The sequence below is a fragment of the Martes martes genome, assembly GCF_963455335.1.
Source record: "Martes martes genome assembly, chromosome: 15".
Lineage (NCBI taxonomy): Eukaryota > Metazoa > Chordata > Mammalia > Carnivora > Mustelidae > Martes > Martes martes.
The window spans coordinates 5,287,841-5,429,711 of record NC_137903.1 but is presented as its reverse complement, the minus strand read 5'-3'; the positions used below and the strand labels follow the sequence as shown (position 1 = coordinate 5,429,711).

The 141,871-nt window shown below is 45.9% G+C and overlaps 5 protein-coding genes across 7 annotated transcripts; 3 read left to right on the top strand and 2 right to left on the bottom strand.

Annotated features, from left to right (window-relative positions):
• Nucleotides 1–10,755: 10,755 nt before the first annotated feature.
• CD244 (CD244 molecule) lies at nt 10,756–40,021 on the top strand. The gene is made up of 9 exons (XM_080825151.1): nt 10,756–10,957; nt 28,905–29,219; nt 29,310–29,573; nt 30,959–31,066; nt 31,500–31,567; nt 33,762–33,821; nt 35,843–35,905; nt 37,452–37,508; nt 38,718–40,021. Exons 1-9 carry the CDS (start codon nt 10,897–10,899, stop codon nt 38,796–38,798), a joined length of 1,077 nt encoding a protein of 358 aa, XP_080681277.1. The 5' UTR covers nt 10,756–10,896; the 3' UTR covers nt 38,799–40,021.
• Nucleotides 40,022–41,546: 1,525 nt separating this feature from the next.
• On the bottom strand, nt 41,547–63,612 carry LOC308356233 (T-lymphocyte surface antigen Ly-9-like). 2 transcript variants are annotated; one of them, XM_080825064.1, is made up of 10 exons: nt 63,473–63,612; nt 59,237–59,566; nt 53,801–54,076; nt 52,972–53,301; nt 51,471–51,740; nt 49,938–50,036; nt 48,953–49,006; nt 45,363–45,643; nt 44,920–44,991; nt 41,547–42,064 (listed from the first exon to the last, which is right to left on the bottom strand). In XM_080825064.1, the coding sequence occupies exons 1-10, from the start codon at nt 63,594–63,596 to the stop codon at nt 41,996–41,998; spliced, it is 1,905 nt and encodes a 634-aa protein (XP_080681190.1). In that variant the 5' UTR covers nt 63,597–63,612; the 3' UTR covers nt 41,547–41,995. The 2 variants fall into 2 exon arrangements, with proteins under 2 accessions (XP_080681190.1, XP_080681191.1); XM_080825065.1 differs by having other exon boundaries at nt 59,237–59,633; nt 63,473–63,610.
• A 5,495-nt stretch (nt 63,613–69,107) lies between these two features.
• Nucleotides 69,108–79,999, top strand: LOC308356075 (T-lymphocyte surface antigen Ly-9-like). The gene is made up of 6 exons (XM_080824751.1): nt 69,108–69,183; nt 72,932–73,282; nt 75,611–75,883; nt 76,156–76,497; nt 76,602–76,868; nt 79,072–79,999. The coding sequence occupies exons 1-6, from the start codon at nt 69,135–69,137 to the stop codon at nt 79,143–79,145; spliced, it is 1,356 nt and encodes a 451-aa protein (XP_080680877.1). The 5' UTR covers nt 69,108–69,134; the 3' UTR covers nt 79,146–79,999.
• A 5,892-nt stretch (nt 80,000–85,891) lies between these two features.
• SLAMF7 (SLAM family member 7) lies at nt 85,892–102,166 on the bottom strand. The gene is made up of 7 exons (XM_080824602.1): nt 102,093–102,166; nt 92,203–92,535; nt 90,656–90,928; nt 90,327–90,443; nt 89,306–89,409; nt 87,845–87,907; nt 85,892–86,865 (listed from the first exon to the last, which is right to left on the bottom strand). The coding sequence occupies exons 1-7, from the start codon at nt 102,145–102,147 to the stop codon at nt 86,794–86,796; spliced, it is 1,017 nt and encodes a 338-aa protein (XP_080680728.1). The 5' UTR covers nt 102,148–102,166; the 3' UTR covers nt 85,892–86,793.
• Nucleotides 102,167–112,245: 10,079 nt separating this feature from the next.
• CD48 (CD48 molecule) lies at nt 112,246–130,443 on the top strand. Of its 2 annotated transcripts, XR_013967980.1 has the most exons (5): nt 112,246–112,461; nt 124,457–124,756; nt 128,009–128,275; nt 129,444–129,633; nt 129,981–130,354. XR_013967980.1 is itself a non-coding variant. In XM_080823977.1 (4 exons), the coding sequence occupies exons 1-4, from the start codon at nt 112,380–112,382 to the stop codon at nt 130,058–130,060; spliced, it is 729 nt and encodes a 242-aa protein (XP_080680103.1). In that variant the 5' UTR covers nt 112,246–112,379; the 3' UTR covers nt 130,061–130,443. The 2 variants fall into 2 exon arrangements, 1 of the variants encoding a protein (XP_080680103.1); XM_080823977.1 differs by lacking the exon at nt 129,444–129,633 and having other exon boundaries at nt 129,981–130,443.
• Nucleotides 130,444–141,871: the final 11,428 nt, after the last annotated feature.

Here is a 141,871-nt window from a genome sequence, read left to right as displayed (position 1 = left end):
TGCACTAATCCTTTGTTAGTTATATGTGTTGCAAATATATTCTCTCAATGTATTATCTTTTACTTTTACTTATTTAAAAAAAAATTTTAAAAAAGATTTTATTTATTTATTTGTCAGAGAGAGAGAGAGAGCACGCACAAGCAGGTAGAGTGGCAGGCAGAGGCAGAGAGAGAAGCAGGCTTCCCGCCAAGCAAGGAGCCTGATGCGGGACTCGATCCCAGGACCTAGGATCATGACCTGAGCCGAAGGCAGCGGCTTAACCCACTGAGCCACTCAGGTGTCCCTACTTCTACTTATTGATGGTATTTGTTGAGGAACAAGAATTCTCAATGGTAAAGATTTTTCTGGTCTTTTCTTTTCTGAGTAGCATAGGATTAGGAAATAAGAAAAGTATGTGGTCCATATTAGTTGTGGGTGTTTCCTATATTCAGGCCCTTTTGCTGAAAATAGCTGAGCTTTACCTTGAAAAATTGTTATTGTCAGAGCACTTCAGTCGGGATTTTGATTATTCGAAGAAATGAGGTTGGGTAAAACTGTTGTAATGGCTGTCAAATACATTTATTTATTTATTTATTCATTATTGTTACTATTACTATTATTATTATTCTTTTTGGATATGCCAAAGATTTTTTTTTTAGAAAGATCTGTGTTTATTTGACAGAAAGAGACACAGCGAGAGAGGGAATACAAGCAGGGGGAGTGGGAGAAGGGGAAGCAGGCTTCCCGCTAAGCAGGGAGCCCGATGCAGGGCTCGATCCCAGGACCCTGGGATCATGACCTGAGCCAAAGGCAGACGCTTAACGACGGAGCCACCCAGGTGTCCCGCCAAACACATTTTAAAGGAAGTTCGAAATCTTGGGAACATAGAGAAGTGGAGAAGGAGAGTGAAAGGTTTACTATTTCTCTTGTTCCATCATCTTGAAATTTCAAAGAAGTGAAGAACTGTAGATCCCACAGCAAATTCCCTAAAGGATGGGAAGCACAACTCCGCTGTGCAGACTACGCTTCCGTCTGTTGCACGGTTTCTCTGCACGATCACTTCTGAGGAGAACTCAGTGGCTTTCACTGTAGATACAACTAAGACCTGGGAAGTCAGGGATTGGCTGAAATGGTAAAAAAACAAGAATTCCATCGGTCCTTCATGAAGCACTGCGTATTGATCCTGATATTTCATCAGTAGTATCTAGAAGTTTAGGCTGGTGGGATTCCAAGTGGGGTGGATACGGTTTAAGTAGTTACTGTTATTTTTAAAGATTGTATTTATTTATTTGAGGGAGAGAGAGCAGGAGGGGGAACAGAGGGAGAGGGACAAGCAGTGTGGGGGTCAATCCCGCGACCTGAGCCGCCAGAATCCAGTGTCAGCCCCTTAACCGACTGAGCCTCCCAGGTGCCCCAGTTTTAAGTAATTAAGGTAAAAGTAAGTAACTAAAACAAGCGTTACTGTTGTGTATGCAGATACACACACACACACACACACACACACACACACGCACACTATATATGTACAAAAAGTACCTAAGATACACGAGAAGCATGACTGTGCTAAAAAATGTGCATGCAGAATTGGCAGCTGAGCTGCAGCCAGGAGAACAAGCAAAACTTTAAAGATTCAACAAATCAAGAGCAAAAAGAACAGGGCAGGAGGAACCTCAGCACTTAGAAAAGAAAAGGATCTAGAAGTCAGAGATAAACTGTTATTTTTACGACTTGAAAAAAGGATTAGGAGTCACATTTCTAGGGTCCAAGACCCAAAAGTTGGCCTTTGATGTCATTTGAAAAGAATTACTAAGTGCAAAACACAAGGCAACAAAAGTGTCTGCTAGGGACTTATAAACCTGAAATGATGCTTTAAAAGCCTCCACTGGAAGGAAGTTAATCTATTTTCAACAACTAGTGGTGTTTCTAACTGCCTGGGCTCGCGCTGGGTTGTACAGCTGGGAGGGAAGACAGGAGAGAATCATCAGGGGAGAGAGTGCGGTGAGGGCGGGTCAAAGCGTGCGATTCCCAAGGCTCCGTCCTAGCGAGAAGAAAGCACACAGGTGCACTAAGGAGCAGCATCAGAGACACCTAGAAGGGCAGGTCTACCAGAAAGACTCAGAACTTTGTGAGAATAGTTGTGTAGGGAAGTGGGAGAGGCTCGGGGTTGGGGAAGGAAAAGGGAAACTCTGAGGCGAGCAGGAAGTCCAGTCTAGGCTCTTTGTCCCCCGTGGTGTATTGCGTGGGTCTGTGGGCATGTGCAGCCCGCATGGGAGGAGTAACTGCACAGAAGCAGGGACATTGCCGACACTGGTGCGGATTATACAAGACAGACGACGCCGTGAAACAGAATACAATGCCCCAGGATGAAGGTTTGCCACGTTGTCAGTTGTAAGTTTCAGGTTAGGATACTGACCTGTGATCACCTGCACTTGTTTTTGAGGCACCAATGTGACACGACTTAAAGAGTTAGAGGGAACATGGGCTTGAATAAACTACCTTATTGTTAAAGCCTTGATTTTGGGGGCGCATGGGTGGCTCAGTTGTTGGGCGTCTGCTTTTAGCTCAGGTCATGATCCCGGGGTCCTGGGATCGAGCCCCGCATCGGGCTCCCTGCTCGGCAGGAAGCCTGCTTCCCCCTCTCCCATTCCCCCTGCTTGTGTTCCCTCTCTCGCTGTGTCTCTCTCTGTCAAATAAATAAAATCTTTAAAAAAAGGCTTGATTTTGATCTTCTGTATTATAATTCACAAAATCGGTATAGTTCGCAAACCAGGTGGCAGGGCACCTTGGAGTCATTCTGTTTTCGTTTTCTTTTTTGTAAAGCACTCTGATATAGTAATGCATCAAAAATATCTCAGCATATAATTTGGTATAATCTGATTCTGATTTACACTACATATGAAAAGATACTAGCGAATAAGACAAGTTTATGTTTAATTATCTTTCCATCGTATAAAGCAACTCAGTGATACATTTCTCCTGCGATTTGTGAAAACTTCATTCATTTTTTACGTAGAAACACCTTTTTGAAATTAAAAAAAAATTTTAAAAGATATTATTTATTCATTGGACAGACAGAGATCACAAGTAGGCAGAGAGGCAGGCAGAGAGAGAGGGGGAAGCAGGCTCCCCGCTGAGCAGAGAGCCTGATGTGGGGCTCGATCCCAGGACCCTGAGACCAGGACCTGAGCTGAAGGCAGCGGCTTAGCCCTCCGAGCCACCCAGGTGCCCCTCCAATTTTAAAATTTTTTTAAAAAATTTTTATTTATTTGAGAGAGAGCACAAGTGGGATGAGGGGCAGAGGAGGAAGCAGACTTCCCGACGAGCAGGGAGCCTGACGCGAGGCATGATCCTGGGGCCTCCAGGATTGTGACCTGAGCTGAGGGCAGACACTTAAGGGACTGAGCCATCCAGGTGTCCCAGAAACACCTTAAAAAAAAAAAGATTTTATTTTTAAGTGATCTCCATACCCAGTGCAGGACACGAAATCACGACCCCAAGGTCAACAGTCACGTGCTCCCTGGACTGAGACAGCCAGGTGCCCTTGTAGAAACACCTTGTTCTAGCGCAGAGTGGCAGAGACAGAGCCCCGTTTCCTACACCACATCGCAGTGTCAGGGAGCCGGCCTCCAGTTCTCTGACGGAGCTATTTCTCCACGCTGAAGCCAGAGCAGCAGGTCCCTTGTTCCCGAGATGAGCCCTGATATGGATTGTTCTCTTTGGCTCCTGGGTCCTTGACTCAGATGGGGCTCCAGTAGGTCATTTGCTGTCCTGTGTATTGCTTTTAAAAGGCTTGATCTTCTCAGTGGGAATATCGCCTTCCTCCAATTTAGCCTGAACCTGAACATCATCACACCCAACAAATAAACATTAACTGGCTGGTTTTCTTCTGGCAAAGTGGAGACCCAAAGAAAGTAAACGTACATAGAAGGAGAAGCAGTGCTCTAGCCTTTGTGAGAAAGACGGAGAGAGAAAGGCCCAGAATAACGGCTGTACTTGTTCAAAACTCAGCCATGGCTTCAGAAGCACAGACAGTGCTCAGGTGGTTGGGAAATAAAGATCATGAGTTCTCATGTAGTGACTACTGCTTGCTTTCTTCTTCTGCGGTTTCAGATAAGAATGTTTCCTGTTTTCCTGGGTCCTAGAATAGAACTTCCCCTTTCACTAGCTGCTCACTGGTGGTCTTTGAACACCCTTTCCAATCCCTCCTTTATAGCCAGTCTCCCCGACACGCTCCTGATGGCTGTGTAGCCTGGAAAGGAAGTCCCCAGATGGCCCAGACATCTGCTGATCAAAGATAAAGGAGTTTCTTCATTAGTCATAGGTTAGGGAGCCTGAGGCGTTGATTCGTGGTCTGTTGGTCACACCCTAGACCTGGAGCACCCAAGTGTCGACTGGGAGTGTTTACTGCTCTGTCTCCCCTCCCCCCTTTTTTTAAGAGGGTGGTGGGGGCAGCAGGAGGGGGAGAGAGAGAATTTCAAGCAGACTCCACACCCAACATGGGCTTGATTTCACAACCATGAGCCAAAACCAAGAGTCAACTGAGCCACCCAGGTGCCCACCTGCTGTCTCCTTGTTGTCCCTAGGACAGTTTCGTTTTGTATCTCAGCTTGGCATCCCTTCTAATTCATGGATCTGGGTCCTCACAAAGCAAGCCTAGAGTCCATCCAGCTCAGCTGCCATCACTGGCTCTGGGACTCACTCTTACGTTTCCCCAACAGGTTCCAAAGAGTTTTCTCTAGTTCTGGTGGAGAATCTCGGCAAGCCTGGAAGACGTGACTTCTAGCAGGGGGAGTCATTACTCCTGATCTTGAAGACCACAGGCCCATTGCATTTAGGAAGACTTGCCAGAAACCTGCAAGATAACGACTGACTCGCTTCAGGCCTCCTGCTCCCATTGTCTCCTTCCTTTCCCCTGCTTCTCCCGTCAAAAGTATATAAAAGTTGCTCTTATTTTCAAGCACTTCCTTTGATGTGGTCAGTTGTGCTCAGGCTTTCAGTTCCGTCTGGGGCTCAAATCCCAGTTCTACCTGTGACTTGGTTTTCTTTTTCCTTTTTTTTTTTTTTTAAATAAAGATTTTATTTATTTATTTGACAGATAGAGAGCACAGGAGAGCACAGGCAGGCAGAGGGGCAGAGGAAGAGGGAGAAGCTGACTCCTTGCTCATCAGGGATCCTGATGCAGGGCTCAATCCCCGGACCCCAAGATCATGACCTGAGCCGAAGGGAGATGCTTAACTGACTGAGCCACCCAGGTGCCCTTATCTAATTATTTTTTAAAGTAGACTCCATGCCCAAGGTGGGGCTTGAACTCATTACACTGAGACCAAGAGTCGCATGGTCTACTGACTGAACCAGCCAGGTGCCCCAGGCTCAAATTTTTTTCTCTTACACTGCAGCCCTTAAGCTTTTATACTCTTCCTTGGCCTCATCATCACCTACCACTGCACCCCACAAGTAGTGACTGTAATACTTTTTGTGACTGAGGCCATACCATTACGTACATCCTTCAGACTTCTAAGGATAATAGCTGTGAGGACAACCTTCTCAGGAGTAAGGGAAATGTGGGACTCCAAAACTCTGACAGTTGAAAGCAAAGATCAATGTCCAGAGCTGGATTAGCATATTTTAGTTTTTCTAAAGAATAAGAAAAAGCAGACTGTGTAGTGAGATGAGCCCTGGACTAGGAACACTGGTTAATACTGTGTCAATGGGTAGGGATATTTTAAAATTTAATGGAATTCTAAAATGAAAAATTATTATTAAAAAATAAAAATGGATTATTATTTCTAAAAATGGTTACAGTAATTCATTTGGATAATATATTTAGATCATAAAGTTTTGCTTTCTTAAAACCAGCCAATAGACAGATTAATCACAATGAATGTTTGGTCATTGATTGTGATGGTTAATTTTTTATGTCCGTCTGATTGGACCACAGATATTTAATTAAATACACAGATATTTAAACATTATTCTGGATGTTTCTAGGAAAGAATTTTAGATGAGATTAACATTTAAAGATTTATTTATTTATTTTAGAGAGGGGAGGGGCATAGGGAGAGGGAGAGAAGCAGATTCCTCACTGAGCATGGAGCCTGATGAAGGGCTTGATTCCATATCCTTGATATCATGACCTAAGCTGAAATCAAGAATCAGATGCTTGGGGTCCCTGGGTGGTCTGCTTTTGGCTCAGGCCATGATCCCGGAGTCCTGGGATTAAGCCCTGCATCGGGCTTTCTGCTCAGCAGCCCTCTCCCTCTGCCTGCCACTTCACCGGCTTGTGCTCTCATTCTCTCTCTGTCAAGTAAATAAATAAAATCTTTAAAAAAAGTCAGATGCTTAACCAACTGAGCTACCTGGACATCGCAAGAATTTAACATTTAAATTGGTCGGCTGAGTAAAGCAGATTGCCCTCCCCAATGTAGGTGGGCCCTATCTGATCGGTTGAAGGCCTGAATAGAACAAGTCTTCCCCTCCTACAAGAAAGAGAGAATTCTCCTGCTTGATGGCCTTTGAACTGGGACATTGGCTCTGCAGATTTCGGACGTGCCAGCCTCCATAATTGTATGAACCAGTTCTTTATAATAAATCTCTACCTCCATCTTTATCTCTATCTCTGCATTTGTGTCTACATGTCTCCTAGTTAATCTGTGTCTCTGGAAAACTCTAAAGCACTGGTCTTATGTTGTGTAGTTGAAAATCTGGAAACTTGGAGAACTGATATTTTCAGTCATCATACACATAATATAGCCATTGTAAAATATATAAGAATAAAAAGTCAGTCACACTCTCACTCAACACTCCTTAAAATTCTGTTTCTTTATTGAAAGGTTACTGTCATGATTGTTTTCCCTTGGGCATGTTTCTTTGCATTTACAACCATTTAGAGAACATAAATTCACACACCTAGTTCTGTCCACTTAAACAGAATTATATTATGCACATTGCTTTGTGAATGTCTTAGAGTTTTTTTTTTAAGATTTAATTTATTTATTTGACAGAGAGAGACACAGGGAGAGAGGGAACACAAGCAGGGGCAGAGAGAAAGGGAGAAGCAGGCTTCCCGCTGAGCAGAGAGCCCGATGTGGGGCTTGATCCCAGGACCCTGGGATCATGACCTGGGCCGAAGGCAGCAGCTTAACCGACAGCCACCCAGGTGCTCTTGTCTTAGAGCTTAATGGGTATATGTATACATTTGTCTTATTCTTTTTATTTTATTTTTAAAAAGAGAAATCTTTATTTATTTGAGAGAGAGCGGGCACAAATAGGGTGGGGGTGAGGGAGAGAATCTCTAGCAGACTCCCTGCTGAACATGGAGGCCGATGTGGGACTGGATCTCATGACCCTGAGGTCATGACTTGAGCCAAAATGAAGAGTTGGATGCTTAACTGACTGAGCCACCCAGGCACTCCACCTTACTCTTTTTAAAGGTTTCTCAAGATACTGTAGTATAGAATCAATACACCATTTTCCCCCAACTCTTTGCTACTAATCAACATTTTGGCTATTTCTAGTTTTTTACTGAACATTGCTGTAAGGAAGAATCTTACCTATCTTTGGGCATTTGTGAAAGTGTTTTTGGTGCATTAGAGTATTTCTGTTGGATGAATTCAAAGAGGGGGACTTGCTAGGTCAAAGGACATGAGTACTTCATGTGTTAATGGTGGCTGGGTGGCTCAGTTGGTTAAGCGTCTGCCTTCAGCTTGGGTCATGATCCCAGGGTCCTAGGATTGAGTTCCGCGGGAGCCTGCTTCTCCCTCTGCCTATCCCATTCCCCTCCTCATGCTCTCTCCCTCCCTCTCTCTCTCTTTCTCAAACAACTAAATTAAATAATAATAAAAAAAGAATCATTTAAAAAATTGTTGTTTAAGTGCCTTCTAATGAATTATCAGAACTAAAGGTGGTCCTAGGGACTCCAAACTTATAACTGGTCGACAAGTGGGTGGTCTGGGGGACTCATGAACTTTGCAGTTGGGCTATACTAGAATAACTTTGACTCAGTGAAAGATGATGGAAGTATGATTCGAGAAAAGGAAGGATGAGAGGGGGTTGGTGAACATTTAATTCCTGGATGGCCACTGACTTTTCAATGTCCCCGACTTACAGAGACCTGGAGAATATGCATGGAATGTGGAGCTATGGGAGTCTCTGAATTTATGTGGCCTTTGTAGGGTCTTGGGTGTTCATGCTAAAGTGGCTGAATTGCCCAGAAGGACCCTCTGTACAAGGACCCTGCAGGGCAGGATATAAATCCCACGAAGGCAGGATCATCACGCCTTAGCTCACCAGAGTATCTCATGATATGCTTTCTTTAGGGAAGTCATTCATTCTTTCAGCACTCAACACTCTGTAACCAACTACTAAGCACCAAGACACCAGGCCAGGTTCTGGAAACCCTAATGAGAGCACAGACTCCAGGATAAAGCGGTCAGGGGCGGGCAGGGCAATGTGTAGAGTATAGCTGAGCTCAAGAGGTTCACTGCTGGGGGTGCATGAAATGGAATACAACCCAAGGAAATGTTGAAAGCAAAGAACTTTTCATTACTTATTGTAAGTAAGGAGACAGGGAAATAGCTCTCAACGTGCTGTCTCCCATGGGGTTCGTACAGGAAGCTTTCATTCAGTGCATTAGGAGACAGGAGCTCATTCAATGTGTTAGGAGACAGGAATGGGGAGCTTACAAAAGCAGTCTGTTCCACTGTACAAGCCTAGCATGTCAGCATTCTGGTGCATACATCATATGTTCAAAAAGTGGCAGAAAACCGCCTGTAGGAGGAGATGTTAGTATTCCAATGAGCTACAGTTAACTTCAGGACAACTCAGGGGGGCTTCTGCAAAGGTCCTCAGCTCCAATCCAAGTCAATGACTCACATAAGGGGCTATCAGGGGAGACACATCTAGCAAGGGGCTACCAGATGAAACATCTAGTTGGGCATCTCTTTGGCTAGAACTGTTGGTTCTGCAAAACAAAACACATTCCTTCCTTACTTTTGTCCCTTCCCCTCCTCCCTTTTGCTGATAGCTTTCAGCTCTCTTATTTGAGTAACTTCCCGTTGCATTCTAGCTAACAAGACCACAAGACGTAATGATATGTCCGCTCCCAGTTCAGTGTCCAGGGGATGGTAGGTATCCATGCGACGTGTGGAGAAAGGACAGAGCCGGTGTCGGGGTCGGGATCCGTGAAGCAGATTAACAAATGTTTATTAGTTGCTTTGAGCTGTTGGAGTTCGTCCTCTATCTTTCGTAGCAGGATATGTACCCTTACATGGTGCATTATGTCATGACCAGTACTTCTCAAAGTCAAGGGCATGGCCAGAGAGGCTCTGAGGATGCTCCGCAGGGGTGAGGGACTGCCCCTTGGCAGAGCGGATAACCATTGAACCAGTGGGAATAAGTTACACAGGACTAAGTTAAGAAAAATAAAACGAAAAGAAGGAAAAGAGGGGCGCCTGGGTTGCTCCGTTGGTCAAACACCAAAGTCTTGATTTTGGCTCAGGTCACGTTTTCTGGGTCATGAGAGGTAGGCTCCCTGCTCAGCAGGGAGTCTGTTGGAGATTTTCTCTCTCCTCCCTCTGCCCCTATCCCCACTTGCTCTCTCTCTCTCAATCAATCAATCTAAAAAGAAAAGAAAAGACGAGAAAATGGCACTTACCTTTGTCCAGAATTCTTTTTCGTGTGCACTCTCAGCTACAGTTATTGATTTGACCCTAAAAACGACCTTGTTAGGAACACAAGCCAAGGACTGACCCCGCAGGCTCAGGAAGCAACTTGGCCAGGTTGTTAATCACGCATGTTGTTAAGTCGCTGAACTGTCCCTCTAGTCTCCGAGTCTGTGCTCTGTCCAGAGCATCCTGCTTTCTTCACTGGTAGCGGAGGCTGCAGTCTGCCTCCCCTGAGCCCAGCGTCCATGGGATTATTGGAAATGGATCAAAGGATGGAAAAAAAGAAGAAGGGCTGACCGGAAGGGAACTGAAAGTATTTGCTGCTGAGGGGAAAGCAGAAGAAAGAAAAAAAATCAAGGAGCCCTGGGGTATGGCCTCAAAGCAAATGCTTTCTGGGAAGGTGGGGAGCCCCTTCCTCTCCCTCTCTGTGGGGGCTTAAGAAGGATCAAAGCTTCCTGGCCTTCGTGGAGTGCGGAACTGAAGTGTGCGCAGGGGAGGACGGCCAAGATGGGTTTGGTTGCTGTCTGGGTGAGAGAAGGCAAGAGAAGGAAGAGAGAACTACCGTGGGAAAGTAGGAGAAGAGGAAAGGAGGGAATATAGAAGCACAGACAGGAGATGAGCGAGAGCAAATCTACGTAAAGACATTTCAGTTTGCGTGTGCATAAACCTGGCTACCAACTCACACAGCCTCCCCGGGGTCTCAGATCTTCCTAGGGTCCTGTTCCTTTCCTTCAACATTGCACCCACTTACCCAGGGCTCCACTTCTCAGCCACACGCCCCCAGCCCCCTCCTCCCACATTCACTGTGCCTGTTGGAATGGGACTGTCTGAGATAATGGCTCTTTGGTCCCCCTGCCTACTGGCGGTTTCTCCATATTGCCAGTAGGATGGAGAGAACCGGAACATTTCTTCACCTCTGTCCCTGAAGGAGGCAGCCTGACTGGGGCAGAGCGATGGACAGGATTTTGAAGCTGGTTTTGTGAGTCACCGAGAACTCAGCACCCGCCCACTTGAGGCCAAATTTGAAAGTTCAGCTTGTGAAGTGTAGGACCACGTCCAGGTACTGGGGCTTTCTCCGTGGCCTTGTTCGCTCTCAGCTGCTGAGAACAGCCTTGAGTTGAGGAAATTGTGGCCGGACAAACAGCGAGGCAGTTCTGCTCCGAGTCAGCCTCCAGCTGGCGGGTTGCCGCTGAGCCTGGGCGCGAGCAGAGCATCTGGTGGGCGAGGAGCCAGCCGACCACTCCGTCCTCTGGGGATGTTGGGACAAGCTCTCGTGCTCACATTCCTCCTGCTCCTCAACGGGCATCAGGCCCAAGGTAAGGAGGCCCAGTCTGGCATGCAGTGGGGGATAGCATGGACTTGGGGCCATAGCCCCCAGGGAGATCAGAACCCATAGCCCCTGGATTATGCCATTTCCAAGGTCACCTGGAAGGGCGATGTTGAGCCGCTCCTGACAGCTCTGGCTAGGGCGCACCAAACAGGCTGGCAGCGGGTTGGGAGGTCCTCGAGAAGAGGGTCTGGCCATGCCTTCAGCAATCCAGGTGGCCTGGGGCAAGGAGACTCCTTTCCCCCAGCATCAGTTTACCTTTCTGTGTAATGGGGAGAAAGTGTCCTCTCTGCTGATGGTAAGATGGACAAAGGAAATATTCTCTAAAGTGGCGTGATTACCAGCAGAGAGAAGTGGCCCCTGGGCTTGGGTTTCTGTAAGGAAGTTGGGTGGTTCTGGAAAGCAGAGACTGGCAGATTGCTCCCTGAGGCAGGGAAGCTGAGCAAGAAGGAGGGACTTGAACGACCAACAGCCACGCTACCTGAATGGCCTGGCCCCCCCACCCCCCAGCAGTTTCCAGCAGCCCAGAGGCTCCGAGAACATGAGAATTAGTAGGGAAATGTTGGCTTGGAGCAGAAGGTGGAGAAGGGGGAGGAAGGAGACGGTATCGGGAAGAGCACATGGAAAACTCAGCTTGGGGAGATCTCGGCTGAAGGCTGCTCCCCCCCTCCTCCAGCCCTGGAGTCAAGGGTGCTCTGAGATGGGAGTCTGCATTCTAGGTCAGTGGCTCTTCCCGGGGCATCAAGGGGGAGGGAGAGAGCGGAGGACACATTCTGGGTGAACAGGGAAGGAAGTGGGGCACAGGGTAGTGTTGGTCCAAGGCCTGTTGGAAGCCGGATGTAGACACACTGAGGATACTCTTGTGTCCCCCAAGGCACAATCTAGGCTCCAGAGGACTGGGGGAGACGGATGGTTATGACACATGCATTTGTATTTACAAATCTGAACAAATACAGGCAGAGAAGGGCAGAGAGTGCTGGGACAGGGAGCAGTCAGGAAGGTCTGGATGCCAGAAGTTGAGGGGGTCTGAGATGATGAGCCGGTGGGACAGGAGACGGGGGCTGCCCCAGGTCCATGCTTTGGGGCGCGGCGGAGCACACCCACTGCAGGGAACGTCGGGGTGGGGTGGAGGACGGAACTGGCCCCGCCAGGGTGTGGGCACGGGCTGATGGGCTTTGGCCTTGGGGAACTTCTCTCTCTTCTTGCTACTCCCTGTGTTTGTGGGGTTGGCCTGCTATAAGCTGACGAAACTGCTGCTCCGTTTGTTTTAATTAAACTTTTATTTTAAACGTTTTTAAACCTTTATTATTCTTATTTATTTATTTATTTATTTATTTTAAGGAAGATTTTATTTTTTTATTTGAGAGAGAGAGAGTGATTGAGAGGGGAGAGAGAAGGAGCAGGGGGAGGGGCAGAGGGGGAGGGAGGAGCAGGCTTCCTGCTGAGCAGGGGGACTCGATCCCAGGACCCTGAGGTCATGACCAGAGCCGAAGGCAGACACTTCACCGACTGAGCCACCCAGGTGTCCCATATTTTTTAAAACATTTAAGATAAAAAGTTTAAAATAATAATTTCAGAGTTCCAGAGAAGTTGCAAGTGTAGTACAAAGAATTCTTATATTTCCTTCACCCAGACTCAACAGTTGTTAACATTTTATCACATTTGCTTTATTCCTCTCTGTCTCCTTATAGGTATGTGCATATAAATGGATAGTAAGTATGTTAACTAACAAAATTTAAATTAAAAAAATATTTTAAAAAAGTATAATAATAATAATTTTTGCTGACCCATTTGAGAGTGAATTTTGTAGCATGATTCTTCTAAGAACATGGGCATTCTCATGTCATATTGTATCATAACAGCACAGTTGTCAAATTTAGTAAATCTAACATTGATACAATCAAATACACAGTCCATATTTAAATATTACCAATTGTTCCAGTCGTGCTTTATGGCATTCTCCCCTCCCGAGTGCAGAATCCAATCAGGATCATGTATTACATTCAGTTGTTAGGTCTTTTTCTCTTATGTCTTTTATTTTTGTATTAAAAAAATTTTTTTAAAGTAAGCTTCCGCACCCAGCGTGGGGCTTGAACTCACAACTCTGAGATCAAGAGTTGCATGCTCTGTTGACTGAACCAGCCAGGCACCCTGGTTTTTTTTTTTGTTTTTTTTTTTTTTTTAAGATTTTATTTATTTATTTGACAGAGATCACAAGTAGGCAGAGAGGCAAGCAGAGAGATAGGGGGACAAAGACTTCTTGCTGAGCAGAGAGCCCGATGCAGGGCTTGATCCCAGGACCCTGGGGGATCATGACCGGAGCTGAAGGCAGAGGTTTTAACTATCTTTTGATCTATAACAATTTCCCAGCCTTTCTTCGTCTTTCATGACTTTGACATTTTTGCGAAGTACAAGTCAGTTGTTTTGTGGAAGGCTCCTGAATGTGGGTTTGTGTGAGGTTTGCTCATGTGAGCAGGGCTATGTTTTTTGGGCGGGGCTACAACACAAGCGATGCTGTGTCTGTTTCAGAGCCTCCCATCGGGACCCATGATGGCCGTGAAACCTTTTTTTTTTTTTTTTAACTTGGCTTGCTGAAGAATTTAATGAGCATAATATATAAGTAAGAAGTTCCTATCACTCTCGAGGGCTGCAGAACATTTTCAGAAGGCTTCTGAATGCAGAGGAAAAGCCACACGTTTTGCAATGGCCTGATCTATCTTCCCTGACACCACCCCCCCCCCTTTCTTGCATGCCCTGTGTTCCTCTCTCCTTTCTTGCCTGCCCTGCATTCAGCATCCCTGACCCGCTGCTCCTGGAGCACACTGCACTCCATGGCTTTGCACCATCCTGTAATGCCTTATTTTCCTCTCCATGGTCCTCATCTCCACTGGACACGCTCTACTGTTAACTCCTTTGTTTTCTTTTCTGTCTCCCAGGCTCCTCTTTACCTCACCGGAATGTAAGAGTCTTGAGGCCAGGACATTGTTCTATCTTGTTCACGGCTGTATCTTCAGCCTCTAGAACAGTATCTGGTACAATTAGCGTCTCAGTAAATACTTGCTGAATGAATGGATGGGTGGATCCTTTAATCCACAGAATAAAGTGAGAGTTTATCTGTCTATTGGCGAGTTTCATTGGGAGAAGCTGTTCTAGATTTTAAACATACTTCCTCTGTGGTCTTGAAGAAGCTAATTAACCTCTTGTTTCTCAGTTTTCCATTCATAAGTTGAAGTCAAGAGTGGTGCATGCTCCACAGGGATATGTGGGCATTAGGTGAGCTATGGTATTAAAATACTCTTAGAAAGTTCTTATATCAAGTCCTCCCAAATGTCCCTCATGTTACTCAGTTCTTTGGAGGTAGAGTCTATGTTTCACTTTGTTTTGTGATCAGAGTCAAGAAGAGAGCCTAATTTCTTGGCTAATTATTTGAGTCAGAGCGAGTTAGAAAATCCTGAGGGGTGCCCCAGGTGGCTCAGTCGGTTAGGCATCTGCCTTTGGCTCTGGTCATGATCCCGGGGTCCTGGGATCAAACCCCGAATTGGGCTTCCTGCTCCGTGGGGAGCCTGCTTCTTCCTCTTCCTGCCCTTTCGTTCTCATGCTTTTTCTCTCTCATGAATGAATAAAATCTTAAAAAAAAAAAAAAAAAAGGAAAGAAATCCTGGATGAGGGGCACCTGGGTGACTCAGTTGGTTAAGTGTCTGCCTTCAGTCCAGGTCATGATCTCCGGCTCTTGGGATCGAGCCCTGCATCAGGCTCTCTGCTCATCGGGGAGTCTGCTTCTCTCTCTACCTCTCTCCCTGCACTCAGCTTGTGCACTCTCTCTTGCTCACTCTTTCTCAAATAAGTAAATAAATAAATATCTTTAAAAAAAAAGAACATCTTGGATGAGATGATGTTTTATTTATTTTTAAAGATTTAAAGATTTTATTTTTTTATTCAAGAGAGAGAGAGCACAAACAGGGGACAGGGAGAGAGAGAAGTAGGCTCCCCACTGAGCAGGGAGCCCCATCCCAGGACCCTGGGATTATGACCTGAGCTGAAAGCGGACACTTAACTGACTGAGCCACCTGGGCACCCAAGACGATGTTTTAATGGGTGACTCTTTTCTGAAGGTTTTCTCATGTCATAACTGGGATCTTTGGGAGAATGCAACATTTTTTTTTTTAAGATTATTTATTTATTTGGCAGACAGAGATCACAAGTAGGCAGAGAGGCAGGCAGAGAGAGAGGGGGAAGCAGGCTCCCTGCTGAGCAGAGACCCTGATGCGGGGCTTGATCCTAGGACCCTGAGATCATGACCTGAGCTGAAGGCAGAGGCTTTAACACACTGAGCCACCCAGATGCCCTGAGAATGCAACATTTTTTAACTTAAAAGAACAGGTATTCAAGACACTTAATCCTATTATTACATTGTACAACGTGAAATATTCTAAGGTTTTCACAGGGACATCTCCCTCTCAATTCCTAGTCCTTCCCTGATGTGCTTGGGCCAGGCCCGGGGCTAGGTGTTGAGAATTCGATGGTGAATCGGTACCTGAGCCCCTCGTTCACAGAGCTAACATCTAGCACAGGACTCAACATATAATTACAGCTGTCATGAGTGCACCACAAAGTGCCCACACAATAGATACTCAAAATGTTAACCGAGTAAATAAATTAATCGTTTTTAGGCATCTTAAAGATTTTATTTATTTATTTGACAGACAGATCACAAGCAGACAGAGAGGCAGGCAGAGAGAGAAGGGAGGAAGCAGGCTCCCCGCTGAGCAGAGAGCCCGATGCGGGGCTCGATCCCAGGACGCCGGGATCACGACCTGAGCCGAAGGCAGCGGCCTTAACCCACTGAGCCACCCAGGCGCCCCCGTTTTTAGGCATCTTAGAAGCAGATTTGGATGATTTCGGAATCAGATACGTTGGGGATCAAGGACCTTCAAAATGCTGCTCACAGGAGTGGGTCTGGGCCCTAAATTCAGGTTTGGCTGTGGATTCTGAGGGAACCCACACTGGGGACTGTGAACGCACAGGGGCTGCAGACAGAAGGGCAGGGCAGCATCTCAGGATTAGCTGTAAGGCGCGCTTGCCAGTTGTTCTTATAGACTGTGTTGAAATATTCACTTCTCGGGAAAGAGCCTCTGATTCTGACTGTTCTGGCTGGGATCTGGGCACATTCCAAGAAGACTGTAGCTGTTTATCTCTTCCTCACTGCATCTCCCCTGAAACCAAGTGAATGGTGAAGCCGTTGGGTCCAGGGGACAGATGGGGACTCGGAGGACTCAGGGCTGCAGCATCATCCCGGAGGGAACCAGTTCTGTAGAAATCGCCCCAAGGATTGCTGGGCCATTGTCTTCATAAACGGACATTTAAAATTTTAATTTTATTTACTTTTTATTATTTTGAGAGAGAGAGAGAGAGAGCACGAGCAGGGTGGGGCAGAGGGAGAAAGAGAGGGAGAATCTTAAGCAGGGTACATACTCAGCACAGAGCCCAACATGGGGCTTGACCTTACCCCCCTGAGATCATGACCTGACTCAAAATCAAGAGTTGGACACCACCCGCTGAGCCACCCAGGGGCCCCAACAGACATTTTTATTACAGTGTGACACATGTACAGAAAAGCATACAAAATTAGAAACATACATCTCGGAGGTGCCTTGGTGGTTCAGTTGGTTGAGCATCTGCCTTTGGCTTGGGTCGTGGTCCCGGGGTCCAGGGATCGAGTCCCGCGTTGGGGTCCCTGCTCCGTGTGGAGACTGCTTCTTCCTCTGCCTCTGCCTCCCTGTCTCTCTCATGAATAAATAAAGAAAATATATAAAAAAGAGAAACGTACATCTCCATATGTTACTGTTAAATGGACATGCTTGTGTATCTACCCCACGTTCTCTCCATTCGTTAGCTCTTCCCCCTTTCACAAATACGACCACTCTTCTGACTTTTGACATCATAGGTTAGTTTGGCCTGTATATAAAGGGTATTATATGGTGTGTGCCCTATGTTTGTCTTCTTCTGTTCAGCATCTGATGAAATTACCTGTTATTACTTGCACCTGGTCATTTCATGGCTTTTCAGTGTATGACCATGCAGAAGTTTATTCATCCCTTCTGCTACTGATGAATCTTTCAGCTGTATCCTCCCCCCATTATAATAATGGTGCTAGCAGCCTGTTGTACACACTTTTATATATGCATGTCTGTTGAGCATGTCTCTAGGTGTAGAATCATAGGGTATGTGTACAGACTTGCAGCAGATGTTGGCCAACCGTTCGCCAAGGTGGTTGAACCAAGCAGTATATGAGAATCCCAGGATGTCTCAGGGCTGCTGGCTTCTTTTTTGAGGTCCTGCAAATGGGAAGTGAGGGTGCAGGTGTGTGGAGCCTGGAAGGCAAAGGCTGAAACCAAGGGAGCCACCTCTCTGCAGCCTTCCCGGTTTTCTGCACGGAAGTCCTACAGTGCACTTGTTTCTGGGCCTCAGCTGAGATGCATTATTGAATTTAATTAATTAATTAATTAATTAACTTCTTTAAGCCTTTACTATGTTCCAAGAACTATACAAGATTCTGTTGACGAAACAAAGATGAAACATGTTGATTGTATCCTTAAGAATCTTCCAGACAGGGGCACCTGGGTGGCTCAGTCAGTGAGGCGTCTGCCCATGGCTCAGGTCATGGTCCCAGGATCCTGGGATTGAGCCCCACATGGGATCCCTGCTCATTGGAACATCTGCTTCTCCCCCTCCCACTGCTGCTCCCCCTGCTTGTGCTCTGTCTCTCCAAATAAATTAAAAAAAAAAAAAAGAATTTTTCAGACAGAGGAAAACAAGCATGTGCAGCAATGATTATAAGGGAAGTGTCACCGACAGACAAGATCCAGTTAGAGCACAAAGGGACTTGAGAAAATGGAGATTCCTTCTGGCGGGGAGTGGTGTGGCCCGTGGCCATGATGCATGCAGAATTGCTCAGGAGGTAGGGAGAAGGAGGAAAGATAATGTGAGTAGAGGGAACAGCTGAATGGAAGTAGGGAAAACACAGGGTTTGGACAGGAAATGAAAAGCAAATGCACCTGTTAGTTTGGAGAAAGATTGCATAAATGAGCTGATTCAGTTAACGGATACAAGGAGTTGAGGGGGCATGGATTGAGTAAGGTCAGTAGAGGTCAGGGGGTTGCACTGTCTGAGGAGAGGAGTCAGTATGGCCAAAGAAGTCCCAAGTGTGGGGTTAAGAGAAGAAAGAGGGGAGATAAAGTGGGATGTGGGCCCTCGAGGGTGCTTAATCTACTTTATGGTTTTGCCTTGACTGGGGCTGTCCCTGTCCCGGCACTTCTGGGATCTCACTGGGCTCTATTCACTCAGTCCTCAGCAGGTGGCCCCTCTTTTGCCTTCACCCCAAGCCTGGTGGCACAACCCCGAGCTGAGAAAAACCTCAACATCCTTTGGTTGGCTGGTGAAGTATGCTGCTCTGAGACTTCCCCCCACCCCCTCCCGGCACTCAGCCCTCACCCCTCACCCCTCCTCCACCAGCAGTCCAGGTCAGAGTTGGCTGAGCTGACTGTGGACAGTGCATGGCCTTGGAGGCTGCCGGCCAGATTGTCTCCTCGGCCGCCCTCCCTGCAGGCTGCCCGTCGCTTCCTAGGAAGGCAGTGGAGCCATCACCTGACCGCTGCTCTCCCTCTGCAGAGCTGCTGTCTGACCCCACTTGTTCTCAACCACCGGAAGAGGGGCCCCGAAGCTGCTGAACAGTAACAGCAGCAGTGGCGGCGGCCCCAGGGCCTCCCCTGACCACCGGAATCTGCTGTGGCCTCTCCCCTCTGAACAAGCCAGTCCTCTTTGTCAGAGTCTCCTCCATCTCTCACTCAGCATGGGCTAACTTGTGAGGAACTTATGTTTTCTTTTTTTAAGATTATTTGTTTCAGGGGTATAGGTCCGTGATCCATCCGTCTTGTATACTACCCAATGCTCGTTACAACCCATACTCCTCCCCCCACAATGTCCATCCCCCAGTTACCCCAACCCCCCCCTCCCCTACCCTCCACCAGCCCTCAGTTTGTTTCCTGTGATTAAGAGTCTCTTATGGTTTGTCTCCCTCTCTGGTTCCCTCTTGTTTCATTTTTTCCTCTCTCCCCTATGATCCTCTGCCTTGTTTCTTAAATTCCACATATCACTGAGATCATGTGATAATTGTCTTTGACTGACTTCTTTCGCTTAGCGTAATACACTCTTGTTCCATCCACATCATTGCAAATGGCAAGATTTCATTCTTTTTGGTGGCTGCATAACATTCCATCATATATATATATAATATGTAATTAATATATATAATGGAATGTTATATATATATATCATATGTGAGATATATATATCTCTCACATCTTCTTTATCTGTTCATCAGTCGATGGACATCTGGGCTCTTTCCATAGTTTGACTATTGTGGACATTGCTGCTATATTGGGGTAAATATCCAGTAGTGTGATTGCTGGGTCATAGGGTAGCTCTACTTTCTTTTCTTTCTTTCTTTCTTTCTTTCTTTCTTTCTTTCTTTCTTTCTTTCTTTCTTTTTTTAAAAGATTTTTATTTATTTATTTGAGAGAGAGACAGTGAGAGAGAGTATGAGAGGGGAGAAGCAGACTCCCCGTAGATCTGGGAGCCTGATGCAGGACTTGATCCTGGGACTCTGGGATCATGACCTGAGCTGAGGGCAGTTGTCCAACCAACTGAGCCACCCAGGCACCCGGGTAGCTCTATTTTCAACTTTTTGGGGAACCTCCATACTGTTTGAGTGGTTGCACTAGCTTGCATTCCCACCAACAGTGTAGGAGGGTTCCCCTTTCTCCGTATCCTTACCAACATCTGTTGTTTTCTGACTTGTTAATTTTAGCCATTCTGTTAATTTTAGCCATTCTGACCCATGTGAGGTGGTATCTCATTATGGATTTGATTTGTATTTCCCTGATGCCAAATGATGTTGAGCACTTTTTCATGTGTCTGTTGGCCATCTGGATGTCTTCTTTGCAGAAATGTATGTTCATGTCTTCTGCCCATTTCTTGATTGGATTATTTGTTCTTTGGGTGTTGAGTTTGAGAAGTTCTTTATAGATTTTGGATACTAGCTCTTTTTTTTTTTTTTAAGAGTTTATTTGACAGACAGAGATCATAAGTAGGCAGAAAGGCAGGAAGAGGCAGAGAGAAAAGCAGGCTCCCCACTGAGCAGAGAGTCCGATGCAGGGTTCGATCCCAGGACCCTGAGATCATGACCTGAGCTGAAGGCAGAGGCTTAACCCACGGAGCCATCCAGGCGCCCCTGATTCTAGCTCTTTATCTGATGTCATTTGCACATAACTTCTCCCATTCTGTCAGTTGTCTTTTGGTTTTGTTGACAGTTTCCCTTGGTGTGCAAAAGCTTCTTATCTTAAAGAAGTTCCAATAGTTCATTTTTGTCTTTGTTTCCCTTGCCTTTGGAGATTTTTCTAAGAAGAATTTGTTGTGGCCAAGGTCACAGAGGTTGCTACCTGTGTTGTTCTCAAGGATTTTGATGGATTCCTGTCTCACATTGAGGTCTTTCATCCATTTTGAGTCTATTTTTGTGTGTGGTATAAGGAAATGGTCCAGTTTCATTCTTCGGCATGTGGCTGTCCAATTTTCCCAAGACCATTTGTTGAAGACACTGTCTTTTTTTTTTTTTTAAGATTTTATTTATCAGATAGAGATCACAAGTAGGCAGAGAGGCAGGCAGAGAGAGAGAGGAAGGGAAGCAGGTTCCCTGCTGAGCAGAGAGCCCGATGCGGGGCTCCATCCCAGGACCCTGAGATCATGACCTGAGCAGAAGGCAGAGGCTTTAACCCACTGAGCCACCCAGGTGCCCCAAGACTGTCTTTTTTCTAATGGATATTCTTTCCTGCTTTGTCAAAGATTAGTTGACCATAGAGCTGAGGGTCCATTTCTGGGTTCTCTATTCTGTTCCATTGATCTCTGTGTCTGTCTTTGTGCCAGTACCATACTGTCCTGATGATTACAGCTTTGTAATAGAGCTTGAAGTCCAGAATTGGGATACCACCGGCTTTGGTTTTCTTTTTCAATATTCCTTTGGCTATTCAGGGTCTTTCCTGGTTCCATACAAATTTTAGGATTATTTGTTCCAGCTCTGTGAAGAAAGTTGATGGTATTTTTTTTTTAAGATTTTATTTATTTATTTGACAGACGGAGATCACAAGTAGGCAGAGAAGCAGGCAGAGAGAGAGGAGGAAGCAGGCTCCCCGCTGAGCAGAGAGCCCGATGTGGGACTCGATCCCGGGATCCTGAGATCATGACCTGAGCCAAAGGCAGAGGCTTTAACCCACTGAGCCACCCAGGCACCCCGAAAGTTGATGGTATTTTGATAGGGATTATATCGAATGTGTAGGTTGCTTTAGGTAGTGTAGACATTTTAACAACATTTGTTCTTCCAATCCATGAGCATGGAACATTTTTCCATTTCTTTGTGTCTTCCTCAATTTCTTTCATGAGTGTTCTATAATTTTCTGAGTACGGATCCTTTACCTCTTTGGTTAGGTTTATTCCCAGGTATCTTATGATTTTGGGTGCAATTGTAAATAGGATCAACTCCTTAATTTCCTTCTCTTCTGTCTCATTGTTAGTGTATAGAAATACAACTGATTTCTGTGCATTGATTTTTGTATTCTACTACTTTACTGAATTTCTGTATGAGTTCTAGCAGTTTTTTACTGGAGTCTTTTTGGCTTTCCACATAGAGTATCAGAAGTTATGTTTTCATACTGGTGTTTCTTGTCTCTCCTTTTGGCATCTAAGCCCTCCAGAACAGTGAACGAGTTGCAGCCCCCAGCATATAGTACCTTGTCCGTTCGCTTTTCCATCATTCCTTCTCCACAACATCCTGCCCCACTCCCTTCCAGCCCTGCCCCACTCTGACCGTCTGCCTTCTCCCCACATCAGGCTGGTGAGGGCTGCAGAAGAAAGTCCACACCACAGATCAACTCCTGATTCAGAGCCTCCAATCTCAGCCAGGCCCCGGGTGTTCTGGGAATCCTTGTTTCTGGCCTTCAGCTGCTCCCATTCCCCAGAGAGAGGATTCTAGACCTTCATCGTCTTTTTGAGGGCCAGTTCTATGGTCACTGGCTCCATCAACCTACACTCTCCTTCTGCAAGAAAGCACATGTCAGTGAGGGATTCCAGCCATCTGCCAACCATTCCTCAATGTCAGAGACACTAGTGAGGGGTTCCCCAATGTCAACCACCTTGTTTACTCCCATAAGGAAACCCATCCACCTCTTGCTTGGCTTGTCCTTTCCCGTGTGCTCTGGACATCACCACTTCATCCACGAGGCCAGCCAGGACCTGCTTCTCCCTGATGACATCTCTGACCTTTCTTTAAACCTCTCTTTTTCTGCTGGCTTTCCACTCCTAGTTCATTTCCTTTGCATTTTATTTTATTTTTTAAAGATTTTAATTATTTATTTGAGAGAGAGACACACACAGCAAGAGAGAGGAACACAAACAGTGGGAGTGGAAGAGGGAGAAGCAGGCTTCCTGCTGAGCAGGGAGCCTGATGTGGGGCTCTATCTGAGGACCCTGGGATCATGACCTGAAGCGAAGGCAGACGCTTAACAACTCAGCCACCCAGGTGTCCCTTCCTTTGCATTTTAAAAACTATATTGCAATGCCACCCAGTTTTGTCTTCTTGTCTTTTGTCCTCTGTCTTCCTTTCCTCTGTGACTCCTTTACTACTCACACTTCGTTACTTCACTTCTAACACTTCCACCACCAACTGTGTGGGGGTTTTCACAAGCAGTTCTCTGTAACACTAGCTAGGTGACCTATAATTCAACTCAGTTCTGACACTGTTTGCCCAGAGATAGCATCAGATCCCACAAGTTCAGGGCTCAGTCCCACAAAACTGTGCCTTCCTGCTTCAGATGCCAGTCTGGTTGTCAAGCCCTGGTTGTGCTTCTGACCAACTGGTTATAGATTGAACGACCTACAACCAAGATTGAATGGTTTGATTAATATGCTGGAGCAGCTCACAGAACTCAGGGAAACACCTATGTTTACCAATTTTTTAAGGGATATGATAAAGGGTACAGATGAAGAGATACATAGGGCAAGGTCTGGTGGCAGGGGGGTCCCAAGTGCAGGAGCTTCTGTCCCCATGGAGTTGGGGTGTGTCATCCTCCCAGTGGGATGTTACTTAGAAATTCCCAAAACCTGTGCTATTGGGATTTTATGGAGGCTTCCTCATATAGGCATGATTGATTGTTACCTCTGTCCCCAGCCCCTGTCTCCTCTCTGGAGGATAGGGAGTGGGGCTAGTTTGGATGACTACCAACTCTTCCCCACATTATGTTGTCACAAATGACATCTTTATGCATTGTGTGCCTATTAACATAGATTTATAATTGTTGTTTTAAGCACTTGGTTTTTTTTCGTATCGTAAAAAACAGTCACAAACCAAAAATGCAATAATACTGGCTGTGATAGTTACCTATGTAATTCCCTTTAGCACTGTTCTGTATGTCTTCACGTGGCTTTGAGTAACTGCCTGGTGTCTTATCTCTTTAGGCATGCTTAAAGATCTGTTAGGAACAACTCCCAGTGTTTCTTTGTCTGGGAATGCTGTCATTGGTCCTTCATTTTTTGGCAAGATAATTTTGTTGGAAATAGAATTCTTAGTTGATAGTCTTAACAAGCTTTCAGAACTTTACATGTGTCATCTCACTGCTTTCTACCCTCATGGTTTCCAAAGAGAAACTGGTTATTAATCTTACTGGGGATATCTTGTGCACGACAAATAGCTTCTTTCTTCTTGTTTTCAAGATTCTCTGTTTTTGGCTTTTGACATTTTAGAATGTATCTTGGTATGAATCTCTTGTGTTTAAGTTCGTGGGAGTTCACTGAGTTCATATACACATTCTTGGATGTGTATATTCGTGTCTTTTACTGAATTTGGGACATTCTGGGCCATTATTTCTTCAGGTATTCTTTCCGCTCCTTTGTCTCTTTACTCTCTTTTTGGGACTCCCGTTATGCACATGTGGGTATATTTGCTGGCATCCCTCACATCTCTTAGGCTCGATTTATTTTTCTTCATTCTTTTCTCTTTCCGTTCCTCAACTTGAATAATTTCAGTTGACCTAGTTGTGCTGTTGAAGCTCTCCAGTGAACCTTTCATTTCAGTTATTATACTTTTCAGCTCCAGAATTTCTATTTGATTCCCTCTTATAATTTCTATTTATTGATATTTTCTTTGTTGAAACATCAGTCATCTGGATTCCTTTAATTCTTTGTCTATAGTTTCTTTTGGCTCTTTGAGCATATTTCAGACAGTTGATATAAAGTTTTTGACTAGGGGTGCCATGGTGGCTCAGATCTTGTTATCAGTTCAGGTCTTGATCTCAGGATCATGAGTTCAAGCCTCATGTTGGCTCCATGCTGGGTATGGAGCCTACTTTAAAAAAAATTGCTTTTTTCTATTAAGTCCAATGTCTGTGTTCTTCATGGTTACTTTCTTTTTCTCCCTTGTAAATAGGCCACACTTTCTTGTTTATGTGTTTTGCTATTTTGTTTGTTAGTCTTTTGCTTAGGATTTTTGCACCCATGTTTCTGAGTGAAAGAGCTTTTGATTTTCTTCTCTTGTGATATCCTTGCAGATTTTGGTGTCAAACTAATAAATATGTTAACCTCATAAAACAAGTTTGGAAGTATTATCTACTTCTATCTCTGAAAGCATTTGGGTAAGATTGGAGTTAAATCTTTTTAAATATTTTGTAGAGTTAACCAGTGATGCTAACTAGGTCTGGAGTTTACTTTGTGACAAGGTTTTTCAGTATAGATTCAATTTACTTCATAGAAATTTTCTATTTAATCTCAATTTTAAAATTTACTGATGGAAAGCAGTTTATAACTCTTAAGATCTTAATATCTGTGGGATCTGTGGTGATATCTTTAAAAAAATCCTGATGTTGCTTATTTGTATCTTTTCACATTTCTTTTGATCAATCTACCTATGCATTTACCATACTTTGATTTTTTATGAAATAAAAAAATGGCTTATTGATCCTCTGTTGTATAATTCTTTCTTTCTTCCTTCCTTTCTTCTGGAGAGGGAGAAGCAGGCTCCCCACTGAGCAGGGAGCCTGACTTGGGGCTTAATCCTAGGACCCTAGATCATGACCTGAGCTGAAGGCAGACGCATAGCCAAATGAGCCACCCAGGCATCCTGTATAATTACTTTCCATCTCCTTTTTCTCTGTGTCCTTTCTGTCTGTCTGTCTCTCTCTCTCTGTATCTTTTTTAAACAGACTTTATTTATTTATTAGAGAGAGAGGAAGACAGAGAGAGAGAGAGAGAGAGAGAGAGTGAGCATGGGTGGGGGGGTAGTGGGAGAGGGAGAGGGAGCAGCAGACTCTGGGCTGAGCATGAAGCCCAATGCCGGGCTCAATTCCAGGACCCTGAGATCATGTCCTGAGCTGAAGTCAGATGTTAAACTGACTGAGCCACCCAGGTGACCCTGGCACAATGTCATTTTTGCTGAATTGTATTAGAAAGGCCAGCCCAGTTACTGGAGATAGGAAAGTGAGCCTTATCTCTTTGATGATGGGTGGAGCTACAAAGTCACTTTGCAAGAGGCATGGCCATTTTTGTATTCTATCACACTGATTTTCTGCTGGAATTCTCAAACTTTAAATTTTAATTCCTTGAAACATTAAACATAATTACAGAGTTATCTAAATGCTCCTTGAGCCTAATTCTATTGGTTATTTTTTCTTTTAGGTTTTGGACATGTTTCCTTTCCTTATTCTTGTTTGTTTTTTATTTCATTTTGGACATTTGCATGCAAATTTGCAAATTTTAGAAATAATTTAATGCTCATGTTGATGTTATTTTCCTCCAGGAATAATTTATATTTTTATTTTTTAAAGATTTTATTTATTATTTGTTTGACAGAGAGAGAACACAAACAGGAGGAAGGACAGAGGGAGAGGGAGAAGCAGACTCTCCACAGAACAGGTAGCCTGACTTGGGGACCCTGGGTTCATGACCTGAGCACCAGGCAGATGCTTAATCAGTTGAGCCACCCAGGTGCCCCTAAAGCTTTTTTTTTTTAAGATTTTATTTGTTTATTTGACAGACAGAGATCACAATTAGGCAGAGCGGCAGGCAGAGAGAGGAAGGGAAGCAGGCTCCCCACTGAGCAGAGAGCCTGATGAGGGGCTCAATCCCAGGACCCTGGGATCATGACCTGAGCTGAAGGCAGAGGCTTTAACCCACTGAGCCACCCAGGCACCCCGCCCCTAAAGATTTTATTTACTTATTAGAGAGAGGGAGGAGAGAGAAAGTGTTGGAGGGGAAGGGGCAGAGGGAGAGGGAGAGAGAGAATCCTCAAGTAGACTTCATGCTGAGCCCAGAGCCTGATGCGGGGCTCCATCTCAGAACACTCAGATCATGACCTGAGCCAAAATCAAAAGTTGGAAGCTTAACCAACTAAGCCACCAGGTGACCTAGTACACCCACTTCTTCTTAACATGAAATCCCTGAACTCTGTGTTCTTTTAGTTCCTTGAGTTTATTGCAAGCCTTCTGGGAACAGGAGTCAAAAATGCTAGTATCACTTCTCTGAGTTTCCTCCTTCCAGATCTTGGCCCTGTTATATTTCACTGCTTTATTAGCTCCCTAATGCCTTTAGCAATATGCTTTTATACTTTGCCTTTTTTCCCTAGTTATTTCAGTGGGAGGGTTGGTTAGCATGTCTTAATGTGGTCTTCATGATCAGAATTAGATTTCTTTAGATGATTATTTATCTCAACTGTTAAGAATAATACATTTATGCTGTGGAATAAAAGTATGTTCTGCTTTCAGATCACAAATTCTTTGGATTCAGGAACCATGTCTGATACACAAAGGGGCCCCAACTCTTCAGGGCCCTGGTCACACTCTGGATTGTAACCAGTGGGGATTGATCTCAGGCTCTCTGTACAATGCGTCATTGTGCCTCTTGCATTTGTAGGACCATGGGAGACAAATGCACAGTTGGTTTCTGGTTTGGCAATGGACAGAGCCAGTTCAATCATGGAAATATGAATGGGAACTCTATGTGTGTGTGTGTGTGTGTTTAAAGATTTTATTTATTTATTTGACAGACAGACATCACAAGTAGGCAGAGAGGCAGGCAGTGAGAGAGAGGGAAGCAGGCTCCCTGCTGAGCAGAGAGCCTGATGTGGAGCTTGGTCCCAGGATCCTGAGATCATGACCCGAGCGGAAGGCAGAGGTGTAACCCACTGAGCCACCCAGGTGCCCCTCTTTGTTTTGTTTTTTAAAGATTTTTTTTCCCTACGTAATCTCTACACCCAACGTGGAGCTCAAATTTACAACCCCGAGATTGAGAGTCTGGTGCTCTCTTGGCTGAGCCAGCCCAGTGCCCAGAACCCTTTGTATTTTATTCTTAGGAGTGTCAAGAGCAAAGAAATACAATCTATCAGCCAAGTAACTTCTTTCTTTCTTTATTTTTTCAAGTTTCTTTTTAATTATTTACTCTGACTCCTGAGGAAATGCCAGGGTAAAGATGTGGTTGAGAGTGAACATGTTTATAACGCAAATGGATATCTAAAAATCCCCCTCTCCACTGCTCTCCTCCCAATGTCCTCCATTTTAACAGATCTGTTCATATAACAACCCCCGTATCCTATTCTCTCCTCCAAATACTTTCTGACCCTCCCTGGCGGACCTTTTCATTTCCCGCATTTACTATGTGACCGACCACACAGCTTCCCTGCCAAAAATGGCCACTGGAACTTCCATTTTTCTTTCCTGACTGCACTGATCTTTCCTTGGGAGGCAAAAACTAGCAGCTCTATGTCACAGTCTCATTTTAATTAGCACACATCTTGATCTCTAGAGAGGACAACCGCGGGCGTATATCAAGGCCGGGTAGTTTTATTTTTCTCTAATTATTCTTAAGGGAGCAATTGCTGTGGAGACTTCCTAGTGACTACAAAATTGGCAAATGTTAATGAGAAATGACCCCAGTTTGCTGTGTTAAGTGTTACAAGAGAGGATTATGAATCTAGCTCTATAGGAGGACAAGGGAGGGAACTATGAGCTCAGTTTGGAGGGTTCATCTTCCTGGGTTTGGCCATTCAGAATTTCCAGCAGTCACCGGTGGTTGCCTCAGCTCTGTGGGGAGGGAGTAACGTCAGGTACAGTGTTTATAACATTGTGGTTAAAAACGCCTCCTCTACAGCCTCTAAATTGACTGGATTTCAAGCTCATCTTTCTTGCTGTGTAACTTGGGCTAATTACTTTTCAGTAATTTCTACTCAGTTTTTTTTCCCACCTGTAAAATAGGGATAAAACTCTTACAAGGTCATTGTTAAAACACATAGTTAAGGGGCGCCTGGGTGTCTGCCTTTCGGCTCAGGTCATGATCCCAGAGTCCTGGGATCGAGCCCCGCATCAGCCTCTCTGCTCACCAGGAAGCCTCTCCCACTCCTCCTGCTTGTGATCCCTCTCTCACTGTGTCTTTCTCTCTGAAGAAAATAAATAAAATTTAAAAACAAAAACAAAACCAAGAAAACCACATAGTTAAACATGGTTAAAATGTTTTTATATAACTTTACATAAAAGTGTTTTATAAACTTTATATGAAGTATTTTATAAATTTTACATGAAGTGTTTAAAACCTGCTGCCCCACAGAAAGAAGTCAGGGGCTTTTAGCTATCATTACTGGTTGGTGGGCTCCTTCAGAGGAGGGGCACGGAGCCCGGGGAGCGTGGAGGCAGGAAAGGGAAGTACACTTCCAGGTTCTCTCAGGCTCTGGTCTCCTCACACATGCCCCCTTCCTCTTGGCTCAAGGGAAGTCATATCCAACTGCCTGCTATGCTCAGGGTGGTACTCTTCCTGCCACCTCCAGCCTGGGTTCTCTTTTCTGGAATCCCTAGATTCTGCTGAGCCTGTGTTTGGACTCTCAGGAATGCAACTCTCCCTACAACCCCCCACAACACAGTCAAAGCACATAAACTCTGTTAAATGGAAGATACAGAGGAACCCAACTTCGGAACCTTCCGTGATACTGACTTGGAAGAATGAGGCTGAACAGTGGACTAATGATTCAAAAGAGATCTTCGATTTTAGGGAAAAGAATTTAACTCTTCTCATCAAAGCAGCTCGGCCAAGGGACAGTGGCCTGTACCTCCTGGAGGTGACTGATGACAGTGGGCAAGTTAAGCATCACCGGTTCCGGGTTTCTGTATTTGGTGAGTCCCTAGGACTGCTCAGCCTGCCCCTCTGACCCCCTGCAAAGTTTTTATTTCCAGGGCCTCTCTGATCAGAATCTCTGCTTCCAGATCCCGTAGGGCGCCTTAAAGCAGTGGGGGAGACGAAGGTCCTGGGTGGAGGGAAATGCCAAGTGTCGATGTCCTGCTCAGTCTCCGGAGGTGGCAATGTGAGCTATGTTTGGTATAAAGGGAAGACGCTGATCAAGACCCCAAACAATCTCAGCAAATTGGAGGAACAGATTGATGTCAATGGCTTGGAAAACTACACCTGCAATGTCAGCAACCTGGTCAGCTGGGTAAACCACACCTTCTCCCAGAGCTGTGTCAACGAGCGTGAGTGGAGCACTTTGCACTAATAGGGGCTGAAAATGTTGGACCGCATAATCAGACTCATGCCAGAGATGCTTGGGTATAATACCCCTTGGTTGCCTTCTCAAGTGCCTTGCAGCCCCTCCCTGGGGTGGTCCTGGTCTCTGGGCACAGAGTTCCCATAAGCCAGGTGTAGATTAGTCTGAGAAGATTGTTATCCCCATCAAGAATTCTAGGAGATGTGAGTTGTCCTTTAAGTGAGGAAAGCTTAGTTGTTTGGTGGGTCACCGCCCTGCCCGGGCTGCTGGTCATCATTGCCTTCCTCTGACAGACTGATGGAGACCTGTTTCCTCCTCCCAGGGAAGGGTACTTCCCTGAGCCATGTAGTTCCCCAGGAGGTGACTATGGGGCACAACAGTGCCCTGGGTCATGGGAAAGTCAGTTTGATCACAGGGTTCCTGGGAGAGTTCTTGGTTTATTGCCTATGGTCATCCTAAGACTTATCTTGGGTTAAGTTTGCACCAATTTTTGTCAGAGAAATAAAAGACTTAATGTGTCATCAGCGTGGGCATTACAGGGAAAAACCTACTTGCTGTCCCTGTCCTTGAGGAACTTACAGCCCAATAAGGGCAACAAAACTAGGCATTCCTAGGCAAAAAAAGCAACCAACAAGCTGAAGCGATTTGGAGTGACAAGGACCCTGGCTTTTGGGTCATGTCAGCTAGGGTTTCATTATTCACTGGCTCTGTGATCTCAGGATGATTCCTTACCCTCTCTGAGCTTCAGTTTTTCTCTTGGGTAAAGTGGGGATGATAAGACATGTTTCCCAGGATTGCTGGTAAGAGTAGGTGAGGTTATGCTTGTGAAGAGCCTCACCAGCTAGCACCTGGAACGCGGAACCCCTTTCCCTTCTTCCCCTGTGGATGGGCTCACACGTCATGCTACGCCTATGACACAGATGTGGAATGTGGAAGTTCGAACGAGGAAGAGGAGTGGCAGGAAGGGGAAGGGAGGGCCGCTGGGCCCAGAGTGGGGTGCAATGTGTTTTGTTGAGTTAGCAAAAGAATGGATATATGTCCCTTTTGCTGTGCCCAATGCTTTACATATATTAGACCATACGATCTACACCCTTATGCAGATAACATCATCTCCTTTTATAAGTGAGAAGGTGGAGGCTCAGAGAGGTTGAGGAAGTTGCCCAAGGGCACAGAGCCAGGCCTGTCAGACATTGGTACCCAGGCCCTTAGCATCAGTCAGGGGAAGTCACCCAACTGCGGGGAGACAGGGTTGATGGTGCAATCCATGGGGTGTGAGGGGGGTGTGCAGGTCTGAAACAAGTCCTCTGGCCGACAGGTGGGAAGGGGGAGAGAGAGGCTCAAAGCTCAGGGCTCATGCTTTCCACGTCCTAGAACACACCTTTGTGGACTACTTGGTGTTCGTCGTGATTTCTCTAATCATCCTGCTCCTGGTCACCCTCACCTGCTTCTGTGTGTGGAGGAGGAAGAGGAAGCAGTGCCGTAAGTGAAGGTCCCCAGGAGGTGCTGTTGCCTGACCTGACGTCCCCAGTGGCACGCGCCTGGGAGCACAGCACCTGCTTTTCCTCTGGAGCGTTGGGACGTGTGTGTGCAGGTTTGGGGGAGGGAAAGCTGCTGGGCCCTTTTTCCCAGGTCATACCTTCTGAGGGACCTCGGGGATGTTTGCAGGCCAATGTGCAGATTTACCCGCAGGGGGCTGGTTTGTTGGGGGGCTGCCCGGCCCAATGGAGTGCTCTGTTGCCTGATTGCTGCTCCTGTGGGCATCCTGGGGAGAGCACTAATCTGCCTCCTTTCTAGAATCTTTCTCAAGGTCTTGGCCATCTGGGATGGAGGTGGGACTGTGAGAAGCAGAAGCCTGGACAGGATGCCCTCTGGGGGTCTCTGCAGCTCTGTCTTTGCTGCTTTTCTCCCACAGACATCATCCCAGGGGAACCTCTGACAGTTTATGAAGACGTCAACAACTTGCAAAACAGGTGTAATCAAGTACGGTACACGAGGGGCTGGGGGTCTCTCTCCATTAGCTTCCGGGAGGATGCTTCCGGGAGGATGGTCATTAGGAGAAGGGAGACAAAGGGTCCCACGCAAGTGTCTTCTCAAAGTGGTCCTCAGCCCTCCCTTCTGTCTTCCCATCACCCTCCTGGCTCTGGCTGTGGAGGACAAGCAGAAAACAAGGGAGGACCTGCTGAGAAGGATGGAACCCAACAAATCCACAGAAGAGGGCAGAACGCCGCTCTTGCCTCCCAGGGTGATGGCCGCCCGGTGTCCTTGTTTCTGCCGAGGCTCCCCGGCTGCGCTAAGGCCCAAGAAGAATCCAGCTTCCTTGCATTTTGTGTCTGGCCACAAATTCTCATGCCCATGCATGTCCAAGTTTACTTTTGTGGGTCCCTCTATCGTTGCCTGGGTAGGACGGAAGCCAGCCTGACCAGCCGGTGCATAACAGTGTCGTAGCTAGCTCAGTGGTCTGCGTCCACAACATTCTGGGGAGAGGCCTGAGTCTGGCTGAGATGCGCGAGCGAGAAACCAGGTTAGCACAAAACTGAGGAGCCAACGTGGCTTCCTCTGAGAATCCATGAAGAACTTCTCCAAGGCGCCTCAGCAGGGCGAGGCCAGTTCTGCCGGCATGCAGGGCGGAGCCGGGGAGGGCGCTGTGGGGCAGGGCAGGAAGTGGTGACAGGCCTAGGGGAAAGGCAGGGCCTAACTGCCCAGCGGGGAGGGTGGGAGGGATGGGAAGGGGTGGGAAGGGCCCTCTTCCCACCTGCGTTCCTGGTGTTCCACCTGAGGCGGTGGGACAGAAGGTTGGAGTGATGGGATCTCTGGCTTTATCACCTTCGGGAGGCCTTGTGGAACAGGCAAGCCTCTTCCCTCAGGTCTGAGCCCCATGGGAATCAGGAATCGGGGCAGCTTCCCCGGCCCCCTTTCCTTTCCCCATTCATGGAATATTGGGGTGTGAGACACAAAGGAGACTTTGTCTCTCCCATCACCACCAGCCACTGGGACGAACGCCTGAGAGCAAATGTGTCTACCTCCAGCTAGAAGCCCAGATGCTCGCGACAAATTGCCTTTCCCCCCACAAAATGAGGATGACTTTAGGTCATCTTCTAGGTCATCAGCATGTAGGTAAATTCAGGGGAAGAGTGGAAAATAGCTAATCAGAGGATAAGAAATCTCTTGGGCTCAGTGAGTGCTGTGAAGTGTGTAAACCTGGCGATTCAAAGACCTGTACCCCTGGGGCTAATAATACATAATATGTTTATTAAAAAAATTATAAAAAAAAAGAAGAAAAAAAGAAATCTCTTGGGGGTTTAGGCCTCTCTGCCTCTGACCCGGGAGCTCCTCCCTCCGTGGCCTCATCCCCTCCTGGCTTCTCCCCACGGGCTTCGGGGTTCGGTCTGGAAGGCCTAAAGCTCAAGTTCATGTGCTCTTACTCTGGGGCCCTGTTCTGACCTTTCTGGAGACACTCCACTCTCGTTTCTTGCCGGACGCCCGTGACTCTCGAGCTCCCAGGACGGCAGGCTTTTTCCTGCTCCTCTGAGCTCCTTCCTCCTGCCGGCCCCCCTCTGGCTCCCCGTTGGAGCCCAACCCGGCAATAGGCGCTCAGGGGTAAAACACCTCCAACCCTGACCCCTGTGGGCAGGAGGGGAACCGGAAAGGCACGGTCTCCCTGCCTCTGGCCTCGGTCCGAGGCTTCACTCAGCTCTGCAGCTGCCCGGGGGCGGACTTCAGGCCTCGGGCAAAGTCTGCACCAAGGCTGGACCTAGAGAAGGGGCTTTAAAACGGTGAAAGCCTCTGAGGGAGGCTCAGGGCCTGAGGTGAGGCTCAGATCACAGCCCTGCTCAGGGCTCAGCGCATTATCCGTGGTTACGTGGCAAATCTGGCTGAGGAGTCAGCAAAGGCGAGTTTCTAAGTTACCGAAGCAAAGCCGGTGATCGGAGCCCCCGTGGTCACCCGGTCACCCGGTGCAATCCCGTCACCCCTGGGGGGGTTCCTCGCATGGGACAGTAACGATTCCAGTGTGAGTCGCTCTCTCTACTGTCGCTCCCTATCCTGGGGTGACTGGTGACCGCCTCCCTCACCAGCTTGCGGGCGCCCCTCTTGTTTGCTCTGTCTCTCCTCACCCACCCCCAACGCGGACAGACGCGGCCATCCGACCGCGCGCCCCTTTACTCTTCTTGTGCAGACGCAGAGGCAGAATCCCCCCGGAGAAGGAAGCACCATCTACTCCATGATCCAGTCCCAGGTACCACTGTGGTTTCTCGAATGCATTCCAGGCCCGTCTACGGGGCTTCCCTCAGGCCTTCCAGAAGCTCACACTCCTGAATGGCAGAATAAGAGCTTGGTGCTCCTAGGGTCTGAAGGACAGCGTGGCCTCAGCTGCGTTAAGATGTCGGAAAAGATCTCTGTGGTTCTGGAGTGTCTTGGCAGAGCTGAGCAGAGCTTGAGAGTCTGATGTAGGCCTTAATTTCCCTTCCAGGCCTGGCGGCAGGCGTGGCCCAGACAGCCGGTAGCGGGAGGAAGCTTGTCAGGGGACTCGGCCTCTGTTTTCTCTTCCCTGCTACTTCCAATACTTGGGGACCTTCTAGTGTGTTTGTTTTGTTTTGTATTGTTTTGTTTTAATTTGTGCTCCTTATTATATTTGTTATCAGGGAAGAATGTGTCTGGGTTGTCCTCTTTTATCTTATTATGCCTTAACAATAACAATTTTTTTTAGAAGATTTTATTTACTTATTTGACAGAGAGAGATCACGAGGAGGCAGAGAGGCAGGCAGAGAGAGAGGGGGAAGCAGGTTCCCCACCAAGCAGAGAGCCCGATGCGGGGCTCGATCCCACGACCCTGAGATCATGACCTGAGCCGAAGGCAGAGGCTTAACCCACTGAGCCACCCAGGTGCCCCCAAAATAACAATTTTTAAAAATTTATTTATTTGATAGGGATACAGAGAGAGAAAGCACAAGCAGGAGAGAGAGGCAGAGGGACAGAGAGAAGCAGGCTCCCTGCTGGGCAGGGAGCCTGCCATGGGGCTCTATCCCAGGACCCTGGGATCATGACCTGCACTGAAGGCAGATGCTTAACTGACTAAGCCACCCAGGCACCCAACAATAACATTTATCATGTACTTACTATGTCTATTTTCTTAACGAATCTCACAAAACAGCCTCATGAAGTGGGTCTAATACAACCTCCATTTTGCAGAAGAGGAGACAGACACAGGTTAACTGGTGTGTTCCAGGCCACAGAGCTGAGCTAAAGGCTTCTGAGCCTCCCATTCCCCCTGCCCTCTCCCTGTCCCCAACATTCTGGGGTTATAGAAATTCACCATAAACTGGAGAAGCATCCTCTAATTTTGACAGCTAAAATGACATTTTCGATAACCCAGGCTGGGGCATCTCTCTCAAGGGAAACACTGCCTCTTGGTGGCTAGTGATGAAAAATTTCTGATAAATATGACATTTATTTTTTATTTTTTAAATAATTAAGTCCTGAAGCAGTAACCTCTTTGGTTTGGTGGCTAAGCTGCTGGGCAGAGAAAATCCTTGGGGGATAGTGATAGGCTTCAGAGAAAGATCAAGAGAAGGAGGAAGAGGAGAAAGTGGAGACAGAGGGAAGGGGAAGTTGGGGGGTGCCCCCTCCTGCTCCCCATAAGACCATGTGATTCACCGACAATGGGTCAAAGTCCAGGAGCATTAAAGAGAGATGTAAGAGTGACAGATACCTGCTAGTTTTCTGGCTTTAGTTACATTGGATTCCCACAAGAGGAATCTCAGTAAATGCAAGGCAGAGCTCATCACAGACTGAGATGTTGAGTGAGAAGGAGCCTCTTCCTCTGGGGCTCCTTAGAAGGAGGATGGCTACCTTTCTCTGAGGATACCTGGTTCAGGTGCAGAGAAGGAAGGCATGTTGCCAACGGGAGGCATTGAGGTGTTGAGGAAAGACCTCCGGCGCGTCTGGGGTTTAAATTCTGCTTCTACTGTGAATATACTGTCTGACTTGGGCCAGTTAACTTTTTGGAGCCTCATCTGTAGAATGGGGCAGATGATGATCATTCCTCTCGTGTAGGTGTATCGTAAGGGTTAGGGGAGAACACTTGTACAGCGTAAGTGCCATCAGGTTGTCTGACCTCCTGGGTCCAGGGTTCCTTTCACTAACGCTTAGAGATTCTGTCTGCGCAGGGTTGGGGGGAGGGATGGAAGAGATGACCTCCCTCCCCAGGATTCTGCTGGATCTATGCTTCTGAAAGGCTTTTATTTCTCTTCTTCTTAGTCCTCTGCTCCCACATCACAAGAAACAAATACGTTGTATGCGCTGGTACAGCCTTCTCGGAAGGTGAGTCTCCTCCTCCAGTGTTTGGGAGGCAGGTGGGGATCTGCACGTGCACGTGAGCTTGTCGAGTATGTGTGCACTGCCCCGTGAGTTGTCTTGCCTTGTGTGTATCTGAGCAGATCGGTTTAAATGGCTGGATTTAGATGTTAATGGACCAACTAGAAATGCTTTTCCGATTCTGTTTGGAGAAAAAGAACAGCTCTGAGACCAAGAGAACAGCGGATTAAAGGAGTCTCTAGGAGTTTCTACGGGACAAGGACAATCAGACAGAAAGGTGGTACTTTGTCCTGAGAGACCGCGCCATCCTTAGTAGGCCAGCTGAGGCTATGGAGGGATACTAGAGGGGTTTCTTTTTCTTTTTCTTTTTTTTTAAAAATATATTTATTTATTTATTTATTTGACAGAGAGAGAGAGATCACAAGTAGGCAGAGAGAGAGGAGGAAGCAGGCTCCCTGCTGAGCAGAGAGCCCGATGCGGGGCGCGATCCCAGGACCCTGGGATCATGACCCGAGCCGAAGGCAGAGGCTTTAACCCACTGAGCCACCCAGGTGCCCCTAGAGGGGTTTCTGAGGTGGGGGAATATAGCCCAGAGCCAAAGGAGTAGCCCAGACCTAGAGAGACACAATGTTGACTTTCAGGAAACCGGGTAAGGTTCTAGCCAGTCATCTGCTGGTTGGTGGGCTGAGGCAACCCATCACAGGCCCCTCAAATCCTGCTCCAAGCTGAGCTCACAGCTCTTTGGTGAACCTGGTGCCCATGGTGATCTTTTCACCTTGAGTGGGAGGGGAGTTGGAAGAATGGTATTTCCAAGGCTGGAGTCACAGCAGGACGACATAAACTTAAGATGGTAGTATGGGAAGTTGGGAATATGCTGAACTGTGGGAGTGCTGAGTACTTCGGGTCGGGGTCAAATGGGGGAGAGGTTTAAAACAGATTTTCAGACTTTTTATTCACCCGCCTTCCAATATGTCATTCAATCCCTCAAGATTCCACCATGAGAGATAGTTACATTTCAGTTCTATGCTGCAGGGCATGGCCCTGGGGATGGTCACAGGCACCGCCGTCAGGTGCTTGCTACTGTTAAGGAGACTCTACTTAGTGCTGCGAGTGCCTCTGAATTCCAATGTTTTTAGGGTTTCACCACGGTCAGGGATGTGTGTGCCAGAAGTGCTTACACTAGGGGTGTGTGTGTGTGTGTGTGTGATGTGTTGATGAGATGCATGGTCTGCAGACATGTGCGTATGTGTATGTGTGTGCGCACTGGGAATGTGTGTGAGTGTGGATCTGAGAGGTATGTGGGTGTGGGATACCAACCTCTGACTCAGGTTCAGAAATGTCAGGTCATACGTAAGTGTGTATTGTGCCTTCTCTGGAAACCATAAACCCCATTACTTACTCTTGGGGTAGAACGTTCTATTCACCCCTGGCCGTGGGTTCAGGGATTTTTCTTGAGGAGGCCCCTTGGTCTCTTTGGGGACCTCTCACATTAGTGAGGAGTGGGACGTTTCCTGACTTGAAGTTAAGCACTCTTTACCCTCTGAATTTCCAGTCTGAATCTAAGAAGAAGGACCAGAGCTCTTCCTTCGGTCATACCATCTATGAAGAGGTAAGATTCTAGAGCTCCTTCTGAATGGGTTCAGGGCCCATAGAAAAGCCTTGAAATTGAATACTCGTGAAAAAGCCATGCATAGAGTCTCATAGTTGTAGAGATTTTAGGGATCTTCTTTCCTTTTTTTAAAGATTTTATTTATTTGAGAGAGAGAGACAGCACACAATCGGGGGGAGAGGCAGAGAGAGAAGCAGGGAGCCCGACCCTGAGATCATGACTTGAGCCACAGACGCTTACCGACTGAGTCTCCCAGGTGCCCCCGAGGGATCTTCTTACCCACATTTTCATTTTAGAGATGAAGAAACTGAGGTCCAAGGAAAGCAAGGGTCTAATTCAAGGTCAGAGCATGTGTTAGGGTTGGACTCTTATTGGGGACCTTGACTTTTAAATTAGGGCTGTCTTCCAACTATCTCCCCAGCTGGGGGCTGTACATTGGACATGTCTCCTTTCCACAGGTGTGTGGGACAAGGGTGCAGAGAAGGGAGGATAAATAAATCTAAATGATTTTCCAAAGTTAGCCAGTAATTGGGAACCATTCTGGGTTCCCCAGAACCATTCTGGGGGGTAGATAATCTTAAGCTGATTCTGGAATGGACACTATAAAGTGACCATTGAGCCTGGTTGGCTGCATTGAGTCCCGTCAGGCCATTTAGGGAATGAAAAATAGGGACTCAATGGTTATTGAGGGTGTGTTATGTGTTTGGTAGCCTGCTAGTGGCTTCATGTGAATTATCTCATTTAATCCTCATAGAATGCCATGAGGTAGATATAATTATACTTCCCATTATACCCAGAAGAATTTGAGGCATGGAGGGCATTCCCACCCACTAGCCTCATGGTGCATCGGAGCTTCCGCCTGCGGCCCAATAAAGATGCTGCCGGTGGTCACAAGGGACAAGGCAGGTGGGTGTCTGCTCAAATTCCTGGCATTTCAGCTGTAGCCCCACATCAAAGCCAGCTGGACAGCCCAGGGCTGTAGAGGACACCGTGTGGGCCAGTGCAACCTAGGGCTGGGTCATTGTTAAGAAAACACTAGAATTGGAGCCAGAAGAACTGGTTTCAAGCTCCTCCTTTACGTTATTTGTTCTAGGACTCCAAGCTTCATTTTCTTAATCTGTAAAATGGGGGTAATAATTCATGCCTGTCAAGGTTGCTATGAGGATCGCCTCGTGGGAGAGGGTCTAAAGTTCTTCTTTTCTTCCGCAGGTTGGAAAGACACAACTCAAAGCCCAGAACCCTGCCCGACTGAGCCGCAGGGAGCTGGAGAACTTCTGCGTGTATTCCTAGTTGCTGTAGCTGTTCTCCCCTCCCTTAACATCCCAGCGTTGCTTTGGGAATCAGCGCAATGGATGATACCATATGAGTCTACAGAATGGTGCACAGTCTAGAGAGGACATGGGAGTTTTTTATAGTCTATGTCTTGTTTCGAAAATGATTTCTAGTAAGAGCGAGTCTGTTAAATAATATTTCTCAACTTACAGACTGGACAAGAATGGGTAGACCGTTGGGTAGTTCATCGAAGACTGCAAAGCAAGTCGACAGCCACACAGCGAGTTTGTCAAGTGCTATACCTTTGCAGGCTGCTATTATTACTAGCATTACGATCCCTTCCTCTGGTTTTCTAATGTGTGACTCATCTTTCCTCCTCTCTAATCGGGAAAGACCACATTTCTAGACTCTCCCCTTGCCCAGGTCTATCTTCCAAAGAGGGAGGAAAGATAGGGTGACTCGGAGAAGGAGAAACAGCCCCCCTGCCCCGCCGTGAGCGTGGACTAATTAGCTGTGAGCCGCTGGCAGCTTCTCCAGGAGGCCCGGGCCTAGGCTTTACTCTGATACAGAGGAAACCCCGCCTCCCCCCCCCCCCCCACATTAAACCCTTACCTCTGGCCACTTGATCATGAGGGAGAGAGGGCAGGAGTGAGAGTGGACGGTGCAGAGCAAGCTGACCTCTGAGTGGAAAGGTCACCCTGAGCCCAGGCCATCCTGATAACTGGACAGTGAGACCAGCTTTGCCTATGGTATGATGTATGATTTACAAAAACACATTTTTAGAAATCTCTTCTTCACAAGTAGAAACCATATTATCTTTAAGTTCTGAGTCCTGATGAGTGCTCCCCACGGCGTATCCTGGAGCAAGGGGTTAGCCGGCTGAGCAGCTGGGAACTAGACCCTCTGCTGGGCTCCCCTGAGTCTCAGGCCACTTCTCTTCCATGAGGCTGTGGGGACAAGAGCCAAGACTCTGGCTGAGCCCAGCAAGGGGATGCGTGTGAGCTGGAAGAGGTCCTACTCAGAGACCCCAGCTGTGGCTATCGCATGGAGCCTGGTTTCTCAGTTGTCCACTCTGTATTTAACATGGGAATTTAATATAAAACCATGCTGTCATTCAGAGGCATTCTAAATTTCTTTTCTGAGTTAAATTTTTGTGTCCCTTCCATATTCTGTACTTTTCCTCTCTATAGCAGCCTAAGGGCACCTGTGTCCATCAATAAACACATGTCTGTTTAATTCGTACTGGAGAAGGGTCTGGATTCCTTGCAAGTCATCGGTGTCTTCCAGCCTTGTTCACACTGGAGCAGATGATCCCAGAGTCCCCAGATCCCAGGCCATTCAGTCTCATGGGAGGATATCCACAGCTTATCCTTGTTCATCTCATACCCTCCTGATCCCTCTCCCCTGGGGGCTCTTTGGCTGGCCAGCTAGCTTCCTCCTGGAGACAAGTGTGGGCGGACCGCATTTTGGAGCAGGTATCAAGGGTAAAAACCAGGAAAACATACGCAAAAGAAGCCTGGGGGCTCCAAGGCACATACTGGCAACTCAGCGCTAGAGTCAGGAGTTTGGTGAGCAGAGGGAGCTGGAAATGATGGGGGCTGGAACAGGTGAGATGAACACCTGAGACACTGACCACTGACCCGGCCTTTCATGCAACCTGAGTTGCAGCTTATTAAAGGAGCAAAAGAGACCCCGTGGTCTCTCCCAGGGCTTTTGGGGATGCTGTATTCTAGAGTGTAATAATGCACAACATGATCATATTGTATGTCTTTACTGAGCTTCTGTAATAATGCCTTACGAGGATAATTATCCATGCAATGACCAGCCAGTGAAGAAGCAGTAATTAAGCTCCTGCTGTGTATGAAGCACTGCTTAGTCCCCGGGAGGACCCACTGCAGGACACAGAAAGCATACAGACTCCACAGGACACATGCAGGAGAGCACGATGGCAGAAGCACAACATTAAGGACATATGTGGGCTTCCAGGTGCACGTGACACAAACGTACACTACAGTGTCATGAATGTAAGTCAAAGGTAGTGCCACTTACAGGCAGGGGGATAGGGCTGAGCCATAGCTGGGGGGAAAGGAGAGATGCTATGGCTGTTCTGCATCCAGACCTGACAACGAGAGGAGAAGTTCTTTGAGGTAAATATGGGAAGCTTATACGGAAGAGGCATTTTAAGCACTTAAAAATATATCAAAAGAGTGATACACATATGTGGTTAAAAACAGAAATCCACAGTACAAAAAAGTATGCAGTAAAAACAACAACCCAGTTCACTCCCTGGAGGCAGCCACTGATAAGTATTTCATATTTCCTTTTGGAACTTTTGTATAACTATTCAAGCATATAGATACATGCTTCTTCTTTATCTAACCGGTAGCATGTGATACACACTGTCCTGGGCGGCTTCCTTCCGTCCTTGGACTGTATTCCATATTAGCACATACTGGTCTTTCCCCCCTCCCTCCCTCCCTTCCTTCCTCCCTCCCTTCCTTCCTTTCTTCCTTCCTCTCTCTCTCTTTCTTCCTTTCTAAGATTTAATTTGTTTATTTGACAGAGAGAGTGAGAGAGAGCGCAAACAGGGGGAACGGCAGAGGAAGAGGGAGAAGCAGGCTCCCAGGTCAACACCCTAGCTTGAAGGCAGACGCTTAACCCCTGGGCCCCCCAGGCCCCCCTGGTCTTTCCTTTCTTTACAGAAGTGGCAGGGCTTGCTGTCACATGGGTTCACTATCACGCATTTAACCACATTCCTACTGAATGGACATTTAGGTTATTTCTGTCCTTTTATTAAAAAAGATACTACAGTGGACATGATTTTACATGCATCTTTGTGTCCATGAGTGAGAATATCCATTGGATTCATTTTAGCAGCTGTTTAGAAGATGGTGTGAAGGTCCAGGGTCCTTTCAACAACACTGGACCAGTTGTGGCAGAGTCCTGAGTTGGTGCCTCCAAACTGTAGAAGCACACGAGGAGACGGACGGAGCAGGGACTTCTTGAAGGCTGGAGACTCCAAGACGGAGCCTGTGTCTGATCTATTCATAGATTTGGGAAGTCACAGGGGTGGAGGGAAGGGGGTGGGTCAAATTCAGGTATCCTGGAGACACTGAAGGCAGTTCTGAAGTGCTTCTGTCTATAAGAGCTCCAGGCCTTACACCTTCCAGGAGATTTTCCAACTACAGGGAGAGAAGCAGCAGCTGCTTTTCTTTTCAGGTGAAATTTTCATAGGTAGGGATTTCAGAAGACTCGGGATCATTCTGTTGTGGTGGTGACACCACCTGTGAGCCAAAAGACACAAAGCATATTGTTAACAAAGCCCGGGACGCCCTGGTTTCCTTGACCCTGTGCTGCTGAGAGGGGAAGGTCAGGCCAGGCTAAGACTGGTCTGTGCTCTAAGAGTGGGGTCATATGGACTGGCCTTGGGATGGAAGAGTACATCAAGCTGACTGCAGGCATTTCTGGAGAACCTCCCACTGGGAAGTTGGCAAGGCTTTCTGTAAGGCAGATAGAGGGCAGTTTAGTGCAGCATGTTGAGGGGTACAAAAATGGCAATAAAAGGCCTTGCTCTCAAGAAGCTACTGTCTAATGAGCTCAGTCTCTGCCCTGGCTGGAGAAGCAAGACAAACATCTAGAGAAAGACATTCCAGATGGTAGAGGTTATGCCGTAAAGTAATGGTTCAGATCAGATTCTCAGACTTCCTGTTCCCAGGGTTCTGAGGACTCTTTGTTCAGGGAAGGCCCCAAGGAGCAGGTGAGGCATGAGCTGATGCAGAGAGGAGGGGCGGCGGGCTGTCAGGAACAGCTCGGGAACGGCATAAACCTTTGAGATATCGTGCAGAGACATGTGTCAGAAAGTAATGGCTCAGGCAGGTTTGAGAAGTTCCTGACCAAGTGGGCAATGACAGCCTCAGGGGACCGAGAGTCAGGACTCATGGTCCTGAAAATTCTGAAGGCAAGGGGTAAATTCTGTCAAGACCCCAGCTGAGGAAACACACTTATGTCCACTTAGGTTGTGAGTGAGGGAGTCCCTGGGGTGGTGTGTGAACCATGCAGGACCCACCAGACCAGTGGTGACTCAAGGCCATTCTGAAACTCAGAGTAGGGACTGATGTCCATGACTTTAAGATAGACCAGTAGTGGCCCAAACACAAAGGACCAGGTCAGAGTGGAAAGCAGCTTTGGGAGTATAGTGTAACGTACAGAAGAGGTCTCAAGGCCACAGGTGAAGTACCTTGTTGGCTAAGCATAGGCGACCTTCCACAAGGCAGGACATGAGGTAGACGATGGCTGAATGGAGCTGCTTATCTGCACAGATACTTACTGACCAAGTTCTATCCACCTTTTAAGGTCCAACACAAGTTATTTTTTCATGAAGGCTTTCCTGTCTACCTCAGTGCAGTGATATCTCCCACTTCCAATGTCTGGAAAACCCTTGGGAATGGCACACCTCACAAGTAGTATGTAGAGCATTTTCATTTCCCTTCTAGGTGATTGACTCTTCTCCATACCTCCTCCACTGACAGCCAGATAAGATAACAAGTCTTCAAGTTTAAGGATAGTGCCTTCACCGTATCTAAATCCCATAGCATCTAGCCTAGTTCTAGACAAACACAAGATGTTCAATAAATATCTATGGATTGATGCATCAATCACAGAGAAGTAGCATAACTGAGTTTTTGGGTGTGCCTGGGTGGCTCAGTCCGTTGAGCATCTGACTTGATTTTGGCTCAGGTCATGATCTCAGGGTCGTGAGAAAGAGCTCTGTGTCTGGCTCTGTGCTTAGCGGGGAGTCTGCTTAAGATTCTCTCTCTCCTTCTGCCCCCTCCTCCCACAAAATAAGCAAATAAATCTTTAAAAAATTTTTGTTTGAGCATGTTAAAACAAGGAGGAAAAACAGGGAGGGAATTCTGGGGGAGATTTGAAAACAAAAAGTGTATATGAACCCAATCTTTTCGGGGAACTGAAAGCAAAGCAGGCAGCTGGATTCAGGTCAAGGTTAATTGGTTAAGGTTATTCAGGATTATTTTAAAACTCTTTGTGGTTTTTATTTTTTACATATATATGTATATACATATATTTTTTAAAGATTTTATTTATTTGAGAGAGAGAGAAAGCATGAGCTGGGTCGGGGGGCAGAGGGAGAGAGGGAGGGAGAAGCAGACTCCCCAGCTGAGCAGGGACCCCAATGCATGGCTCAGTCCCAGGACTCTGAGATCATGACCTGAGTTGAAGGGAGATGCTTAACAGACTGAGCCACCCAGGCACCCTGTATTTTTATATTTTTAAAAGATTTTATTTATTTATTTGACAGAGAGAGAGAGAGCACAAGTAGAGGGAGCAGCAGAGGGGGTGGCAGAAGCAGATTCCCCACTGAGAAGGGATCCCGACATGGGGCTCAATCCCAGGACCCCGGGATCATGACCTGAGCTGGAGGCAGACACTTAATTGACCGAGGCACCCAGGCGCCCTTCTTTCTGGTTTTTAATACTGAAAGTCCAACTACTGTCTGTGTGACCTTAGGCAAACTTAGCTTCTGCAAATCTCAGCTTCTTTTGCTAGAAAATGTGGATGATAACACATTTGTAGAGGTGTCCTAGGGATCACATGAGAATATGTTTGTCCATGTTTTATAAACTTGATGTGAAAGTTAGTTATTATTATTATTTAATGGTAAATTCTACCATTAAGGGACCTTTCAACATCACGATAAAAGCAATGTGTTATAGTTAATAGCACATTTTCCAAAAAATCTTGACATTGGACGATTGGCTAATTTCCAATTGTTTTGGGAAATTGCCATATTGGTGGATTAAGATAGGGTTGGAGGTAAATTTGGAAATATACATAGATCATACAGTATTTGTGTTTACAGCTTCTCATTCTGGTCAGTGTTAAGAATAATCAATAGAAAACATTATTAAATCAATTAGAAACATTCAGCCTTTGGCCAAACAGATGTGAATCAGAAATATTTGTTTAAGCTTTTCTGTTGACCACGGAGTGTGTCAGGGGGATGCGTAGTGGAGAGAACTTAAGCTCCTTTGCCATGGGGACCTAGGGCTTTCAGTTAAAATGGTCTGCGCAATAGTTCCTTCCTTTAGGAACCTTGGGATACAGAGAAAATTTTTCTCACCTTCTGAGGGATCTGTACACAGCTGTAGATTGTGGCTGAAGTCTCTTCCTGCTCAGGAACTGGGGTATTTCCCTGTAATAGATCAACATCAGAGTATCCATAATCACCAGATAAGAGCTTTCCAGCGTTTCACGTTCAGCCCTTAAGGAGAGGGGATAACCCACCAGGTTTAGGTTTCATACAGAGGGTGGTGGCTGCCCCTGTGCAGTGGGGAAGTGCTTCTGGTTGCTCACACCTCCCTTATCAATGGCCCAAGATTGGGAGCGGAGGATGAGCATCTTCATTCCAGGGGATCCCAAGGCTTGGTAGACGTGGATAGAGCCACAGCTGTCTGCCCATGTGCTGCTGGTTCTGGCTCCCATTTGGAGGGACTAGTCATCCCAGTTATTGGATGGTTCTAGAAGTGGAGGAGGAGGGAAGGTATACTGATCCAAAGAGCTCACCTGCAAGTTGACGGATACTTGCATATACACTGTGTTGTCCTCAGGTGCAGGCACCATGCTTTCTGGGGTGACAAGATCATACTCTGCTTGCCCCTCAGATGGTGAGTCAGATCCAGTGTCCTCCTGAGTGAGCAAGTCATACTCATGGTGCCTTCCAGCCTTGGGTATGCCAGTCCTCTCCTGGTCCTTCTCCGTTGTTTCACTGCTGTCAGAGCTGCTGTCGGAGCTGGGCCTGTGCTGTTGCTTGGCAGTCTCAGAGAAAGTGTCCAGCTTCTGACACCCTTGGGAGAGCATATCACACAGTAGTGAGTTTTGAACACATTGTGTGGCTTGGTTAGAAAGTGTGCCAGCCCCTACCTCTTTCTTATTTTGTGCAAGGATCCAACCTGCTCTGATCTCTACTCCAGGTGAGGCCCAAAGAACTGGAAGAGAGGTTGTCCTGTGGCCCCACAGGGGACTCTGTTCTACTTTCCTTTCCTTCCTCCTTTCAGGTATTCACTCATTTCTATTGGGCAAATATTCATGGAGGGTGACACGGGATGGACTTAGCAATGCTCCGTGAGCCGAACTGGCTCTGCTGGCTAACACTCTGAGTGCCATGATGTGTGGTCTGGGAAAACACAAAGAGGCCATTAGACCTACTCTTGAAGGAGGACACTGTCCGGCAGTGGGCCAGATCCATACAGAGATCAATGAACGCAAGCCCAGCTCTGGCAAGGGGGACGTGACAAGTGTCAGGAAAACGTGAGGACCTGGTCTCGGGTTAGGAAGCAGAGAAGAACTCAGGAAGTTGGTGGGATTGAGGTGGGCCTTGATGGAGGGCTGGGACTTTGATGAGTGGCCGGCTGTCATTGGTTGAAGAAGCCGTATGATTACGGGCAAGCATGAAACTCTCTCTTTTGGTAGAAGATGGTATTCAAAATATTTAACAGGTGCAATGGACTGGGTGTAAGACAATCACAGTGGGCCACTGTATTGAACAATTCGTTGGTACATCAGGTCCACGTTTAGCTGCCTTTGGGGACACATCAAGTGGACCATTTGGTCTGAGTGTAGAATAATAATGGTTCACACGTACCAAATGCCTCATATGTATCAGACACCATCCTAAATACTTCTCCATCCTACATGTATTCAGTCTGCATGAAACCCCATAAAACAAAAATTACATTTATTTTTTGCAGATGAGGAAACTGTAGCACATAAGGGTTAAATATTTGCCTGAGTAAGTGGTAGGGTCAGGATCTGAATGCTGGAAACCTTGTCCCTGATGGTCTTAACTAATACTCAAAACTAATACTCAAAATTTGCATAGGAAAAAAGTAGGTAAAGGGTGGTCTAGCTAAAGAGTGAATGAGAATATAAGAGTAATTACCACCTCTTGGGTGCACAGTGTTGGCACTGACCCACTCAGTACTCACAGCACCTCTAAGAACTGGGCGCACCTATTTTGCAAGGTAAGGAAACCGATGCATAGATTGAATTGCCCAACATCACTAAAGAGCAGAATCAAGATTCAAACACAGGACTGCCTGACCTCAGAACACACACACTTGGCCCCTAGGTTTTATTGACTTTTGAATAACAAACAAAGGCCATGAGGAGCCATTGATGACTTTAGAACAGTCAAAGTTGAGCTTTGCAAGGCAATGAGCAGAAGGGATAGAAAAGAGAAACCCTGGGGAAGGAATGGCCAGTTAGGAAACTGTTAGACTTTTAGGGAACAATTAATAAGGAATGGGAATGTCTGTTAATGAGGACTAGTTAAATAAATTAAGGTACATCTGCAGGATGGAATAAATAGGAATCAGTCTTACATATGTCAATATTACTAGGATATTCTGTTAAGTTAAAAAAAGCCAGGTTCAGGAAAATATAGATTTCTCCCCTATGTGTAATTAAATATAGATTTCTCCCCTATGTGTAATTAAAAGAAAAGCACCTACACACACACATATACAAAAACACACACGAACAAATATATGTAATGCCCATAAATGCATTAAAGATCCCAAAAGGATTTACAAATGCATCTTAATGATGAAAGTCTCTGGGGGGAGAGACCAGGAGATTGGGTTTGGGAAGGAGATTTAATTGTATACCATGCGAATATACAATTTTTCAGTTTAAAAAAACCCTATTCAGTAAACAGAAATATTGTGACACAATGAACCTTGGTAGTGACAAAAGATCTAGAGAAGAGGAGACTTTGATTCCTTCCTTCCTTCCTCCCTTTTTAAAAATAGATTTTATTTATTTGACAGCCAGAGAGGGAACATAAGCGGGGGGGGCGGCGGGAATGGGAGAGAGAGAAGCAGGCTCCTCACAGAGCAGGAGTCCAACATGGGGCTTGATCCCAGGACCCGGAATCAGGGCCCGGGCTGAAGGCAGACACCTAACAACTGAGCCACCCAGGCGCCCCAAGAAGAGGAGACTTTGAAGAGATGCTAGGGAGGTTAGAGAAGCAGACCTTGGGAGCTGAGGGAAGGTGCTGGGGAGGGAGGAAGATCAGGGATGGCAGTGGTGTCTCCAACACTTCCTTACGCCTTCTCCTGTGCCCAGAGCACCAAGGTACAATGGCACAGGCTGGGGGAGACCAGGGTCTTCCCCCTAGTTGTGAGGAAGGAGCTGGTGAGAACCTCCACCCTTACCCTCATTCCCACTTCTTGGTCCCTTTCTCTTGGTAACGTTTTCCCATCCTAAAGGCCCACGCTGTTGGATTCCTTGAGCTGCCGGCATCCCACCCAACCCCTCTTTCTGTACCATCTCTTCGGGGGATCTCCTCCATGAGACGTTACATGGTTTCTTTTGTTTTTGTTTTTGTTTTTGTTTTTATAGCAGGGTTTGTCCCAGTGGGGGGAGTTTGGGAATTCCTTAGAGTTCCAGAGCTTAGAGTTCAGGGTGGTAATGGAGGATACTGAGTCATGGGAAGTGGGGTGGTAAGATGCAGGCATCTCAGCGCACCACTCCAACACCCATCAGGACAATCCCACTTTCGCACACTGTGCTATTGGGGTGTTGCACAGTATTTTGTTCGAAGAAAGCATTCCTTAGCTTTTTTAAAAATTGGAAAACCACTGCCTCAGGGATGTTCTTGGGTAATAGGTGTCCTATGCAATCTCATGGGTTTTAATTTTAAATAGGTTTTAGTTTTGCTCCTACCACAAATTTTACCATTCTATCTGGCCTTTGTTCCTCCATTCTTGGAGTGACGAAAATAACTCCATCCTCACCGGAGCCCACATTTAAATGATGATAATGCCAGAGGAACCTTACAGATCCCAGAGGCCAGGCTGCCTCCCCTGTCTCTGGTTATCGTCTTTCCGGAGTCCGTCCTGGCTGTGACTTCTGTTCCCCAAACTTTCCTTCTCCAAGCCACATAACTTCTCAAACTTTAACAAGCGTATGATTCACCTTGAGATGCAGACTAGAGTTCGGTATCTGGGGTAGTGCCCCAAATTCGAATTACTAACAAGGTCCTGGGTGATACCCCATGTTGCAGATTGGCAGGTCACACTGAATAAATGGTCAGGCTTTGGAGATTCCATCTGGCCCAGGGACCCCACAGCCCGTGTCATTGGTGATATTACCTGGTGCGCCTGCTGGGGTTTCAGTGGAGCTGGAGCTGGAGGCTGGGTCTGAGCCTGACAAACCAAGGCAGAGAAGACTTATCAGTAGGTCTGTTTGGAGAGAGGCATGTGATTCTAAGTGACAAAGGAGACGGGGAGAGATTTCCAGGGACAAAGACAAGAAAAACGCTCTAGGGAGGAGGTGAACCCTGACATGAGTAGGAACCCACAGGACAGGATGACCAGAGTCCTAAGGTCATTTTCAAATGAAGAGAGGGCCCTGGAGCCTCCTGCCATCCCTCTGTCCCCTCTGTGGCGGCCACTTCTCAGGTTGGTTTGCCGTCTTGCAGGAATTGTAGCAGGGATCTTATGTGTTCTACCCAATATGCTCTTTCGGGGAACTGTTCTGTTTCCCCTGCAATATGAAATTCCAAGGGAGCTGCCAATCCTAACCCCTAATCCCGCTGACCACAGTGGTTGGTCCAATCAATGGTCACATGAACCAAGGCTGCACCAGAGATCTTTCAAGTTGGAGTTGGAAGGAAACATCTTTTTTCTCTCCCTGGTGGCATATCTCTTAGTAGATACGAGTCTGGAGCTGCCCATTGCTGTGTTGTGGCACAGCCCACCCCCATCCCTGCCCCTCAGCTCAAAGAGAAAAGTAAGGGTGGGAGATGGAGGGCTCTGATGTTTAAGTCTCTGGTAACATTTGTCCCTAAGGCCAGCTCCTTCCCTTTCTCCCCCAAAGATTGATTATGTGAGTCCCAAAATAATAAATCACACCTCCTGCACCCTCCCTCCCTTTAAAGGTAGTTTGAGTCGGGCTTCAGTGATTTGTAACTAAATTTAGAGTCCCAACTAATAGCCCTCTCCCACATCAGGAGGAGAAGAAATGAAGTTTTGGGAGAGTGGGGGTAGGAGGGGACCAGGAGAGTGCAGACAAGCTTCCCAAGGTCCCAGGGATATGGTCTGGTGCTGGCATGTGCCAATGATCTCAGAAACCCACATGGTATTTTTCGCTTCCAAATGTACCAGATGAAGATCCCAAAGAACAGAATGCTGGCTATCAAGAGTCCAGTGTAAAGCTCTCTGTTCCTCTCAGGCCCTTTGAAGAGAAAATGAATGACATTAATACAAATATTGACAAGGAGATTGGAACAAGCAATGGATAAAGCATAATGGTCATCTTAAAATAAAAAAATTAAAAAAAAAAGCAAAATGGCCTCTTAAAATCTCATGCTATTGCAGGAAATATTCCTTTTCATTCATTCGTTCTACAACTATTTATTGAGTAGGCATTGTTCTGGGCTAGAAATTATAGCAGTGCTTAAGGTAGACACGGTCCCTAGGTAGAGAGATATATGCCTTGCCCAGTGTCACAGAGTTTTAAATACTTAGACAGGATTTGAATGTAGGCTGCCTGATTCTACCTAAGACACCCTTATCCATCACACTACACTGCTCCTCTCGATAAATGGTGTAAGGGCAGTTCTAGGCTTGAGACAGAGTCAAGATTTCCACTTCACAGGGTTCTAAATCCATCTGCCAGCCTGACTTAGCATCATCACATCCCAAGTAAACCTTTCTTTTTTCTACTTCCTTCTAGAACAGAACAGAGCACAGAACTCAGGGTTCCACTCATGCTTTTGTTGTGTGACATTGAGCAAGTCTCTAATCCTTTCTGAGTCTCAGTGTCTTCATGTAATGGAGGATAGTAAGAGTATTTGCTGTGTAGGATTATTGTGAAGTTAATTGTGTTAAAATGTGCATGGTCCTAGAATAGTGCCTGGCATCTAGGGAGAGACCCTAGGGCTTCCTTTCTAGCTTCCACTCAGTCCGTGTTCCTTCGTGGTCTGCCTTCCTTCACCCATCCATTTTCAATCAACTCATCTCCACTAACTTCTGACACTGTGCTGTCCATGTATGGTAGCCACAACCCATGCTATAAGCCCTTGGAATGTGGCCAGTGTGACTGAAGAACTAAGTTGCTTATTTTATTTAATTTCTAAAAAGTTGAAATTGAAATAGAAACATGGTGATTTAATTTCTTATTGAAAAACGGTAAGTAGGTTTGGAGCAACTTGGATATGTAAAGCTATTTTTTTCAACTGTCACTTTTATGAAATCTGAATACAGATCGAGTACTTCCCATGGAAATTTGGCATCTGAACTGAGATGTGCTGTTAGTGCAAAATCCATACTGGATTTCAGAAGCTTAGTACAACATGAAATGTAAGTTATCTCAATGGTAATTGTATTGAATATAATCCAAAACGGTGATATTTTGGATTTAGTGGGTTAAACAAAACACATTATTAAGGTTAGTTTTACTTGCTTCTTTTGACTTTATCTAATGTGGCTATCAGAAAGTGTGAATGACATGAGGGACTCCCATTATATTTCTGCTGGAATGTCCTACTCTTGTCCACTCTCATCCATACTCTCTCACTGCATTTCATAAAGAACCACTCAGGCTGCGAACCCTTGGATACCAACGTCCCAGTCCCTGCAGTCTGGCTGAGCAGAGATAAACGGTAACCTGGACAGATGTCGCCGGGAAGAAACTGCTGGGAGCTGCTGCTGACAGGGTTGCTGGCGATGCATGTGATGTTGGGGTGATTTTCACCACGTGTCCAAGAGACATTGAGGTGAGGTCCCTCTTGGGACTCGAAGGTTCCTTTCTGTAGGGGGGCCCATCTGTATGTCACGTTGTGTCCACTGTCCTCCACTGAGCATGTCAGGCTGACCCTGCAGATACCATCCTTAGCAAGCCCAGGATGCCAGGTAATTTTTGGCTTCTTCAATCTCCCTGTGTGAGGAGAAAGACAGACCTAATGTGGAGTCAGGCCTGCCTGCTGGGCAGTCACCACGTCTTCACTCATTCAGAACACGCTCCTGAAGTTGGGTGTTGGCACCACGTTAGGGCTGAGAAAGTGCCTCCAGGAGTCACAGGCATTTTGGAATGCACCTGGCCTTTCTCTTGGTAGCCAAGAAATCTCAGACATACCCCTTCACCACTATGGGCCTTTGATGCTCAGATGTTAAACCAAGGAGTTAAAATGAAAACTGGAAAAAGAAAGACATCACATCACTCCACAGCATACCCTGTGAAGAACCAGTAAACCCGTCAACACAGGTAGGTACAACGTCTCATGCACTTTGAAGACTTGAAGGCTTACCTGTCGAGGTTCCGTCATCGACGTTCTTTACTCAGGAGATAAAGTGTAAAGAGCTGAGCGCCGCTCTGACATAGAGTTAGTGCTCAATAAATGTTAGCTTATTCCTAATTTATTATTAGTTATTAGTTATTATTAGTTATTGTTAGTTATTCCTAATTTATTATTATTTTCACTCAATCTTCTTGCTTTTTTTTTTTTTTTACTACTTGAGTCATGGCATGCTACAGATGCGGACTAGCTGATTCCAGCATATTCTAACAGGACCATGCCCCGTGAGTCTTCACAGATACTTAGACACCAACAAACCCAGGCAGGGGATGCGATGACCGTGTCTGGGTGGTGCAGCTGAAGCAGCTGGCAGGTGTAAACCCAGCTGTCAAGCCAAGCTCCTGCAAGGCCCAAGCCTGAGAAGGAAGACTGCAAGTTCGGTCCCTCACACTCGGGAGAGCCGAGCAGCCATCCCTCTTGGAGGTCAGAGGGTCTTTGGATACTAAAGCCTTTCTCCCCAGTCTTCTCTGAGTCCACTCCGGCCTGCTGTGCCCTTATCCAAAAGGATACTCTTCTATAAAAATGCAGGTCGAAGAGCTCTGAGAGTCACCTGACAAGCACTGCAGGAGGACAGGGACAACAAGCACTGCAGGTTGGGTGGCGGAGGCCAGCTGGAAGCTTAGCAGAAGGGGGACTTGGCAGGTAGTTCTTGCCTGGCTGCTGGCTGGAAGTTTTCCCTCCTGTGAGTTGACTGGTCTGGACTCAAAAGCTGTGCTAGTGATCGGAGGTATTTGGGGAGGCAGGGAAAGGAGCAAAGAGGAGAAACATCCCAGGGGAGGAATGTAGTGATGAGTACCCTGCTCAGAAACTCACCGTAGACGCGCAGCGTGATGTGTTTTGTGCTGATGACTGCGGAGGCCCGGGAGCACACGTAGGCATGGTAGTGGCCAGCGTTCTCCATCTTCAGCCGGCCAATCATCAGGGAGTAGTCTCGGCTAGAGTTCATACTGGCGTCCTTGAACTTCATGAACGGATCAGCTGCCGCTGCTGCTTTCCGCTCTTTGCTGATAATAGACGTGTTAAACATCCAGATGACGTTCTCTCCGGAGTGACTGGCCGAGAGTGTTAGGGGCAGGGTGACTGACTCCCCCAGGATCCCCACCACTGTCTCCCCCATTGACTCTCCTCCGGAGGCTCCTGGAGCTGCAGTCAGAGATGAGACATTGTGGCTTCAGACACTGGCTGTCTTCCCTCAACCCTCAGCCTGCCTGAAGGAGATTGAAGCCCCATAAGCTCTCCTGCCCACACCCCCTTTCCCTTCCTCTGACAAGGCATCCCTGCCGGACACTTGTCATGGACAGATATGCACCTGGCTCTGCCTTTTGCATACTCAGGCCTCCCTTGACCTCCCTGTCCTTCTGAGGAGACCGCAGGGGATACCGCCCACCACATAAAGAATAAATTAGATCTCTTCATCCATATTCCCTTCCCTTCCCTTGCTCTATCTTTAGAGTTTCAGAGTTCCCTGGGAGTTCCCAAGTGCCCTGCCAGTCTCTCTCAGACCCCGGAGGATGGAGAACAAGAGTTCTTCAAGCCTTTGTCCCCACTGCACCTGTGTCCTGCCAGAACCCTGGCGGTTTAGACTCCGTGGCTGCTCAGACCGTCTCTGAAATCCCCTGGAGGGCCCAAGTGGAGCCTGTACCTATACAGAACTGGCGGGCATGGACGGGGCTGGAGGTGCTCTGGCTGACCGGGTTCCTGGCTGTGCAGGTGTATGGCAGGTCTGCGTCACACAGCGTCCGGTGGATGATGACAGTGGAGCCCTCATGCGATTCAGAAGCCTGGGTGTCCTGCAGGGTCCAGCTGTACAGAACACCTGTCCACGCCCTCTCCACAGAGCAAATCAACGTAATGTTACAGGAGCCACTGTCGGACATGTTCACAGACTTCACGACGACTTGAGGTTCCGGCACCTGCTCTGTAGGGACAACAGCAACAAGGAGATTACTCAGATCCCATCAGCAGCAGGACACAGCTGAGAGAAGAGGCTGGTGGTGATAGAAGACCCAGGGAGAGAAGGAAGAAGCCAGAGTACCTGTTCCAGGGGAAGTTTCTCTTAGTTTCCCCCGCAGCCTGGACTGAGTGCTCCTCTCCTACACTCCCGTAAATCCCAAAAGAGTGATATCTCCATGGCTCAGCGTGACAACAGTCTGATTACTCCTCTCTCTCCCCATCAGTACATGAACTACTTCAGGACAGGGCCAGTGCCTGTGCCCGAATATGAACACCGGACTAGCCTGTGAAAGTCTCTCTTGAATGTTTGGCGAATAAATGCATAAATGAATCAGCCCCAAACGCTGTGCAGCAGGGAGCTCTGCCTCTAGAATTTGAGTTGCTTTTGCCTTTTGGTCGGAATTTATGACCATTGTGCTTTCAGACCTTCTTCCTGGCCCTTTCTTTCCCTTTTGTTCCATTTCCTCTGTCCACAGTGCGTGTGTTTAAGTGTGCTTTTTTGGGGGGAATTGATAATACATAAAATTGAAAGGATACAAAAAAGTTGTACCTAATATAAAAAGCAAGCTTTCTTGTTCCCAGCTACTTGTTTCCTCTCCCCAGGAATTATGTTATGAATTTCCTGTTGATTTTTCTAGAAATATTCTAGATATAGATACATACATAGTATACGTATACTATATATTATTATTATATGTACTATATATTACTATCATATACACACACACACACACTCTGTCCTGAAGCCTTTGAAAATTTAATTACATGTTGGCTTTCTGGGGAAGATGGCAGAGTAGAAGGACCCTAAGCTCACTTGTCCCCTGGATACAACTAGATAACACCCACATCAATATAAATAACCCAGAAAATGTCCGGGAGACTGGCAGAGCTAGCGCTCCACAGCTAAATGTATGGAAGAGCTCATCGCAAACAGGGTAAGAAAGGCAGAGATGCAGTTGGGAACTAGATGGACCCACGGGACCGTCCACAGGACGTAGGGACAGTGTGAGTGCAGAGGAGGGACAGAAACACTCTCACACAAGGAAGAGGAATCCTCATAACATTTGGTTTGGAAAACCAGAGGGGCCTGATTTTGTGAGTTCTTACAATCAGCGGGGGCTTAACACCTGGAACTTTACAAACCGGCTGGCTGGGCTCTGGGGGCGGGGGGAGAGGAAACTGCAGCCCTGGCTGTAAAGAGGCAGCACAACAAATAGCACCCTCCCCTGCGCCCTAGCACAGCAGCAGCAGTTTGAAAAACCCCTGGAATATGTGGGAAGGAGACTTGTTTACTAATCTCAGAGCATGTTCTAGAGGGGCAGAGATCGCGGGCAGACTTCTCCAGGAACAAAGGAGCTAGAGGACATCATTTCCTTCCCCTGCCCCCACCCCCGCCTCGCCTAGACACATGGACACCTGTGGGAACCAGTACAGTGCCAACGTGCAATACCCAACTTGCTAACGGCTCACCCGACCCCTGCATGCTCCTGTAGACATGTCCCCCCTGTCATGCCTCCATTGCAGGCCCGCACCCACCGCAGACTTGCACACACCTTGCTAACACCAGATACCCTGCCCTCCACCCAACCCCCGCTTCTGCAGATTTGCCCCCTGCAACCCAGCTTGCCTGGGTCCCATGTGCTACAGGTCGCCTCCTGCAGTCTGCTTGGAGGGGGAGAAGCAAAGCTTGATAACACTGCCCAGCTTGCCCCCGAGTTCTCCTGTGGTCCTGACCTGTCCAGTGTGCTCCTGGCCAGAACCCATCCAAAGTAGTGCCTCAAACCTGGCAGTGTGCAAGCAGTGCCAGCAGGGGTCAGCACCACTCCAAAGTGACTCCTGTCCCAGGGGGACGGGAGGATGACCCCCCCCCCACTCCAACAGTGGCCCCAGCAATGGGTTTGGGGCAGACATCTGGTCTGAGGGTGGGCCCTGCCCACCAATGAAAGCGTCTCAGGGAACAAAACAAGGAAATCACCCTATAATTCAGTGCTATCGCATCAAAGGCAAATGCCAGCTCTGATTCAGCTCAAGCCCTGGCAGCCCTAGACTGGCCCACTAACAGCACAAGCACAAACAGCCCTTAACCAACGGAGCCACCCAGGCACCCCGCTAATCTTTTCAAAGAACCAGATCCTGGTTCCATTGATCTGTTCTGTTGGTTTTTAAGCTTCTATTTCATTTATTTCAGCTCTAATTTCTACGATTCCTTCCTTCCACTGGTTTTGTGTTTTGTTTGTTCTTCTTTTTCTAGCTCCTTTAGATGTGAAGTTAGGTTCTTTATTTGAGTTTTCTTGCTTCTTGAGGTAGGCCTATATTGCTATAAACTTCCTTCTTAGAACAGCTTTAGCTGCATCCCAAAGATTTTGGACTGTTCTGTTTTCATTTGTCTCCATGTATATTTGATTTCCTCTTTGACTTCTTGGTTGACCCATTCATTGTTTAGTAGCGTGTTGCGTAACCTCCACGTATCTGTGTTCTTCGCAAATGTTTTCTTGTGATTGATTTCTAGTTTCATAGTGTTGTTGTCAGAAAAGATGCATGGTATGACTTTGATCTTTTTGAACTTGCTGAGACTTGTTTAGTGGCCTAGTAGGTGACCTACTCTGAAGAATGTTCCACGTGCACTTGAAAAGAGTGTGTATTCTGCTGTTGTAGGATGAAATGTTCTGAATATATCTGTTAGATTCATCTGGTCCAATGCTCAGCCAGTTAAGGGTCTGCCTTGGGCCCAGGGTCTTGGGATTGAGGCCCACATCAGGCTCCCTGCTAAGCAGGGGGCCTGCTTCTCCCTCTCCTTCTGCTGTTCCCCCTGCTTGTGCTGTCTCTCTCCCTCTCTCCAATAAATAAATAAATAAATAAATAAATAAATATTTTTTTAAAGAAAGAAAATATCAACAATATGGATAAACCTTTAGTGAGTCCATGGGGGGAGAAAGGAGGAGGAGAGAAAGAGACAGAGAGAGAAGACTCAAATAAACAAAATCAGAAATGAAAGAGAAGAAACAATAACTCACACTACAGAAATACAAAGGATTATAAAGAATATTATGAAAAATTATATGCCCACAAATTGGAGGATCTAGAGGAAATGGATAAATTCCTAGAAACATACACCCTCCACAAACTGAAGCATAAAGAAACAGAAAATTCCAGTACTGGGTATTTACGCAAAGAATATGAAAACACTAATTTTAAAAGACATAGCACCCTTGTGTTTATAACAGCATTATTTGCAATAGCCACATCATAGAAGCAGCCCAAGTGTCTATAGAAGATGAAAGAATAAAGAAGATATATATATGCACACACACACATACATACATACATATACTATATATATATATATATATGAATATTAGTCAGCCATAAGAAGGAATGAAATCATTTTTTAAAAGATTTTGTTTATTTATTTGACACAGAGAGAGAGACAGCGAGAGAGGGAACACAAGCAGGGGGAGTGGGAAAGGGTGAAGCAGGCTTCCCGCTGAGCAGGGAGCCCGATGTGGGGCTCGATCCCAGGACCCTGGGATCATGACCTGAGCCGAAGGCAGATGCTAAACAACGGAGCCACCCAGGCACCCCATGAAAGGAATGGGGTCTTGTCATTTGTAACAACATGGATGGTTCTAGAGAGTATTTTGCTAAGTGAAATCAGTCAGTCAGAGAAAGACAAAAACCATATGATTTCACTCATATGTGGGATTTAAGAAATAAAATGAACAAAGGAAAAAAAGACAAACCAAAAAACAGATTCTTAACAATAGAGAACACACCGATGGTTGCCAGAGGGCGGGTGGGGGATGGGTGAACTAAGGGAGGGGATTAAGAGCACACCTATCACTACTAGCAGCCGGTGACGTGTGGAAGTGCGGAATCACCGTATGGCACATGTGAAACTAACATAGCACTGTGCGTTCACGGTGCTGGAATTAAAACAAGTTAACAATATGACTTAGAAATTGCTGCAGGTTGGTACATATGGAGTTCACTCATTCTATTTCTATTCCTTGCAAATTATTCCATTTCTTTAACATATGCAGAGCACTCAACAAATCAATAAAAAAGGTCAAACTACCTGATAGAAAAATAGTGTCATAGGCTGAACTGTGTCTTCCCAGAGTTCATATCTTGAAGCCCTAATTCCCGGTACCTCAGAACACGATTTTATTTGGATATAGAACTGTATTTGGAGATAGAGGTCATTAAGTTAAAATGAGGTCATGAGAATGGTCCCTAATCCAAAATGACTGGTGTCCTTATAAGAAGAGGAGATTAGGATACAGAGGACACAAACAGAGGGATGACCATAAAAGGACATATCAAAACAGGCTCTATCTGCAGGCCTAGTAGCAAGGTCTCAGAAGAAACCCAGCCTGCCGACACCCTGATCTTGGGCTTCCACTCTCCAAAACTGTGAAAATAAGCTTCCGTGGTTTAAGCCACCCCGTCAGTGGTATATTGTTATGGCAAACCCAGCAAGTTAGCTAGTACAGACGGGTAAAGGGTATTAACAGAGTTGCAGAAAAGAGAACACAAACGGTCTTAAACATATTTTGGCTGTGTTTTCACTCTGACATCTGTATTTATGGAACTGCATGAAAAGGACCAACATGGTGGTCCTATTTGTCCTAGAGAGATAAACACCGAGGAAGAAAAAAATCTGCTTTTAAAAATAAAAGATTAGGGGCACCTGGGTGGCTCAGTGGGTTAAGCCACTGCCTTTGCCTCAGGTCATGATCTCAGGGTCCTGGGATTGAGCCCATGTCCAGCTCTGTGCTCAGCGGGGAGCCTGCTTGTTCCTCTCCCTCTGCCCCTCCTGCCATGTGTGAGCTCTCTCTCTCTCTCACTTTCTCAAACAAATAAACAAACAAACAAATACATCTTTAAAAAAAAAATGAAAGATCGGGGTGCTGGGTGGTTTAGCCGGTTGAGCATCTGGCTCTTGAGTCCAGCTCAGGTCATGATTTGGGTTCACAAGAGTGAGCACCGCGTGGAGTCTGCTCAGAGTCTCTCTCTCCCTCTGCCTGCCTCCTTCTCAAAATAAATACATAAAATCTTAAATAAATAAATAAATAAACAAACAAACAAAAATTACTAAAACCCATGGAAACTCTCTGGAACTCACCGTAGACGTGCAGTATAAACTCCTTGTCAGTGGTGACTGCAGAAGTCTTCCGGTTTATCTGGGCTTTGTAGCGTCCAGCATCTTCCAAAGTCAGGCTGCTGAGACGCAAGGAGTAACTGTCCCAGCTGATGTTTAGTCGGTCCTGGTAGCTTTTGGCTGTGATAAAAATCTGTTTTTCTGCAGTTGCGAAAGCAAGAGTGCCTTGGGGACCACTCCAGGTGACATGCTCAAACTCTGTGTCTATTGAAATGTTCAGGGGGAAAATCACCAAACCCCCTAGAATCCCGGGCACCACTGCTGGGGTTGAGTCCTTTTCAGAGGCTCCCAGCCCTGCAGAGACAGAAGAGGGACTTGGAGAAGCAGCTGGACTCCTCAAGTCAGTCTTCATTCATTCATTCTATAAAAACATACTGGGAATAAATGACAGATGTTGAGAAATGAAATGAAATTCCTGCCCTCCTTCCTCTAGACTCATTGCCCAGCAGAATCATTCCTTCATTCCCTCACTTAAAAAATACTCTGTCTTATAAACGCATCTATGAAATCAGTAAAACAGACTTTCTAGGTTTCTATCCCAATGTGGAAATTAGCCTGGTGACTTTGGGTCAGTTTTTGAATTTCTCCGAGAATCAGTTTACTCATCTGTAAGACAGAAATGTTCACACCTATACTATCTTCCTTTAGGGATATGGTAGAGATGGAATAAAAATAGGTTGCTGTAAATCGTGAAGAACGAAACAAGTAAAAAAGGAGCATATTTTAAAAAATGAGATGGGCTGATGGATGACCAGCAGGGTGGATAGACGGGCAGGTGTGCGAGAAGGCAAGTGAAGTGAAAGTAATGGTAGAACCAAGGTGGGAAGCGTGTGAGTGTTAGTGCGAAATTCTTTCAAGTTTTCTCTGTGTTCAAGAATTTTCATAATAAAACATCAGCCACAAAAGGAGCATTTCTCATCTCTATCTCACTCTTCCTTTCCCTCATTGTCCAGGGGATCTCAGACTGGCTTCGTCTTGGCCAGGGAAATCTGGTCTGTCCTTAGGAACAAGGTTTGGGGTTGGGAATAGTTAAGTAGCATGGATTCTGCTCCTGATTTCCTCAACTCGGGAAAGACCCAGATCCTGATAGACATTGTTCCCATGGCTTCCATAGGCCCAGCATCGGTCCGAGGGGGCTCATTTCCTTGCAGGGGCTCTGTGAGAGTCTGCTGGGGGACCCCAGTGTGTATTCCCCAGATTCAAGAGCTTCTGAGGCTCTGGAGAGTCCTCAGAAAATTCCAGATCAAATCAGATGGGTTCAGGACCCAGATTACTCCAGGAATCTGCTTTGAAAGTAAGTAGAAAATGTTGGAGAGAAAGGAAAAACTGAAGCACAGCCTGGAGGGATGGAAAGAGGCTGAGGTGTGCCCTGAAGACCCAGAGCGAGCAGAGTTATGCAGGTCCATAGATGAGACCCCTAGATTGGTGCAGACTGGTGCAGACTGGTGCAGGGCTGGGGACCGGGGCGTGATTCTCTACCCATATCAGCCAAGCACTTGGGCCTTGTAGGGAGGTAGCTAGGCAGACGCAGGGCTAGGGACCTTGGAGAAGTTAGTCTAGGTCAGTTCAGGTAGATTCTGGGGGCAGTCAGAGAGCAGAAACTGGGTTCGTGCGATGCTGGTTTGAAGTTACCTGAAAGAGAGCTCTTCGCCTCTGAAAGATACTGTTCATGATTTCTACGACAACTAGCACAGCGTAGAAGTGATCTCATTCAGTCCTCAAAATTACCTGAAAATTAGCTCGTGTTTACAGAAAAGGAGCTAAAATTTGGGGAGTTTTAGCCACTTGTTTAGATGACAGGCTGGTCAGCTGCAGAGCCCAGATTCCATGTACCTGACGCCCCGGAAGATGGAGGCCGAGAGCGCTGACCATCCTCCATCCCAGGAGCCCAGAAGGGCCTGAGTCTTGGCTGGGCACATAGGACGCACCCGTGTCTCCTAGCATCAAAGCAAAGGCGCACAGACTGTCAGCAGGAGAAGAGGGATGTGGTTCGTGGGTCGAATCCTGCTACTGTTGCAGCGAACAATGCTACAATGCTCTGTGACTCCCAACGCAGCGACAGGAGTCCCGGGCATCAGCCATCTTATTTTGAACTCCGCCATTTGGCAAATAATAAAAGGGTGTTCAATGACTGTGATAACTGAATTTGGCTTCCCCACCTTCAATAGTTTCCAAACAGTGCATTTAGTGATTACTATAACAATCAACTTCTCCCAACTGCATGCCAAATGCTTGCTTACAGATAACATTTTTCATTGACGAGAGAGTCTTGCTTGATGTGTCTTACTAATCACATTCTACGTTTAAGAAACAGAGGCTCACACAGCGAGGAAACAATGGAGCAAAGATTTAAATTCAAATGTTTCTGGTATTTGTAGGGGCAGAGGACGGGCTGCCCTGAGGTGGGCCACTTTGGCGTGAAGATTATTCCAAACTGAAGGCAATGAAGACCATGTGGGTTCCAGAGAAACTTGCCTTTCCCTTAATTACACAGAAGAATCCTAACTGGGGGTCTTTTCCAGGATAAGGGTGACTAGCAGAGATGAATTTTATCTGAGGGACCCTTCTGCACGGCAGGGCAAACCTCTAATTACCGTACATCTGCTCTTCTCCGCACTGCCCTGTGAACTCCCCTCCTTCCCTCTGAGGTCCCAGACCCCTGCCCCCTTCTTCTCAGTCTGGGATGACATAAATACTTCATTTTGCCTGAGGGTCTTTGGAATTTCCTTGTCTGTGTGGATTCCTCATACATATGTTATTAAATTTGGTTTTTTTCCTGTTAATCTGTCTCATGTCAACTTGATTCTTAGTCCAGCTAAAAGGACCTTGAAGGGGACAGGAATTCTTGCTCCCCAAAAAAGGGGACAGGACATTCTTGCTCCTTGACATACTGAAGTGGAAGAACTTTTCACCCTACTGCCTCCTAAGCTCCTGAAACCATTCCCTGGAGACACAAAAGCATCAGAGAAACTCCCTGCTAGACCAAGACAGTGAAGTTTGAGGTCATCCCCAATCAGTGGAGCTAGACGGAGGGAGATGCCTCTTTACCTTGAAATTTACTTGTTGGTCATCTGAGGCTTGAGTGACATTAGATGGCGAACAGCCAGGTAGCACCCCAAGAGTTGGGTGTGACTATAAGGAACCATGATGCTTGTAGTGTTTTTATGGTGAGCAAAGATGAGATGCAAAGTGAAAAGAGATTAGATCGGAACCCAGCCCCAGAGTCTAGGCCCTGCCCCCGAGCATGCGTCTGGGAGTTTTCCTAGAGCTCCCCTCACTGTCCACCCCCCCACTCTCTCTGCGCTCAGATCCCTAGGCTATCTGTGCTATCCTCCAAGGTCCTGAGGAAAATAGTATTCCCAGAGGGACAGTAGAGGTCACTGTCCCAGGTGGCTGAGACCCTCCCTGGGGTACTGAGTCAGCTCTGCCTGCTGGCCATGCTGCTGAGAGATGTTTCCAGAAAATAGCAGGACTTGGGCCTTGACAAGGAGGTAGGATGTGGGGAGAAAAGGACATTGGGAGAGAAATCAGCCAGCTCAGGGCCACCAGACCATCCCCAGACTGCAAGGGAAGCCCCCAGTTTGGGCTATATGACAAACACGGCAGATGTAGAAAGAAGTTCCAGTAGTTCAATATGTCTCTAGAAAAGGGGGTGGCTTGTCACCGGAATTTTCATGTATCTCTCTGTGGATTTTATCCACATTATACAGGGAACAAACTCATCACTCAGCATTCCTTAGCGGGAAAATGTCAGAGTGAGAGGAACACAGTTATTTGAGAGTTATTTGAGACAGGGGCTAGAACGTCACCTACTCACGGTGAGTGACTATGCACAGGCTGACACATGCACATGCTCACATACACACACGCCCACACACGTACACGCTAACACACAGACACGTTCACACACGCACATGATCACACACGTACACGCTAACACGCGTACGCGTTCACACACGCACATGCTCACACGCGTGCACACTAACACACGTATGCGTTCACACACGCACATGCTCACACACGTGCATGCACACACACACACACACACACACACACACACAGGGATAACGTGGAACCCACAGATGAATTATCACAAGGAGAGGAGTTTCCAGATTTTACCAATAAGAACTCCAGCGAACAATGTGACCAGCCCCAGAGGGACACCACCAGTGAGGGGCAGTGGCCATAACGGGGACTTACCCACTGGCGGGAAGAGGAGATGGGTCCAGAGAAGGGACAAGAACATGTGTGTCTTGGTCCTCTGTGGTTTACTGGAGAAGGACTGTAGAGCCGAGTCTTCCGGGTGTCGCTTTGGGCCTGCCATGATGATTTGTGTTTGGGTCTCTGGCTGAAAGAGGAAGCACTTACACAGACTCCTGTGCACGTGCGTGCCTCTGGTTGGGCAAGCGTTGTTCGTGACTGGCACCACAGACTCCTCCCACTCGCTGGGGCTGGGCAGCCATCCCAAGATCAAGAGTAGCGCGCTCTGCCGACTGAGCCAGCCAGGTGTCCCCGTAACGGCCTCTTCTCCGTGTGGGGCTGGTGTCCTGGCTTGCTGCTACTGAGGAGAACGTGGCCGCGGTGATAAGCTGTCACTTCTGAGATTAGCTGACAAAGGTTGTGTCTTCCATCTCTGTGTCTCTCTCCCTCTCTCCCACCCCCAGGTCCCTTTGCCCGGAGCCAGGTATTGTGTTGTGAGCTGGAGGCCTCAAGGCGAGGAGACAGGGAGAGCGCCAGCCCAAACCCAGCAAGGAGCGCACGTCTCTGCCAACAGTTCATGAGGACTTGAGAGCCACCGGGAGGCAGTGCCTGCCCGGGGAGGTCGGCAACCCCGCCCATGCCTTGACCGGTACTTGGTGAGACACCGGGACCCAGAGGCCCCAGCTAGGCTGTGCCTGGACTGCTGATCCAGAGAGACCGTGAGGTAATAAATGCTTATTTTAAGCTGCAAAGTTCTGTAATTTGTTACGCAGCAATGGATCACAAAGAGCATGGCCCAATGAATTCACTGTTTTGCTTTGCAAAGCTAGTTTGCATTGCCTTCTCGTCACATACAACCGAGAGGCTTTTCACTGGTAGGAAGGGAAGGACCGTCAAAGCTGCCTTGAGGATGGAAGCATCCAGGGGCAGCTGTGCAGTCGGCAGGCCGGGGTGTGCCGTCAGCAGGCTCGGGGACGGCATCGTTCCCTTCATCCTGGCGTGGGAAACGGACTTTTTTTTTTTTTTTTTTTTTAATAGGCTCCACACCCAATGTAGAGCCCAGTGCAGGGCTCGAACTCACAACCCTAAGATCAAGACCTGAGCTGAGATCAAGTGTCACACGCGAACTGACTGAGCCACCCAGATGCCCTGGGAAACTGACTTTTTAAATGGTGGATGTACAGGGTCTGGTTAAACGGTAACTAGTTGGTGTCACGAGATTCAGATTGTACGTTTGCTGAGGTTGTAGCAGGAGAGGACTTGGGAGGAAAACTGCGGGGAAGCGGAGTCGGGGGTTTCGGGTGACATTCAGTGAGTGCGTGTCAGGTGCTGGACCCCTCGACACGGACTCCTTTAGTCCACGTGACAGCTTGAGGAGATCGGTATTTTTATCACCCCCGTTTTATAGATGAGGAAGCCGCGGTACAGAGAGGCTAAGTGGCTTATTCTGACTTTTTTTAAAATGAGAATTTGAGCCCAGGAAGTCTGGGAGGAAGGGAGGAGGGAGAGAGGGGACCATGAGGATGGCAGGCATCTCCCATCAGAGGGCACGTGCAAGCTTGAGAGGCAGGGCCTCCTTAAATTTGGTGTATCAGGTGCCTCTCTTGCATCCCGCTAGTCCTGGCCCTGGGGCTGGAGTGCGGCTGTCTAGAGAGAATTGCAGGACGCATGGCCAGGAGCGGTCTCTGGAGCCTAGATAAAGGGTCTCATAACCCGATACCATGGACTCAAAGTTTGCGTCCCGTCCCCTCCCACCCAAATTCATATGTTGAAGTCTTATTTCCAAAGGGGTGCAATTAGGAGGCGGGACTTTTGAGAGGTGATTAGGTCGTGAGCGTAGAGCCCTCATGTACAAAATTAGTGTCTGCATGCAAGCGACCCCAGAGCGCTCCCTTGCCCCTCCTGCCACGTAAGGTGAGAGTGCGAGGACACCGTCTATGATGCAGGAGGTGGGGCCTCTCCGGATGCTGGATTACTGGTGCCTCCATCCCTCGACCTCCCCGCCTCCGTCGGAACTGTCCGAAGTCAAGCTCTGCTGTTTATAAGCCCCCGTCTCTGGCACTGCTGTTAGGGCAGCACAAACTCACCAAGACATCAGACTAGAAGCAAAGAGCATCTGGTAGGCAGTTTTTTTTTTTTTTAAATTAAAATTCAGCTAGCCAACATATTCAATTAGCTGTCATTAGTTTCCAATGTAGCGTTCCATATTTTATCAGTTGCGTATAACACAGAGTGCTCATTGTCTCAGCGCCCGCCTTAGTGCCCATCCCCCATCTAGCAGGGTTTTTTTTTCTTAAAGATTTTATTTATTTATTTGACACAGAGAGAGAGATTACAAGCAGGCAAAGAGGCAGGCAGAGAGAGAGGAAGAAGCAGGCTCCCCACTGAGCAGAGAGCCCGACATAGGGCTTGATCCGAGGACCCCGGGATCATGACCTGAGCTGAAGGCAGGGGCTTTAACCCACTGAGCCACCCAGGCGCCCCTAGCAGGTGTTTTTAAACAGGGGTGCAGTGTTATTCAAGGACCCATTTGGAAGCTTGCTCCAGCAGCAGTGGGGAGGGGATAGAAGGGATGGGACTATGATAAGAGGACGAGTAAGAAGTTGTTAAGGAGCCCAGGTAAGAGCACAAGAGCGGCCACACTCTGAGTGGGAGGTGGTTCGAAGACACCGATTATAATAAAAATCATTGCTAACATTTATTGAGTAATGACTATGAGTGATACTTTGTGCTTTATGTAAGTTTTCTTCTAATCCTCAAGCCAATCTTATTTGGTTGGAACTCTTGCTATCCTCATTTTAGAGATGAAGAAACTGAAGGTAAACGTCCCTCGAATAACCTTGGTAGTGGTGAACCCGGATGGGCAGTCTGCCATACATAGAATTGAAGTATAAGCATTGAAGTAAGTAAAAACCTAAAAGAATATGAATTTTGACATAATGCAGTTGGCCAGTGTGTCCTGGGCTCACCCAGTCCCCGACTTCACACAGCGAGGGCTAATATTCTCAGTGAGCTGTGGACGCAGAGGCATCTTGTGCTGGGATTCAGGGAGGAGGCAAGTGGAGTTGGTTATTTTCAGCTTCTCCGTGTCCTTGGTCCAGGTCAGCAAATGTGGGCAAATAACTGGAAATTTCTGGAATTCCTTCTGCTGTCCCAGGAACCCAGCCAGGAACAGGCACAAGTGCCAGAGTCACCCATCTACTGGGCATGGCCCCCAGGTATCATCAAATCTCAGCCTGGGCTGCGATTTCGATCCTGCAGCCACTGTCCCAAGTTCTGCTGCTTAGTCACCACTAGGCCCTAACAGGCCCTTCATTAACTTCGCAATCAAGATGACCCTGCCTTTTACACAACTGTATTTTTTTGACTTCACTTTTAGTATTATGTGGGGGTTTTCACATGTTTATACTCCTGCAGATTGGAACAATATGAAAAGAATACGGAATTTCAACAAGTTTAAAACTTCTTACACCTCAATGGGAAGATAGTTAAATATCTTAAGAGCTGAAAGAAATGTTACATCAAATCAAGGGCTGCAGTTAGAGTAAAGCAAAGAAAGAATTAGGTGATATCACAGTGTGGCAAGTTGAATTGAGGCACACAGGCTACGAGACCAGCCTTCTTCTTCTTCTTTTTTTTTTTTTTAGATTTATTTATTTGAGAGAGAGAGGGCGTGGGTGTATGTGTGCATGCATACACACACACACACACACACACACACACACACACACACACTCTCCCTCTCTCTGGGAGCGGGGGAGGGCAGAGGGAGAGAATCTTAAAGCAGACCCCCTGCTGAGTGCACAGCCTGATACAGGGCTCCATCCCACAACCATGAGATGATGACCTGAGCCGAAACCAAGGGTCAGATGCTTAACCAAGTGAGCCACCCAGGCACCTGAGACCAGCCCTTTAGAGGACATAATCAAAGGGACCTGGCTAGGTACCAACAGTTGAAATCTCAGTAATGTTTCTGGTGTTTAAGCAACCTTTGTTGATGAGGTGAAAACAGCAGGAGTGGAGATGACATAACTGTGTCCTTTATGAATCTTTCAGTGCTGGAAAGAGAAGGAATTCAATAGTGAGATTTAAAGTCCTTAAAGAAATCAATTCATAAACTTGTAAAGTGAGTCAAATATGATCAATAGTCACCCAAAGGAGGTTAAACGCAGCCAGATTTGTAAACGGAATGTGATTCATGAGCTGAACTGCACTTAAGGCTGGCCAAGGTTGTAAATTTGTTTGTTTGAATTTTTTAGGTAAATTGAGTATGAAGTCTTTTTTTTTAATTTTTAAATTTTTTAATAAACATATAATGTATTATTAGCCCCAGGGGTACAGGTCTGTGAATCACACTTCACAGTTTGACACACTTCACAGAACTCACCATAGCAAACACCCTCCCCAATGTCTATAACCCCACCATCCTCTCCCGAACCCCCTTCCCCCGGCAACCCTCAGTTTGTTTTGTGACATTAAGAGTCTCTTTTGGTTGTCTCACTCCTGATCCCATCTTGTTTCATTTATTCTTTTCCTCCCCCCCAAGCCCCCCACGTTGCATCATATGATAGTTGTCTTTCTCTGATTGACTTATTTCGCTAAGCATGATACCCTCTAGTTCCATCCACATCATCGCAAATGGCAAGATTTCATTTCTTTTGATGGCTGCATAATATTCCATTGTGTATATATACCACATCTTCTTTATCCATTCATCTGTGGATGGACATCTAGGTTCTTTCCATAGTTTGGCTATTGTGGACATTGCTGCTATAAACATTCGGGTGCACGTGCCCCTTCAGATCACTAAGTTTGTGTCTTTAGGGTAAATACCCAGTAGTGCGATTGCTGAGTCATAGGGTAGCTTGAGTATGACTAAAATAGCTTATGGATAATTTTTTTTATGCACACAAACCATCTTCAAGGAAGTAAATGATAATGGGGAAGTCTTATTGCCTGGGAAGTAGTTTGCTAAGATCATAACTAAGCAGCAGAGGCATGATTCAAATCAGAAAGCGTCATAGCCACTCCACTGCACCCAGCTCTGAGCCATGCCGGGCTTGCTCTTCTCTGCCTGGTGACTCTGTCTGCCCATGCACTCAGCAACCGTGTAGGCGAGAAGCCCTTACTATGCGCCGACACTGAGCTAACCACTGGGAATTGAAGGATGAGAAAGGAAGCCTAGGGTGCAGTGGGTGAGGCAGGGGGCAGAGACTAGGGTGACCCAGGAAGCAGATTGGTGGGAGCCAATGTACAGAGCTGAGAAATCCTAAGGGGTTTTGGGGGAGACCCTAGAAACAGTCTGTGGTGACTGGAGCCCAAGATGGGAGATGTGGCGACATGGCATGAGGTCAAGCTTGACAAGAAGAAAGAGAAGAGGAAAAGCCTCTTCTCCCGGGGCTGTGAGTCTCACTTTACCTTGTAGGGGATGGGGGTGCTTCTGAAGGGTTTAAAGCATGGCTGAGACGTTGTCAGCTTTGACTTTTAAGTCATAGATCCCCTGGCCTTTCTCGTATGTCTCCTCATGTCTACATCCTGTGACTTCAAAGCTACATGTGATTACTGCGGTGAACTCTAAAAAGAGGAAATATTTGTGGGCTGACATTTACACATTCACATCTGGTCAGCTGTCCTGAGGCAGGCCATTCTGCTGGTGACTACTATGGGTCTTTCTCGACCAGGGTTCCTGCTCCTGCTTGGTCTTTTCACGGGTAAGTCTGTCCCTCCCAGGCACCTCTACCTGCTGCACATTTCTCTTGCCAAGGGTGAGTTTCACTGAAGGTGCTGCCTCCCTGGGAGCCAGGCTGTGTGTGTGTGTGTGTTGCACGTGCTACCACCTCAGACCATGCAGGCCCACACTGTGTCCTTGTCATGCTCACATTTCCTCTGTTAATGAGTCACAGGGAGCCCTGGGCATCCCCACACAGGCTGATGGTGGGGGCATGCGATTGACGACCTGCCCCATCTTCATCTCGCCCATTTCAGTCATGATCCCCGTATGTCTCTTTGCCTCTCTTCCCTCCACCACCAGCCCCCGGGAGTGACCCTTCATCATGAATTGGGCTCACTGTGTCCCATAAATGACTTCAGTAGGGGATCTCAGCCTGGCACTTAGCAGCTGTTTCTGTCCCTTTAGATTCTTACTGCTTGCTCCTGTCCCCGAGGACCTGAGCGGTGGCAAGAAATAGGCTTGGGAACCAGAGTTGGGGAACAAAGCGTTTGAGAAGTCTGTGTGAGGGGCTAGGCTCTGGTCTTGCTTTTGCTTTCATTCTCCTTCAGGGGAAAACCAGTGTGTGTCATTACGAATGTCACCTGCCTTGGGGTTGTCCCCACCCTAGTCTTTAGGGGTTCTCCTGTAAGCCTGCTGGCGAATCCCTTGATACATTTAAAACTTGGCAGTGAAGGAAAGGAAAAATTTTTCTTTACGCTTGAGGTCTCCTACCCGAACTAAGAACTAAATTTATGTGAGACAGATTAACAGGAGAAAAAAACCCAAGGTTTTATGACATGTGCATGGGGGCCCAATAATGAAATTGAGACCTAAAAGAAGTGATTGAAGAGGCAGTTTTTGTACTTTTTAGACAAAGAGACAATAAATCTGTGAGGAATTGACAGGACAAAGAAAACTTAACTCTGGGCACTTCGATTAGTAAGGAATTCTAAACAGACTTTGGGCTGGGGGAATGAATTAGTAAAAAAGTAACAAGGGTTGTTTGTAAGCGTTCTTGGCTCTAAATTTCCTGCTTCTGGTGATCCGGCTTCTCCTTACCTCCTGGTCCAGGCAGGCTGCCTTTCACAAGGGAGATCTGTTTCCTGCTTTCAGGGGACAGCGGGGGGTCTGAGTGTCCTTGTGCGGACTGGCTCTTAAGTCACTTATTTAAATAATCAATAGGCCCCAGTGGCCCATCTTGGGGTGGCCTGCCCTTGTCACCTATCACAGTTGATAAAGAACCTTTACCTAAGTTCAACAACAACAACGACAACAACAACTCTGATTCCCACAACAGATTTGTGATATCGATAAGGCACACAGGATTACACATATTTTGTGATGACAGATGGAGGCTCAGGGAGATTAGGTGATGTCTTCTGGTGCACGGTCTGGAAGGCAGCACGGCCGGCTGTGGGAATACAGTGGTGCCGTGGAAACTCAGAGAGCAGTGTCCTCGGCCACGGCGGCAGAACTGGCGTGGAGATTCCTGCGAGGTCCCCCTCATCCCCACTTGCCTATCCCCACACAGAGCAAGCTCATCTGAGAGCTTGCGTCTCTCCATGGCGTCCAGGCCAGGTGCTCTGTGGTCCCCGCCCACAGGGGCATCCCCCGGGCCCATGGTCAAATAATGGGTAAGACAGGTCCTGCCTTAAAAAATGTTCACAGTTCAGTTCAGTTCTGGAAACATCCATTGGGACTCTTGTGTGTCAGGTCCTGTGCTGGGTGTGGGGTGGGAATAGGGGTCAGCGGGTCCCTGGGAGGAATTAGGTATGATGAGAGCCCATTTCTGGCCACACAGTGTGGTTGACGGAGCACCGTCTTTGGGGTCAGGTGAACTTGGATCTTCATGCAGACTCTGCTGCTTCCGAGCTGGGGACTGGAGACAAGTGTCTTAAGCTCTTTGTGTGTCAAGATGTTAATCTTTCAAATGGGAAGAAGAGCCCCCACCTTACAAATTTCTTGGGACGCCAGATAAGAGAACGTGTTTACCCTACCGGGCGCGGTGTCTGGCATTGGGATTCATGTCCTGATCTGGTCCCTCTGTGTCTCCCCTCACTTGGGTCCAGAAACAGGATTCAGACCAAGAGATTCCACACACCTGCACGGCAGCAAACCCTGAGGCTAACGTACCCAGATACTCATTCCCATCCATCTCTCTCCTTGGGGAGCTTGTGAACTATGTGGAAAGACATGCACACAGCATCTATATGAATCCGGGTGAAGTAAATGCTTAAAACCAAATAAGCCAACAAAAGCACAGAGGCTAAAGGAAACCGGGGTGGGCAGGGCTGGACCGGAAGTATGGAGCCCAACCCGTGAGAAGCCCTTGAATGAGGCCTGATGTGTTACTGCATCTGAGGGTGCAAGAAGGAGCCACACTGTTCAGTCGCCGTGGGGGTCCCCCAGCCAGATTTCAGGCCCTGGGCCCCATGTGGGGCGAGGAGGGTGCTGCTGATGTCCACACCTGCCGCCCTGCTATGCTTTCCATCAGCGTGCACGATTCTCTGGGTGCAGCCAAGGTAGCCCCACAGAAGACGTGGACGCCAGGCTGTTGAGTGGACTCTGGTTGGGGGCACAGAATGCAGACCTGCCCCCAGCTTGGGGTGCCCAGTCCCCCAGGACAGCAGCCCCCTCCCACCCCTTGGACCCACACCTACCCTCTCAGGACTTCTTGGGTCAACTTGGCAAAGTGACTCACCACCTGGCCCGGGAACAGTGATGCGGCAGGCAGTCCTGTGTCCCACTCTGAATCAGGACCCAGATCCTTCCTGAGCCACTCCAAACCACTGAGCTGCACACCTGGGTCAGTTTCAGATTTTCTGTTTCCTGGGACAGTGTGGCAGTGTTGCAAAAATATTCCAACGGTCACACGACTGAGCACTGTTTTTTTGCATTTCTTGATGAGGGTGCTGGTGAGTTTCGGTCAGAGTGCGAACAAGGTGCAGTCACCAACTTGTTTCAGTGACATCAAGAATCTTGAATAACATTTAAGCCCACAAAGTCCTGGAAGATGGCACTCCCTGCCTCACAGGTGAGAAAGTCAGGACTCAGAGAGGCATAAGTCACCTCCCAAGATCATACAGCTAGTACCTTGCAAGGGTTTGAACTCGGGCAGTCTGACTAGTGCTGTGGTGCTTCTGCTCTTCTCCCGAGTAGCTTGGTGTTGAATGACTGTCCCCTGACTCCCCTCCAACTTGCTTGGCCAGCCCAGCACTAGCCTTCCTTCTAGGAAGGTGTTCACAGAACCCAGGCGGAGCCTCAGTTTGCTTCTGCTGAACACAGTCTGAACGTGCCATGATGTGGGATGCTGCAGGGTGGTGTCTGCTTCGGTGGGGCTGGGCTAACTGAGTTCTGATCTGATTGCCTGGATCAGCAAAAGGGTGGCTCAGGGTAACCACAGAGCTCTTCTACAGGCACCTCCCAAGAACTTTCCTTTCTCTCTGTTCCATTCAACATCTGCAACCCTAGCCCAGCCTCTATGAATTATTTTATTATATGTGAATTAGTTACTGTAAATGCTGAAGGAGACCACTTCGCCATGAAGGGAAGGGGCTGGACTGGACTTGTGCTCCTGTTCTACCAGCAGCCAGCTATGTCACCTGGGGCAAGCCATGTTATTTCTTTGCGTCTCTGTGGTCTCATCTATAAAATGGGAATAATCATCCCTTCCCTGACTCTCTCGGGCCTGTTGTGAGCCTCTGGCTTAGTCGGGCTGCCCTTGAAGCTTCTGATCTGTGTCTCTGCAGGGACAGGGGTTTCCGGACAGGACCCAGACCCTGTGACGGTAACTGGGACCCTAGGGGGGTCTGTCACTCTGCCTCTGCAGCTACAGGCTGGACAGCCAGTGGAGAGCATCTCTTGGATGTCCCGTTCCTCCTCCATGGCCATAGCCACCGTAACCTTGGCAGAAGCAGGAGGGCCAGACACCTTCCACCAGGCAGACTCCCGGTACTGGGGTCGTGTGAGTGTGGTGGGGCCAGGCTACTCCCTTCAGATCAGCAACCTGAGCTGGAACGACGCGGGGCCCTACCGAGCCCATGTGAACCTGAGGGGCTCCCGCATCACCCGCACCCGGGAGTACCGACTGCAAGTGCACGGTGAGTGTCCCGCCTGCGGCCACAGGTGTGGGGCGGCGCCTGTCTTTCAGGCTTTCTAACGGCCTTTCCCACACCTGTTTCAGTAACATTTATGGTTTTCCCGATTACAAAGCTAACAGTGCACACTCACTATAAAAAAACACGAGAAACCACGTGAAGTAGAGCTGCCCGGGAGCATCTCCTGAACAACGTGAAGGCCCAGGATGTGGCCCAGGCTGTGGCCGCAGAGCCCCCGGGTCTGTGGTGGGCAGAGAAGGGACCTCAGCCCCGAGAACTCAGTCACACCACAGCCCTCTTGAGCTTGCTCGAGGCTGAAGTAGGAGCCGCCCCGTCGGGGGAGGGGAAGCTCCCGGGAGCTCGAGAGCTCTGCAGAGTGCGGGAGCACTGGGGTCACACTGCTTAAAGGTACTTAAGGGTTGTTTCAGGAGGGAAAACTGCAACAGAGACACCAGCGGTGGGGGCAGGCGGCCCAGCAGCAAGGAGGGTGGGCTGATGCAGCCAGTAGAGATACAATAAGCCAGTTTTAGATTCAGACCGCTTATTACTCATACAGAATGTGAAAGAGTCACCTGGGTCCCTCACCCCAGGAAGAATGACAAAAGGTGCTGGATGACCACAATGCAGGGGCAGGAACACCCCCTTGCCAGAGAACCAGCTCTGGGTGGGGGGCTCTTCAGCTCTGTCCGGAGCAGGGGAGCAGGAAGCCCCTTCCTCAGGAGTGCATCCCAGCGGAGACGGTGGGGTTGGCGGAGAGGGTTTTCGGCATGTCAGGGCCACTGCCCTCTCCTGTTCTGGGAGGATCCCAGGGCACTTTGCTAAGACTCAGATCAGCTGTGGTTCCAGTCTTTGCCCGAGGGACATGGCCGAGGTCGCGAGGGGCAGTGGCCGAGCTGCCCGCTCCCCCCACACTGGGAAGCAAGAAGATGCAGGTGTGAGTGCGGACGAACACGGGGAAGCTCACTGATGGAGGGAAAGCAGAGAAGCTTTTCAGCCTTGAGTCATGCGTTAGGAAATACTCCTATTTGATGAGGCAACTTTTTTAGTGTGAGAAAATGGACTTGCTTCCTGGGGAGAAAGCGTTTCTGCCACAAATCAGGCCTGGGTAGGCCATGGCCTGTTCTCAGACAGCTCGAGGGCACACCGGGGCTTTGGGGACCTTGGTGGGACTAGGGTGGTCCGGGGCTGGTGGGGGAGCCCCTCTCCTCGGCTCCAGCGAGGAGCCAGCCGCTCTCCAAGTCACTGCAACCTCACGACAGCCCTGCAGCCAGCAGCCGGAGACGGGTTTTTCTTCTGGGCTGCCGAAACCAGTCTCAGAGAAAAGTGACACAGAGGTAGAAAGTGGCAGAGCCAGAATTAGAACTCAGGCCCCTGATGCCACATCCTGAGTGTCTGGTTTGTCCTGTGTTTATGGGCTTGAGCTAGAGAGGATGCTGAGGGGAAAGGGGCCTGCGGGAGGAGTCACAGAGGAAGGATCTGGGTTCCAGAGGACCACGCGGAGGGGAGGCGGCCCAAAGTCGCCCAGCCTGCCTTCTCCCCGGGGGGCATTCTGGGTGGTGGGCCCTATTTTTGCCAGTTGAGCTGCCCCTGGGGCTGCCATCAGGTGGCAGGATAACAGAGCAGCCTTCTCCCCACACCCGGTGGCTCTGCTGAGCCTGTCCCGTCCACTCTCTCAGCTACTCTTCCTGTCACTGTCAAACTCACTGGCTCTGGCCTGGGGACACAGCCAGAACGTGGAAACCTTAAGGAAGCATCTGAGCTCCTGGTCCTGGGGGAAGAGGGGTGGGGTGCAGCTTGAGGGGAGTACACTGGAGTGGGAGCGGGAGAGCCCTCAAAGCCAAGGGCCAGATCTTCTGGGAGCCTCCAGGAGCTCGGGCATCCGGGGGCTGGAAGTGTCCTGCAGAGACCCCTCCTGGGAAGAGATGTAATTACAACACGGTTCTGTGAGGTGTGTACACACGACCTTCATGTAGTTAGGGCGGGGGGTGGGAACCCAGGCTCGGGGGGGTCAGATCCAATGGGTTTGGGTCTGGGAATCCTCATTTAAAAGACAGGACTCTGGGCAAGTTACTTGAAGCTCTCTGAGCCCATTACACAGAGTAGGTGCCCAACCTCTGCTCCCTACTTCACACAGTGGTTCTGGGAATCAGTGATGCTCGGTGGCCGGGCCTCGTGAAGCCCAAAACTCTCCAGTAGCTGTGGGCAGATTCTGCCTCCGTTTCTCCTTGTGCGTACTCAGGAGGAGGCAGAGTCTTGGCCTCAATGCGTTGTGCCTTCTGCCCTGTGAAGGGAGGCCACACCGTCCTCGGTTGGTTCATTTTGTGCCCACAGAGCAGCTGGCCCAGCCCCGTGTCACACTGAGCTCCAGGGTCGGCGAGAATGGACACTGTATCTTCATTCTGACGTGTGTGGCCGACAGCAGAAGAGGCTCTGTGACCTACAGCTGGCTACCTCTGGGACCCCGGACGGTTGTGTCCCATGGAGGGTCTGTCCTCAGTGTTTCCTCAGGGCCCGGGGACAGGGCTCTGACCTTCACCTGTGTGGTCAAGAACCCAGTCAGTAACAGCAGCTCCCTCCCCGTCTCAGTGCCGTCCTCGTGTCCAGGTACCTGGGACCTGAGCACGCTCTGTGCCCTGGGACTCTGAAGTGGACAGAGGTGGGGCGCAGAGTCCACTTCAGGCCCCAGGGAGAACACTGTCGAGGGAGTGGGGTGGGTGCGTTGGGGCAGTGTGGTCAGGGGAGGGTGGGGAAGGCCCACCGGAGTCCATGTGGACGCTGGAGGGGTTTGGGCAGGAGGAGCCCCACCGGGCCTGGGTGGCCCTGAGCGCATAGGGGAGAACCTGGCATTGAAGCTGTGGTTTTCTGTCTGTCTGCAGGGCCAGGAATCCTGGGAGGGGAGACCGTAGGGGAGATAGTGACCGGTCTCCTCGGGGACTTGGCCATTTTGCCCCTGGAGCTCCCGGTTGGGCAGGAAGTGGAAAGGGTCACCTGGAGCTCTGGAGGGCTTGCTGCCGTTATGCAACGAGGGCCAGGAGGCCAGCCCGTCCTGGCTGCCGGGACTCAGGGACTAAGCAGCAGACGGTGGCATGCCCTCCCCGACAGCTACTCTCTTCAGATCAGGCCCCTGACGCTGCAGGACTCCGGCCTCTACAGAGCCTGGATCACCCTGCAGAGTCCCCTGATCAACATCACCAAGGATTTCACCCTGCGTGTCTATGGTGAGGGGCGTGGAGGGCCCACATTTGAACTTTGACCTTTCCTCTCTCCCCTGCTTGGCCAGACCAGAGTCTGCTCAGAGCTCGAACTTTCCTTCCTTGCACAGAGACGCTGCAGGAGCCCAATATCACTGTCAGCTCCCAGATCATGAAGGATGGGGCCTGCTACATCACTCTGATCTGCTCCCTGCAGCAGGCTGGAGAGGACGTCCAGTACAGATGGGCGCCCCTCGGCCAGGGGGCAGTTATGTCCCACGGAGGAACCACTCTCCAAGTCTCCTGGAGACCGGGGGCCAGCGACAGCTATCGCTGCACTGCCAGCAACCCGGTCAGCCAGAGGTCCAGCTCCATCCCTGCCGGGCCCCTCTGCTCAGGTAACCCCGCCCTGGGGTGAGTCCTCCTCCCTGTAGGGCCAGGGGCTCAGCACCTCCACCTGCCATCTTCCTGGTGGAAGGAAAGGAGGGCAGGATTTTCGGCAGTGGGGAGTGTCTCTGGGGTGGCAGGAAGTGTGGGCTCTGGGGCCGCCCTCCCAGGATGTCCAGCTTCGGACTGTCAGCCGCAGCCTCCATGCCTGGGCACTCACCTCATTTCTGGGACTCCCCGAGGGAAAGAGCTTCCCCCAGCCCACTCAGTCCTGCCCAGCCCACTGAGGAGGCATTGCAGACGTCCCTGGCCACGTCCTCAGTGAAGCCTGGAGCTGCTGTAAGACAGAAATCCCAGGCTGTGCCCCTCCGGCGTCAAGGGCGGCCTCTCCCGGTTTCCATAGGCCGTGGCAGGACACGGCCCCAGTGACACAAACTCATGGTGTCCCTTTCCTCTTCTCGGCCGCCTTCTGAGCATCTCTCCGCACCCGTCTCTGGTTCCTTACCAACCACTTGCTCTTCGACCCTTTGTGGCTGGTCTGCCCCCAGCGGCCTCCTCATTGCTAAGTCCAGGGCCACTCCTCACTTGCGTTCTCCTCAGCCCGCTCTCCTCGAGGCCCTGGGCCGCTGGCTTCTGGGGGGGTCTTCTCTTGTATCGCAGTCCTTTAGGGTCCTGTCCAGGGCTCTCTGTTGCCCCAGGGCAGAATGCTGGGTGTCATTAAGAACCCCGGTTTCCCACTGCTGCCTGTCTGTGCTCACACTCCCAGTTACTCCACTCTCTCCCCTCTGAATCCCCTGCTGATCACGCTCCTCGGGGGGTGAGTTCTGAAACAGAGATGCTCGGGTTATTTTTCTGCCTTAAACCTTGTGGTGTCTGCCCACCATCAAGGTATAAAAATATTATCCCCTCTTCATTCATTTAAGCAACTCATGTTTACAGAGCATTTATTATTATTATTATTATTATTTTAATTGAGATACAGTTAATGTATAATATTAGTTCCAGGTGTGTAACACCATGAGTCAACATTTATATCATCATGAAATGCTCACCAAGATGTGTCCCACGCAAAGTTATCACAGTATCATTGACTGTATTTCCTATGCTGTACTTTTCACTCTCACGACTTATTCTTTGAAGGAGCATTTTATAACCTTACGAGCTTTTTAAAATTTTTTTGAGAGAGAGAGCACATGTCTGTGTGCAAGTGGGGGGTGGGAGGAGCAGAGAGAGAGGGAGAGAAAATCTAAAGCCGGCTCCACGATCAATGTAGACTCCACTGTGGGGTTCGATCCCCTGACCCTGAGATCATGACCTGAGCCAAAACCAAGAGTCAGATGCTTAACTGACTGAACCACCCAGATGCCCCTTACAGAGGATTTTTTAAAAGATTTTGTTTGCCAAAGAGAGAGAGAATGAGAACACGGGGTGGGGGAGAGGAGGAGAGAGAGAAGCAGACTCCTCACTGAGCAGGGAGCCCAGTGTGGAACTCCATCCCAGGACCCTGAGATCATGCCCCAATCTAAAGGCAGATACTTAACTGACTGAGCCACCCAAGCTCCCCTAGAGCATTTTTAAAAAGATTTTATTTGTCAGTCAACTCTGTGCCCAATGTGGTGCTTGGACCCCCAACCTTGAGATCAAGAGTTGCATGTTCCACCAACTGAGCCAGCCAGGCACCCCCGGAGCATTTTTAAGGTGACTTGTGTTCTTCTAGGCATTGAGGGTAGAGTGAAGAAGAGGTCTGGGTGAATGGCCACTCCTCAGGGAACTGTCACAGTTGTCACAAGGTGCAGCTAACCCTACTAAATGATTTGATTGGGTACTGAGCATGTTGTATTAGGGCCCTCATCTGGATCTGTCTTCTCCTTTGAATGAGACCAAAGCCCTTTTTCATCCTCTCTATATCTCCAATACACAGCATGGAGTAGGCCTGGAAAATGTGAATCTGACGGTGATTCGGGGAGAAGCCAGTGCTGGGTATAACGGGGCACGAGGAAACATGGTAGTTGGCTGTGGACGCTAACGTTCTCCCCGCCTCTCCATGGGGCCCAGAGGGCAGTTCATCTCTCTCCCCGAGACTCAGCTTCCTTACGGGCCTCCAGTCCACGGAATCCTCTTCTTGGAATCTCTTCCCCTGCCTGCCTGTCTTCTGCCTCTTGTCTTCCCTTCCTTTTACCCCAGTGGCTAACCTGTGGTCATTGCTTCCTTCAGCCTCCTTCCTACCCTGCTCCTGGAAGAAGGAATTTCTTCTCTTTTTGATCCTGGGAGCTTTGCAGATTGAGTAGATTAACTCTGACAAGTGGAGAAGCCAAGAGGACTGCGAGAAGGTGTCACCCTGTGAGACACAGAGATAAAGAATTCTGTCCCTGAAGCGCCACCTGCCAGCATCTCCTGGTGAGAAGGACATCCGTCCCTGTTAATACATAAAACCTATTTCATTTACATACAGTTCAAAATTGTCAAGAAACTGCTACATATCTTCTGTTTAAAATGACCTGTTTATATTTTATTTAATCACCTTTAGAGTGTTCAGACAGAAAAGAGGACTTATTCATTTATTCATTTAAGAAAAGTTGCATGTTTGTGAGGCGCCTGGATGGCTCAGTTGGTTAAGCCTCTGCCTTCAGCTCAGGTCATGATCCCAGGGTCCACATCAGGCTCTCCACTCAGCAGGGAGCCTGTTTCCCCCTCTCTCTCTGCCTCCCTCTCTGCCTCCTTGTGATCTCTGTCAAATAAATAAATACAATCTTTAAAAAAAAAAAAGAAGGTTTGTGACATGATTAAGTGTTGTGAATATACGTATTCATCTTCTGTTAACTTTGAAGTAAATGGGCTAAAAGAGCCCAGATTGAACTTAACTTTCATCTTCTTGGAGCAGCCTTTTGATCACCTTATTTATGCAAATCTTTCCTCTTATTCATAATCATTGTACCCAGCTCAATTTTGTCAAAATTATCACAATTTGTAAATACATATTTATTTGTTGGATTTTTTTTTTTGCTCACTTCCTGTCTCCCCCACAAGATGTTTAGTTCCCAGAGCTGTATTTGTTTAGTTCACAACATAAATTCAGATGGCAATAGAGTGCTTAGCTTATGGCAAATATTTCAATATTTTTTGAATAAATGAATAACTAATGGATGAGAGTTAAGAACCTTTTTTCTTGGGGCGCCTGGGTGGCTCAGCGGGTTAAAGCCTCTGCCTTCGGCTCAGGTCGTGATCCCGGGGTCTTGGGATCGAGCCCCATGTCGGGCTCTCTGCTCAGCGGGGAGCCTGCTTCCTCCTCTCTCTCTCTGCCTGCTTCTCTGCCTACTTGTGATTTCTGACTGTCAAATAAATAATAAAATAAAATCTTAAAAAAAAAAAAAAAGAACCTTTTTTCTTAAGATCCAAGGACTATCAGATTTCATAATCATTTGGAATCTGTACCAGTGTGTGTGTTTTCTTTCTGCTTTTGACAGAGGAGGAAGGAAATGGAATCCTTATCCTGAAATTTCTGTCGTTAGGCCATCTCAGGCAGCCACTTTGGCATTCAGATTATGCTGAGCTGAAAACAGTCAAGGCCCAAAAGACTTAGGGAAGAAGCTTTGACAACCCCCAGTCCCAAGAATTTAGACAGAGGACCAGCTCCAAGAAGATAAACTTCACTATAGATAACTACAGTATAATAGGAACTAAGGGTGGCAGACAGGGAGGAATTTAGCAAATTCTGTTAAAATTCCTCTCTATGTCCCATTGTTTCTGTGTGGCCCGGCAGGCATTTGTTTTTATCATTTATTCTTTTTCATCTTCCTGTGAATTGACTTCCTTTCCTTTGAAGTCCCAGACCCCTATCCCCTTCTCCTTATATCAGGATGACATATATTCCCCATTTTGCCTGTCTTTGGAATTTCCATGTATATGTGGATTTAATTTGTACAAAACTAAATCTGATTTTCTCCTGTCGATCCGTCTGTGACAATTTGATTCTTTGTTTAGCTAGAAGGATATTGAAAAGCAGAGGAAATTCTTCCTTCCCAACATCTTCGAAGGAGCTTGCTTGCATCTAAGTAGTTTCCTTGACCCTCTGTAATGGGTTTCTCCCACTGCAGTCACTGAAATTTTAGAAGCACAACTCCTCTGGCCCAGACACAGACTTTCTTCTTTGCAGGTCTCACTGTGTCCAGAGTCTTTGCATGGGCTCTGCCCTCGGATCAAGCTCTCCTTTCCTGTAAGGAGCTCTTACTTACGGGTAGACTGTAGCTCAATCATCATTGTGTGGGAGAAGCCTTCCCTGATCCTGGCAACAGCCCCCATTACAGGTTATCCTTATACCATGCATCTTTTTGTTTATACAAGTCATTGTTGCTGTGATGGTATTTGGAGATAATTTGATTCTTGGCCTCTAAAAAGGAAACTCTTTTCTCTCTCTACTGCACCAACTACAGGAAACTTTTCTGTTCTTTTCTACTCAAAGTGAACACATTTCACACTAAATGTGTGGCTTTCCCCCCTACACCAACCATTCTCAGTCCCCAAAGACTGCTCCCACTTCAGAGGCCAATTACAAGTCTGGGCCTGCCATACTTCTGACCAAGGTTTATGAGGTATAGTCTAAGGCTTCCACAACTCCCTCCTGGGGGTCAAGAATTTGCTAGAATGGCTCACAGAACTAAGGAAAAACAGTTTACTTACTACATTTCTGGTTTATTACAAAAGGAAACATCTCAGGAATAGTCAAAAGGAAGAAATGGACAGGGCAAAGTATGTAGGGGGTGTGTGTGTGGAGGGTCTGTGCTCCCTCTAGGTGTCCCACTCCCCAGTACCTCCATGTGCTCACCAATCCGGAAGTCCTCTGAACCCCTCTGTCTGGGGTCTTTTTATGGAGGCATCATTATATAAGCATGATTGATTAATCACCAAACATTGGTGACAGAATTTTACCTCCAGCCTCTCTCCCATCCCTGGCTGTTGGGGGTAGGAGAAAATAGGGCTGAAGTTCCAAACCTCTAACCATTTCTTGATTCTCCAGGCAACCAGCCCTGAGGCTATCCAGGCGCCTCCAGCCACCAGGCACCTCATTAGCATACAAAAAGACACTTATCTCTTTGAAGATTCCAGGGATTTTAGGAGCTGTTTGGGAGAAAACTGGGAGGAAGACAAAATCTATATTATTATCTTCCAATTTTACAGCCTCCCTCAGAATTAAGCACCCGAAGGATAGAGACCTCTGTTTGGTCACTGCTCTATTTTCTGTGTTCAGCTCAGTGTCTGGTACTTGGTGGTGCCCAGTAAGGAATGCGTGCGTGGTTGAGTGAATGCCTGCCTGACATGGTACAGACACCTTCTTTCCTCCCCCACCAGAGTTTCTGGATTTATGAGCTGTATTAGCAGCTCCTACACCCCAAACCACACAGCTTTGGGTGCTGCATTTCATGGACCTTGACATGAAATGTGGCTTCCTGCCCCAACACGTGGGTGGTTTCCTTTACCTGCTGACTGAGCTCATGAGGTGAATGCTTTTTCTGCACATGGATTTGGAAAAGTTCCTACTGAGAGTCCAGGCTTCAGATCTATTGGGGTATCCCTGGGCTTGGTTTTGTCACTGGTTTAAAAAGAGGGAGGGAGGGCTGATTCTAATTATTTCACCATTCGGACTGGCTTAGAGGAGAGGGGGTGGGGCACAGACGCATTCTAAACCCGGGCAGGCAGGCAGTCGTTAGTCTCCCCTCCTGATCTTTGCCTGCTCTGAAGCTCCCCCGACCTCAAACCACCCACTCTGAGGCAGAGTAATCTTTTCCTCTGATCATCACGTTTTAGGGGCTTCACTCTTCTTCCCACCTCATTCTCACCTGGAGGAGTCACTTTCCGTCCTCTCCCACTGCACGCCTCCCACCCCCAAGATGGGGGGGTCTCAGAATTTCCCCTCAACTCCTCACAGTGGGTCACACCTCTTTATACTCACTGAACACTTATTTAAAATTTCTTCCACTCCATTATGTAATACATCCTTTCTCTTTAAGGAACTTTTGGAAAATTAAGACAAGCAGAAGAAAACCAAGCCACTGAAGATATCACCTCCCCACAAAACCCAGCTTTCATATTTTGATGTTTTTTCTCCCAAGTTTTTCTTTGCATTGGTGTTTTAAAAACAGTTGTACTCATACAGCACATTACATTTCACTTTGTACTTTCCTTCACTTGGGATATTGTAGGGCAGGGAAAGTAATCTTCTCTGTACCTTCCTAGATTCTGTGGCTAAGACCCTCCATCTCCCGTAACAAAAGATTAACAAGGGGGGCACCTGGGTGGCTCAGTGGGTTAAAGCCTCTGCTTTCAGCTCAGGTCATGATCCTAGGGTCCTGGGATGGAACCGCATCGGGGCTCTTTGCTCAGCGGGGATCCTGCTTCCTCCTCTCTCTGCCTGCCTCTCTGTCTACTTGTGATCTCTGTCTGTCAAATAAATAAATAAAATCTTAAAAAAAAAGATTAACAAGAGAAAAAAAACCCAGAAGTTTAATAACATGTATGCCTCCTGTATACCATATATAGATACCCAGGAAACTGCGTAAAACTCCCCGAAATGCCCCAAGCCACCATCTTAAATATCATCTTCAGCTAAAGGCAAAAGGAAGTTGTTTTGAGGGGGAAGCTTTTTATGGGAAGTTATCAGGAAAAGGACAGTAAAGTGTGTGTTGTCATGTAGTAAGATTCTTTTATAATTCAGAGTCATCCTTCTCTTTCTGATATAGGAGGGAGATACCTGTACATTTGGAGATTTCCTTTGTAAATGTAATTGTCCCTTACAAAAGAGACAAAAGATCTTCTCCTGCATCTGTTCTTTCTTTCAAATAATCAACTTAACATAATCCTTATGATCAAGAGGCATATTTTGGGGTGGCACACTCAACTATCCTTCAGAGTCATTACGTTTTCTAGCTTTATAACCCGTAATTCCTAACATCTGTATCACGTCACCTTTCCCTGTGGTTAGAGTCTTAGGTAGTTTCATAGAATATCACTATAACATCACTCTAACAAATGGCAACATAATAAATATTTTTGTATGTAAATCTCATGGTGTCTTTTTGAGACAATATGATTTTCAATCCCATTCTTGCCCAGGAAGCATTGTTTTTAAGTTCTTTCAACACAGAGGAAAATAAATTCCCAATTTCTCTCTCTCCTCCTGCCCCCTTTGCTATAAGCCAGTGCTGAGACAAATTTCTAGGTCCAAGACAGACCACTTCTGTCCAAGGTGCCATGTAAGCAAACCAAAAGTTGGATAACTTTTATGTTCCTGCAAATGCTCTGTTTGATCAGAAACCCAGTGGTATTTCCAACCCACTAATCTCCAAATGCCAAGCCAAACTGGGACATTTGCATTCCAAATGGGTCTGATTTTGTGGCTCTAGTCATTCAGACATTTTCTATTTTTCTCTTCCTCATTCTTTATTCTTTATCTTATAAAGTCTTCCAGCCTTCTGCCCCATTTTGCACATCTCCAAAAGGAGACTGCCCATTTCATGAAGTGTTTAATAAAGCTTGTTTGTATTATCTGCATTTTGGTAATCATTTTTTAACACCATGGAAGGGGAGCAGAATATATCAGCCCAAAATATATCACCCACACTTTGGCATGTGGATGATCTTGAAGTGAAGTCAATCAAGACCCAACAGACTCAGGAAAAGCTTTTTGCCTCTCCATTATTACCTAATAAAATTTAGAAAGGGAACCTGTACCAGAAAAAGAGCCACCACCAGAGGTAATGTTTTCATCTCAGAGACTTACCTGCCTGGCAGGGCAAACCCCGTATATAACACATTTGCTCTTCTCATTCTCCCGTGAATCGCCTTCCACCCCTTTGAAACCTCAGACCCCTACCCCTTTCCTTAGCTCAAGATGGTATAAAAGCCTTAATTGCCTGAGGAGTTTTGAGTCTCATATTTTTTATGGGGCTCTCATACATACAAGATCAAAATTTTTGACCTATTAATCTGGCTTTTATCAATCTAATTATTATACCAGCCAAAGAACCTAGAAAGAAAGAGGGGAAAATTTCTCCTCCCTTCTCCAGACACCTTCTTTTCAGGGCTGATTCTTCATTTTAATGCTTCTGCATCTTATGCTAAGTTGACGTGGGAAGTTAACCACTGTATTATTCCCTTCCTTAAGCATCATGAACCATATATGGATCTTCTACTACATACCATGTACTTACAATTGTTTCATATAATCCCACATTGGAAACCCTATAAGGTTTAGAAGTAAGAAAGTAGAAGCTCACAGAACCCAAGTCTTTGGCCAAGATCATTCTGCTAGTAAGGGCTTTTGACCCCAGGCCTGCTTGTCTCCAAAACTATGTCCTTTTCTCCGTGCTACACCTGGGAAGAGGGGGATCCACCCCTCTCAAGTTTTGAGCTCCCATCTTCCTCACCCTCCTTTAGTGAATGATGGCTGGTAGAGTGGGCACTGCTTTTTTTTTTTTTTTTTAATAGCTTTGATCACATACTGAAGTTTCTCCTTGTCTCAATTTCAACATTTGTAGAAGGGACATAAGCCCAGCTTGCCTCATGGGAGTCATGTGAGAACAAAACTACAGAACAAAACGTTACATAAAAGCAACCAGCCCCTTGGAAGAGGTTGTGAGATGTGGATGGGCATGGGAGAAGGTGTCTTAGAAAACTCACCTGTTGTTGGGAGGTTCACCTTACTCAGGAAGTTCCCACCCTCTTAGCCAATTGTGGCCTGCTTCCATGTTGTCTCTTCTAATGCTTTGTAAAACTTGGTCTTGCCCAAAATCCCTTGAGAAGAGTACCCAGTGCTTCTGAGTCAGTGTGTTCCCCAATCCATGGGTTACTTTCTTTTGAATAAAGGACTTCAAACAAAACTGTTTCAGCTTTGTCATTTGACAGAGTACACCCCTCAGACCTAGGGCATCAGATGCTTCCCCAATATTTTCATTCAAGATGTGTTCAGAAACATATCCAAAGCAACAGTCCTCCTCCCCATGTTTCTCATTTCATTAAAAAGGTAAACTCTAAAAAGGGAGGCAGGGATTATGTTTGTTTTATTTGCCAGACTGACCTGGCAGAGATCCTCAATAAATATTTGTTGAGTGAATTACGTGACTTTAAATATTTTCATATGATCACCCCTAACTCCAAGTCTTTTAAATAGGCTCTAAATGTGTCTTCAGGTTCGGTTTCTCCGTTGAGATGGCCCCGGCTTCTCACTTGCAGCACAGAGTGTAAATGAGGCTGGGGCTGTGGTCCTGGTCCTCAGGTCAAGCACACTTTGGAGTATCCAGCCAGACAAAACCAGTCTTCTGCCTGGCTTCTCGGTCCTCGTACACTTTGGCTCCCAAGTCCTATGGAGTCACACCTGACTCTCTGGTTATTGGGAATTTGCAGTCAGATCTGCTGCTAATGCCCACAGAACTCACTCATGATGAACCAATTTCATGAGAGCAGAGAGCACATCCGAGCAAAATCAGTGTAAGCTCAGCACAGTGCCAGGAACATAGGTAATGAGTTGGTTAAGGAATCCATTCCTGGGGGCTACATCTGCTTTTTCTGGAAATACCTGCCATTCCTCTGTTCTCACTCTTTTGGTCACCAGACTCTTGGTCTAGTCCTATCTCCAAGCCCTGGAATGGGAGTTGTCATTCATATGATCTGACAGTGAATGTACATTTCAGTAGAGATACTTCTAAGCCTCTTCCTTGGGACTGGCTGATAAATTCACAGTAACATTTCCAGGAAGGCACAGTTACACATTTGGGGGTTGAGGAGATTTCTCAGGAGTGAATGGAATTAGGAACTCAAATCTGAAGGAGCATAGAGGATAGTTATTCTGGAAGGAAGTCAGTGTTCTTCATTCTTCCTCAGTATTTCCAGTCAATTCAGTCATTTTGTTTCCTTTGAGGCGAGGCAGAAGGGACACGCTGCTGTTTAGATGACATTCTCATAGGCAAATAACCTTGGTGTGTCTGGTGATGTGGGTGGAGAGTGGGGTTTCTCCGTCTGTTAGACAGATATAAAGATGCAGGTTGCTGGAGGTGGGAGGGCGCTGGATCCCACCAGGAGACCCCACCATCCCAGACACCCTTCCTTGCTAAGGTCATCCAACCCAAACCTCCCGCTGTAGAGAAACTGTTACTTAAGGTTAAATCACATTTACTTTTTTGAATGCTTTATGAACTGAACTTTACTTCCAATAATCCTATTACTTTCCCATTACTCTGCAAACTGCTTCACTCATTCTCATTTTTTCTGACCTGGTTGGAAGGGGAGACAGGAAGGTATCACTATTTCTGCCGGGTATGATCTGTGAGGGAACAAGCTTTAAAGCTTAGCCCATTAGGGGCACCTGGGTGGCTCAGTGGGTTAGGGCCTCTGCCTTCGGCTCAGGTCATGATCCCTGGGTCCTGGGATGGAGCCCCGCATTGGGCTCTCTGCTCCTCAGGGAGCCTGCTTCCTCCTCTCTCTCTCTGCCTACTTGTGATCTCTATCTGTCAAATAAATAAATAAATTAAAAAAAAAAAAAACAACTTAGCCCATTAGTAGTCTGGAGAGAGGATGCAAACCAGACGTAACATAGCTAGATCAAAGAAAAGGATGAGAAATCTCTCTTGCCTCCAGCTTACTGGGAGCTCAGAAGCAAGCTGGAGTTGTCTCCCCAGCAATCTCTCCCTTCTGAGGCACAGCCTGAGCCATGGGCTTTTCTCCATCCAAATCCTCAGGACCCTACTGATTTTCTTGATCATCTCTACCTAAAACCTCTCTCCCTCTCTATTGGTTCCATATTACTCCATTCGACTCATAATTCTCACTTATTCCGTATATTCCTGTGTAACCCTAAACAAAGGGAAAGGGAATGTGCCGGGGAAATTTTAATACCAGAGAAAACAAGATCACTGGGGCCCAACACACTTTCAGCTAAGCTCGAACCAGGAAAAAGGATGAGACAAGTAAGGTGAATCTCGGCTCTAAAGCTTCTTACCTTTTGGGGTATTTGCACAGAGGAGTAAAGTGTATTTGCTGGATTCTCCTCCGGAAGAGTGTCCTGTTAAAAAAAGAAAAAAGCAATCATAGGTCACCTAGACAAACCCAAAGAGACGCGCAGAATCCAGGAAGGAAAGCAGAGATGGGGGGAGGGCAAGAGGGAAGAGAGCTTCTGGACCAGGAATGGGAAGGCGGGGCTCTTGCTGGTAAGTGCTATTCTAATGAGTAATAACTGTTTTCCAAGAAGCAATTGCCAGATTTCTAAACTGTGTTGTGTTTAAATAAATCAAAACATGTATAAGATATAGAAGTCTCATGAGCTATGAGAAACCTGAGGTGATCGAAGGATAATTTGAAGTAATACAGCTAATGTTGCAAGTAAACTTTGCCGTTAGCCCAAAGGGCCCTTGGAGCAAACATGTGAGGACGACTGATGGGTCAAAACAACAAAACTACAAAGACAGCAATAGCAAAAGCAACTTCCAGGCTGGAGAAAAGTATCCTCGGTCAGTGAAGTTTCTTCCTGAACACCCAGGGCAGTCCTGTGGTCTCCCGAGAGTGTGTCTTGAGTGGGGAAGAAGGAGGGTGGTGATAGCAATCGGTTTTGACATAAGCCAGGCTGGTGTGGAGCCCAGAACAGTCACCCCTGGGAGGCAGAAAGGAGCTCTGAGGACACTAACGGCTTCAAAAAAAGGGTAATGTCTCCTCTCAGAAATGTGGTAGATAAGATATAACTTGAGACACCAAGGGCTGGACTGAAGCTGGCATTCTGAGGCCCCAGAGGGCTTTTATTTCTTTACTAAATGGGCCAATGTGGAAAGTGTTCTATGCCCTCTAAGGAGTAGGCCCACCTGGGGCTACAGTGATTCCTGGGGGCCCGTCAAAGTTGTCTGTCTAGGTCATGCCTTGAAATTATCTTATTATTTGAGTTTCTTTAAACTTTATTCTTATGAACTTCTTTTTGAAGAGTTTCATTTGAATTGACAATATGCTTGTTTACCTCAGCTTGGTGACCCACATCTAGAAAGCCTTGAATGTGGGCCCAGAGCAACCATGGGCCCCTGAGCCTTCTCTAGATGGAAAAGGCATCTCTATAGCCCGTGTTCTGACACCATAACTCAAACATCAGGCCAAACTCACACTTCCCTATCTGTTGTTCTTTGCAAAAGGAATTTGGCCTGTTGAGTGGCCCTTGTGAACTGTGGTGGGAAAAGAGAATTCCATAGATCACAGGGCAAACATTACTGGCTGGGTCAGAACTCGGGGCTCAGAACCAGAGGTCACTGACTCCTGCATGAGAAAGTATTCATAAGGACTTAGGGAGACACAGGTGTGTTGGGTTTCAAGGGCTATACATCCTCATATTCCGTGTTGCCCAAGTCCACAGAGAAATCTCAACTAAAGCAAGGAGGACCTTGAGAGGAAGATTAGGTCCCAGGGAAGATGGGAAAGGACTCACATTAATGCAGGTGATTGTGTCATACACTGGGGTCTCTCCAGAAGGAGGGTAGTAGTTAAGAATTTCCTGATGAGTATCCATTCCCTTCTTCTCTTCAATGGACTCTGAAACCAAGGTGGGAGGGAATCAGAGCTAACCCTCCTTTGATTCACCATCCCACCAGCCTACCCTTCAGAAGACCCACTTAGGGTGACCACCATGCTGGTTTCTGGGACATGGGACTTTCCATGCTACACCCAGGGAGATCCCATAATGAGCTGTTTACCCTGGTTACTTCACTTCCCAATTTGTGGACTAAGGCAGCCAAAGGGGAAGCAGAGAAATTCAGAAACACTTTCAGAGTGCTTTTGAGAGGGAGGAAAGATCTTAACACCTACAGTTTATACACAACTGCTGCTTGGGTCCCTCCCTAACACTCCACATGGACAGTATCAGGGAAGCTGAGAAGAAAAAGTCAGCAGCAATATTTAGGGATGCAGAGCATGGGGTTTGGCATGGAGAGAGACAGAGAGAGCCTTCTCCAGGAGGAATGTGTCCAGACTGAGATGGGAGTAAAGAGAGGTCTCTGGATTTGATCCGATGAGGAGGACTGGGTATGGGTTGGGGCTCTGAAAGGGATGGGGATTTGGAGGGCCGACAGGAGTGTGTTGGTGTATGGGACCTCAGAGTTGGAGGCCATGCCCCAGGTCTGGGGAGCAGAGTCAGCAGTGTAGGGCATGTGTCAGTAGGATGGCCACCCCAGAAAGTCCCTCAGGGGGAAGGAGAAGGGTTAGCCCTGGAGAGGGAACTGGGAGGACTTTGAACTTAGGAGATAAATTATGGACTCAAGTACTCTCTTACTCCAGAATTGAGGAGTGCAAGATGATTGTGCTCTCCTTGAGGACACAGAATATGGCCTCTTCATTTCTGTATCCTTAGTGCCTAGTACCAAGCCTGACACACAGTTTAACATATGTTTGTTGAAGAAATGAGGGGGCAAATGCAGGAATGAGGCTGAAGGCAAAACTAGTGCATGCTCTACCTTTTCTTCTTTCTCTCCACATAATTAGAATGACTGGCACCAGGGCAAAGGCGCTGAACAGGAAGAGCAGCCCCAGAAAGTACAGGAACATGGAAGGTTCTGGGTCACCAGCAGCACCTTTAAACAGAGAATGGGTGGAGGCACGGGGAAGGGAGAAGAGTCAGCGAGGGAAAAGTGACCCAGATTTTGGAGCAACTGCCACCTTCCTCCCAGTCTGGTGACTTCCCAGGGGCCCTCAGTTTTCATGGGCTATTCCCATTCGGACCAGGAGCTGAAGAAGGTATAGGTCCCAAGACAGAAGCTCCTGGAGAAAGAGGAGAAACAGTCACCTTCACAGAGCTTCCAGGCAAAGACAGGGTTTGAAGAATTGCTGCTGATGGGGTTCCTGGCCACACAGATGAAGGTCATGCCCCTTTCTCCCAGCCTCCAGGATATGGGGAGGATGGAGCCAATATAGGACTCATTGGCTCCCTGCCCCAGAGACTCCCAGCTGTAGGTCACATCCTCTCCTCCTTGGTCCATGAAGCATGTCAAGTTAGTCACACAGGTGCCATTCTCATTGTTCTGTAGACCCATGGTAACTTTGGGCTTTGACAGGTGCTCTGCAGAAGAGAAATGGACAACCAAGTGTGGAAACTATGCCTTTTCTGAATTATTCTTGCAAACCTTGGACCTGAATCTCTTGGGGGGGGAGGACTACAGAGTGGAGAGAAAGAAACAATTCAGAACAGAATTCTCATTCTTATCTGGAAAAAAGAACTGTCTAGGTTGGCTTTCCCACAGTTATATATAAACAACAATAGCAATAGAAATAATAATAATAATAATACAACAAGAATGCAGCTGCCATTTTCAAAGCAAAGCTATATAGCCAGGCTCGTGCTAGATGTATTTTAGATGTGAGCTAATTTTATCTTTTTTTTTTTAGAGGCTCCCTATTCTTTAGGTTTCTTTGAAGAGACTTTCAGCTTACTCTCCAAGAAAGAATAGTATGGGAATAATAATTCTGGCCCTCTCTTTCTCATGCTCACTGTTCTCCCCGAGAAGATGAGCAATTGGTTCGTTGATGAGATGATGAGAGTCTGACATCCAACATCCTTTCTTTATTATTACTTTCTCTACTCTGAGAAAGTTAAGATTGCTGTTTAAATGTGGTTTGCCTCTTTTTCCCCTTCCTTCAGCTAATGCATGCCCTCTGTTCCTTTCAACTATGACTATATGGAGGACACACCTGGATCAAGGCACATGACCTACCTCTTAAAGGCAAACCTGGAGGCCAATCTCTGGCTGTTCCTGATCCTACAGCTCGGTGAGTAAGGCAGCTATTCCTGTAACTGGTTGAGTAATTATTTTGTAAGTTTATCTTCCCTGAACGGGCTCCAATGTCTAGACTTGGGGGAAAATATTTCTCCTATCTAGCTTCACCAGAAAAAAATAAAGCTGATATTTTTATCTTCCTTTTGATTCTTGTGTTTTTCCCTACCCATAGGGAAAGAGGTGTAGTTGATGTTTATATGCAATAATCTTTCTAAAATAGGTATCACCTTCCTCCCCACTATAGATATGGAAATGAAGTTTCACAGAGTTTAAGTAATCTGGCTAAAACCATGCAGTTAGTAGGTAGAGAAGCCAGTGTTTGACTTGTGTGATCGCTGCTTCCCCTATCACCCATCCTCTACACTGCACTGCCTCTTGGCAGAACCTCTGAATAGGAAGGGGCCTTAGGAATCAGCTACATTTACTTCATCCATGCAAGACTTCCCTCTTCTACATTCTTGCCAAATGTTTACCCAACCTGTGCTTGAACATCTCTAATATCAGAGAGTTAACCACTTCATGAAGGCGGTCATCCACATTTAGAACTGATTCTGCTCACCATAGACACGCAGCCTATACTGCTGGATGAAGTGGTCTTTGAGGGAAGAGCTGTAGATAACCACACTGTAATCACCCGAGTCATTCTTATCCAGTTTGCTGAGCTTCAGGGAATAGTTCCCACGTAGGTAGTCCACCCTTTCCTTGTTATGACTCTGGGTCACTATGGCATTGGTTTGGCTCTCTGGTGTTTTTGGCTGTATGGTAATGAGAGGGGTTGTGTTGAAGATCCAGACAAGGCTGTCAATCTGAACTCCTGGGGCCTTCAGAGGGAAAGTCACAGACCCACCAAGGTCACCGATCAGCTCCTTCAGAACTCCAGAGGTTACTGGCCCTGCAGACACAGAGAACCATAAAGTAGACCTAAGTCTCTGCCTTTGCCACCAATTACTCACCTGCTTTGGGTCCTGGGAAGGTCCCAAGAAACCCTCTGGTACCAACCCAACCAGGCCCTGGGAAGCCCTTTGAAACCTCACACAAAGACAATAAGGTCAGAATACTTTGCCCAGGGGCGCCTGGGTGGCTCAGTGGGTTAAAGTCTCTGCCTTCGGCTCAGGTCATGATCCCAGGGTCCTGGGATGGAGCCCTGCATCGGACTCTCTGCTTAGCAGGGAGCTGCTTCCTACTCTCTCTCTGCCTGCCTCTCTGCCTACTTGTGATCTCTGTCTGTCAAATAAATAAATAAATAAAATCTTAAAAAAAAAAAAAAAGAATACTTTGCCTGAAAGGAGGGACTGCAGGTGAACCCGCCCCTTCCCAGAGACCTCAGACTGGAAGATCTCACGCTCTGAGGTAAGTCATGAGGCCCACCTTCATCTTGGACAAGTTCCTGTTAGGGGACAAGTGGCGAGGCTATTGTCCAAACCCCCCTTTGGACTCCCAGATTGCTCCTGGGAGAGCTGATTTTGCTGCAGATGCAGAAGCAGCAGCTTGCCTGATGGGGGAGAGTGTGGGGTAGGGGGAGCAGTGGTTCTCAAGCAGAGATCAGGACACTGAGAAGGGAGCTCTAAGTTCTTAATGATAACAATAGCTGGGAAGCTTGTGGGTGTTTCATCTTCTGTTTTATGATAGATGAGAGTGCATTTGAAATCATCCCCTAGTGAGGTTCTCATTCACTTGAATTTCGGTGTCCTTCCTTGAGTGGAAAGGCAAAAGAGCACTGGACGCTCTGTAGGATGCCTAGACCGACTTGTGATTCTCACCCCCAACTATTAAGAGTTGTAGTAGGGGTTCACTTCCCCAAGAAATTTTTGTCTCACCACAATCTTAGTTCACTTCAAAAAGTATGACCTATGAACAACCACCACTGGTTATGTGGTTCCAGGCAGAAAACAGTGAAGAAAAGGCTGTGGGAAAAGCTTTCAGAAGTGGCCCATGCAGCATTTCCAATGAACAAGTGTGGGGGATGAGTCTTCTACCTGTTAAGATCTGAGGGACAGACGGGATAGCACAGAGCAGAAAGGAAATTTAGAGGTACACGGTCAGCAAGAGGCAGAGCTCACTCACATCAGTACTCACAGGACCGAGTTCCCATCCACCATCGCTTACAAATGAGAAAACCAAACAGCAGAAACTGAGAAAGTGTTCATGGATCACAAATAGTGGCAAAACCAAAACCAGAACCCAGTCTTCTTAAAGGTGTTCTCCATACAAGTACAAAACCCAGTTATTTTCCGTTCTACCTCGTAATATAATGCATCATGCTGAAATATCTAAGAGAAATTTTATTAATTCCATCATTGAAAGCACAGAAAGAAAGAAAGAAAACAAGAAAACAAGAAAACCTTTTTAAGTCATTTCCATGCCCAAGGTAGGGCTCAAACTCACAACCCTGAGATCCAGAGTCACGCTCCACCAACAGAGCCAGCCAGATGACCCTAGAAAATCTTTTTAAAATCCAATAAAGCAACCAAGCTATAGGATCCCGACAGTTGTATTATAATGAGGCGGCTACTGGGCTGCACTATGACTTTTGTAGGCTGTATTCACTTTTGCCTTCATCCATAAAAAATATTAAAAATTATATTTTATGACTGCATTGGTATAAAAATGAACGTAATGCCAGCTGGATTCATTATTACATATTAATTATTTTTATTATATTTATTTTTTCTTCTGATTCTGAAAGAAATTCAAATAACCATGGGCCCCAGACACTGTGGCTAATTGGCCCCGTGTGATTGACCAAGCATCCTGGTTCTACTTCATGTCAAAGCTTCATCTGTTACCATATTTTTTTAATTGAAATATAGTTGACATACAATAATTATATTAGTTTTAGGTGTACCACATAGTAATTCAACAATTCTATACATTATGCAGTGTTCACCATGATAAGTGTAGTCACCATACTAAGTTATTACAACATTATTTTTTCAAAGATTTTATTTATTTATTTGACAGAAACAGAGAGATCACAAGTAGGCAGAGAGGCAGGCAGAGAGACAGGGAAGCAGGCTCCCCGCTGAGCAGAGAGCCCGATGTGGGGCTCGATCCTAGGACCCTGAGATCATGACCTAAGCCAAAGGCAGAGGCTCAGTCAACTGAGTCACCCAGGAGCCCTTATTACATTATTGACTCTATTCCCTGTGCTGTACTTTTCACCTCTGTGACTCATTTATCTTTTTTTTTTATTGTGTTATGTTAGCCACCATGTAATACATCATTAGTTTTTGATGCAGTGTTCCAAGATTCATTGTTTATGCACCACTCCCAGTGCTCCATGCAATATGTGCCCTCCTTAATACCCACCACCAGGCTCATCCGTCCCTCCATCCCCTTCCCTTCTAAGACCCTCAGTTTGTTTCTCAGAGTCCACAGTCTCTCATGGTTCGTCTCCCCCTTCAATTTCCCCCCATTCACTTTTCCTTTCCTTCTCCTACTGTCCTCCGTGTTATTCCTTGTGCTCCACAAGTAAGTGAAACCATATCATAATTGAATCTCTCTGCTTGATTTATTTCACTCAGTGTAATCTCCTCCAGACTGACTTATTTATCTTCTAGCTGGAGGTTTGTACCACTTCATTCATTCATTCATTCATTCATTCCCTCACCACTTCTTTCCTCTGGCAACCACCAGTTTGTTTTCTGTATTTGTGAGTCTGTTTCTGGTTTTGTTTATTTGTTTCTTTTGGATTCCACATATGAGTAAAATCATATGGTAGTTGTCTTTCTCTGCCTGACTTATTTCACTTGGGTCCATTCATGTTGGAAATGGCAAGACTTCATTCCTTGTGATGGCTATAATATTCCATTGTGTATACACACCACATCTTCTTTGTCCCTTCATCTACTGATACTTGGGCTGCTTCCATATTTTGGCCATTATAAATAATGGTGCATTAAACACAGGGGTGCATATATCTTTTTTAATTAGTGTTTTGTATTCTTTGGGTAAATACCCAGTGGTAGAATTACTGGATTGTATGGTATTTCTGTTTTTAACTTTTTGAAAAAACTGTGTTTTCCACAGTGGCTACACCAATTTACATTCCCACCAACAGTGTGCTAGGATTCCGTTTTCTCCCTACGCTTGCCAACACTTGTTATAGTCTTTTGGATACTAATCATTCTGACTGGTATGAGCTGATATCTCATTGTGGCCGATTTGCATTTCCCTGATAATTAGTGAGGTTGAGCATCTTTTCATGTGTTTGTTGGTCATCTGTATGTCTTCTTTGGAAAAGAGTCTATTCTGGTTCTCTGCCCATTTTTAATTGGATTATTGGGGGTGTTTGGTGTTGAGTCTTACCATCATATTTTCTACCACCCTGGCACTGATGCAACTCATTCCCCTTCTAGCAGACCAAATTCCTGTCCTGGCCTCTCCAGTTATCCAAAATCGCTTCACTAGGGATTTATTTCTATAGTTCCTGTTAAAACTCAACTACTCCGGCAATAGTCCCCAATATAGATACTATGTAGTAAGGTTGATTTTGTGCCAAACATTTATTATAAAGATTATGCCTAATACCTAAAGCAATCCTAAAAACTAGGACTTTTGATCCTTTTACACAGAGATCAGCCACCTACATAGTCCATGGGCCAAATATGGCTTGCTGCCTATTTTGGTAAATCAGATTTTATTTGGACACCTCCATGGTCTTTTTTTTTTTTTTAAGATTTTATTTATTTTAGAAAGAGAGAGATCTGGGATGGGGAGGAACAGAGGGGAAGGGAAGAGACAAGTAGACTTCATGCAGAGTGCAGACGCCGTTGGGGGCTCTATCCCACAACCCTGAGATCACGACCTGAACTGAAACCAAGAATAGGAAGCCCGACCAACTGAGCCCGACAGGTGCCCCGGGACACAGCCATGTTCTTTCACTTACCTTTTGTTTATCTCTGGTTTTCCACTACAAAGGCTGAGCTGAGTAGTTGTGACAAAGACTATGTGCTGCAAAGACTAAAATATTTACTATTTGACCCTTCATAGCACAAGCTTGTTAACTCCTGATTTGATGAGAAAACTGAGATTCAAAGAAAACCTAAATAACTTTTCCAAAGGCACAAAGCTAGTAGGTGATGATTTGAGGATTTAACTCAATGCCACTCTGGCTCTGGAGCCTGAGGTCTTTCCAGTCTGGCTCAGTTTGAGGGGCTTGGAGCACTATTGCCCACTCCAGCTCTCTCCCTCGCTCCTCGTCAGCAGTGAGAGCTCAGCTGTCAATTCTGAAGCCCTTGGACCTCACAGAATCTGATTACCCCTTTGTGTCTTTTGGTGACCTTCAAACACAAGCTGCTTTACAAGTGTCCCAGAGAAAGGGAATCCTGATGCTACCAAATGTTAACCAAGTGCCTTGATTACAATTTTGGGATTTTTTTAAATTTAAAGATTTTATCTATTTATTTGAAAGAGAGAGAGAGAGAGCGCACACACGTGCATGACAAGGGGGAGGTGCAGGGGGAGAAGCAGCCTCCTGGCTGAGCAGGGAGCCAGATGCAGGGCTCCATCCTGGAACGCCACAATCAAGACCTAAGCCAAAGGCAGTCACTTAACTGACTGAGCCGCCTGGTCGCCCCTACAGTTTTGGGATCTTAACCAAATCTTTTTGCTAAATTTGTCTCCACAAGTACTGGCTTATCCCCTGGGTAAAGGCCTTTTTTGGGGGCTGATTCCTGTTTTCAAACATTTCTGTCTCCTCGCCCCCGTCAGTCAGTGCATATATAATTTGGATCTCTCAAGTCTTTATTCAATCAATCTGTTAAATAATCTGATTTTTCAAAACCCCTCTCCCTCGAATCCCTCAATACTAAAGCAGGATGGTTTCCTCATCTCCACGGTATCAAAGTAGTCCTAGTCCATGCTACAAAGTCAGTGTCAGTTTGAATTTTCGACGGATCCTATAATGTTTGTATACTTTTACTTCAACAATAAGGTGAATATTTTGCCATCAAAGAAAGCAGTTATCACTTGGCTCCAAGTAGCTGCAACCCTGAATTTTCACACAAGGTTTGAGGGAGATGTTGAAATCAGGGAGACGGCAAGAATATGACTTTAGAACTATAGCTTGTGTGCACACATTTAGACATGGGCAATCATTCTTTTCACTTCTTCACACATGTGGTGTGCTGTACTCTCTGGGCGAATGCCAAGACAGGTGAACTTTGTGTGAGGATATAAAAAAACATCTCCAAATTCACCGCTTCTTGTTAGGATGAAATTGGAAGACGACACAGTGCAAATTGTCAACACAAGCCTAAAGGGAGTATATTGTTTCTATCGTAATTTTATCTTTAGGATGAATAAAGGGGTCATGGAAGAAGAAAGTACCTCCATGCCGTTCCCCAAGTGTGAGTTCAGACGATAAGAGACAAGGTTAGCCAGTCCTAGGCAGTTTTGTTTCCTCTTCTGTGGAAAGAGTTTCCCAGAGTTGACTGTGAAAAGGGATCCAGAAGCAAGAGACTTCTCTCAGCTGGCCAAGGCCGGCCTGAAGTTCCCCATTCTGTGATGGCTTTTCTACCTGCAGCAATCCTGTTGAGTTTTACCTTGCCTACGTAGGTCATGTTTTCTTCACTCAGTCATTCTTTCCTCTAGCAAGAATTTATTTCGTTCCATATTTGTGCCAGGCACTGTCTAGGTGCTGAGGATATAACTAGGGAGGGATACCATCCTGACCCTTGTACTCTCGCAGTTAGGAGATAGCCATTAAATAAATGGGTGTATGGGATATGAAAGGGGATGTAGTAGGCATTTGGAGAACCTACAATACCAAAATTGAGCATGATCTGTAAGATTGGAAGACTCTAGAGAATGAGTGGCTACTAACACCCAACTACAAGGCCTGGGAGGATTGGACCCCGTGAAACTCATCTACCCTCCCACCTAGATCAGTGTAGTGATGAATGTCCTAACCTGTCTTTTCTGCATCCACTTCATCCTTTCCTCATTTAATAGCAGCCAACTGGGTTGGGTAAGACTGACAGGAACCCAGTTCCTGCGGTAGACTTCCTCTGGCATGGTAATTAGCTCAGCAGTATCACATGACCTGGGCTGACTTATCTGAAAAACCCCGGGCTTTTGCTCTAAGGGTAAGATGACCATATGATGCTATGCAAAGATATGAAGCTGGGGACAAGCATCCACTTGCTATCACCAGACAAGCAGCCGGGTCTCCTCCTTCACCTGACCCCCGGTTTCCTTAGTACCTCACATTTTTGTTTGTGCTTTATCCTACTCTCTGTCTATCCAAATCATATTCAAGACCCATAAAACCTAGATCAAAGCCCTTCCCTGAGAAAGTCTCCACCTTTTTCTCACACCCACCCCCTGAAATTCTACCTCAAATGTCCCTTCTTTTTCCACTTTAAATTCCCCAGAAGGAGTTATTGTCCTGGGTGGTGATTGGACATACCCTTTGTAGACCAATAATTCATCTATAGGCATCAGGTTCCAGATCACCTGGAGATAGACTCTGGGGTTGCACCCAGGGAGGGGTGGGGTTGGCCTCTCCTCCAGGCAGCATGGAACAGTGTAAAGAGGTAGTGCTCTGGCTTAACTGAGAGTCAGGAGACCTGGGTTCATTCTGGTTCCTCCGTAATAAACAACAAACCCTTGATATCACTCCTTCGTTCATAACCTGGTTTAATGGCCATCATGTTTTTACCCTCAAAGTAATTCCATGGGATAGAGGTTAATTAAGCTCCATTTTATTAATGCAGACACTGGGGCTCTAAGATGCTTAGTGATTTCCCCCACGGTCCCAAACTGGGAGATGGTAGACTTGGGATGTGGAGCTAGTTGGGTCTTTTGTGTCAGAGGGTTGCATCCTTTCTACTACCTCCTTACTATTTACCCCGCTGAGTTACAGTGTTCTCAACTCTCAAAAAGAAAAATAACCTTTATTTGCGAGGACTTGGGGTGGATGAAGGGTGAATACGGATTTGAAAGCATTTCGAGAAGTACAGAGCTTTCTGCCACACAGTAGGAGGTGGAAGGGAAGGGCGAGGAACAGTGTTATGAGACAGTCCTTGTGAAGGCTTCTCATTTTTAATTCTCATTTCCCCAAGGATGGCTAGAAGTGAGAAACAGATTTCCCCAAATTTCTTTGGATGGCTTCTCAGCAGGATGAGCTTTTCAGAAGGTGGTCTGGAACCTAATGCCTATAAACCGTTCACTGGCTAATTCAGGGCAAAACACTGTCCAATCACCATGCATGGTGAGATCTCCTGCAGCAAGCATTCCCTGCCAACCTGCCTTTGGAGGTGGAGGGACCTGGAGCTGGAGACTCTCTGTCTTCTGTCCCGCCCAAGACTCAGATATTTTGGTATTAAAAAAGTCAATCCTAAGATACCCTTCATAACAGGAAGGTAAACACCTCCTCCCCTTTACCACCTCCTTTTCCTCTGGGTTATCACCTCTTCCCCTCACCTGCTCCCCACCACCCACAAGACTTGAGAGTTGATTGGATTCATATTAAGAGGAAGGGACATTACCAGTACAGCAAGAATTAAGGGATGGTACCAAGGAGGAAGACTTCAGGGTAAGGGAGGGTGTAAAACTCATTTCCTGCTTGGTGGCCTGGTCCCCAAACAAGTCTCCCAGGATGCAGTGTCTCCATTAGAATGTACCAGCATATGATGGCATCCTCTTCATGGAAACAAGAGCACCTCAGAGCTGGGAGAGATCTTAGGGACTACTTAGTCCCATCCCACTTCACAGATGAAGAGACTGATAGTCCAAGGGTCATGGTGACATGCTCTAAGTCAGTGGAGCCAGGACTCCTAAGGCAGGGCTTCCCAAGCTATGCCCCCAACACCCCTGAGTTCTGTAACACTGCCTCAGTGTGTTTCTGAAGAGCTTAAGAGGGAGCAGGGGGAGATGAGTGAGAGGCAGAGCAGTAGGGAGTTTGAATGTGAATGTGGTAGGTTAGGGCAGGAGTGTTGGCAAAGGCATGTGGCATATTGGGAGGTTTGCAAACCTCTGTGTCCTGTGTCTCATTCTTGGTACTGATTTAAAATTCTCTTTCCGTGGCACATTAGTTAAGGGGAAGTTGGGTAAGGTGCAGTAGTTTCCAAAATTGGTTTTTTCTTTCTTAAACAAGAGTTAGTTTTGATGAAATGAACCCTATGCAGAATCAAACATGTAAATTACTCCATAGAGTCAAAGCCTCTCTGATGGAAAAGGAATCCCCTAGCTTCTGCCCCATCACCCGTCCCCATCTCTCGCCCCCTATACTTTCTTTAAGCTCTTCAGAAACACAATGGAAACACAATAAAGAGAGGATAAAGGACAATCTTGGGCTCCTTTCATCCATGGGAGGTGAACCGTGTAGGCTGTCCACAGCCTCCTGGAGCAGGGCACACACATGTGCCCTGTTGCCCATAGTTCAGGTTTCAGAAGACAGCTGGGATTTTCAAGAGCTCTGCTGTGTCCTCCCCCTCTTCAGCATAAAGTTCCACTTCTGATCACTATTTCTATTCAGGGAGTGGTTTTTAAAGTGAAAACCCTATTTTAGGACCACCTGCTTAGAACCAGGTGCTTCCTAAATATGCAAAATTCTAATGAACTCAAGGAGGGCAACAGTCTGCTGAACACTTAGTGAGGCCAGGTTGTCGGGAGGAAAGGATTAGGAGTACCAACTGATTGTGTGGTCTTGGGCAGGTCACTTCAGGCAGATTGGGGCACACATAAACATACCAACCAACTCCTCAGAGGGACACCTCATGGTGATACCCCATGAGTTTGATGAACAGAGAGATATTCCCAACTTACAGGGCTCCAGGTCCTATTTGAGAGCCATGAGGACAGTAACAAAGACTAGAATCTTTGTGACAGGAACAGAAAATTCCTCAGTCCTTCATGGTACTAGACATAAAATACCTATAGTATGAGGTGGTTTTCTAAGTAGAGACTGACTGAATTGTTCAGACTAAGAGAGAAAGTTTAAATGTTTCCTTCCAGTAAAATCACTGTTAGGCATAATCATTTAAAAATATTTTTCTAATATATTTCTAAATAAATACTTACAAATATGTTTAAGCAGAAATATTTAAAATGTATATTTATAAATAAATAAATATACACCTGTATGATCTCATTTGGGCTTTAAAGTTGCTCTCAAAGGTAAGGAAGGCTAAGGCTCAGGGAAGGTAGCATTCTTTATTTAATTCATGACAGAATCTGGATTAGAACACAGGTCATTCTGCTGCCCAACACCCTTTCTTTCAGCCCTTCCTTTCCTAGGACAATCAGGAGAGTCTGCAGATTCATTCTGTCTTCTCGCCTCGTTTCTTTCTGTCCTCTGATTTAGAAACCACAGATGACAAAAAGATTTTAAATGAAGTAGCAGAGCTTCTTGAGTTGGGTCAGAGTCCCAGAGTGGACCCAGAAGCCTAGAGGTATACCTCAGGATGGGGAAGGCAGTGGGAGAACAGGGGAATCTGGACTCACCTATGAACTGGCAGAGAAGAAGGATGAGAAGGAAGCATGCTCGAGGACCAGTCATGTTGTTCTCTGGATGCCAGTCACTCAAATGTGCTACTTCCCCTCACAGCGTTTACATCTCTTCCCCAGCTAGCATTTGCAAAAGTAGGAGGGCTCATGAAATCACAAGTGAAAGTGAACGGTCTATAATTTTTTCCAATGTTTATCTCACTTGTTCATTGTAGTAAAGGATGGAAAAAATGAACTGAATCTCAAAGGTGATGAAGCCCTCCATTTTACAGATAAGGAAACATTGGCTCAGAGATGCTAAGAATTGATCAAGGCCATATGGTCAGTCTTTTCTACAACATTATATGACCGCTCAGATACTCAGAACACAAGAAATGTTAGGAAACAGAAGATTGGAAGGAGCGAAAAAGGGTGGCATTAGGGATAATAATAATAATATTTACTGAGTTTTGCTAAGTGGCAGGAGTACATGCATTCTTTTATTTATTCCTCTTAACAACCCTGTGAGATACACCATAACTTGTATTTTCCAGATGAGAAAAATGAAAACTTAGAGTATATTACAACAAAATTAAAGTTATTTTAATTAAAAAAAATGGAATGAGAGGTGAAAAGTCAAGCCAATTAGTGGGAAATGATATTTATAATACATTTATTCCACAAGTCTTATATCCATAATACACAAAGAAGTCTTACATATCAATAAGAATTAGGCGGACAACACAATGAACAAGAGACTGAAATAGGTACTTCGTAAAAAAAGTCATCCAAATGGCAAATAAAGATAAATCACTAAGAAAATGATGTCAATAGGAATAACTAAAAGGTCAATAGAGGCACTAAAATGAATTCTAAAAAAAATCCTAAAAATAATTTTTAAAAAAGATTTTACTTGCTGGAGAGTGAGAGGAGAGAGAGTGAGAGCACAAGCTAGGGGAGCATTAGGCAGGGGGAGAAGCAGACTCCCCGCTAACCAAGGAGCCTGATGTGGAACTCGATCCTAGGATCCTGAGATCATGACCTGAGCCGAAGGCAGACACTTAACCAACTGAGCCACCCAGAAAAGAAAGGAGAAATGGTGACGCAAAAAAAAAAAAAAAAAGAGTAAGCAGAAAACATAATAAAATGGTATATCTAAATTCAACTTCATCAGTAATTACACTAAGTATAAACAGACTAAACACTCCAATTAAAAAGCAAAGATTTTTTTAAATGAATAAGAAAACAAAACCAAACTATATGCTGTCTACAAGAGGTGAGCTTACAGATAAAGACATGGTTGGGTTCAAAGTAAATGGATGGATATCATTCAGCCACTAGGCATAAGAAGGTTAGACTGGCTATTGATATCAGATAAAGTAGACTTTAGGACAAAGTGATAACGATGGGCATTTCATAACAAAGGATCCATTTATTAGGAAGGCATAACAATCATAAATGTGTATCACTAGTAATCACAGATATTCAAAATACAAAAAGCAAAGAATTTCTCTAGGATAAATGCCCAGGAAAATGATTGCTGGGTCATATGGTAAATGCATGTGTAATTTCTTAAGAAATTGCCAAAATATTTTCTAGAGTTGTAACATTTTACATTCCCACTAGTACTTTATAACAGATTCTATTCTTCTCTATCCTCATCAGCATCTGGTTTTGTTACTATTTTTTATCTTAGTAGTTTTAATAGATGTGTTGTAATATCTTATTGTGGTTTTAATTTGCATTTCCTAAAAGGTAATGATGATGAACATTTTTTCACGTGCTTATTTGCATCCACATATCCTCATGAAACATGTATTCATGTCTTTTGCCTGTTACATAAGCAGATTATTTTTTTTTTTTACTGTTGAGTTTTGAGAGTTTTTTTTTATATCTTCTGGATACAGTTCTTTGTTAGATAACTTGTTTGCAAATATTTTCTCCTAGTCTATAATTTTTTTCCCTTCTTCTTCTTCTTCTTTTGACAGACAGAGATCACAAGTAGGGAGAAAGGCAGGCAGAGAGAGAGGAGGAAGCAGGCTCCCCACAGAGCAGAGAGCCCAATGCGGGGCTTTTCTTTCTTCTCACCCCATTGAAATAATGGTGAAATCCTTAAAAAGGATTTTTTGTTAATTGGTGAAATGAATCCCACATAGTTAACTTTTTAAATCTAACTTGAAAAACACAGTAGCAATAGATGAAACATTTTCAAATGTATTAAAGTCTATAGCTTTGCTGAAAATTAAGATAACAATCTCTGTGAATGGGAAACTGTGAAGAGACCCACAATACATGAGGAAAAGGGAGTGTATATGCATCTAAAAGGAACCTTGATACCAAAAATCATACAAAAACAGGAAAAGAATTATAGACCAGTATCACTTATGAACATAGTTGCAAATGAAACATTAACAAATCAAAACCAGTGGTGTGTTAAAAATACATCATGATTGAATATCACTTATCCTAGGAATGTGAGAATGGGCCAATATTATAAGCATTCGCCAGTAAACCATCACATTGACTGAAAGCAACATAACATATGATCATTTCAGATTATATAATAAAAGACTTGGTAAAATTTAATATTTACTCATAATTTTAAAAATATGTAAAAAATTGGTAAAAAGAAAAACTATAGCAAACATCATATGTAAATGCTGAGCCTTGAGAAGCAATACTATCAAAGTAAGGAATAAGATAAGAATTGCTCCAGTTACTGTTACTATTCATTAATTAACTAGTGTCTTGGCCAAAGCAATGAGACAAGAAAAATAAATAAGATGTGTGTGGATTAGAAAAGGAGAGACAAATTATCATTATTTTCTGGTCATATCACTGTTGACATAGGAAGTCCAAAAGAATATGCAGACAAATTATGAGAATTAATAAAAGTAAACAAGGACTCCAACAACAACCATATTTTTCTAACTGGGCTTACAGGTTGACACTTGTTTACTAACCTTGACCTAGTCTGATTAAGAGGTTGAGAGGTATTTTCCCCAATGTTTTATTAGCAGAGTCTGGAGAGAACACAAATACTGTGACTTCAAGCCAGTGGTTTTTCCATTGTGAGGTATCACCCATTTGTAAACCATGCTACTACAAATGTGGCAATGGTAGAAGCAGTAGCTTTGAAATGTTGTGATTTTGATTCTGACATTCCTGGCAAACAGAATGAGGTTGAGAGGAGGTGTTTTGTTGAAACCTACCCAGCCATGGTTTTGATGCAGATGCTTTATTCTCATTTAATTTCACTTTAGTGATTCCTGTCATGGCTTTCCTTGTCCTAGAGATGACCAAACCAAGGTTTCTGGGAAGATAGGGGAAATAAACTATTTTGATTTGGGAAGGGGCTAAATTGGCCAGAATGACATCACTGAAAAATCCTGGGGCACCCCATCAAGATACATGTGGAGAGAGAAACCGAAAAAGAAAGCATATGCTGAAACAAAGTAATTGCTTTTGTAACATTAAACATATCAGCAACATTTGTTAATCATTTCTTCTTTTTAAAGACATTCTGGCCCATGAGGATCTACACTCTCTTGATCCTTCCTTCCTTCCTTCCTTTCTTTCCTTTTAAAAAAATTATTTAAATTCAATTAATATATAATGTATTATATATTTTCAGAGGTTTCAGAGGTAGAAGTCAGTGATTCATCAGTCTTTTGGTTCTTTCCTACCCAAGGCTTCTCATTTTCCTTTGCTCAATGATGCAAATTTCTCCCATCTATAAATATTGAAAAGTCTCTGAGTTTAGTCTTTACACTTACTCACTTATTTATTTAAATATCCCAATTCTTTTTTGTTGTTGTTTTTTAAAATTTTTTTTAAATTTTTTATTAACATATAATGTATTATTAGCCCCAGGGGTACAGGTCTGTGAATTGCCAGGTTTACACTTCACAGCACTCACCATAGTATTTACCCCAATTCTTTAGTCAGTCTCATCTAGTCTCTTGGTTTGAAATACCCTGATTTTGTTTTCAACTCTGAACTCTTTCCTGAATTCCAGGTCTGTATATCTGGTCACCTACATAGCATCTCCATTTGAATGTACAACAGAAATCCAAAACTCCACATGTGCCAAATCAAACTCTTGCTTCCCTACCTTGTATCTCCTCTTCTACTTGCCTTCCTTTCAGTAAATTGTAGCTCTAGTCATTAAGTTTTCATGCCAGAAAATTATAATTATCCTTGATTTACTTTCGTATATCTCATATATCTTATGTCTCATATATCAGCAAATTCTATTGTTTCTACCTTGGACTGTGCCCAGAATCTGACCCCTTCTTATCACCCTTATCAGCCTTCACCACTGCCATCTCTCGCCAGCTCTACTGCAGTGGCTATTTAATATATTTGCTTCTACCTCAGTCCCCTACAACCTGTTCTTCACCGGCCACTAGAGAAATACTTTTTTTTTTTTTTTAAGATTTTATTTATTAAGTTGACCAGAGAGAAAGGACGAGAGAGCAAGCACAAGCATGGGGAGTGGCAGACAGAGGGAAAGGGAGAAGCAGGCTCCCCACTGAGCAAGGAGCCTGATGCAGGGCTTGATACCAGGACCATGGGATCATGACCTGAGCTGAAGGTAGACATCTAACAACTGAGCCACCCAGGTGCCCCATTAGAGAGATACTTTTAACATGTAAACCAAATCATGTTATTCCTCAGCTTGCCAATTTTTTTCCCATAATACTTAGGATAAAATGCAAAGTATTTTCCAGGGTCTCCAACCCTACATGATGGCTCTTAGCTACCTTTCTGATGTCATTTCCTAACTCTTTCCCCCTATCCTGTTCCACACCTGTCACATTATCCCCTCACCATTTCTGAATACCCCCAAGAACAGCCTCAAGGCCTTTGCACTACAGGAAAGCTCTTCCCTCGGATATCCACATGGCTATCTCTTCCTTAAGATTTACTCAGTGTGGGGTGCCTGGGTGGCTCTGTTGTTAAGTGTCTGCCTTTGGCTCAGATCATGGTCTCAGGGTCCTGGGAGCCCCGCATCAGCCTCCCTACTCTGCGGGAAGCCTGCTTCTCTCTCTTTCACTCCCTGTGCTCGTGTTCCCTCTCTTGCTATGTCTCTCTCTGTCAAATAAATAAAATCTTAAAAAAAAAAAAAATCCTTGTTTAAAAAAAAAAAAAAGATTTACTCAGGTTACTTATTCGAGGGGGCCTTCTTGTCTCCTTGTTAAAATATCACTCCCTGATCTTTTACTTTCTATTCCCTTAGCTATTATTATTGTTGTTGTTATTATTTTCCATAGTAGGTACCATACTGAAATCCAATAACCATAAGAAGAAAGACTTTGTTTTGTCTGCTCCTCCATTCTCAGCAACTAGAACAGTGCCTGATACATAGCAGAACCTCAACACATGTGTTAAATGAAAGAGTGATTGTCTTGAGTAATAAAAGGTGAGTGATTATGAATAAAACTCATCATTCCTTTTTTTTTTTCTATTTGGAGAGGAAAATTGGGAGCAGAAAAGGCATGGGATTTCTCAGGGACTCAGGATCCCATTTCCTGTGAGATTGGTATGGTGGCAGAGCAGAATATGGTATGGGAGAGAGATTCAAAAACTCTAGGGGATGAAAGAAAATTTGCAAGGAAAATAATGCTCTTATATTTCCAGGGGGAAATCTGTGTCATCTCAAAGTGAGAAACGTTTACTGGTGTAAACCATAACAGTTACAACTCATCTAATTTAAAAATATCTCTTTCGATAGTTATTTCCTTTTTAAAACACCTATAGTTAGAATATATTAGGCAAAATGGCCATATAGTAAGAACAGCAGTCACTTTTCTTATGATGTGATTTTGCACTCAATTATCATTTACATTTTTTTCTTTGTAAGATAACTAAGCATGACATTAAAATGTGAAATAGAGAACTATAAATTTTAAGCTAAAAAATATACAGGAACTTTTTGGTATCTTTCTCACTAATATACTTTCACCATAATTTGACCAAATTTTTGCACATCTTCAGTTGAATGCTTTTCCAACTCACTCTGAAATATTTAAATTAGTGTTAAAACTTCCCTGGAAATGCACATTAATACTTTGAGACTTCATAGAAACCAGCTGTAGTCCAGTGAGAATATTACTTTCTCATTGGCTGGTGGCTTCTTTATAATGTAGCCATGGAGTCTACACTCCTGTTGGCAGAGCTACACACCGAAGTTCTCAAGCCCTGTGTGGGAAGCTGGGAGGACATGCCTTTCCTCTATGGGCCCTGGTTCCCCTACTGGCTGCTCACAAGCTTGGACTCTGCTGATTGTCATGCCCTGTTAGATCAGTGAGCTTTGACTCTGTGGCTATGCTTTCCTGTAACTGCCCCAGTTTCTGAGAGTCACTTCTAAGTGGGCAGAGGTGAAAGAATTATTATTACGTCTCACATGTCTATTGTACATTCCAGTTTCTATACCTCTCTCTCTCTTTTTTTTAAAGATTTTATTTATTTATCTGACAGAGAGAGACACAGAGAGAGAGGGAACACAAGCAGGGGGAGCTGGAGAGGGAGAAGCAGGCTTCCTGCTGAGCAGGGAGCCCGATGTGGGGCTCGATCCCCCGACCCTGGGACCCATGGGACCTGGGACCATGACCATGACCATGACCTGAGCCGAAGGCAGACCCTTAGCGACTGAGCCACCTAGGAGCCCTCAGACATCTTAAACTTAACATACCCAAACTGAGATTATCCTTCATGTCCCCACCCACTGATCTGGCCACCCAAGTCAACAAGGAGGCTCTTCTTTTTCCCATTTCCACCTCCCCCATACAAAACCAAGTATCGAGGCCTGCGGATCCTGACTTATCCCTGTCGCCTCTCTACCGTTGCTGCTGCTAATCCTTCATTACCTTGTAGCTGGATTCTTGTAACATGTGCTTGCTTCTAGTCTCATCCTTCTCTTCATCAGCTTTCTCTCTAGCCTGTGGAATGAAGCCTATCACCGATCTGCTCAAAATCCTTTACTTGGGGTGCCTGGGTGGCTCAGTTGAGTAAGTTTTTCCCTTTGGCTTGGGTTCTGATGCCAGGGTCCTGGGATTGGTCTGCATGTGGCTTCCTGCTCATGGGGAGACTGCTTTTCTGTTTCCCTCTGCCCCCCCCACCCCAATCCTGCATGTTCTCTTTCTCTCAAATAAATAAATAAAATCTTTAAAAAAAAGTCCTTTATTTACCTCCCCTTAAAAGGGGTCAGCTGAAATCCAAACTCGTAATGGCACACGCCAAAGCCTTAGGGCTGGACCTGGTTTCTTTTCCTTTCCTTTGATTTTAGCCACGCAAAATATCCTCAGTTTCCTGAACTAGCCCGTCCTCTGGCTTCTCAGATATTACCATGTTCATCTTCCTTAACGTAACACACTTCCCTTAGTCTTCAAAGGAGTCACACCTATTCACTGTTTCCCAGCAGCCTCCCACGACCACACCGTTTGTGTTGGGTGGTCCTTCCACGCGGCCCCATGATTCCGCATTTCACAACCACATTTTAACACAAGACTGTGAGCCACATAAGAGCAGGCAAGAGTGTAGCTTTCATTTCCATGTCTTCAGAAATGAGGTAGAGCTCAAGACATACCTCGTAGATACAGGGAAGGAGGAGAAAGGAGGGGGGAGAGAAGGCTCTGGTCTCTGCTTCCACAAAATGGCTCTTACGAAGATTAAGGTCATGAGTGACCACACAGTTACTAAATGCCACGGACGACTTTTCCCCCGAGCAGCCTGAGGTGAACTCTGAAAATGTTTGTTAGTCACTTGACCCAGAAAACCCTACAAAATCATGAAAATCAAAAGGTTCACATCTTCGTGTTCACTAGAAGAACAGCCAAGAAACTGCCCAGGCCATCAGGGGTATGCAGATCTGAAAAGCCACCATGTATCTGAAGGATGTCACTTTGCAGAAGCAATGTGTGTCACTCTGTCACTACAGTGGTGGAGCTGGGATGTGTGCCCAGGCCAGACAGTGGGGCTGGACACCGGTTTGGTGTCCCAAGAAGAGTACTGAATTTTTACTGCACATGCTTAACAATGCATAGTGCTGGGGTGCCTGGGTGGCTCAGTGGGTTAAGCCTCTGCCTTCGGCTTGGGTCATGGTCTCGGGGTCCTGGGATCCAGCCCAGCATTGGGCTCTCTGCTCAGCGGGGAGCCTGCTTCCCCCCCCCCACCCCCGCCTGCCTCTCTGCCTACCTGTGATCTCTGTCAAATAAATAAATAAATAAAATCTTTAAAGAAAAATGCATAGTGCTGAATTTAAGGGTTGAGATGTAGATTCTCTGGTCATTGAGCACATCCAGACGAACAAAGTCCCCAAGATGTGGCCCAGAACTTACAGGGCTTGTGGTCGGATTCACCCCCACCTGAGCTCTCTCTGCCACATCGAGGTGATCCTTACTGGAAAAGAGCAGATTGCTCCTACACCAGAAGAGGGGCTTGCACCGAAGGAAAAGATACGCCACAAGAAACTGAAGAAACGAAAGTTCATGGCCCTGGAGTAAATTCTGCATAAAAGAAATGCAAATAAAAATAAAAACAAGAAAAAAATTGCAATGGGTCCACTTTCTGCTACTCTAGATCCAGTTTTTTGAAACCTCACTTCCTCCTAGACTGTCTGATGGATGCTTCTCCTTTTCCTCCTTAGCGTCCTTCTCTTCTGCTCACCTCCTACATGCTAGGCCTGCTCCCAGGATCTCAACCCGCTGTCGGGCTCTTTCAGGCTCCCTGGGGTGTGCCTGGCACCTGCAGGGTTGCGCTGCCCCCTACAGGAGCCAGAGAGAGAGACCAGCCAGCAAGAGTCCTGTCCCTCCCTGCTCTGACTGGAAACAGGCGTGTTACTACTCCCTGTGGGCCAGCCTTGAAGCCTTCCCTGGGCGGGCTAGCCTCCAAGGTTTCACTGGGCAGCACCCCTCCTAAAACCATTTTGAAAACTCTCCGGAGGGGCGCCTGGGTGGCTCCGTGGGTTAAGCCTCTGCCTTCAGCTCAGGTCATGATCTCAGGGTCCCGGGATCGAGCCCCGTGTTGAGCCCTGCACCGGGCTCTCTGCTGGGCGGGGAACCTGCTTCTCCCTCTCTCTCTGTCTGCCTCTCTGCCTGCTTGTGATCTCTGTCTGTCAAATAAATAAATACAATCTTAAAAAAAAAAAATCTTCCCAAGCTAACTGCGTTTCAGCTTAGCTCATTCTAGTCCTGTCTTATCTTTTCTTCTAGTCCAAAGATTTACAGTAGCCCACGCTGGGGGGAGAGCTGAACACTGGGGTGGATTGGAGCAGAACCTTGGTCTGACGATGAGATTCAGTTAAAAAGTGAAGGCAATGATGCCTGTCATTCTTACCTCCCAGGGCTCCAATGTGTTCGAATGAATGGGGTGTCGTGTGTAATTTAAGGCACTGAGCTGACTCAGTTTCCCCATGCTGGTCCTTTTGGGAAGGGTATCTACTATGACAGGAGTTCAGAGGTTGAAGAGAGCAGTGTTTTTACTGGGCTCCTCTATGTCGAATCAGAAATGTCTCCAATTCAAAAACAGCTATGAATATGCTGTATTAGGGACTGTGTCTTGCCTTATGGGTCCCCAAAGTGGCCAAGGTGGGCAAATAATTCATTTAGATTCAAGAGGGATGGGCCTGAAATTTCTTAGACCACAAGGCTGGGAAATCCATTCTTCTGGGCCAGATAATCTTGCTTTTTCTATTAATGTTCAGTAGCTCGGCCAATGTAAGGGCCCAAGCAGTGACTTTACCATGAAGGAGGAGGAGCCTGAGGGTGGGGCTTAGGGCATGGGAGATTTGATTTCTTAGATTTTCTGCTCTGAATGACACTTGTATATGACCTATTCCTCTCATGATTTGGGATTGGCTGGGGCCAGAAATCCCCTGCAGGCTTGGTGGGTACCTACCAATTTTAACTTCTGCATTAATCAGGGCAACTCCTGCCTGGGAAACCAAAATCAGATATTCTCTACCGGGGGACTTTAATCTTTTCTTCTCTTTTCTTTTTTGGACCTCAATCTTTTCTGAACACTGACCCCTCTGAGAATCCAACAGAAGCTACGGATCCTCTCTCCAGAAAACAGAACTGACTGCACGTTCAAACAAAATAGCTCATTTCATTTTGCTTCCGTAGTGCTCTGAGATAGGGGGCCTTCCTGTTTTCTGTCACCAGGCTCCACCCATGAGTTGCTGAGCGTCAAGAAGGTCTGTGAGTTTTCCACTCACCTTGGACTGTGACTTCAATGGCTCTGGAGCCCTTGGTCTCCTCCTAGCCTGGTTCCTGCCTGTCTCCAGCGTTCCTGGGAAGCAACATGTGCTCCCAAATGTTGAAGCCGTGTCTGGCTCTGGAACTTCTACTGCTGTTTCATTTGGTCTTGCCAACCAGCTCTCAAGGTACTTCACACAAGTTGTGTGCATGTGATTGTGCATTGAAGGCTCGGGTGAGGTGGGAAAGGGGCTATGGGGTGGGGCTTAGTCCTCAAAGGGGAGTGTGGTCTCCAGGCAGCGGATCCTTCTGTGCTGGTAGGAAGGCTGTGGTGAGTTGGGGAAACTTCCTGAGCCTTGGAGAATCAGCTTCTCTCTTTCCCCAAGGGATCATGACAAAAACAGGACCTCAGGGAGACGGGGAAGGAGGCCCCTCAGCTTTCGTTCCATGCTTTGTGATCCGGGAAGATGTTTCATTTTGTTTTGCATTTTGAATAAGAGGAAGCTGCCCACTGATGGCTGCCACGTTTTCTGCTCAGTACACTGTGCTCCCTGATGCATTCTTCGGACCTCTGTCGATGCAAGGGGTTGTGTCCTGAACAAAGGTAAATGATGTTGTCATGATCCCAAAAGGACCCCTAAATTGTAGGAAAGAAAACTTGGAGAGGATTGCTCTCTCTAGAGTCTCTGAATGAGGGTCTGAGCAGAGGCCTGAGGCACCTCAGTATCAAAGGAGCTCTCAGCATCTAGTTGTTAAGAGTTGAGGGTCATTCCTCTGCCATGGGCTGTTCTGGTCCCCCTCATGTACCCAGGGACTGAGTTAGCTCTCCGTTTTGTTACAGCTGTTCACCTTCCAGTACCTTTCTTTTCAGGTCAGCTGAGAAGTGGGAGTTAAGCTATTGCCTTTCTCACTACTCCCCTTAAGAGATACTCAGGTCTTTTTCATGTCAAAGGCTTTAGTGCTCACCACTATGGGAAAAAAAAAAAAAATGAACAAGCACTGGGAACCAACACAGCATCATAAAATTACGGTGTAACTTTTGGGAAGAGGAGACAGTCATGCTCAGTCATGCCCTGTTGATCACTGCCGCAGGAACTCTCCGGGAGACAGTACTTTGGGTCTGGTTGATGACTGTGTACATCTAGAGACATGATGTCTTCAGGACATTCCTAGCTGTATGGGCTCCATGGCACTGACTCAACTCAGAACACGGATATGGCCTTGCGAGTGGGGGCTGATGTGAAATATTAATCCAACTGTTGGGAAAGATAGTGCTGCTAAGAGAACTGGAGTATTTCAGGACTTTCTCTAGACACAAGGGCAATGTGTCTAAATATCTTCATGCATAGATTATGCCCACAAACTTATCCCTAGTTTATGACTTCCCCCCTATTAGTTGCTGTTTGCCTTGAAGGAGGTGCTTTCTCTGTTATGGCTAGGTTTTTCTTTCTGCCCAGGATTCACTGCACCATCCTCTCCTTCTGCCCCTTCTGTAGGCTTCCATTTTTATGAGACTTCCTCCTGTAAGTCTCCAGATTATGATGGTGAATTGCTTGTTCGAGTGTCTTCTCCTTGAGAGGACATGAAGACAGAGACCATGTACAGTGCTAAACTTAGCAAAGTGCCTGGAACTTAGCCTGGGCTCAATAAATAATTATGAATATATGAATGAATGACTTCAAAGAATTTTCTTTTGGTCTCTATGTTTAGATCTTCCTGGGGTCATAGTGGTACTCTCTTCCCTGGTAAAGGATTCTTTTGTGGAAAAATCTGAGAAGCATTTTTAAATCTCTTCTTTCATCCCTCCTCAGGCTTGAGTCTCTCAGCACTCTGATTTTAGGTTCCCTCCACTACTGGGCATCTTCTCCTTCTGCTCGTAGCACTTAGCAGAGTGCAGTGGAAGAAGCACGTACTGGGTCAGAAAACCTTTGTTTTGTCTGGGTTCTAGGCAATGGGATTTTCTATAAATCATAAATGCTTCCTGGGTTTCTGCTTTCTCAGCTCTTTAATGGATATAATAATATGCTTCCCATTTCTTTCTTTCTTTTTTTTTTTTTTTAAGATTTTACTTATTTATTTGATGGAGAGATACTGTGAGAGAGAGAACACAAGTAGGGAGAGTGGGAGAAAGAGAAGCAGGCTTCCCCCAAAAGCCTGACTCGGGGCTTGATCTCAGGACCCTGGGATCATGACCTGAGTCGAAGGCAGACACTTAATGACTGAGCCACCCAGGAGCCCCTTATGATTCCCGTTTCTTCAAGAGATTATTATTAGGATCAAATCAAATAAAGAATATGGGAATTGCTTTGAAAATGTGACACACATAATCTGAGACAAATAAGAGCCTGGGAAGGACATTAGTAAACTTCAGAGCCCAAAGTTCTCTCATTACCCCCAGATCTGAATTTTTAACTGCTTTTTAAACGTCTCCAGATTCTCCAAACATATGCCCCAAATCTGATTCATCATCTTTGTTCTGGCTATCTATTGCTGTGAAATAAGCCATCACATCTCTGCAGCTTAAATTAATAATTACTTATTTTATGCACGAATGAGGGGGCAGACTATGCTCAGTATCTCCTGTGTGTGTGGCCAGATCATGGTGGGGCGTGAGGTCATCTCTGAGGTTTCTTCAGTCATGTGATCGGTGCCTAGGCTGAGTAATACTATGATAACCGTTTGTCTGATCTTCTTACATGGTAGCCAAACCTCCGAGGGTGAGTATCCTGACAGAAGTAGGCAGACACCACGTGGTCTTTTCTAATCTCACTTTGTGAGTCATACTTCTGCTGTCTCCCACTCATTGAGGCCATCACCAAGGGGAGAGGATGGAGATACCACCTCTTGATGGAAAGAGTATCAAAAATTTACTGACTTAAAAACATTTTTATAATCTGCTGTTCCTCTGCTGTTTGCTTTCTCAATAAATGACATCTCTGTGTCCAATTACTGAAGCCAGAGTTCTGGAAGCCATCCTTACCTCCTTCCTTTTCCTTGCCTGTCATTCCCAATGAGTAAGTCCTGTTAATTACACCTTCGAAAAGTCTCTCAAATATATCTAATTCCACCCACTTCTGCTGGCAGATCAAACCATCTATTCTAAATCAAGACATTATTTTCTCTCATCCAATTACTAGAATAGTTTCCTATCCTGCTTAAAAGCTCTTTTTTAAAAAAACTCAATTCTTCTCTCTGTCTAGTATTTACCATACTGCCATTGGTATAAATTTTCTAAAATAGTTATCTGTTTATTTTACTCTTCTTTTAAAAACTCATCGGTGGTCATCATAATGAACAAGAATTACAGCAGACACTGAGCATAAGCCTGCACTAGATAATGTGGTCACTTCCTACCTTCCCCCACTTGGTGTTCTAATCAAATGCACTACTTCTGCTTTCTTAAGTGGACCTTGCTTTTGTGGTCTCTGAGCACTTGATACTTTTCTTCTCCTCTAGATGGAACATTGATTACTCCCAGTCCTCACTTTTCCCTGGCTAATTTCTACTTATATGAATTCCCATTTACACTTTCTATGGAAACCACTCCTGACCCCTAATTGTATTTCCCTTATCCTAATACTTATCACCAATAGTGGAATCATCTGATTAATTGTCTGTATCCACTAGAACGGAAGCTCCTTAAGGTAAGGAGCTATGTCTCTTTCATTCTATGCATGGTGCCTACCACAGAGCCTAGTCCATAGTAAGTGCTTGTTCTACATTTATTAGAAGAGTGAATAAATGAATAAATTGATGTACATATGTATATGTGTATAGACGGATGCACAGATAGAAGGAAGGGAAAAGGGAGGGAGGAGGGAAGTTGTGAATCGTTGTTTCTGTCAGGCTGGGATCTCAGCAAAGAATTTGCCTCCTATTTCACTAAAAAAATGGGGACTGGAGATCATTAGGCAGAGAACTTCTCAACTTGTTGCCTACCACCTCTAAACTACAAACTCTCTACAGCCCCAACTGTCTTTTCCTCCTCTTTTCCCTCAAAGGATGAAGTATCTCCCCTTCCAGGCAAGACTTGAGCCATTAACTCTGCTCTAAACCCCTTCTAGCCCAATGCCACTGGTCACCTTCTTTCTCTACCATGTCTCCTTCTCCACTGGCTCCATCTCTTGACCTATCAACGCTTATCATTTCCTTCTTAAATAAAACTAAAAAATAAAAGAAAAAACCTCTTTTTACCTTCCATGTCCCTCTACACAATGCCCTGCTAGTTTCCTGTCCATTCACACTGAAATGTCTTAGAATAGTTTACTTTTGTTCTCTCTTCTCTCTCAGCCTCAACTCAGTTCTTGACCCATTGCAGTCCGGCCTAGTAAACTCATTAGTTTTACCATCCCAGGAAATAGTACTCTTGTCACCCATAACAAAATCTGGGGTCCTGATCTCTATTGCCAAATTACTTCCTTAAGGTAGGAGGCAGTTCAAGATGGTAACATAGTAAGATCTTGAATTCATCTACCTTCCATGGACACAAATCAATGACCACACACAGTATAATTCTCTCTGAAAAGAACCTGAGAACTAGCTGAACAGCTACTCTAGAACAAAGGATAAAAGGGCCACATCAAGATGGTTAGGAGAGGCAGTATCACCAAAATCCCACCCTAGGCATGGCAACCCACCATTGGAAAGGGTTCCTACAAATATAGAACTTCTTTCTGAAGGAACAAGGGTTTTTTGCCCTGTATCAGGAACTCCAACTCTTGGGACCTGCACTGGAGAGACAAGCCTTACCCCAAATATTGAGCTTTGAAAACCAGTGGGGCTTACACCCAGGAGAACCATAGGACTATAGGGAATGGAGATTCCATTCTGGAAGGGCTCACATGCAGATTCACTCATTCTACGACTCCGCACAAAAGCACCATTTGAAAAGAGCCTATATCATATGTGAAGGAGATTAATTTCCTGATCTTAAAGGGTCTTCCACAAAGACAAAGCCTCTTGGGACTCTATCCAGTAATGGAGGTGCCAGTGGGTGTCATTTTTATGTTCTATCTCTAGCTTGCTAGTACTGTTGGGTGCCATTTTTGCACTCTCACTCTAAACTGCTAGCACCTGCTCTTGTGCTGCTGATGCAGCTCTACCCTACCACGCTGCCTCCTCAGTGGGCTGGTGTTTTGTTCCCTTCCCACCTCCCAGAGTCCCTCCAAACCAGCAAGCACACACTGCTCACACAAAGGACGCACCTTGAACACCCTCTTTGATGATTCAGGGGGATTGTGTTTCTGGGTTCCATGGGTCTAAAGTAATCAGAGAGAGTGCAAGAGACAATCAGTTTAACCATGGTTAAATAATGAGATTCATCACCTACAGAGGCCACCACTTCAATACCAGGAGAGGTAGTTGTTTTGCCTGACACATAGAAAAAACACAGAGAATAAAGCAAAGTGAGGAAATAGGGGGATATATTCCAAAGGAAAGAATAAGATAAAATCCCAGGGGAAAAAAAAAAGTTACTAAAATGGAGATAAGTAACCTGATAAAGAAAGAGTTCAAAGAATGGTCATAAAGATGCTCACTGAACTCAGGAAAAAAAGTGGATGAACACAGTGAGAACTTCAACAAAGAGAAAATATGAGGAAGTACCCAGCACAGAAGTCACAGAGCTGAAGAATGTGACAGTTGAACTGAAAAATACACTAGAGATGTTCAGTAGCAGACTAGATGATACAGAACAAATAATTGGTGAACTGGAAAACAGGGCAGTGGAACTCACATGAGCAGAGCAGCAAAAAGAAAAAAAGAACTTTAAAAAGTGAAGATAGCTTAAAGGACTCATGGAACAACAACAAGTGGAGTAACATTTGCATTGTAAGGCTCCCGGTAGAAGAGAGAGAGAAAAGGGAAGAACACTTATTTGAAGAAATAATGACTGAAAACTTTTCTAACCTGGGAAAGGAAACAGACATCAGACCCAGGAATTCCGGAGATTTCCAAATAAGATAAACACAGAAAGACTCACAACAAGACATTAAAATGTCAAAAGTTAAAGGTAAAGAGAGAATCCTAAATACAGCAAGAAAAAAACTAGTTACATACAAGGGAACACCCACAAGGCTATCAGCAGATTTCTTAGTGGAAACTTTGCTAGGAGGGAGTGGCATAATATAATCAAAATGTTGAAAGTAAGAAACTTCCAACCAGGAATACACTACCTGGCAAGATAACCATTCAGAATTGAAGGAGAGAGATACTTTTCCAACAAGCAAAAGCTAAAAGAGTGCCCCTCCACTAAACCATCCTTAAAAGAAATGTGAAAGGGACTTCTTTAATGCGAAGAAAATGTGTGAAAGTAAAAGTCCCACTGGTAAAGGTAAATATATAGTAAAGGTAGCAGAATAATCACTTATAAAGTTAGTATGAAGGTTAAAAGAGAAAAGTAGTAAAAAAATAACTGTAACTGCAATAATTAGTTAAGGGATACACAAAATAAAGAGATGTAAAATGTGACATTAACAACATAAAATGTGGTAGAGGGGAGTAAAAATGCAGGGTTTTAGAAAGCATTCAAACTTAACTTGAACTTAAAGTAGACTATTATATATATAGCCTGTCATATGTGAGCCTCATGGTTAACAAGGTTAAACACAAAGCAAAAATCTATAATAGGTCCACAAAAGATAGTGAGAAGGTAATCTAAGCATAACACTACAGAAAGTCATCAAACTAGACTTATTGTGGTGACCATTTTACAATATACACAAATGCTGAATTATTATGAAATAATAATTACACCTATGGAATAATTACACCTATGGAATAATAAGTACACCTAGAACTAATATAATGTTGTATGTCAATTATACTTCAGTTTTAAATATTATTTCCTTAAAAGGTTGTACAAGTTAGATAAATGGTTGGTCCCATCAGAGAGCTCTTGGTAACTCCATATTAGTATCTTTAAAACTCATGTCTTTTCTTCCTTAATAATTCTACTAGAAGCCATGTGACTTGATTTTAAAGTGATGAGAACTTCTTTAGGACCTCTTTCGCTTTGCTGGGTAGACCCTTTGGTATGAAATGATCACTTTCTTTGATCTGTTTCCCTCCTTCCCCATTTTAGTTTTTCTACAGACAGGAAGCATGGCTAGGCACAGGAAAGAGCTGCTTCATTTTTTTATTGTAAACTGGACATAAACACAGTTACTTTATCCTAAGCATCTAGACACATAACCAAATACCTCTTCCTGTTAGAATTAACTTTCTTTACAGTTACTTCTCCTGCCTTTGAACATATGCAATTGTTAGGAAGGCGAATCAAAATTTTGTCAATTTACTTTAAAAATGAAAAAAAAACCCCACATAAATATATTATAGATACCAATTTATCTGAATTTAGTAGACAATTAGCAGACTAAACCACCATCTTGAAACCCCAAATTATAGTACTTCGTTTCCGCATTTATTTTGCAATCTATACTTGTAAAATTAATCCATATTTCTTCTTTAACTTGTGAATGAATTGTAGAATTCTTTCAGAAGATTATTACCCCTTTTTAAATGGTCAGTCGAGTATTCTTTCTATTGCTTCTATCTTCAGGTTTATATTGCTTTTCCAGGCTACCCTTTCATTAGATATTTCAAAACAAAATTCACTCTTCCATTTTCTGTTTTCAGGCATGATCTCAGTCCTTCTGAGGCTGCTGGATTAATATTTTAAGGTTTCTTTTAGCTGCTTCGCATTGACTTTTGATATCTGAAAACTTGAATGCCATATTCAACACATTTCTATGTTGTTGGGTTTGTTTTTTTTTTTGAGAATTCCTGGGCACCTCTTCCACTGCTCCTCTGCTTTCTTTGTCTTAATAATCATCTTTTGGGCGCCTGGGTGGCTCAGTGGGTTAAAGCCTCTGCCTTCAGCTCAGGTCATGATCCCAGGGTCCTGGGATAGAGCCCCACATCGGGCTCTCTGCTCAGTGGGGAGCCTGCTTCCTCCTCTCTCTCTGCCTGCCTCTCTGCCTACTTGTGATCTCTATCTGTCAAATAAATAAATAAAATCTTTAAAAAAAATTATCATCTTTTATTCATTCATTATTGATTTTATTCATTTATTATTATCAGGATCCAGCCATTAGATAGGGCCCCATTGGCCCAGTTTGGGCACATTTTCATATCTAAGAAACACAGTTCATTGGTTATAAGAAACTAAATAGTAACTCGAATTTCTACTTACAGTCTCTCAAAAGATGTTAAAGGAAATCCAATTAATAAACTACAGCAACATTTCCTACACTCATCTTTCCTGTCCTCTCCAGTCTTCTCAAACCATCCCATCCATCTGCTGCCCAGACAGTCTTACAGTTTTGAGCCCCAATGCGCTAACACCCCTATTTCCTAAACCAGCTTGAGTGACCTTGGTTTTTGCTTATCTCTTCCTTTCCTCCCTGCCTCATCAGTCCAAACAGGTCTTAAGAAGTAAACGAGGGAGAAGCTGAGTGGAAAGTAAAAATATGAAACATATTTTTGACTAGCAGGAGGTCGTGAAAAAAAGACTGGCAGCACTTACATATACATTTTGTCACTGTCATCCATTCACCCGTCGTCTACTAAATACTTAATGTCAACTGAGTATGGTGGGGATTCAAAATTGAGCAAGATACTGTCTTTGCCTTTGAGAAGCTTATAAAATTAGTGACTATGTGTTTGCTGTAGCTTCTCCCTGTCCCTCACACTAAATTTTGAAGTTCTTTTGATCGTCTTGGGAATACCCTTGCCAAACATGATCTCTTTGTCCTTATAAAGCAGTTTTTGTCCTTATAAAGCAGATTCCATTCTCACAAGGAGAAAGAATGGAAGATATAACTGGGCCTGGATCATAACTTGAGTCTATGTGCTGTATATTCTTCATTCTTTCTCATTAGATGCATCCTTCTTTCCCCTTCCCCAAGGAAGCTTCAGGGAAGTTGACTGTTCTAATGGAGGTTCTGATGGGACCTCTTTTTCATCACATATCCTATGCCAGTGACCTGGTTTTGTGTTATCTCTTGTGCATCCTTTATTTTTAGACCATTAGGTTACAAGTGAAAGCTGATTCAGGAGTTGCTACATTTTTTTTTTTTTAATTTTAGGCCCCTTCTTTCATATTCTTCAATCTTTCGGATTCACATATAAACTTCCATTTCTAAAAAAAAAAAAAATCATTAGTCTAGTCCTTGTTTTACCACTGTTTTGGTATAATAAAATAAGTTCAATAGGTAGTTGTTAAACATCTTAGTAACTTAGGCATAGTACTGGGTGTTATGGATACAAAAAACAATGTAGGTAATAATAATAAAAAATACATGAAATTTATTGAATGCTTACTATTCTTCCAAGTATTATTCTAAGCACTTTACTTTTATTAATTGATTATTTGTATTGTTATATTCTAAGCATTTTATTAATGTAACTCTGTATTAGACTTTTTCAGAGAAACAGAGTATATATATATATAAATACATAGAAAGAGGTTTATTATGAGGGATTGTCTCATGTAATTATGGAAGCATAACCCATACTGTGTACTTCTCTGTATGGAGAAGTCCCACAACCTGCCATCTACAGGCTGGTGGCACAGGGAAGCTAGTGGTAGAGCTCCAGCCCAAATGTGCGGGCCCAAAACCCAGGAGACCCAATGGTGTAAGTCCTTGTCCAAGTCCAAGACCCAAGAACCAGGAACACTTAAGTCCAAGGGTAGGGAAGATGGATGTCCCAGATCAAGCAAGAAGTAAATTTGCCCTTTCTCTGCTTTTTGTTCTTTTTGGGCCCTCAATGGATTATGGTGCTCACCACATTGGTAAGGGAAATCATTTTTACTCAGTTTACCTATTCAAATGCTAATCTCTTCTAGAAACACCTTCACAAACACATCCAGAAACAATGTTTTACCAGCTATCTGGGCATCCTTTAGCCTAGTCAATGTGACACATAAACTTAACCATTATGAACTCTGTGAGATAATAACTAAAAGAAAGACAGAGAGGGTAGGTAACATGCTCACGTTTACATAGCTAACAAGTGGCAGAGCCAGGATTTGAACGGAGGCAGTGTGATTTCAGAACACATGCTCTCAATTCTCACACTTTAATGGAAAATGAATTAGACTCAAAGGACTCATTCCTTTCTTTAGGAAGCTTATACTCCGGTGATCGAGGCAGGTAGGAGACATCAAACATCATTTCAATATGACATGATTGCTAAGATATGGACATGCACAGGATGTTGTAGCTTTCCTTCCTCTTGTCTTCACTACCTATGTGTACTGATTCCCAAAAGATCATTCTGGTGGTTGGCTATCACTTCTTACTGAGAAATAAAGAGGGGGTTATTTGTGAGTTGTGCTATCTTTCTGAGCATATGTCTGACACTTATTGGAGAGTTTGCCAAGGATGACTTAGGCCAGTAGATCTTACCCAGAATGGGGGTGGGATATTTGGCAATATCCGGAGACATTTTGATTGTCACAGCTGGGAAGGGCTACTGGTCTCTAGTGGGCAGAGGCCAGGAATGCTGCTGAACATCCTACAGTGCACAAGGACAGCTCCCACAACAGAGAATTCTCTGGCTTAAAATATCAATAGTTCCAAGGTTGGAAAACACTGATCTGGCTATCTATTGTCACCACTTCTATTAATTCACATGGAAGCAAGTAGCAGAATGAGAACAAGTCTAGAATCTATGTCTGGTGATTTTAAAATCCTGAAGAGAATGTCCTGCTGGGCTGCATGCTCCGAGAGGCAAAGCCTCCACCTGCATTGCTGATGCCAGAGCCTCTCACAGTGCCAGGCACATAGTGGTTGTTCAAATACCATTACTGGCACTGAGTTGGTTATGTACCAGGGAAGACAGTGTGTGGAATGGACCAACCAGAAGCGCTGTGACCAGGAATGCCTGAGTATGTCTGCCTATGCACTAGGCACAGGGTAGGTGCTCAATAGACTGTTGAAGGCAGAGACGGGTGGTGGGAAGAATTAATAACTAGAAACTTGAAAGCCCTGGGGACACAGGCATTTTCAGTCTTTTAACAGTTGAAGAGAATGCTTTTGGAAAGGACTGATGTGTGGAACGTGAACAGCTGGATATGTATACATGATGTTGAACAATATGACTGAGGTTTTGAGTGACAGTAGAGGAGGCCAGAGTAATATAGTTTGTATTTCTTTTTCCTCTACAGGTAGCTTCTTTCCACTGTTCTTTCTCAACCTAACTATATCCACCTCCTAACTATATCTTCTCCCTCCACAAAGATTCAACACGCCTCCTCTCATCTTGCACCTTCCTTGCTGTCATCTTTTCTTTTCTTTGCCTTAACCAAACAAGGTTTGGGCACCCGCAAGAAAACAACAACAACAACAAAAAACAACAACAGAACAGAAAACACAAATAGGAACAAAAGTGAATTTAGTTAGAATGAGAAAAGAAACCCAATGTATCACACGTTTTAAAAGCTAAGAAATACTATAAAAATTACAAATCCCAATAAAAGAGCGTACTACTTTTATTAATGAAATGTCTTCATGCTCTATCATAATTTGCCACTGAATAGCTCTGGCTCCCATTCACTTTAAACTTTGTTTCTTCTCTACTTCCTGCCTACTGCTAGAGAAGTAAATTAAAGCAATAGGGAACACAAGCCCAGAAGAGGGGATGTGACTTGTCATCATTTTATTTGAAAATCTACTGGTATGAGAGCAAGGGAGAGAGTTGGGGCCAGCATCAGTGTCCTTTTTCTTTATCTTCTGGGGCAGAACTAGAAGGATTATCAGCAACACACCCTACCCTCATACCCACCCTCAAGCTCCAACTTTTTTTTTTTTTTTTTTTTAATTAAAGGATTTTATTTATTTATTTGACAGAGAGATATCACAAGTAGGCAGAGAGGCAGGCAGAGAGAGAGGAGGAAGCACGCTCCATGCCGAGCAGAGAGCCCGATGCGGGACTCGATCCCAGGACCCCGGGATCATGACCTGAGCCGAAGGCAGAGGCTTTAACCCACTGAGCCACCCAGGCGCCCCTCAAGCTCCAACTTTTACTGCATTACTGATCAGAGGCCAGACCCCCTGGTGAAGACCATACTTACTGTTTCCAAGCAGAAACTTCTCTCTTCTCCGTCCCACCAGCTCAGGCAGAAGCTTTGCCTGCTGGGTCCCTCTGCCTTTCTAAGATGGCTCTCACTCTCGTTGACAGGTGATTCAGGACATTGGGTGACTGCCATCTCTGGCCAAAACGTGAGTCTGAAAATCTCCGATTTGCCTGCTAAGTACAAACAACTCACCTGGTTTTACACCACCAATCAGAAGATTCTAGAATGGGAGTCCAACCACACTATTTTCTTCAACTCTACGTTTAAGGGCAGGGTCAGTCTTGGTCAAAGCCATGATCTGTGCATCCATAATGTCCAGAAAGAGGACAGCAACACCTATATCCTCAGGGTGTTGAAGGAGTTTGGGACAGAGAAGGAGTGGCGTATCTCACTGGAGGTGTACGGTGAGTTTTGGGGAGTCCCACTCCAGGACCCTGGATGGACCACTGGGAGGTTTCCAGGGGCTCATGGGGGCTCTCTCTGGGAGGGGGATAGAGAAACCTGAGGACAGGCTTCATTAATTTCCCCTGGAGCCAGTTCCTCTGGGGAGTGACCCTGGGCCGGCAGAGCCCAAATTGATAGCCTCAGGACATTTAAAAGTTCGTCTGATGTTAGTGATCTGAGACGAAGGGAGGGAAAACTATAGAAATGATTTCCTATATTCTTGATGCTCTCCTGTGATCAACCCAAATCAGTTCTGAGCTCATCTTAATAATATACCTGAACACAGACTTCATCAGACTTAAGGAAAAAGTTACAAGAGACACAAGATGGGGCAGGAGCTGTTAAAGGAAGTTTTTTTTTTTTTTTTAATTTTTCAAAATGGATAGGACAAAAACTTCCACTCACAGCTCTAGCCTAGCCAATATGTGGAGAATAAGGACTAGGATATTATACTTGGAATCAGACAGACCTGGGTTAAAAACGTTGGTTGCTAGCTCACTTCCTAGCTGTGTGATCTTGGAGAAAGATCTTAACATCTCTGTGCCCATCAAAAGTTTCTTTTGATGGCAAGTAAAAGAAGCCAATTCAATGTAAATTCAGCAAAAAAAAAAAAAAAAGAAAGAAAGAAAGAAAGAAAGAAAAAGAAAAAAGAGTCTATTAAAGAAACCAGAACTATTTAGAGCAATTCAAGGAACTGAGAAGAGTTAGGAAGGGCTGAGCAGTGAAGAAGAGAACCAGGGCCAGTCTCAGGAACCTGTGGATATATATGCCTCTGGATCACTGCCATGTACACGACTTATCTCTCAGTGTCTAGACTTTTGTAACTCTGGGTTTAAATTCTCAGAATTTAAAGAGAAATTAAAAGAGAGAAACTGATTAAGCCAACTTGGTTCAAATATGTGTACTGATTGAAATACTTATGGCCCAAAGGGTCAGAATTTAAAGCAGAAACATGGTTCCTGGGAAGACCTCTGTGGTGTTGAGGTAGACAAAATTAAAGAAGAGGGGTGGGCAGACATCCACGACAGATATCTACCCAAGAACCTCATCTTATGAAGATAATGACATCTTCCTTTTAGGGTGTTATGAGAATCAAAGCAGATAATGAGAATGAAACATAAAAAATGAAAATAAGGGGTTTTTCCCAAACCAAATCATTCTATCATCCAGTTTCCTTCTACCGGATGATTACCAAAAATATAAACACAAAATCTCCACAAAATACTCAGAACATATCTGTAATCTTTCTTCCCCAAAACAGTGTAAATGAAGAGTGTCTTCTATAACCCACCCACTAGATGGTTCCTGTTCTAAGAGCCTGGAAGCCTCTTCTCACATACTTCCCCCAAGTCACATGGCCTGAAAATTTGGGAGGTTCTGGGAACAGGAAAAGATTCAAAGTCTCTTACAGTGGTGTTAAGAAAAACCCAAATTTATATCATTTACCAATTTCTGTGATAATTGCTCCCACAACAGCCAACTCCAAGTTAGCAATGGTTTCACAATCAGCTTGCAACATTTCTGGATGTTTTTTTTTTTTAAGATTTTATTTATTTATTTGTCAGAGAGAGAGAGGGGGGGAGAGAGCGAACCAGCACAGGCAGGCAGAGTGGCAGGCAGAGGCAGAGAGAGAAGCAGGCTCCCCGCCGAGCAAGGAGCCCGATGTGGGACTCGATCCCAGGACGCTGGGATCATGACCTGAGTCGAAGGCAGCCGCTTTAACCAACTGAGCCACCCAGGCGTCCCCATTTCTGGATATTTTAAATTTCATAAGCTGGTGTGACGTAAGCACACCTGCCTGGGCGTACGACCCTCAGGATGGGATTAGCAGAAATCTCATTCTTCAGTACAGTCCTTGAATTTCTGATAGCTCCAAGGAGGTATCTTAGAGCCAGACCACCCCGGCTAGCTCAAGAACCCCACCCACAAACCACCCAGTGCGTGCTGCTCGCCATGTGAAATGCGGAAGATGTATGAGGCGAGAGGTTAGACGACAGGAAATGGCAAAAAATAGTATGAAAATTGCTCAGTTCAAGCATGCAGGGAAAGTCCAGCGGTCTCAGGGGGGTTCACATAGAAGATGGGGCTAGAGTTCCGGAGGCCAGACAGATGGAACTCCCATTGCCCCTCACACACTTGCAGCCAGACGTGAGCTCTGATCTGGTCAATTCTTGGCACATCTAATCCTTTGACACCAAAGCAGCACTGATTCTGCAGGTGTTTTACCCATGGGCAACATGAAAAGGCCCAGAGGGTTTCAGAAAAAGTGGCCCTGGCAAAGGAAGCAGCAGATGCTGGGATTCTCTTTCATTCCATCTGGTGGCAAGACGACAACAGTAATGATTATGTGACCTCCAACATGCATAGAACGCTTGTGCCCCATGGACAATGTCACTTTATCTCACTAACATTGTTCAATAGGGTACAGTCAGTTTACCCATGAGAAGGAAATTCAAGGGGTTACTTATCTCGATAATGTCACTCCATGAGAGCCAAGTCCAAGACCTAAGCTGATTTCACTCCAAAACTGCTGCTTTGTCCTTTGTATATCATAACTGCTCCATCCATCCATCCATCCACCCACCCATCCATCCATCCACCCTTTCATCAGATACTTACCGATTCCTATCAGGTAAGCACTGTGCTAAATCCTGAGATACCAAAGTTAGCAGACACAGTTCATCACGGCTGACGTGTGCTAGGGGTTATATGAGCTTCTTCTCACGAATCCAGGAGAGGGCTTTGCCGTGGGCAGGGTAGTATCTCTTACTCCAGGACTCTCACTGACTATGAGCCCAAGAGCTCCTGATGGGCAGGTGGGCCACGGTGCCAACTGTGGGCTGGTGCTGGAGAAGGAGGCTCACATAACTCAGACAGTTGGGATACCAAGTCTGACCCCAAGAGATCTCTGCGGCTCTTTCTGGCCCAAAGATACTCATAACCCCATTTTGTTTCTGGGTGCATGGCTCCCCCTCCTGGATCCATTTTAGCGTCACCCCCAAGCAGTAGCCCTTCCTGTCTGAACCTCCAGAGGGCCAAGCCGCTCACTGGCTCCACCTATAGTGGCCTCTTCTCCATGACACCAGTTTCTGCAGCACTCAGGACTCCTCCTTAGCTCCCTTTGGGTTTTGTTGGCTGAACACTCAAAGCATAATTGTCTCATAAATGCATGAACCCATTGTCTCATCTTGCAACGTCCTCCTCATCTTCAGATCCTGTACCTAAACCTGAGATAGAAATCCAGAAGACACAGAAAAGGAACAATAGATGTCACCTGCAGCTCTCATGTAGGATCCCGAACCAGCTCATAAACTATACCTGGTATAGGGACTCAGGGCCCTTTTCAACAGAGCTCCAGAATTCTGTGCTTGAAATCATCGTTGAGCCAAATAACTACTCCACGTTTTACACCTGCCAAGTCAGCAATCCCGTGAGCAGCAAGAATGACACTGTCTATTTCACCTTGCCTTGTAAACTAGGTAAGAAGTGTTCCCGAAGGAGCTGGGGTGGGGTGGGGGTGGGGAGCTAGGGCAACTAGTTTCCTTTGGGATGAAATGAAGAAGGGTGTGGGGAGCCTGTTCAGCCCCCTGCTCAGATGGAGGATCCCAAAGGCATCTGTGAGACCTGAGAGGCTCGGGTTCTACCCCGGGCTCTTCCGCGAGCTCTCAGCAAGCTTACCTGGCTTTTGTGGAGTTCATCGTCCTCACCTGCAAAGGGTGGCTGGCACTCCTACCCTGCTCTAACAATGCACGGTCTTAGAATCCGGGGCCTGGGTGATTGTAGGACAATCTGAGCCGTCAGGGGAAAAGTCCAAGTGGAAGAGCAGACCAGACACAGCTGAGCAGGTCCATGAAGGGTTCCTGGCAGACAGCCTAACTCAGCAAAGGGAAGAAGGACCAAGTAGATGAGCACAAGCAAGAACAAGGATGGGACGGGGGACGGGGGCGGGGGGGGGCTTATCCTGAGGCAGAGACTCTTTGCTCTTTAGAAACACAGATTCTGGGTTTCATGTTTCAGATTTCTCTGTCTCTTGGGAGGACCCACTCACTTGAGCATCACTGCCGGCTCTCTATCAAGCCTACGCAGGTCTGATAGTGGAATAGCCAGGATCAGGCAAAAAGCTCATAGGTTTTAGAGTCAGCTACCTGGGGTCAATCCTGGGATTGTCACTTAATAGCTAAGCAAGTGGCTTAGCTTCTCCAAGTTATGTCCTTCTTCAAGTTGTATCCTTCTTAAATAACAGACAAAATAGTAATCCTTATGCTGTTAAGAGGACTAAATGAGACAGTACAGATACCCTCTCTAGAACAGTGCCTGACAGGTCTCCAGTGAAAGGTACTTAAATTAAAACCAGTTTCTTCAATTCTGGAGACACTAGGGACTGGCAGGAGCCCTCAATAAATTTAGATTACTATCCCCAGCATTCTGGGTCTTGTACTTTCCACACCCTTGAAACGACATCCCTGAGTATACAGATCCATACCCTTCCAGAATAACTCATACCTACGGTGCCGACATTTGCCTGAGTTCCCTGTCATGCCAGTCATCAGGGACCATGGCCCCCAGGGACAGTGCTCTTTCACGGTCTTCCTAGACCCAGTCTACTCTCCCACCGGTGCTGATTTCTTCACCTCTGTTCCCACACAGGGACAGTGGAACCTGGACATTCTTCTTTATTCTTCCCACCTGACTGGCCATGCCTCTTCTAGTCTGTCCTGCCACCACAGACCCTATGTGACAGTTTGGTATCTGACCATGAGACCGCCTTCATATCAACACCACATCCTGAGATCCAGAAAAAGAAAGAGAGATAGTCCCTGTCCTTTATAAAATGAAGGTGACTGCTCATCTACAATGAGGATGAAAACAATACTAAGGACATGTTTTGAAAGGGCTAGGCCAATCTTTTCACTTTTTTTTCACCCAAATTGTCCTAGAAAATCATCCCTAATTTCCCTTCCCTACTGTATCACTCATTCCCTTTTTCTTTTTATTTTCGGCTTCCTTTCCTATCCTCTCCTCTTACTCCTTCTCTCCCCTTCCCTTCCTATCAGTCTTCCCCTTCCTTGTCTTTTTCCCTCTTGGTATAGATAGGATGTGGGGTGGAGACATGGAGAGGGAAAGTAGTCTTACTTTCCCTAAAGTCCAGACACCTAAGCATTTGGAGTTTTCTTGCTCTTTCAGGCAGATCCTCTGGAGTAGCTTGGATTGCAACGTGGCTAATTGTCATGGTACCCATTGTTCCTGGCCTCCTCTGGACCTGAGACAAGCTCTTCTAACTCAAGGGTGAAACTTCAAGACAGTTGGGTCTTGCTTTCATCAGCAGCCATGCTGTTATCCAAGACAGGAGCTCTGACTACATGGGATGATAGAAAGTGTGCTATTGAAACATCTACAAGGATTTTCAAGTTAACTTTTTAAAAACTACAGTAATATTTTATTTTATATCTTCTACTTATTTTCCAACATACTTGCATCGATACTGCTATATTCTTCCCACCAAAACATGTGATCACATTATGCAATGTTTTCTTGTTTAAATAAACAATGTGACCATCAATGTCAAACTGTCAGACCATGTTTACCCCATTGGCCTGAACAAATGCAATACAAAGGAGAAGAGCCTGGGACCATAGGCTCCTATGTGTTCGTGTGTCCAAGGAGTTAATTTGTGCTGTCTCTGACTCTTGCTCCCATATCCATGCCAAATCTCCTGGGGTTCCAGCTCCTCCCCCCAAGTTCTGGCCTCCTTTCTGAGGAGCATGCTGTTTAGGTTTCCTGGGAATATGGCGTTAGGCTTACCCCTCAGGAGGGAGCAGGAGTGAGCATGAAGCTTTGCCACATAAAAAGGATCCCTTCCAAGCCTTTCCTGGGGCACCGCCCCTTCCCTTTGTAGGCAACTCTTCAAGTCCTACCTGTGTCACAGGATCTAATAAAACCATCAAATGAACAAGATGTTCTCACTTGGGTCTTCCATTACAGGAAGGCGGGAGTCCCCATCCCAGGCCCAGCACTGACAGAACACCTGGGATTTCTGCTGTGTCTTCAACTCCTCCAAGGCTCTCATGGGCCTGGAGCGAGAGGGCCTCTCAAGGATGTGTTCCCCTTCAGGGAACGGTCCCACCACAGATCACTTTTCCTCTACATCAAACCAGCCTTCCCTGCCATCCAGCCCTCCTCCAGCCAGAACATGCCGTGTGCTCTCATTTTCCTCTTGGGCTGTCCTGGTTAATTTTATGTGTCAACTTGACTGGGCCACAGAGGTGACCAGATGTTTGACTGGTTTTGATGTTTGACTCAACATTATTCTGCGCGTGTGTCCTTGAGGGTTTTCTGGATAAGATTAACATTTGAATTAGTAGCCTGAGTAAAGCAAATTTTCTTCCCTAATGTATATGGGCCTCATGCAATTAGGTGAAGATGTGAATAGGCTTACCTCCCATAAGTACGGAAAAATTCCCTCGGCCTGACTGCTTTTGACCTGGGACATTTGGATTTTTTCCCTGCCTCCAGACGCCATCTGCAGTCCTGGGTCTCCAGTCTGATGACTCAGACCTTGGGCCTTGTCAGCGTCCATAATTACATGAGCCAATTCCTTATAATAGATCTTTGTGTGTGTGTGTGTGTGTGTGTGTGTGTGTATGTGTGTGTGTGTAGCTCTTACTGGAGCTGGAGCTGGAGAATCCCAATACATGGGCCAAAAGGAAAGCTACCTTTCTCAGCTCCCTTTCCATTTTGCTGGGGCCATGTGACTGGTTTTAGCCAATAGAAAATGGATGGAATTGATGTGACAAGAAGTGAGGGACTCTGAGAAGTGGAGGCACATAATGCAAGGGGCCTGGGTCCAAGCCATTGCATGGAAGCCGGTTGCCTGGTCTACAGTGAACATACATAAGAAAGTTTGGTTTTTGTTTGTCACCACGAGATAGCCTGGGCTCCCTAAAACTCTCACCATCTCCTTCAGTCCAGCCTGTGGTTCTGTCCCAGCCTCACCTCTGTTCGGCTTGCACCTTCCGGTGGGAATGTCCATGTCTCTTTTCTACATGCAATGTCCTTCCCTTTTCCTTCACTTTTTTTGTGGCAGAAGAGGTTTTCTTGAAGGGACATGCACACACATGCGCACAAATAGAATCAAAGAGCGTTTCTGGGGAAAAGCAGTAGGAGGAAAGAAATGTCACTTTCTATCAAGAATAAGCACAGTCCTTCACAGCCAAGGAACACGCTCACCTCCCCAGGCAACAGGTTTCCGTCAGATCTAGTTCCTTGAAGACCAGAGGCAAACACTGCCTTTGCCAGCCCAGGTCACTGGCACCAACTGTTCCCTGCCTCTTTCTCTTAAGGCAGTGCCAGATACATAATTTGTTGGATGAAGTGTGGAATGAAAATGTGGGGCCCCTAGTTCAAAATGTCACCAAATGCTCTAAAATATAAAGTTTTGTCCTTTATTCTGCAGCCTTTCTGTACTTGGGATGATTTTTTTAAATAGCTATTTAATGTTCTAAGTAAAGGAAATTTAAAATTTACGTTATTATTACGAATTTTATTGTTTACATTGTGCCATGTTAGTTTTGAACAAAATAAAGAATAGTTAATTTGTGAAATAATTGAAATTACTCAATTCGTATCTTGTAGCCTGTACATGCCTACGCATTTTGTTTGGCTAGAACAGTAGGAATCACGCAAAAACCTAACTTAACTATTTATTTTACTCCTTGATGGACACACATTTTCCCAACACTCTGGAAGCCAGTGGCTTTCATGACGCAATTCCTTTGAAGTCATTCTGGGTCTCTGTAAACTCCTACAGACCATTGATCCGCTGGATTCTGTATTGGGGGGCGGATACACGAGTGCTGCATTTGGTTGGGGCAGCCAGAAGAGGATGGATATGCATACCGCATGTGTTTCCTCTGCTCATGTGCACGCTCCATTGTCCCAAAGGACTTCACTTAAACAACACAAGTTGAAAGAGGAAATGATTGAGAATTTCAAGATGGTGACAGCAGAGCACCCAACCAAGTGAAGGGCCCTCTGGACATAGGGTCCTGTTTGACTGATTGGGCTGCACGTCTTTGCAGCCGGGTGTGCCTCAAGGAGACCTGGTACTTTACACCAAGACAATACTGTCTCTGGGAGTGCCAGTACAGGGACCGAGCCTTATTCTCATGGATTCCCCAGCCCCTCTTATGTTTGTATACATCAAAACTCAGTCCAGTGATTTTCAGTATTACAAAAAAGAAAAAGACAGGGCCCCTGGGTGGCTCAGTTGGTTAAGTGTCTACTTTCAGCTCAGGTCATGATCCCGGGGTCCTGAGATCAAGCCCTGGGTCAAGCTCCTGCTCAGTGGGAAGCCTGCTTCTCCCTCTCCCTCTACTGCTCCCCCAGGGCTTCTGATCTCTCTCTCAAATAAATAAAATATTTAAAACAAACAAACAAACAAAAAAAGACAACAGTCTCCCAAATGGAGTCCCTTGTGCTAAGCCCATGTTGCCAAACCGGTACTTAATAATTCACTTAATTACAGTTTCAATCTCTTCTAGGTTGAACCAATCAATCTGGAATTACCAGATTACCTCATTACTAGTGAGGTAATCTGCCTGACAGACCTCTGCTGTCCCCTGAAGGAAAGTGACCTTGCCTGAGACATCCACTCTTTGCCATAACTTGTCCTGCTCCCTTCTGCTTATGAAAGTCTCTCATTTCATATGGCTCTTCAGAGCTTCTTTGTATCTGCAGATGAGATGCTGCCTGACTCCTGAATAAGGCCAATAAGAGCTTTAAAATGTACTCAGCAGAATTTTTTTTAAAAGATTCTATTTATTTATTTGACATAGAGAGAGAGAGAGCACAAGTAGGCAGAGAGGCAGGCAGAGGTGGGCGTGCGGACGGGGAACAGGCTCCCTGCTGAGCAGAGAGACCGATGCAGGGCTCGATCCCAGGACCCCAAGACCATGACCTGAGCCGAAGGCAGAGGCTTAACCCACCGAGCCACCCAGGCGCCCCTCAGTGGAATTTTTAAAAAACATTTCATTTATTTATTTAGAGCCTGCAGGAGCAGGGGGAGGGGCCAAAGAAGAGGGAGAGAAAGAATCTCCAGCAGACTCCTCACTGAGCACAGTGCCCAACGGGGGGCTCAATCCGATGACCGACCCCGAGATCATGACCTGAGCCCAAATCAGGAGTTGGACACCCAACCAACTGAGCCACCCAGGTGCATGAATGAGCCATTTGTCTTTGTGCAAAGAAGATACTCCAGCATTTGCCCCAAGTTCTTACTGTGCACGACCTCCTGAGAAGGAAGTCTCAGGAGGACGTCTTGGCGGTCGTCCTTTTCAGGCCGCTCTGGGGAGCTCCGCAGCACCGCCCTCTGCTGGTACCATGGCAGCCAGCTTCAGTAAAACGTAAAGCTGGGGACGAGGTCAGGGCTATGAGAACTTGGACTTTAACTGCAGCAAACCTGGGCATCTTGTTAAAATACAGACCCAGTCATTAGGTCTGAGGGGAGGACTGAGACTTTGCATTTTAAACAAGGTTCTAGGAGATACTGTTGCCCTTGTCCACAGACTATTTTTTTGAGCAGGAAGGTGCAAGATGTCCCTGAGCTCCCTGGTTCTGGGCCTGTTTTCTCCCACTTCCTGTCCTGCTCTGCTCCTGGACACCACACTCCTTCCCTTCTCAACTTAAAATGTCCAGTAGTTCCAGCCGGGTTCCCACAATCCCCAGGTGCACCACTATGCCACCAGCTTGTCCCAGAAGGCAGCCCAAGGTGACAGACACACAGAAGGTTTGCAAGACAAAGAGCTCCTGAGAAGTGAGAGAATGCAGCCTTCATATCCTGGTGGTGGGGACTGGACCACGAAATTAGACCTGGACCCTATGACCTATGAGCTCATTCATTCCCCACCCGTATTTCCCCAGCGCTGGGCCCTACTGGGTACTGGGAGCTGCTTAATGAGAGCTAACGTTGACTGACATCATCAATGTACCTGGCTCTGTGCTGAGCGATTTACCTGAATGTGCTCTTTTAAGGAATGGGGATGGGTATTGAAAGAAGAAATGTTTCCAAACCCCCCCCCCTTTTAAAAAAGATTTTATTTATTTATTAGAGACAGAGCGCAAACAGGGGGAGCCAGGCAGGTGGAGAGGGAGAAGCAGCCCCTCCCTCCCCTGCCAAGCACGAAGCCTCACTCGTGCCTAGATCCCAGGACCCTGGGATCATGACCTGGGCCAAAGGCAGACACCCATCCGACTGAGCCACCCAGGCATCTAGGGATTTGGAGTTAAGATTTTATTTATTTGAGAGAGAGAGAGAGAGCGTGAGCGCATGCACACAAGCAGTGGGGAGGGGCAGAGGGAGAAGCAGACTCCCCGCTGAGCAGGGACTCTAAAGTGGGGCTCAATCCCAGGGCCTTGAGATCACAACCTGAGCCCTACACTTAACAACTGAGCCACCCAGGTGCCCCAGGGATTTGGATTTAAATGACTTCCTTGACCCTGTTAATTCTACTCAATTCTTACCGAGACCAAAGCAATCTTAGAAAGATCCCATCCCTCATCCTTACTTCTTACTGAGGAGTAAGTATCAACCTCCTGCAGTGCTTTGGGGCTAAGTTCAAGGGCACTGGTTAAAGTGGCAGCCTCTCCACCCAGAGAGGGGTGCTTTCCCCTCCCCCTACCTGCCGCTCTGGCCACCCCCATCCCTCAGAAGACTGCATGAGGTGGGGAGGGGACAGATTTAGCCCAGAGCCACCTGCTTCAGCTGCTGAGTGGTAACCACAGGCCCCTATTCTCATTCAGCAGCTGCCCTGCCTCGCCCCCTCCTCCGCGCCCCCCTCCCCGCCTGCCCCCCCCCCCCCCCCCCGCTCCAGCTGAGCCCGCTGTGGCCCCGTCTCCTTGTGTAGTCTCCTCCCTGACTTCAGCTTCTAGTCTCTTCTCCTCTCCTCCTCTCCTCCCCCATCTTCTCCCTTTCCAAAATTCTGTCACCTCACTTTCTATTCCCTTACCTCATACTTCCCAGCTCTCATTTTTTCATCCTTCTGGTCCACATTATCCTGGGGTTGTTTCTCTCATTCCTTCTGCTCTTCACAAGGACGTTCCTGCCTCTGACGTCCCACCTGCCCCTGAGGGTCTGCATGGCCCCTGCCAGGTGATGCCTTGCTTGGCTTCTTTCCTCCCTTTGTGAAATAGGAAGTGTGGTCCCCTCAGTAAATGCCTTCTAGCGCTGTGACTTCTGTGCCTGGGGGCCCAGCTCAGGCAGAGCTCCCTTAGGAACAGACAGCACGGCAAACACACTGGTTCATTCTCTCAACAGATATTTTAATGTTATTCCAATGCGACTTTTCCTCATTCCTCAAATTCAGAGCTAGGACAGAGAGACCCCACTTCTAAAGAAAGCTACAAATAATCAGGGGTGGTACCACCTCCAGGGGGCACTGAACGGATTTTGCTACCCAGGCAACCATCCAGCACTTCCCCTCTCCACTCTGATGTGGGACACAGAGGCAGAAGAAAATCATTAAAATTCCTTACCTACTGACAAGCCCTTGAAACAGGCAGAGTGGCTCTCTCCTGGGGACTTAACTGCCCTCACCTTGAGGTTTTGCTAAGGACAATCCTAGCCTGACCAACAGGTTGACCCCAACAGGTCCAACCAGGATCCTGTAAGTCTACTTTAATAATTCCTTTAGGAAACTTTATCTCTAAACCTCCAAGATAGTGTCAGCAATCATTCCCAAGCATATGACCCACTGATATACATCTAAAGGGTCTCAGGAGAAGATTTTTATTACTGGTAATAAATAACCTTTCTCCCAACAATAGCTAGCCTCTCAAGGTCCTGGAAACCTTGCTTCTAAAAATCCTTGGAGACTTACATCAGCCATAATCTCCTTTGTCCTCACCCACTGCCAAGTCCACCCCTACTCTGCCTTTAAAAACTCTGTAATCTGGTTTGGTGTCCGAGTCCCTACTCCACTGTGTTGGGTATACTTGGGCCCAAGCTTAAGCTTGTCAAGTAAACCCTCGTGTGATTGCATCGGTGTTGGCTCCTTGGTGGTCTCTCGGTCATGAAAACTCGAGCATAACAACTCCACCTAAACAGAGGACTGGGGAGGGAATAGGGAAAGGGAACCATCAGGATCATAACTCTTGCATTTGGGAGAGACCTGTGACTTTTCCCTCTCCTCCTCGCAAATGAGGTGCCGTTCTCATGATGTCCATTGAAAGGGGCCTCTGCAAGCACCACTTCAGAGATTCGAGGTACGCCAAAGAAGTGGATACTAAGGTCTCACTTCCTGACCAGGCAGTGGGTCTGCTGATCTTCCCTACGGTGGAAGCACGGCATTGGATGGGAGCACACCCTTGACTGGAATGGCAAGGATGTCGTTTCCCCAGAGGACACTGCAGACGGCAGCCAGGCTTCACAAGGTAGGTGGATTCCAGTGGCAAGAGGGAGCTGCATCACTGGTGGGAGCTGAGTGGAGAAGAGAGGGCCAGGAAAGGCAAGTCAGAGAACCTCTCCCACAGCATCACCGTCTTCAGTGAAGAGCTCCCCACCCCCACAAACTTTGCTGAGGCCCCTAAAGCATTTACAGGTGCTTCACAAAAAATCATATTCAGGTACATCTGCAGTGCGTCAGTATCAGCCAGAGAAACAGAAATGACCAACAGCCGCCAGGCAACAGTTGGGCTCTCTCCTCCTCCCTGCCCTGAGCCACTTGAGAAGCTTGAACTGGATGAGGTAAAATGGGAGGGTGGGGAGTTTAGGTCATACTTCCCTCCCTAGTACAGAGTTTCTGGACCATGAGATAAGCCTGTGCTGGAGTGACAGGAAGAGGTTAAAAGGGAGTTTTACATCAAACTGTACTATTAAATTACTAGAAGTGATAAAAATGAAACTGAGGGATTTTCCCAAAACATCCTTAAATGACAGAAGACCAATTTGACATAGACTTGACACTCGAAGGAGTGAAAGATCATTCTTTGATGTTAGCTCCCAACCAAGTTCAGAATATTTTTGAAAATGTGGTTATATTTTGGATGTGTATTTATGTATTCATAAAGCAGCTGCTAAGAATCAAACACAATTTTTGATTTAGTGCTCAGAAAGAGAGACATGGTTCTTGCCTTCATGCAGATGACATTCTAGTCTGGAAGACAGCCCTAAGGAAAGTTAGTAATTTAATTTCAGTTAAGACAGTGCTACAGGAATTAGATATGACAACTTCCAGACAGAAGAGCCAGTGAGGACTGAGCTGAATCAGGAAGATGGGATCTAGTTTTGAGGGTTAGAGAGAAATTCCCTTTGGAATCAGAGACTGAGAAAATGAGCAGGCGTTAGATTAGTCAGGGGAGTGTGTGTGGAAGAGGAACCCTTGAGATGGAGGAAAGGAGCATCAGGCAGGGATACTCTGGAAGAAAAAGACAACCTGGTTGCTGGAGAGATTTGAATAAAAAAAAAAATCCAAAGAAAGCTACCGTCATATTTCTTTCTCTCTCTCTTTCTTTCTTTCTTTCTTTCTTTTTTTTTTTTTTGGTCAAGATGCTCTTTTTTTTCCCTCAGTGTTCCAAGATTGATTGTTTATGCACCATCATATTTCTACATGGCCAATAGAGAGCCATCTTGGGTGGTGGTCCTAGAAAAATAAACAAGTTCTCAAAGAATTGGATGTTCCTTAGCATAATAATTCTGGGGCTTTAATTTCACCAGAGTCAGGGTCATATCAAAGAAAAAATTCATTTTCCTGATAGGACTGAGCCTGTTTATTTCCTAGGAAAACTAGTGAGAAAATTAGCTGCAAAATTTCACTGGCAAGGAGACTTGATTAGTGGTCTCATCCTTTAGACTATAGTTTACTTTCCCCTACTCCAAAACCAACTTTGATTGAGCAAAGGAGAACTTCAGTCACATCAGGCTAAAGCCAGAGCCTCTGTACTTGCAAAAGGCAAGTGGGGGGGGGGTGTTGCAAAGGCAGGAATGTGCTTTCTGTATCAGCTAGCTGTGTGCAAGATACCCAAACAAAAGAGAATTTCATTGAAGGGTTTGGGAGTAACCAGGAGAATTGAGGGGAAAGTAAACCCTGGTGTCTAGGTAGCAAGATTTAGTGGGCAAATTTTTAGGGTTCCCCATCAAGATGAATCAGTTGTAATTATTTTCCAGACTTGTGACACTGCTTTGTGTGCAAATTCCTATAACTAACCACTGTTTCTTCTAAAGTTCCCTGGGCTTTTGAGATCTACTGGGCGATTCAATAAAGAACTTTATCTTCATCCATAGTAGAGTGGGTATTATTTCTCTAAGAAAAACAGGAAATAAAGGAGTTACTCTGGAAAAGGCCAGTAATCCCTTTCCAATCTCTTGTGAGGGGACTGGGAGAGGTAAGGTTGGAGGAGAATCAGCACTCCCCTCTTGTGATTCTCCAAGTAATCAATAAAGATAGTTATTGGTAACAGATCCATAAGCCAGGACCTACAGAGACACTGCCCTAATTCCCACTTCCTACCTCTCCGGCTTTGCACCAGCAGATAAAAAACTGGACAAGGGTAGATGGAGAGGAGAAGGGAGTTGAGGGAAATTGGAAAGGGAGGTGAACCATGAGAGACTATGGACTCTGAAAAACAACCTGAGGGTTTTGAAGGGGCGGGGGGTGGGAGGTTGGGGGAACCAGGTGGTGGGTATTAGGGAGGGCACGGATTGCATGGAGCACTGGGTATGGTGAAAAAACAATGAATACTGTTACCCTGAAAAGAAATAAAAAAATTTAAAAAAAAGATAGTAAAACAACAACAACAACAACAACAACTGAATTCAGGAAAGCCTAACTCAGGAAAAGGAGGGAAACTTTGCCACTCCTGAGATATAGACTGAGATCAGTGGGTCTGGGAAGGTTGGAGAAAGCATGGCAGGAGATGAGACTGATGGGACAATAGGGCCCATTTCATACAGGGTCTTGGGAATTTTATCCCAAGAACATTGACAGGCAAATGATGGGCTTTCAGCAGGGAAGGTGCATAGCCAGATTAACAATTTGTAAATGGGGGAGCCTGGGTGCCTCAGTGGGTTAAGTGTTTGCCTTTAGCACAGGTCATGATCCCGGGGTCCTGGGATCTGCCCTCATCTAGCTCCCTGATTCCTGGGGAGCCTGCTTCTTTCTCTCCCTCTGCCCCTCCTCCTGCTTGTGCTCTCCCATACATGTGCTCTCTCTCAAACAAATGAATAAAATCTTAAAAAAAAATTGTCATCTCTTTTTTTCTCAAACCAACAAACCTGATATTTAGTTGGCCATGTTGCCATTCATCTAAAGGTTGTGTTTCTCAATTCCTTTACGTGTAGATAAATTTTAGCCATGTCTATACAAGCAGAAGTTGTGTGGGATTTCTGGGAATGGATAGGAAGATATTTTCCATTTCTTTTTTCATCCTGTTTTTTGGGACAAAAATGCAAGGAAGGAGTTTCAATAACCATTTTGAACCAGAGCATAAAGGCCATGATAGAACCACCATATCCTAGAGATATCCCAGATATCCTAGAAATATACAAAATATCGTTATACTGAACTAAACTGCCTACAGTTTTTTGTGTTTTTTTTTTTTTTAGTTGGGAGAACAATAAATGTGCATCTTATTTAAGGAGCTCTTTTTCATTTCTCTTTAACTCATCTAGTCTCAATCCTAACTGGTTTTCATGTGGACTTTCAAGTAGATTTACCTACTCCCCAAAAGGAAACAACTAAAAGTTATAGCTAACCTTTGCACATAGAAATCATGCCATGCATACAGTCTTCTCTGAGTTCAGTCAACTAAATGATGGTTATTTTCCCTTTAGTTCTCTTTATTACAGGCCAATCTTACTTTTTAATAGAAATTCTAAATAAAATATTACCAAATTGAATTAATCAACATAGTAAGATATGCTATAGGACTTATCCCAGGAAAGCTAAGATAGTTTAACTTTTAAAAAATCTGTTTATGTAATTAACCACATTGGCTAATTAAAGGGGGGAAAGCAGAAATCACTTCAATAAATGAAGAAAAAAGGTGAAATATTTATGACAATTTAAAAAAAAACCAACCTAGTAGCTGAGAATTCTCTTCACCTGATAGAATTTCACGCATGCACACATACCCATACATGGCATACACACATGGTACGTGTTAGCAAAAATGGCAAAGGGAGGGCCTCCAAAAGCTCTCTCATCAATAAAATCAATGAGAAAAGAGGGATAAAATAATCAGAACCAACTTTTTCAGAATTCTAGAAATGAACCAAAGGCTTATAGAAATTCAGAGAGCCTGTATTCAAGAAGAATGGTCGGATCCCAGTAAGAACAGTGAGTTTTGTGGTATTTTAACTTGCCCTACACCCATCCTATTCTGTCTAGCCTCTCTCTTGCCTTTAAAACCAACAGCCCACAATTATGGTGAAAGCCAACAGTGTGGCAGCCACTGGCAGGGCCGAAAGGGGTTGGAACTCCTTTGAAACTTCACTCTCAGAGAATTGTCGTCGTTTGATCTATCTGGTGGTTCCTTGAAAGACCCACTTGTGGGGCTGTCTTTATCGGACATGACTGGGAAATGGCAGTGTAAAAGCCTTTATCCTGGGGGTGTTTGTCAAACACAATTAGAGGCAATTGATTAACTTTGCAGCTCTCTCAGGTATTGGATAATAGTTCTCTTATTTTTCTGTGGAATTGAAAAAAAGAGAAGAAAGCTTCCATGAATAGCAGCTAGGTAGGGGTTATAGGTTGGTTGTAGTTCAGCAGGGCTCTGCCCCACAAATGTCTTTCCGTTTCAGCTCCCAGGCAACAGGAGCAGCTTCTTTCTCCATTGGGCTATTCTCTGGGAGAGGGTATGAATACAGAGTAGAAGGGTCTTTTTTAAAACTCAAGTTTGGCTGTGACATTTCCATGCTTAAAATCTTCAAGGTTAGGTGCCTGAAGGTGATTATTAATCTCTACATGACTTGGCTTCTGTGAATTGCTTCTGTCTAATTTCTAGCCTGGCCCCTCCCTTGCATCAATGCTGCAAGCTTCCTGAACTACTTATAGTTCCTCAAATTCACCCAGCTTTTGCTCAAG

Excerpts from the sequence above, each read along its gene's own strand:
- CD244 (XM_080825151.1), top strand. The coding sequence starts at position 10,897 with ATGTTGGGACAAGCTCTCGTGCTCACATTCCTCCTGCTCCTCAACGGG. Across the intron at positions 33,822-35,842 it reads ACTCCATGATCCAGTCCCAG|TCCTCTGCTCCCACATCACA; the intron begins GTACCACTGTGG and ends TCTTCTTCTTAG. Across the intron at positions 37,509-38,717 it reads GTCATACCATCTATGAAGAG|GTTGGAAAGACACAACTCAA; the intron begins GTAAGATTCTAG and ends TTTCTTCCGCAG.
- LOC308356233 (XM_080825064.1), bottom strand. The coding sequence starts at position 63,596 with ATGGCAGGCCCAAAGCGACACCCGGAAGACTCGGCTCTACAGTCCTTC. Across the intron at positions 59,567-63,472 it reads TCTCCTCTTCCCGCCAGTGG|GGCTGGGAGCCTCTGAAAAG; the intron begins GTAAGTCCCCGT and ends CTGTCTCTGCAG. Across the intron at positions 53,302-53,800 it reads TGCCCGCCAGTTCTGTATAG|CTCCAGGAGCCTCCGGAGGA; the intron begins GTACAGGCTCCA and ends CTCTGACTGCAG.
- LOC308356075 (XM_080824751.1), top strand. The coding sequence starts at position 69,135 with ATGGGTCTTTCTCGACCAGGGTTCCTGCTCCTGCTTGGTCTTTTCACG. Across the intron at positions 69,184-72,931 it reads CCTGCTTGGTCTTTTCACGG|GGACAGGGGTTTCCGGACAG; the intron begins GTAAGTCTGTCC and ends GTGTCTCTGCAG. Across the intron at positions 76,498-76,601 it reads TTTCACCCTGCGTGTCTATG|AGACGCTGCAGGAGCCCAAT; the intron begins GTGAGGGGCGTG and ends TTCCTTGCACAG.
- SLAMF7 (XM_080824602.1), bottom strand. The coding sequence starts at position 102,147 with ATGACTGGTCCTCGAGCATGCTTCCTTCTCATCCTTCTTCTCTGCCAG. Across the intron at positions 90,444-90,655 it reads TGCCTGGAAGCTCTGTGAAG|GTGCTGCTGGTGACCCAGAA; the intron begins GTGACTGTTTCT and ends CTCTGTTTAAAG. Across the intron at positions 86,866-87,844 it reads CTGTGCAAATACCCCAAAAG|ACGGAGAAACCCCACTCTCC; the intron begins GTAAGAAGCTTT and ends TCTGTCTAACAG.
- CD48 (XM_080823977.1), top strand. The coding sequence starts at position 112,380 with ATGTGCTCCCAAATGTTGAAGCCGTGTCTGGCTCTGGAACTTCTACTG. Across the intron at positions 112,462-124,456 it reads CTTGCCAACCAGCTCTCAAG|GTGATTCAGGACATTGGGTG; the intron begins GTACTTCACACA and ends TCTCGTTGACAG. Across the intron at positions 124,757-128,008 it reads TATCTCACTGGAGGTGTACG|ATCCTGTACCTAAACCTGAG; the intron begins GTGAGTTTTGGG and ends CCTCATCTTCAG.